Here is a 144,179-nt window from a genome sequence, read left to right as displayed (position 1 = left end):
TGCACTGATTAGGACTTCCACTCCCTGCGTGTGTTACAGCCTCGTCTCCCAGGGTTACTGTTGGCTGCCGACGCCGGGGTGATTAATCTCTGTCTTATCGGAGGATGTCAGTTTCGGTTTACTTACAGGCGGCAGGGTTCCTCCTACTGCGGGTAAAAACCGTCATTCCCAAGGAAAGAAGCTGTGAGCTGCCAATCTTTTGTTGGGTCTCCTGCTGTTCTCTCTACCTGCCACCAGGTCCCGTATACCTTTCTCCCTCCTCACCCTCCATCTCTCTCTCTCTCTCTTTTTAGAAGAAGACAATTACATTACTGTTACAAATTGGCTCAAGCTCGCAACAAGAATGTGGGAGACACAGGCACAATTTAAGAAACAACAAAGAATCTATTATAATTAAACTAAGGGAGCAGGCAATATATATGAATATCAGTGTGTCAGCAGTGTGTGGATGAGTGTATGTGCAGCATGAATGTGTAGGTGTAAAAGCACAGAAAGTAACCAAAACCAAAGGAACCAAAGACAACAACCAACAGAACCAAACCAAAGGACCAAATGTGTGGGGAGTTCGCCAGAGATCAGAGGCAGCCTCAATGTGGGGGAGGGTCGTCAATGTTGTCAAAAACATTACACAAGGCAATTGAAATCCTAGTTACACATACAGTACACACAGTCCTCATATCTCTCCTAGTTACACACAGTCCTCATATCTCTCCTAGTTACACACAGTCCTCATATCCCTCCTAGTTACACATACACACAGTCCTCATATCCCTCCTAGTTACACATACACACAGTCCTCATATCCCTCCTAGTTACACAGTCCTCATATCCCTCTTAGTTACACACACACAGTCCTCATATCCCTCCTAATTACACACAGTTCTCATATCCCTCCTAATTACACACAGTCCTCATATCACTCCAAGTTACACACAGAGTCCTCATACCCCTCTTAGTTACACACACACAGTCCTCATATCCCTCCTAATTACACACAGTCCTCATATCCCTCCTAGTTACACAGTCCTCATATCCCTCTTAGTTACATACGCACAGTCCTCATATCCCTCCTAGTTACACACAGTCCTCATATCCCTCCTAGTTACACACAGTCCTCATATCCCTCCTAGTTACACATACACACAGCACCATAGTTGGCAACGGGGATCGAACCAGCAACCTTTTGGTTACTGGCCGGCCTTTTTTAACTCTATAGGCCATCCTGCCTCCCCACTGTCAAACACACCTGCTTTCTTTTAAAATCCTCAATACATTATTCCTACATTTACATTTAGTCATTTAGCTGACGCTTTTATCCAAAGTCTTAGTGCATAGTAGTATAGACATATTAGCATGATGGGTAGTAGTATAAGTATAGTAGAATAGTAGTAAGGTACATAATAATAAAAAGACAGTAAGAAGGTTTGTTTTTCTTTTCAATTTCAGATATTGTTTGAAGAAGTGTGCTTTTAGTCGACGGGCAGAAAATTGGCCCAGGTTTCAGCTGTCCTGACTGTGGTGGGAAGTTTGTTCCACCATTATAGAGTGAAGACCGAGAAGAGAATAGGCGGCTTCTCTTTGATGACCGCGAATATGCAGAGCATAGGGGTCTTGAGGGTGTGTAGTTAGAAGATGTAGAGTGGAGGGGTCTTGAGGGTGTGTAGTTAGAAGATGCAGAGCGTAGGGGTCTTGAGGGTGTGTAGTTAAAAGATGTAGAGCGGAGGGGTCTTGAGGGTGTGTAGTTAGAAGATGCAGAGTGGAGGGGTCTTGAGGGTGTGTAGTTAGAAGATGCAGAGCGGAGGGGTCTTGAGGGTGTGTAGTTAGAAGATGTAGAGTGGAGGGGTCTTGAGGGTGTGTAGTTAGAAGATGCAGAGCGTAGGGGTCTTGAGAGGTGTAGTTAGAAGATGTAGAGCGGAGGGGTCTTGAGGGTGTGTAGTTAGAAGATGCAGAGCGTAGGGGTCTTGAGGGTGTGTAGTTACAGTAGAAAATGCAGAGCATAGGGGTCTTTAGGGTGTGTAGTTAGAAGATGTAGAGCGGAGGGGTCTTGAGGGTGTGTAGTTAGAAGATGTAGAGTGGAGGGGTCTTGAGGGTGTGTAGTTAGAAGATGCAGAGCGGAGGGGTCTTGAGGGTGTGTAGTTAGAAGATGTAGAGTGGAGGGGTCTTGAGGGTGTGTAGAAGATGCAGAGCGTAGGGGTCTTGAGAGGTGTAGTTAGAAGATGTAGAGCGGAGGGGTCTTGTGGGTGTGTAGTTAGAAGATGCAGAGCGTAGGGGTCTTGAGGGTGTGTAGTTACAGTAGAAAATGCAGAGCATAGGGGTCTTTAGGGTGTGTAGTTAGAAGATGTAGAGTGGAGGGGTCTTGAGGGTGTGTAGAAGATGCAGAGTGTAGGGGTCTTGAGAGGTGTAGTTAGAAGATGTAGAGCGGAGGGGACTTGAGGGTGTGTAGTTAGAAGATGCAGAGCGTAGGGGTCTTGAGGGTGTGTAGTTAGAAGATGCAGAGCATAGGGGTCTTGAGGGTGTGTAGTTACAGTAGAAAATGCAGAGCATAGGGGTCTTTAGGGTGTGTAGTTAGAAGATGTAGAGCGGAGGGGTCTTGAGGGTGTGTAGTTAGAAGATGTAGAGAGTAGAGGTCTTTAGGGTGTGTAGTTAGAAGATGTAGAGCGGAGGGGTCTTGAGGGTGTGTAGTTAGAAGATGCAGAGCGTAGGGGTCTTGAGGGTGTGTAGTTAGAAGATGCAGAGCGGAGGGGTCTTGAGGGTGTGTAGTTAGAAGATGCAGAGCGGAGGGGTCTTGAGGGTGTGTAGTTAGAAGATGCAGAGCGTAGGGGTCTTGAGAGGTGTAGTTAGAAGATGTAGAGCGGAGGGGTCTTGAGGGTGTGTAGTTAGAAGATGCAGAGCGGAGGGGTCTTGAAGGTGTGTAGTTACAGTAGAAAATGCAGAGCATAGGGGTCTTTAGGGTGTGTAGTTAGAAGATGTAGAGCGGAGGGGTCTTGAGGGTGTGTAGTTAGAAGATGTAGAGTGGAGGGGTCTTGAGGGTGTGTAGTTAGAAGATGCAGAGCGGAGGGGTCTTGAGGGTGTGTAGTTAGAAGATGTAGAGTGGAGGGGTCTTGAGGGTGTGTAGAAGATGCAGAGCGTAGGGGTCTTGAGAGGTGTAGTTAGAAGATGTAGAGCGGAGGGGTCTTGAGGGTGTGTAGTTAGAAGATGCAGAGCGTAGGGGTCTTGAGGGTGTGTAGTTACAGTAGAAAATGCAGAGCATAGGGGTCTTTAGGGTGTGTAGTTAGAAGATGTAGAGTGGAGGGGTCTTGAGGGTGTGTAGAAGATGCAGAGTGTAGGGGTCTTGAGAGGTGTAGTTAGAAGATGTAGAGCGGAGGGGACTTGAGGGTGTGTAGTTAGAAGATGCAGAGCGTAGGGGTCTTGAGGGTGTGTAGTTAGAAGATGCAGAGCATAGGGGTCTTGAGGGTGTGTAGTTACAGTAGAAAATGCAGAGCATAGGGGTCTTTAGGGTGTGTAGTTAGAAGATGTAGAGCGGAGGGGTCTTGAGGGTGTGTAGTTAGAAGATGTAGAGAGTAGAGGTCTTTAGGGTGTGTAGTTAGAAGATGTAGAGCGGAGGGGTCTTGAGGGTGTGTAGTTAGAAGATGCAGAGCGTAGGGGTCTTGAGGGTGTGTAGTTAGAAGATGCAGAGCGGAGGGGTCTTGAGGGTGTGTAGTTAGAAGATGCAGAGCGGAGGGGTCTTGAGGGTGTGTAGTTAGAAGATGCAGAGCGTAGGGGTCTTGAGAGGTGTAGTTAGAAGATGTAGAGCGGAGGGGTCTTGAGGGTGTGTAGTTAGAAGATGCAGAGCGGAGGGGTCTTGAGGGTGTGTAGTTAGAAGATGCAGAGCGTAGGGGTCTTGAGGGTGTGTAGTTACAGTAGAAAATGCAGAGCATAGGGGTCTTTAGGGTGTGTAGTTAGAAGATGTAGAGCGGAGGGGTCTTGAGGGTGTGTAGTTAGAAGATGCAGAGCGGAGGGGTCTTGAGGGTGTGTAGTTACAGTAGAAAATGCAGAGCATAGGGGTCTTTAGGGTGTGTAGTTAGAAGATGCAGAGCGGAGAGGTCTTGAGGGTGTGTAGTTAGAAGATGTAGAGTGGAGGGGTCTTGAGGGTGTGTAGTTAGAAGATGCAGAGCGTAGGGGTCTTGAGGGTGTGTAGTTAGAAGATGCAGAGCGGAGGAGTCTTGAGGGTGTGTAGTTAGAAGATGCAGAGCGGAGGGGTCTTGAGGGTGTGTAGTTAGAAGATGCAGAGCGTAGGGGTCTTGAGGGTGTGTAGTTAGAAGATGCAGAGCGTAGGGGTGTTGAGGGTCTGTAGTTAGAGACCATTGACCGGAGGTAGGCGGGAGCCGTTCCCCTCGCTGCACAGTACGCCACGGTGTCCCTCTCTCTGTCCCTCACCCCCCCCCCCCCCTCCCTCCTTCCCTCCATCTTTCCAAACATGCTCTCACTCTTTTCACTCACACTCTTCCCATCACTCTCGCTCCCTACCTACCTCCCATTCTTACTTGCGCTTGGTAAATAAATCTGATCAGGCATTTTCCGCGGTTTATTAGCCAGGAGAGGCAGCTCTGTGAGTGGGAGACCGCTGACCGCAGCACATCTCGCTGCAGGGCCGGGAGATTGAATGCAGAGGGGATAGATCTGTCTGAGGCGAGCGTGTACAAATAGACTGACCCCGAAACAATCTTATCAGTGGATAGAAATATCCTGCTTTCAATGGGATCCAAGAGGGAGAAGATCCCTATTACACACAGAATACCAACTGCTACCCTCACATAAACTCTTCAGATCACATGTATTACACACAGAATACCAACTGCTACCCTCACATAGACTCTTCAGATCACATGTATTACACACAGAACACCAGCTGCTACCGTCATATAGACTCTTCAGATCACATGTATTACACACAGAACACCAGCTGCTACCGTCATATAGACTCTTCAGATCACATGTATTACACACAGAATACCAGCTGCTACCGTCATATAGACTCTTCAGATCACATGTATTACACACAGAATACCAGCTGCTACTGTCATATAGACTCTAGATCTTTTCATGCAGCTGAAAGAGCCTTATGAGCTGATGCTAAATGCCAGCAGCCTTTTAGTCATTAATTTATTATCGCCACCAAGCGAGGCCTGGAGGGCCTGGGGGGGATTATGTGTTCGGTCGTGTCTGTCTTCAGATAATCTCGTGAACTACAGCGCCGATTTAAATGAGAAGTTTCTCATAAACTGACAGCAGGCCAGGGACCTGGATTCTGGAATATGTTTCCCACCGGTCAACGACAAGTATTTTTTATTGAATACATTTCCATAATTGTCTATTTTATTTTTTATCTACTTTTTCTCCCCCTTTTTCTGTGATTTTTCTCCCATCCCAATTTCCTCTCGTGCCAATTCTCCCTCCCCTGTCCTGATCGTTGCTCACATGTGCCCCCCACTGGCCGGTCGTAGGGAGGATAGAAGCCCATCACATGTCCCCTCCGATACATGTGGAGGCAGCCAGTCACATCTTTTCACCTACCAGCGTGGACTCTCATTGGCGAGGAGTAACGTGTAGGAGGCTCACACTGCCCCCGCCATTTTCCTGTCTCTGCTGTGCAGGCGCCCTGACCGACCTGTAGGAGTTGCTGTTTACAACGACCAGACCACCACCCTTCGACTTCCCTCCCGCTAACTCTGCCAATTGAGTCAGTATGACGGCCCGCCCAAGCCGGATTCGAGACTGGTGTGTCTTGCGTTGGTGACGAGTGCAATGTCCGCTGCGCCACCCAGCCGCACCCATAATTGTCTATTGAAATAGATATTCAGTATGAAGTTACACCTTTATGACCACAAGAGGGCGATACTACACTGGTTCACTGGTAAACATGCCATAGTCAACCTATTGTCATTGATATACCTATACATTAAAAACATATATTATTATTTTCCCATCATTGTCCTTTGAAATAAGCCCTGCCTCCTTTCATATCTCATTAACCGTTTGTCATAGAGACTTATGGGAGGTGTCAATGACTTTAAGGTTGTAAAGGGTTATTCCACCCAAATATTTTAAAGGTTCATTCCATCAAAATAGTTTTTCAGGTTTATTCCACCCAAATAGCTTTAAAGGTTTATTCCACCCAAATAGCTTTAAAGGTTTATTCCACCCAAATAGCTTTAAAGGTTTATTCCACCAAATAGTGTGTAATAGTGTAATACTGTGTAATAGTGAAATAGTGTAATAGGAATAATGCAGGGAGATCTGCTTTCATTGGTTTATGTTTGCCCCGCCCCCTACACTTGCATGTACTAACGTGTTGTCTGCTAGAAATTTATATATTTTTACTGTCTATATACTGATGGACTGCATGAAAGCTGATTGGAGGACTCAGAAGTGGGTGAATACAATCTACTGATAAAGAAACATGACAAAGCAAGTTGACCTACTTGTGCAATTTGGTTCGGGATAAAAAGCACACTTTGTGGCAAGTGGGACTTTGTAATGGTGTCTTTGTAGGAAGACGAGAGGCTTTGAAGCTCTTGGTGGTCATAACTGACAGAAAACAGCATGTCTTTTCTTGTAGCTGAAATGGAAGGATTAGTGCCATCAACCCTAGAAGGAATGAAAGCACTGTGCTGATTGCCAGATTTCCTTGTACTCTGAGTACTGAATGAGTGCATCTCATGAATAAATCACGACTCATTGGGCCTCATTCATGAAATGCTCTTGTGCACAAATTTGTTCTTACACACTGTAGGAGTTTCAATTCAGCCCCCAATTTAGTTTTACAGACAGGAAGTAAATCCTTGTGGCCATTTGTAATTTCTTGCCCCTGGTCTCTATTTTTAAAGGTTTATTCCACCCAAATAGTTTTAAAGGTTTATTCCACCCAAATAATTGTCAATGTTTATTCCACCAAAATAGTTTTTCAGGTAGGAGTTTCAATTCAGCCCCCAATTTAGTCTTACAGACAGGAAGTAAATCCTGATGGCTATTTGTAAATCCTCGCCCCTGATCTCTATGGTCTACCTCTTGCAAAGACATTCATGTTACAAGAGCTACATAATAGATGTCCGAGGCAAGGAGTTCCAGAGTACGACTGTACGACTGAATTTAGGGCTAAAAAACTCCTATAGTGTGTAGGAACAAATGTGTGTGTGAGAACATTTCATGAATGAGGCCCATTGTCCTCGCTGTGTCCCCTTCTGATTAATTTATTGACCGACCAATGGGGAAATGCAGCTCAGTGCATGTTCTGGCTCAACCAATCAGCATTTCTCAGAGGTTTTCCTCACCGTTATGGGCTCAGGTGACGACTAACCTCGTTCCCAGCTTTATCTCGAGAGATAAAGCCTGGTAAAGCACTACGGCCGAAAGTGGGAATCAGGTAGGAAGTCCCGCCCCTGAAATCACGACACGGTGCTCATGAAAATGTATTCCCCCCAGAAACAACCTCGTTATCGCCTCCCTCGACAGGCTGACAGACCTGCTTGTTGTTTGTTTCGCTGGGGACTATAAACAGATCAGGGGGTGCCCGGAAACCGGAAAACCTGTAGCCGGTATTTCTGTATTTCCAATTCACATTTTAGGAGGCATAGCTTTACCAGCCTAGGTGACGACCATCATCATCATCATCATCATCATCATCATCATCACATCATCCAGTTACACAACATAAGAACATCCTCCCCTGTTTCCAGGGATTGATTGATTGATTGAAAACTTTATTAACAGATTGCAGAATGGGTACAATACAGTACGGCTCAATACAAACAACTGCTACGAGGATGCAGTTTTCGTCTGGACCATCAGGGTCCTCCATTTTCAATTCATCAGGACATTTATGACATACAAGACATAAATATACAGTACTGTGTAAAAAAAAATATCATAAGAAAAAGATATAAATCCGAAGGGGAAGAAACTGTACATTGGAGGGGGTTGGGTGGGTGGGTAGGTTGGGGGGTTTGGACATTTACCGGGGCCAGTTTCTAATTGCAGCCGTAGGTGCTCTTTGAGAGCGGTTTTGAAGGAGGGTAGGGATTCACATTATTTTACGGCTGTGGGTAGGGCGTAATTGCGAAACGTGTTTTGTCCCTTGTTTGAGCCGAATCTGGGTTGAACATGATTTGTGGAACTCCCTCTGGTGTTGTGGTCTTGGAATTCACTGACCTTTGGGAAGTATTTCGACATGTACATGGGTATTTTAGTGGTGTAGTGTATCTTGTAGACCAGGCCCATTGCAAGTTGCTGTACTCTGTCGTCTACTCTAAGCCATCCTAGGTTGTCAAAATGGGCAGGGGTGAGGTGGGTTTTAGGAGTAAGCCAAGCAGTAGTCTGACCAGTTTGTTTTGTGATGTTTGTAGTCTTGTTTTTAGGGCCTTTGGGGTGCTTTGGTACCATGAGGTGCATGCATAGTCGTAGAACCCTTGAATGAGTGCTCCTGCCAGAGTCTTCAAGGTATTCTTGTTTACCAGAGAGGAGATCCGGTACAAGAATCTTGTTTGTTGGTTGACTTTTTTTATTACATTGGTTGCCATATCTCTATAACACCAGAGCTGCTCACCATATCTCTATAACACCAGAGCTGCTCACCATATCTATATAACAGCAGAGCTGCTCACCATATCTATATAACACCAGAGCTGCTCAACATATCTCTATAACACCAGAGCTGCTCACCATATCTCTATAACACCAGAGCTGTTCACCATATCTCTATAACACCAGAGCTGCTCACCATATCTCTATAACACCAGAGCTGCTCACCATATCTCTATAACAGCAGAGCTGTGCTCACCATATCTCTATAACACCAGAGCTGCTCACCATATCTCTATACCAGACCTGGGCATTGTACGGCCCCGCGAAAGATTACATGATAATAAAAAAAAAAAAAATTACTTTTTTCTTTTCATGTCAACATTCACACGCACAATATACGCTTAGGAGACATGCTCAAAAGATGTTGGTTCTCTTTGGATCCACCTACATATGTGAACAGACATTCTCAGTCATGACGTTTACCAAGTCATTGTACAGATCCTCTCTCACTGATGAACATCTGGCAGCTGTGCTTCACATCTCCACCTCAGACATGCAACCTGACTTTGATGGACTTGTTAAAGCTCAACAGAGACTGGATTTCTCACACTGAATGAAAAAAAAAGAACTGAAGAACACTAAAATGTGGAAATATAACAAGTGAAATGGGACACTTGATATATTTTTTTCTTTTTTTTGCACAGTTCTGAAAACATTAAATGTTTAATATAGGCATGTAAAGTAAAAAAGGCTACAAAACTGGGACACTTTTCTTTACACAGTTCAGTGACATGTCTTGTTTATTTTTGCTATAAGATGATGTGATGTCTTTAGAAAGCTAAGAAAAGCCTTGTTTCAATAGTATATGAAACTCAAAATGCCCTTTGTTATTAATGTTTCACATTTTTTTTTATCATTTTGGAAATAAATTCTATTTGAATAAATGATATTTTTGAAAGCTAACCTCACCTTTTAATTGCCAAATAATAACATACACTCTTACCAGGGGTCAAAACAATGCCATTTACTGCTTTTTATATAGAAATAAAATGTATATTATGCATAATTGAGTTTGGAATTTTGGCCCGGCCCCCCAACATATTTTCAGTTGCTCATTCGGCCCCCTGGGAAAAATAATTGCCCACCCCTGCTCTATACCATAGCTGTTCACAATATCTCTATAACACCAGAGCTGCTCACCATATCTCTATAACACCAGAGCTGCTCACCATATCTCTATAACACCAGAGCTGCTCACCATAGCTCTAACAGCAGAGCTGCTCACCATATCTCTATTACATACCATGTCATACAAAATAAAAATAAATAATAATTTATGTGTGTTTTAATTATTTCCCTTACCTCTGTGTCTCCTTTCTATTTTTATTATAATTAAAAAAAAATTACCCTTCGAGAGGCCCTTTTGTCCTCTCACCAGGCCGTCATTGTACAGTAAATAAGATTCTGTTCTTAATTGACCTGCCTGGTTAAATTAAATGTTAAATAAACATGAGGAGTGAACAGGGTAAACGGCTACACACGTAGCACAGCCTTGAAGCAGGCAATGCGTCGCTTCAGATCAGTCGGTACTTCGCTCTGCGGCCAGTGAGGCGTGTGCAGACTAGAGGCATGATTTGCCATGTTTTTTTTATCGCAGCGTTTACTGTGCAGCTGCCAGATCAGCCACTCTGGAGTGGCCACAGAGAGACATCGCCTCAGGCACCCTGAAGCACTGGCCTCGGATCAGCTTCCTTTCCCTTGTCTGGGTCTCTTAAACCACGAGAAGCGAGAAAGTGCAAAGTTGACCCACCGCTTTGGGGCAGCCTCCAGTGATATGCTGGGTGTGACAGAGAGGCTCAATTTAGTTGTGGCCACATAAGATGAGATAACATAAGATATTCCTTTATTGATCCCCTTGGGGAAATTCAGGCATCATAGCAGCATGGTGGGGGGGTACAAGTCAGCCCCACAGAGCCCGCATCTCTTCCTCTCAGCCCCAGGCCTTGGGCTGTCTCCTCTCCCTCTCCCACAGATGGCCTATAAAATGATAGTACAAAGTAATAAAAAGTTTAAAGGGGAACTATTTTACTATTTCTTTCACTATTTGGGCACTTTTACACAATTCCTGTGAGTCTATGGAACACCTCTGTAATATATATATTTTTTTTATTCATTGTTTTGTATTTCTAATCAAGTCCTCAAAAACAGCATTTTTCTACCTCAAGATTTCGAGCTGTTTTGCAGCCGCAGCTGCAGGTGCCTCCTAAACCACTGTGCACCGTCGGCCCCCCTGAACATTAACATGCAGCAGCGACTATATGACATCACATATAGGCACATTTTCAAACGACTCAGTTCAGTGAGGGTGAATATTGTGAGAGGAGAATTGGAAGAATGCGCCAATATGAGAATTTTGAGACATAGATCATATTAATATAAGTTCACATAGCTAGGAAACAATGCTAAACACTCAAAAAAGCCATTTATAAGATAGTTCCCCTTTAAAAAATAGGCAGTGTAAACAATATAATTAACTATGAATGTACACATATGAGCAAGTGATTGATTGATTGATTGATTGAACATTTTATTAACAGATTGCAGAATGGGTACAATACAGTACGGTTCAATACACACAATTGTTAAGGGGATGCAGACCAGAGGAAGACTTTCGTCTTGTTTACATCAGGGTCCCCCAGCTATATTTAACATGGAGAAGTTCCCCTTCTTTGCAGGGCTATAACTTTTTAAATTCTATTGCTAGATTGCCATTATTATGGCCCATTCAAGGTCCTATATGTATTGTTCATTGTGTAGCAACGTTAAACTTTTTCATTCACATATTCATACTAAAATATGGTCTAAAGTATAAGTATGTTTTCATCTCTTTCTGCAGCTTTCTCCAGAACGTGATATATAGCCCCAAATGCATTATATTGATGATGAAATACAGTTTGATAGCAATCGGCGCGATATAAAAAATTCCAACTGGACGTACTTCTGGAAGTTACTACACGTCATCTGATGTTGACCGGATGGGCGAGGGGGCGTTTATAATTCCGTGGGCAGCGTTATACCATTCATCTAATGTGGGTCATATGTTCATCATAGCAGTTAGTATCGAACACGGTAATATTACACGCTAAAACTCACCCCAGTCTCCTCGGGCCGTTGGGCGATCAGCGTGGAGTAGACAGTTTTCCATTATGGGATGTCGAAATACCCGGTCCATTTCCAGGTTGTATAATAGTATATATGTCCAAATCATGTTGTTTATCGAGTTATTGGCAACGGATCGCTATGTATTGTGTCGAGCTCGAGTCCCGGGACCTATAGCGAGTGCCCGGAAGAAATATGGGTGAGCACCACTTCATCCACATGACTTCCTGTTGGGCGATCTGCCGATCGGCCACCAGATGGCGCTCTTGAACCGCTAGAGAGTTGAGTGGGGCTTTTCAGTGGGTCTCAGGCCTGCGGATGGGAAATATGATTCCGATCACAGATTTTTGAAATATTGATATCAAAGACTAGTTACGGCGTCCTCGGCAACTTGAGCATGGCTAGGAAAGACGCCGAAACACGTTTCCGGCACTTAAAGTAATGAATTGTAAGTAAGGGTGCAATTAGCACCGTGCAAGCCATTCTTTGTGGATCCCGCCCAATGTGTTTTACTTACCAGTGTTGCAAATAAATGGCTAAGCGGGGTGTTGTTGCGATGTGCGTGCGCCTAACTAAATAGTCCAGTCCAGAGGATATCCGAGGGGCAAGCGAGAGGTGATAACCGGGGGGATCCGTCCGCGGGAGTGAGGAGAGCCAGAGTATCAGGGTGGTGAAACACAAGGGAGCGCCTGTGGAATCCTAGTTCTAATTACGTTCTGGCAACGTGTTGCAGGTCTGGCCGGTTCTTGTAGCGCAGGTCCCTCATCAACGACAGCCAGGTGAGGTGTGTCGGCGGCTGATTGTGCTGATTGAGTGCAGGTGCGCCGCTGCCCGTGCTGCGCGTCCACAGAGGTAGAGGGCAGGGGAGCGCACCACGCTGGTGACTCCAGCCGCATCCCACGCTGCGCGTCCACAGAGGTAGAGGGCAGGGGAGCGCACCACGCTGGTGACTCCAGCCGCAGCCCACTCTGTGCGTCTACAGAGGTAGAGGGCAGGGGAGCGCGCGCTGGTGACTCCAGCCGCAGCCCACATCAATTATACTGTAGAAGATGTGGCCTTGAGAGGACAGTGGACCTACCTGTACACTCTATGCAGATACTGCCTGTGTGTAAGTACAGTCAGTGTGATACTTCCTGTGTGTAAGTACAGCCAGTGTGATACTTCCTGTGTGTAAGTACAGCCAGTGTGATACTGTACTTCCTGTGTGTAAGTACAGCCAGTGTGATACTTCCTGTGTGTAAGTACAGCCAGTGTGATACTGTACTTCCTGTGTGTAAGTACAGCCAGTGTGATACTGTACTTCCTGTGTGTAAGTACAGCCAGTGTGATACTTCCTGTGTGTAAGTACAGCCAGTGTGATACTGTACTTCCTGTGTGTAAGTACAGCCAGTGTGATACTTCCTGTGTGTAAGTACAGCCAGTGTGATACTGTACTTCCTGTGTGTAAGTACAGCCAGTGTGATACTTCCTGTGTGTAAGTACAGCCAGTGTGATACTTCCTGTGTGTAAGTACAGCCAGTGTGATACTGTACTTCCTGTGTGTAAGTACAGCCAGTGTGATACTGTACTTCCTGTGTGTAAGTACAGCCAGTGTGATACTGTACTTCCTGTGTGTCAGTACAGCCAGTGTGATACTGTACTTCCTGTGTGTAAGTACAGCCAGTGTGATACTGTACTTCCTGTGTGTAAGTACAGCCAGGGTGATACTGTACTTCCTGTGTGTAAGTACAGCCAGTGTGATACTGTACTTCCTGTGTGTAAGTACAGCCAGTGTGATACTGTACTTCCTGTGTGTCAGTACAGCCAGTGTGATACTGTACTTCCTGTGTGTAAGTACAGCCAGTGTGATACTGTACTTCCTGTGTGTAAGTACAGCCAGGGTGATACTGTACTTCCTGTGTGTAAGTACAGCCAGTGTGATACTGTACTTCCTGTGTGTAAGTACAGCCAGTGTGATACTGTACTGCCTGTGTGTAAGTACAGCCAGTGTGATACTGTACTTCCTGTGTGTAAGTACAGCCAGTGTGATACTGCCTGTGTGTAAGTACAGCCAGTGTGATACTGTACTTCCTGTGTGTAAGTACAGCCAGTGTGATACTGTACTTCCTGTGTGTAAGTACAGCCAGTGTGATACTTCCTGTGTGTAAGTACAGCCAGTGTGATACTGTACTTCCTGTGTGTAAGTACAGCCAGGGTGATACTGTACTTCCTGTGTGTAAGTACAGCCAGTGTGATACTGTACTTCCTGTGTGTAAGTACATCCAGTGTGATACTGTACTTCCTGTGTGTAAGTACAGCCAGTGTGATACTGTACTTCCTGTGTGTAAGTACAGCCAGTGTGATACTTCCTGTGTGTAAGTACAGCCAGTGTGATACTGTACTTCCTGTGTGTAAGTACAGCCAGTGTGATACTTCCTGTGTGTAAGTACAGCCAGTGTGATACTGTACTTCCTGTGTGTAAGTACAGCCAGTGTGATACTGTACTTCCTGTGTGTAAGTACAGCCAGTGCCGTGCAGAGCTCACAGGACGTTGGGGGGGGCAGGACAGCCTAGAGGGGGCCAGTAACTGAAAGGTCGCTGGTTCCAAACCCCCGCCACTGACAGGAGGGTGTATACCAGCTGTGAGCTGGTCACTGAAGGGCGGCTGTGTGTGTGTGTGTGTGTGTGTGTGTGTGTGTGTGTGTGTGTGTGTGTGTGTGTGTGTGTGTGTGTGTGTGTGTGTGTGTGTGTGTGTGTGTGTGTGTGTGTGTGTGTGTGTGTGTGTGTGTGTGTGTGTGTGTATGTGTGTGTGTGTGTGTGTGTGTGTGTGTGTGTGTGTAACTAGGAGGGATATGAGGACTGTGTGTAACTAGGAGGGATATGAGGTGTGTGTGTGTGTGTGTGTGTGTGTGTGTGTGTGTGTGTGTGTGTGTGTGTGTGTGTGTGTGTGTGTGTGTGTGTGTGTGTGTGTGTGTGTGTGTGTGTGTGTGTGTGTGTGTGTGTGTGTAACTATAGGGATATGAGGAGTGTGTGTGTGTGTGTGTGTGTAACTAGGAGGGATATGAGGAGTGTGTGTAACTAGGAGGGATGTGTGTGTGTGTGTGTGTGTGTGTGTGTGTGAGTGTAAGTAGGGTGGATATATACGAGAACACAAATTGACAAAGTACATTGACAATAAAGTAATCTTCTTCCGATGACTGCACACGAACTGAAAAGTGCCGACTCCACGCAGCAGTGAATAATCTGCTCCTCCTGCTGCGTGCCATCTCCCTAAATCTCCACTCCGCCGCCATAAGCACCAGAGCCCAGATGACAGACTCGGTTAATATTCACACTGGAGCCCTCTCGCCAAAAGCAGAGCTACGGTAGTGGGAGGAGGAGGGCGTTCTTTTGAGCACTCGCTGCTCCCCACGGAGCCCTTCTCTTCCTCTCAGCCCCACGGAGCCCTTCTCTTCCTCTCAGCCCCACGGAGCCCTTCTCTTCCTCTCAGCCCCACGGAGCCCTTCTCTTCCTCTCAGCCCCACGGAGCCCTTCTCTTCCTCTCAGCCCCAGGTCTTGGGCCGTCTCCTCTCCCTCTCCCACAGATGGCCTGGCTGTCACATCGCTGACGAGTGGCTGCTATGAGGAGGTGCCGTGGGGTCTCTCTGCCGCCCCCAGCGGTGACGACGGTATCAAGGCGGCTCGCCGTAGCTCTCTGATAGCAGTCGACCCCATTCTGTTTTAGCATAGATTCCTAGCGCTGATATATTAAGCGTCTCTTTCAGGGAATGTAACTTTGTGGTTACCTCCGCCGAGGCGGTTTTGTTATCGCCCCTGTCTGTATGCGTCTGTGATGACCTTTTTTTTTTTTTAATTTTTTGTATCTTTATTTATACTCGATAATACACTGAGTAATTAAACTCATTTACAGTGCCGTCGCGATGTTACATACACAAGTGTCACAGTGCGTTCATAAATATAAAGACATCAGACAATCAGAATAATTAAGAGCACATTTTAAAATACATAAAAAGAAAAATCTTTTTAAAAGAATAAAATAGCTAAAAATGTAAACAGGTAATAATTTAAAAACAATTACATATTGTGGTGACCTGATTGGTAATTAAGGTTCTAAACCGACCCATAGACAGTGTTTTTCGGTTGTCAAATCTGTGGTAGAGCCAATATTTAGAACTCTACTTTGTGTCTAGTTTAGAACTCTACTGTGTGTCTAGTTTAGAACTCTACTGTGTGTCTAGTTTAGATCTCTACTATACTGTGTGTCTAGTTTAGATCTCTACTGTGTGTCTAGTTTAGAACTCTACTGTGTGTCTAGTTTAGAACTCTACTGTGTGTCTAGTTTAGATCTCTACTGTGTGTCTAGTTTAGAACTCTACTGTGTGTCTAGTTTAGAACTCTACTGTGTGTCTAGTTTAGATCTCTACTGTGTGTCTAGTTTAGAACTCTACTGTGTGTCTAGTTTAGAACTCTACTGTGTGTCTAGTTTAGATCTCTACTGTGTGTCTAGTTTAGATCTCTACTGTGTGTCTAGTTTAGATCTCTACTGTGTGTCTAGTTTAGAACTGAACTCTACTGTGTGTCTAGTTTAGAACTCTACTGTGTGTCTAGTTTAGAACTCTACTGTGTGTCTAGTTTAGAACTCTACTGTGTCTCTAGTTTAGATCTCTACTGTGTGTCTAGTTTAGAACTCTACTGTGTGTCTAGTTTAGAACTCTACTGTGTGTCTAGTTTAGAACTCTACTGTGTGTCTAGTTTAGAACTCTACTTTGTGTCTAGTTTAGAACTCTACTGTGTCTCTAGTTTAGAACTCTACTGTGTGTCTAGTTTAGAACTCTACTGTGTGTCTAGTTTAGAACTCTACTGTGTGTCTAGTTTAGAACTCTACTGTGTGTCTAGTTTAGATCTCTACTGTGTGTCTAGTTTAGAACTGAACTCTACTGTGTGTCTAGTTTAGATCTCTACTGTGTCTAGTTTAGAACTCTACTGTGTGTCTAGTTTAGAACTCTACTGTGTGTCTAGTTTAGAACTCTACTGTGTGTCTAGTTTAGAACTCTACTTTGTGTCTAGTTTAGAACTCTACTGTGTGTCTAGTTTAGAACTCTACTGTGTGTCTAGTTTAGAACTCTACTGTGTGTCTAGTTTAGAACTCTACTGTGTGTCTAGTTTAGAACTCTACTGTGTGTCTAGTTTAGATCTCTACTGTGTGTCTAGTTTAGATCTCTACTGTGTGTCTAGTTTAGATCTCTACTGTGTGTCCAGTTTAGAACTCTACTGTGTGTCTAGTTTAGAACTCTACTTTGTGTCTAGTTTAGAACTCTACTGTGTGTCTAGTTTAGAACTCTACTGTGTGTCTAGTTTAGATCTCTACTGTGTGTCTAGTTTAGAACTGAACTCTACTGTGTGTCTAGTTTAGAACTCTACTGTGTGTCTAGTTTAGATCTCTACTGTGTCTAGTTTAGAACTCTACTGTGTGTCTAGTTTAGAACTCTACTGTGTGTCTAGTTTAGAACTCTACTGTATGTCTAGTAAACTTCTAGTTTAGATCTCTACTGTGTCTAGTTTAGAACTCTACTGTGTGTCTAGTTTAGAACTCTACTGTGTGTCTAGTTTAGAACTCTACTGTGTGTCTAGTTTAGAACTCTACTGTGTGTCTAGTTTAGATCTCTACTGTGTCTAGTTTAGAACTCTACTGTGTGTCTAGTTTAGATCTCTACTGTGTCTAGTTTAGAACTGAACTCTACTGTGTGTCTAGTTTAGAACTCTACTGTGTGTCTAGTTTAGAACTCTACTGTGTGTCTACTTTAGAACTGAACTCTACTGTGTGTCTAGTTTAGAACTCTACTGTGTGTCTAGTTTAGAACTCTACTGTGTGTCTAGTTTAGAACTGAACTCTACTGTGTGTCTAGTTTAGAACTCTACTGTGTGTCTAGTTTAGAACTCTGCCTCAACATGGCTGCTGTATTTTGAAGATGAGAAACACGGGAGGGGGGGGGGGGGGGTCTATGGGGAAGAGCCCATTTCCACATTTAGTTATTTGCTGCATTGAAGTAATAATTAAATGGCAAAAAAAACATGTTATTTGTGAAGATGGAGGGAAGACGAGAAGGAAACCGCAGTGAGGCGTTTGTGCGAAAGTCGCTTTGATTCACTTCCTGCTTTACTGTGAAGACATCAGAAAGGCATATGTGCCACGCTGTGTAATTGCAGAAAAAAAACGAATAACGAGACGTCGCAAATCTTTACAGAAACTCCAGCTGCAGCATCACTTCATCAAACGTCAGATCCGCCGTAAATCCACGTGAAATAGACCCATAAGCGCCGGAGGGGGAGGAGGGGGGGAGGGGGGGCGGGATAAATGACTCAGGAACTCACTCAGATTACCATCTGTCATCTCGTGATCCACACGGCCGCCACCACGGCTGACGGGACACTGAAGACGACCCCCCCCCTACACACCAGCACACACACACCAGCACACACACACACACACACACCAGCACATTTGAATACAATACCACAATCTAGAGCGGCACGGTGGTGTAGTGGTTAACACTGTCGCCTCACAGCAAGAAGGTCCAGGGTTCGATTTCCGCTTGGGGACCAGGTTTCCATAATGCCAGGTACCCAGGTGGGGCATCTCCCAGGCCTTTCTGTGTGGAGTTTGCATGTTCTCCCCGTGCTCGCAAGGGTTTCCCCTCCGATAAGATAAACCCAATGGAAAAACATGCACAACAACAGATCGCTAACGCTGTGGCGTCCTTGACGAAGACGGACAGGAGCACTTGGATTGGTCCCCGGGGCGCGGCTCACGTTGATGCCCTATCTGCTCCTGGCTGCCCATGGGGGGAAGGACGATGGGATGGGTTAGGCGCAGAGACTCTATTGCATTGGCGACTGTGAAAAAGACAATGCATGTGTGTGTGTATCCTGTGTGTGTGTGTGCCGCTCCAATTGCATGTCCAGTTTGTTGCATGCCGATTAAAGACCCCCTAAAGAGGTCCTGCATTATTATTATTATTATTAAGCTGCCAATAATAGCTGAGACAGAGCAATATTTGGCAATTTGTTTGGCTTTTCTTTTAGACAATGCAGCAATTCTCAGACCGGTCATGGTGCATTTGTATACATGGCCAAGACTTCCGAATACAAGTACACTATACAGTATCTACACCTATACCCAAGGTCGGCCATCACACTGAGCAGTGGTTGGTATTTGATATACTTGTCCCGGAAGGCCTGGTCCATGTACAGATCAAAGGTACAGCCTACTTCTATGACCAGCACCTGGTGTCAACAAAAACAACATCCGGTGTATTTGGTATGTTAGCAAAGACATCGTTGGTAAGGCCAAACCACTCTGGTTGCACTCTGGCATGTTTGTACATTACTGCACTAGATGGTGAGATGTTCCGTACCGCATCAGACACAATGTCCACAATACGGTCATGACGAGCGATGTACAGGTGTTTGTATGCATTACATCCATTTGTTATGTGTGCAATGGATTCTAGGTGTTGTGAAACCTGATGGTTTAAACATAATGGACTGAGTTTGAGGATACCAAGTGGACAGATTGTACACACACCAGCACACGCACACACCAACACACACACGCACACACACCAACACACACACACACCAACCAACACACACAAACACACGCACCAACACACACCAACCAACACACACACGCACACACACCAACACATGCACACACACCAACCAACACACATGCACCAACACACCAGCACACACACACACGCACCAACACACACACACCAACACACACACACCAACACACACGCACACACACCAACCAACACACACACACGCACCAACACACCAGCACACACACACACACACGCACACACACTAACACACACACACCAACCAACACACACACACACGCACCAATACACACACACCAACACCAGCACACACACACCAACACGGTCTCATCAGAAAACGTAAATAAAATACTAATCGACCACAGAAAAAAAGCTACATAATGTACGTTATGTTATAGCCATAAGTAATATTCACTACCGGGAGTCCAACCAACAATGATTGTGGTCACAGGCGAACGCAACATCTTTTTTATATGTAATAATAAATGTACTTATTTGTAAAGACGTAAATACATCAATATATTACTTATGGCTATAACATAACATCCCATATGTACTTTCTTCCTGTGGTGGATAAGTGCTTCATTTACATATTTTAAGCGAGATCTGGCTGCACACACACACAGAATATGAATGTTACAACATGCATTATAGATCTGAGATCACATATCCAGCCCCCCCCCCTCCTCCTCCCTGCTGTGATTCAAAACAGTCTGCGTTGTTTTATTAGTCCTCCCCGCTTCCCTTATCGGCTCATTTGCATAATTAATAGCGGCTCGCGAGCAGCTCGCCTCGCCTCGCGAGCAGCCGCCTGCCACTCTGATTGGTCGCCCGGCTGGAGACTCCGCCCCACTTCATAGACACAATTGTTACTACCAATCTTTGTTTACATTGTGGCCACATCGGTAGGGAGGTCAAATGTGTTTCTGCCGTCAAATCTGTGGTAGAGCCAAGACTACCTGGTCAAATAAAGGTAAAATAAAATAAAAATGTATTTAAATTGCTTGTATAACTTGTCGCAGATATTGATTGGTGTTTACAATAGCCAATAGCGCTGAATGTATATTTGTATATTTGACTGTATAATGCATCACTGTGCCTCACTGAGCACAGAGTAATAGTATAAATTCTTGCATATCATTCCTGTACATTTTACTGTATATTACTGTATATTTTTGGCTGTATATTTTAGAATGTATATCTTTGACCATATTCTTATTCTTATTTGGGATTTTTGACTACCTACATGTTTATTGTGAGCGATCTGTGGTGCTGAATTTCCCTCGGGATCAATAAAGTACTTCCATACTATTCTATTCATGTGCGTTACGGTCGACCCATTAGCTAGCGAGCTAACGTTGAGCGTCGGTTTTCGTTAACGAGACAGACGTCTAGCTTAGTTACAATGTGTTGTAAATGTCATTCTAGAAATGAAAGCATTTCATTGGATGAAGAATGTGCACACGCCCCTGTGTGCAGGAGGACAATGATAAAATACCTTAAGAATACCTACAATGGGAGCTCCAGTAGCTCACCACGTACCGCGAGTGCTATTTCAGCGCCGTGGACAACCGCGCTCACGCGGATCTGGGGCTGAGCGCGTTCGAATCCCGGACGGCAGCCGTGCCTTTCCCAGAGTGTCTTTCCCCCCATCTGAACCCTTTCAGCCTGCTTCTGTCGGTCGAACTTGACCAAGTATGAATGCGACGAAAAAGCGATAAACGCTAAAAAGAACCAGCTGACTGGTCAAAGTTTAAAAAAAAAAAGAATACCTACAAAAGTGTTTTTTGTCATTGTTGGGACAGATACAGGTGACGATCAGTGAAGATCACGGGGCGACAGTGGCTCGGGAGGTAGAGCAGTCGTCTGGTAATCCAGAGGTTCCCGGTTCGATTCCCGCTCCACCCCGAGGCAGCGTGTCGAAGTGTCCTTGAGCAAGACACTTAACCCCTAACTGCTCCCGATGAGCAGGTCGGCACCTTGCAGGGTCGCCTCCGCCATCGGTGTGTGAGTGAATGTGTGAAATGTGAGGGTACAAATTGTAAAGCGCTTTGGATAAAAGCTGCTATATAAATGCACCATTTACCAAGACACATGTGATAAAAGAACATAAACATCTATTTTGATTTCACACGGGGGGCTTTAACTCATTCGCGAACTGCAGTGTATAACGTACAATCACAAAAATGTGAAATAACTTGGGAACACAATGCGTATATCGTGACACAAACTCCAGTCCGGTTGATCCAGCTGACGTCCTCCTCCGCGTCTTCGTCCTCTGCCAGCGCCTCAAACCCTCGCTTTACAATTACGGTCTGACGGAGAAGACGCCTGGCCCCTGAACACTTTTACCAACGGATTTCCAGTTCCGCGTTCGCGTTCTGCGCTCTGATTGGCCACTGACGTTTCTGGTCGCGCCAATCGTGTGACGCCTGTTTCTTTCGCCGGTTAAGCTTAGGCACTCTTTCGAAGTTGGTTAAGGTTAGAGTTTGTCTTCGAGCAGGGCGATAGAACGCCAGCCCTGATTCCAAACTCTAACCTTAACCAACTTCGAAAGAGTCGCCTAAGCTTAACCAGTGATAAACTAGGCGTTAGGTAGTTTGCTGCTGTTCGAGGCGGAAATGGGCGCGTCACGCGATTGGGCGCACATGTCACATGCCCAGAAACGTCAGTGGCCAATCAGATCGCACCAGAAACGTCAGTGGCCAATCAGATCGCAGAACGCGAACGAAATCCGTTGGCCACGCCGTACATATCCCTGATTACTTAGACCTTCCTCGTGAGTACAGGACGAAGGCTCTCTGCATGAGCAGGACCGGGCTCAGATGGTTAATAATAATAATAATAATAATAATAATAATAATAATAATAATAATAATAATAATAATAATAATAATAATAATAATAATAATAATAATAATAATAATAATAATAATAAATTAATACATTCAATTTATAGTGCACTCTACATTTGGAAACCAAATCTCAGAGTGCTACAGGGTAAAAAACATAGGCAATTAAAAAAACAAGGCATAAAAACATAGAAAAAAGGGATAAAACACACAAGGCATGTATAAAAAGGTTAAAACTAAGAGAAGGCTTTTGTGAAGAGGTATGTTTTTAGTCCTCTTTTAAAGGAAGCAGTGGTCTGTGGTGCTCTCAGGTAGTCAGGGAGGGCGTTCCACAGGCGAGGAGCAGCCGAGCAGAAGGCCCCACGGTGCGGAGCTTGGTCCTGGGGGGAAGGAGGCGGTTTGTGTTGGCAGAGCGAAGGTTACGAATGGAGGGTTCTCTGGGGTGAGGAGATCTTTGAGGTAGGGGGGGGGGGGGGGCATTTCCGTGGATGCACTGATGGGTCAGAAGGGATATTTTGTATTCAGTCCGGGTGGTGATGGGTTCTCCTGAGCGCGCTCTGCGCGAGCAGGACCGGGGCTCAGACGGTTCTCCTGAGTCGTCGGGCTGGTTCTCTGGCCTCGTCGTTCCTGTGATTGACAGGTGTCCCGGTCGTCAGCATCCTCAAGGTAACACCTGAGTCAGGTGTTATCCTCACTTCTGCTGCAGCGTGTGTTATATCCTAACGAGTCTCAATTTCCAAGGTCTGCGCTGTTCTGTAAATCCGACGCTCCTGCTGACAGTGATACTGTACGCAACAAAAAACAGAGAGAGGGAGAATGTGTGTGTGAGTGAGTGTATACATATGTGAGTGAGTGAGTGAGTGAGTGAGTGAGTGAGTGAGTGAGTGAGTGAGTGAGTGAGTGAGTGAGTGAGTGAGTGCGTGTCTGTCTGTCTGTCTGTCTGTCTGTCTGTCTGTCTGTCTGTCTGTCTGTCTGTCTGTCTGTCTGTCTGTCTGTCTGTCTGTCTGTCTGTCTGTCTGTCTGTCTGTCTGTCTGTCTGTCTGTCTGTCTGTCTGTCTGTCTGTCTGTCTGTCTGTCTGTCTGTCTGTCTGTCTGTCTGTCTGTCTGTCTGTCTGTCTGTCTGTCTGTCTGTCTGTCTGTCTGTCTGTCTGTCTGTCTGTCTGTCTGTCTGTCTGTCTGTCTGTCTGTCTGTCTGTCTGTCTGTCTGTCTGTCTGTCTGTCTGTCTGTCTGTCTGTCTGTCTGTCTGTCTGTCTGTCTGTCTGTCTGTCTGTCTGTCTGTCTGTCTGTCTGTCTGTCTGTCTGTCTGTCTGTCTGTCTGTCTGTCTGTCTGTCTGTCTGTCTGTCTGTCTGTCTGTCTGTCTGTCTGTCTGTCTGTCTGTCTGTCTGTCTGTCTGTCTGTCTGTCTGTCTGTCTGTCTGTCTGTCTGTCTGTCTGTCTGTCTGTCTGTCTGTCTGTCTGTCTGTCTGTCTGTCTGTCTGTCTGTCTGTCTGTCTGTCTGTCTGTCTGTCTGTCTGTCTGTCTGTCTGTCTGTCTGTCTGTCTGTCTGTCTGTCTGTCTGTCTGTCTGAATATGTGTGTCATGTACTATGAATGTCACTTGACACAGTGTGTCTTCATGGTGTGTTGTAGACAGAGTGTGTGTCTTCATGGTGTGTTGTAGACAGAGTGTGTGTCTTCATGGTGTGTTGTAGACAGAGTGTGTGTCTTCATGGTGTGTTGTAGACAGAGTGTGTGTCTTCATGGTGTGTTGTAGACAGAGTGTGTGTTTTCATGGTGTGTTGTAGACAGAGTGTGTGTCTTCATGGTGTGTTGTAGACAGAGTGTGTGTTTTCATGGTGTGTTGTAGACAGAGTGTGTGTCTTCATGGTGTGTTGTAGACAGAGTGTGTGTCTTCATGGTGTGTTGTAGACAGAGTGTGTGTCTTCATGGTGTGTTGTAGACAGAGTGTGTGTCTTCATGGTGTGTTGTAGACAGAGTGTGTGTCTTCATGGTGTTCAAGTTTCAAGTTTCTTTAATAGTTGTCATACAGAAGTACAGAATACTTTTGTACAAAATGCTTCTTACTGTTGCGCTCCAGAGACTGTGCAAGACAAGATAAGTATGAAATAAAATAACATAGTAAAATTAGAAGTAAAAAAATGAGGTCACAGTGTTCAGTTTAGACATATGTACAATGTTCGATGCAGAATAGACGTAGTTACCATACAATATACAATACTGTGCAGTGTACTAATATACAATACTATATAGTGCAAGGCAGAAATGGAGAAATGGGACGAGGTGCAATTTAGGTACAATTCACAGTAGGTGTACGAGTTGTAGTGCAAATCCTTTATCAATAAATATAAAGTGTAAGTGTGTTTGTGTGATCTAAAGTGTGGAGAGTGGGTGCTGCAGTGTGTTGTTTGTTTGAGTGAGTGTGTGCGTGTGGGTGTGTGTGCTGTGTGCATTTGATGGTTGTTGCATAGTGATTATTGTTCGTTTAGCGATTATTGTTCGTTTAGCAGCCTGATGGCCTGGGGATAGAAGCTTCTTCTGAGTCTTTCTGTGCTCGCCTTAAGACTCCGGTATCGCTTGCCTGACCGCAGCAGTTCAAAGAGGCAGTTGTTCGGGTGGCTCGAGTCCTTAATAATTCTCTTAGCCTTCCCCTTGCACCGCTTGTTGTAAATGTTCTGGAGGGTGGGAAGCCCCCCTCCAATTGTGCGTTCGGCTGAACGTGTCACTCTTTGTAGTCTGCTACGGTCTTGTGCAGTGCTATTCCCAAACCAGGAGGTGATGTTGCCGGTCAGGATGCTCTCTATTGTACATGAGTAGAAGTTCCTAAGGATCTTCTGACTGACTTGGAACTTCCTTAGGCGCCTGAGGAAGTAGAGGCGTTGTCGTGCCTTCTTCACAACACTGTCAATGTGTGTGGTCCATGTCAAGTCCTCGGATATGTGGGCTCCGAGGTACTTGAAACTGTTCACTCTCTGAACCGGTGCCCCGTCGATGCTGAGGGGGCTGTAGTCCTTGACCCCCGACCTCCTGAAGTCCACAATCATCTCTTTTGTTTTGCTGACGTTCAGGGAGAGGCAGTTCTCCTGACACCACTGTGACAGGTTCTCTACCTCTTCCAGATTGGTGTGTTGTAGACAGAGTGTGTCTTCATGGTGTGTTGTAGACAGAGTGTGTGTCTTCATGGTGTGTTGTAGACAGAGTGTGTGTGTAACTGAGGGGTACAATTCCCTGACTGTATTAATCAAGTATTGGTATCATTAAACCACTACCGTATTATGTACATTACTGGCCAATACCGTACACAGGTATATGATGAGAACTTCTCCACAATAACACGGTTTCCACACAAATACTAGTTTAGAATATTTATTACATCAAAAAGGGTACAGAATATACTTTATATTGAATGCGCTTATAAGGCAAAGAATGTGCGTAGGCAAATCAATAATGAATGTTAGGAATTATCTATGGTACTCAGGGGAGATACTGGAAAGGGGTACTACCGGTTGTAAGCCAGCAGGGGGAGGCAATGCTCTATACAAAGTCAATGGGTTCAACAGGGGCTTCAACAAGGCACCTGGATACGGTATATTACTCCCTGCTCCGCGGGGAAAAGCAGCCGCTGTAATTCCAGTGTGCAGCAGCGCAGGTGGAAGCCGTGGAGTCTCTGCTCCAACAGAGACGGGCTCGAATGATGTCCTCACGGGCATGTGTAAATCCCACAGTAGCAGCGGGGTAGGCGGTTCTCTGCTCCAGCAGCCACAGTCAAAAGCAATAATCCTGCCGGAAGGTGGCTCTGCAATCACCGGTGTAGGTATCCTCCGTGGTGCACGGTGGTCCACGGTTGAACTTGACGTTACTATCCTATTAGTACGCGGCAATAAGTGCTCTATGTAGACACACAATTACTCACTTCACGTGGTCTTTGACTCGTAATGAAGGCTTTTACTAGTAAATAGCGAACGATACGTTAAACAAACGTAGTAGGATAAACACGACTCTATTTGGGGCAATACAAGCCCTACTCTGCCCACGTTGCGTAGTGGGTGAGACGTCGCTTGGATAACTGGAACTGAACGAGACTGAACGGGACAAGGGACTAAGAGGAATTCTACATTTCTTGCGCCATATTTATATACACGGTGGACAAATAGTGCCGCTCTGCTTTCGGTAGCCATATTCCTGCGCGGAGCTGAGGCTAGTAAGGGCATGTCTCGTCGGTAGCTTTCAAGTTGGCTCTAGGGGGTAAGTCACTGGCGCCTGGTGGGCGCTGCCCCAATAGGAGAACGAAATATTATGGGCTATAGTAACTACTAGGTTAAAGGGACATTCCGTGTATATGTACAAAGAATATACAAGGGATATCAAACGACATACAAATACTATTCAATATATATCCATAAATAAATATATATATTCGGTTTAATCTGACCCTTTGTAACAGCCGCCCCCTAATTAGTCCCACCTAATTAGCTAAGCAGAGACAGATTAACCGCACTGTCCACTACTCAATGTCCGTTGTGAGGGGTCGGTCAGTTCACAAAGTCATGGGTCATGGTCGTCATTAAGCGAGTCGGGGAGCCTTGGCGACTCTATCAGCCTCGCCACGGGTCGGTTGTAGGTCCGCCCTTGGCCGAGCACTTCTGCCACTCTGACCTCTCCGTCGGCACCAGTGGTCACTTTGCTTACGCGGCCGGCCGGCCACGCAGCTCGGGGTAGTGACTGGTCTATGGTCATGACGACTGGACGGGATGAAGGGGGGCTTAGGAGGAAGCGGGCCTGAGACTGCTTTGATCTGTGCTTGGCTGTGCTTTCTCCTCCTCCGTCTGTTTCTCTTGTTTGCTCTGTACCCCATCTGAGGAGGGGCCGGTCCCGGCCGCCCCGTCAAGGAGTCGCTTGGGGTGCTGGGTCCGAGGTCAGCTACGTCTGGAGCACAGCTGAGGGGGGTGGAGTTCCGAACTCCCTCTGGTGCCCACGGTTCTCTCGCGGGCCTCTCGCTTAATGTCAATAGCCTCTGCTGTACGGGGGAGAGGCCGGTGTCGCTCGCCTCTGTGTGTAGGCAGCGTGTAGAAGTGGGTTGACTGTCAAGTCCGTAGAGGGGGCCCTGGAGCGTCCATCCCAGTCGGGTCTGAACCGCGACTGGGCATCCTTTGGGTCCGACGTGGGCCGCCTCAATTGGGAGAATGAGGTCCACGTGGTCGGAGCCGATGAGCAGGGTCGGTGTGGCGCCGTCGATAAGCAGTATAGGTAGTTGACGTAGGTGCACATACTTAGCCATCAGCTGTGGGATGGGGTAGGTGTACTGAGACAGGCCTATGTCGTGGCTAGTGAAGACGTTAGTTATACTATACTGCTTCTCGGGCTGGTCCACCGCTGCCATCTTGAAGGAGACCCTTTCACCCTTTATGGTCTTCTGGTCCCTTCTGATGGTGCGTATGGTCATTGTATCTTTGACACCTCGCAGGCCCAACTGGGCTGCTGCGGAAGCGAGGAGGAGAGTCTTTTCAGACCCATCGTCCAGGACGGCGTAAGTGTCCAGGACCTTGTCCTTGTAGCTCAGGAGCACTCTGACCACTTTGAGGAGCACACGGGGGTCCCGCTATGCTGGTCAATGTGGAGCACTCCTGTTGGTTGGTTGCCTTGGACCTTCTGGTGGGCTCCGCACCGTGCTGCGCGGTAAGCGGCGCCCGCCTGGGCCGCCCCTGCGTGGTAAGCGGCGCCCGCCTGGGCCGCCTCACGCCACTGGTTAACTTGGACGGGGTTCAGTGTCTTATATTCGGCGCACTGTGCCAGCCAGTGTCCGCCGTCGCAGTAGGTACAGTAGGGAGCGGTCTGGTGGCTCTTCGGTACTGGTGCCACCGCCTCGGCATGGTACATTACCGCGACGGGCCCACTCTGTTGTCCTGGCTGACGCCTGTTGATGTCATGCAGGACCTCCAAGTGGGTGCCACCGCACCTGCTGCACTTCTTTTTCAAGCGGCACTCAGCTGCTAGGTGGCTGCGCGCGCAGCGGAAGCAGCGGCGGTGGTCCTTGACCCACTGACTCACATCATCCGTGGTCAGCTTCTTGAAATCTTCGCACTGATACAGCCGATGTTCTCCCTCACAGTACTGGCACCCAATCTTCCACTGGTCCTCTTTCGTCGAGGGGGTGTTGTGGTTCTTGTGTGGTACTGATTCGGCTTGGTGCATAACGGTCACCAACCGGCGGTTATCCGTTTGTCCCCGAGGTCCGAGTCTTGGGCTTGGTCCACTCCATACGAACGTGTCGAGTCGTAGGCTACTGACCTCCCTGGCGAGGAACTCAGATAGGTCTAGGAGGGATGCCTCTGGACCGTTGGGGTCGCGGTAGTCTCTCTGCCGCCTGAAGCGCTCTTGTCGGGCGGGAGGGAGCTTCTCTAATATCCTCTCTACGTTGGAGTTAGCGTACAGTTCGTAGATACCCTTTTCCTTTTGGGACCCCAGCATCCCTACCAGGGACTGTACCTTGATAGACAGGTCATCTAATGCTCTGTTGTCTCTGGCTGGGGGGAGACGGTCAATGTCCCTTATCTCCTGTATCACGTAGTCCCATACGCGTCCATACCGTTGGTCGAGTGCTGCTAGAGCCGCTGTGTATGGGGTAGTAGAGTTGGCATAGGCCAGCGCTATATTGTGCGCTCGGGGCACCTTGAGGTGCTTCAATAGGGTAGCATACTTGTGGCGTTCATCAGCTACATCAACCATCATTGTCTCTAAGCACATCCGTAGCTCCGTGTACTGTGCTCGGTTCTCATGGGTGAAGTCTGGAAACGTCGGTGTGCCAAGGTACGATGCCATGGATGACTGGCACATCGGTGAGCGTTGGGGAAGAGGCCTCCTAGGCGAGTCTCCCCGTGCGTGTCATCTTGGGCTGGTACTTGGTGGGTACCGAAGGTCGGGTACCCAGGTGCTGTCCCTCGGGGCTGGCGGTGCGTCAAACTCACCCGTGAGTTGAGTCGGGGGTTTGTAGCGCAGGGCCTCGGGGCTGACTTCTGGGCTGTACTGGACCTCCTGGTCCAGAGTACGTTGCTGCTGGTCGGGGCTGTACTGGGCCTCCTGGGCCAGAGTACGTTGCTGCTGGTCGGGGCTGTACTGGGCCTCCTGGGCCAGAGTACGTTGCTGCTGGTCGGCTTGACATTCCTCCTCTTCCTCCTCCTCTCCCTCTGCTAGGACCTGGAGTCTTCTGTTCAGTCTCTCGGCGTGGTCCGATTCTTCCCGGTTGCTGGGTCTCGTATGGACCGGCCGGGAAGGGGGTTCGGAGACGTGGACAGGATCCTCCTGTTGGCGGAGTCCCGGGTCGCTTCGTCGGGTAGGGGAATGTGTCCTAGACCCATGTCTTGACGATCTCTGAGAGCTCCGTGCGGAGTGAGGGGGTGTCGCCATGGCAACCAGTTTGTCCATCAGCTCCGCCTGCAGCCGGTCGCGCTCTGCCTCGCGCTGGGCATGGGCTGCGTCGCGCGCTGCTTCGCGCTGGGCATTGGCGGCGTCGCGCTGCGCATTGGCGCTGGCCTGGGCGGCGTCGGGCTGTGCGGTTTGGTCGGCGTCGCGCTGGGCATTGGCGCTGGCATGGGCGGCGTGGAGCTGTGCATTTGCGACGTCGCGCTGTGCATTGGCGGCGGCGTGCTGTGCATCGGCGCGGCTTCTCTCAATGTTCTCTTCTGTCTGGAGGCGTCTGGTCTCCAGTCTTATGCGGTCGTCTTCACTCCTTTGTTGCGCCTGGAAGCGCTCTCGCTCGCCTGCAAACTGTTCGCGCTCGCGCGTCTGTTGCGCTTGAAGTCGATCGCGTTCGGTGGAGGCTGCCAGGGTGGCGATGAGTGCTTGCGCCAGCATCTTGTCCGCCGCGCTGGGGGAAGACGCCGTTCGGGGCGATCTGCTCCCGGCAGTACTTGTTGGAGATCCGTTCTCCTGTTGCGTACCGAGGAGATCCATCTCCTGGGTGCGCGTCTCTTCTTGTGGTGGGTCGGGTTCCATCCCGGGAGGGCTTTCTTTATCCTGGAGCGCTCCGGGGACTACCTCGTCGGCGTTGTCTGGGGATAAAGTCGTGTCAGTTCCCTCCTGGTCCCCACCGTGAGCTTGGTCAGTTACATTAGAACCCACTAGGGCCTCTGTGGTCGGGGTATCCTGGTTGATGGAGTCGGACATAATTTTACTATCCGCTTTAGTTATTTTATCCGTATTTAAGTTCCCTTTAAAGCTAGGTATTGGACTGACAGCGTATGCCTCTAGATAGGGAGGTGGCTGCCGTCTGCGCTGCGGGCGATCTAGCTTAGGAGAACCGTTTGTGGAGTGTTCGTCATCGGCCATGTCAATATTAATATTATATTAATATTACGCTAATTATTATCCGGGGCTCGAAGGACCAATTGTAACTGAGGGGTACAATTCCCTGACTGTATTAATCAAGTATTGGTATCATTAAACCATTACCGTATTATGTACATTACTGGCCAATACCGTACACAGGTATATGATGAGAACTTCTCCACAATAACACGGTTTCCACACAAATACTCGTTTAGAATATTTATTACATCAAAAAGGGTACAGAATATACTTTATATTGAATGCGCTTATAAGGCAAAGAATGTGCGTAGGCAAATCAATAATGAATGTTAGGAATTATCTATGGTACTCAGGGGAGATACTGGAAAGGGGTACTACCGGTTGTAAGCCAGCAGGGGGAGGCAATGCTCTATACAAAGTCAATGGGTTCAACAGGGGCTTCAACAAGGCACCTGGATACGGTATATTACTCCCTGCTCCGCGGGGAAAAGCAGCCGCTGTAATTCCAGTGTGCAGCAGCGCAGGTGGAAGCCGTGGAGTCTCTGCTCCAACAGAGACGGGCTCGAATGATGTTCTCACGGGCATGTGTAGATCCCACAGTAGCAGCGGGGTAGGCGGTTCTCTGCTCCAGCAGCCACAGTCAAAAGCAATAATCCTGCCCGAAGGTGGCTCTGCAATCACCGGTGTAGGTATCCTCCGTGGTGCACGGTGGTCCACGGTTGAACTTGACGTTACTATCCTATTAGTACGCGGCAATAAGTGCTCTATGTAGACACACAATTACTCACTTCACGTGGTCTTTGACTCGTAATGAAGGCTTTTACTAGTAAATAGCGAACGATACGCTAAACAAACGTAGTAGGATAAACACGACTCTATTTGGGGCAATACGAGCCCTACTCTGCCCACGTTGCGTAGTGGGTGAGACGTCGCTTGGATAACTGGAACTGAACAAGACTGAACGGGACAAGGGACTAAGAGGAATTCTACATTTCTTGCGCCATATTTATATACACGGTGGACAAATAGTGCCGCTCTGCTTTCGGTAGCCGTATTCCTGCGCGGAGCTGAGGCTAGTAAGGGCATGTCTCGTCGGTAGCTTTCAAGTCGGCTCTAGGGGGTAAGTCACTGGCGCCTGGTGGGCGCTGCCCCAATAGGAGAACGAAATATTATGGGCTATAGTAACTACTAGGTTAAAGGGACATTCCGTGTATATGTACAAAGAATATACAAGGGATATCAAACGACATACAAATACTATTCAATATATATCCATAAATAAATATATATATTCGGTTTAATCTGACCCTTTGTAACAGTGTGTCTTCATGGTGTGTTGTAGACAGAGTGTGTGTCTTCATGGTGTGTTGTAGACAGAGTGTGTGTCTTCATGGTGTGTTGTAGACAGAGTGTGTGTCTTCATGGTGTGTTGTAGACAGAGTGTGTGTCTTCATGGTGTGTTGTAGACAGAGTGTGTCTTCATGGTGTGTTGTAGACAGAGTGTGTGTCTTCATGGTGTGTTGCAGACAGAGTGTGTGTCTTCATGGTGTGTTGTAGACAGAGTGTGTCTTCATGGTGTGTTGTAGACAGAGTGTGTGTTTTCATGGTGTGTTGTAGACAGAGTGTGTGTGTCTTCATGGTGTGTTGTAGACAGAGTGTGTGTTTTCATGGTGTGTTGTAGACAGTGAGTGTGTCTTCATGGTGTGTTGTAGACAGTGAGTGTGTCTTCATGGTGTGTTGTAGACAGAGTGTGTGTCTTCATGGTGTGTTGTAGACAGAGTGTGTGTCTTCATGGTGTGTTGTAGACAGAGTGTGTGTCTTCATGGTGTGTTGTAGACAGAGTGTGTTTTCATGGTGTGTTGTAGACAGAGTGTGTCTTCATGGTGTGTTGTAGACAGTGTGTGTCTTCATGGTGTGTTGTAGACAGAGTGTGTGTCTTCATGGTGTGTTGTAGACAGAGTGTGTGTCTTCATGGTGTGTTGTAGACAGTGTGTGTCTTCATGGTGTGTTGTAGACAGAGTGTGTGTCTTCATGGTGTGTTGTAGACAGAGTGTGTGTCTTCATGGTGTGTTGTAGACAGTGTGTGTCTTCATGGTGTGTTGTAGACAGAGTGTGTGTCTTCATGGTGTGTTGTAGACAGAGTGTGTGTCTTCATGGTGTGTTGTAGACAGAGTGTGTGTCTTCATGGTGTGTTGTAGACAGAGTGTGTGTCTTCATGGTGTGTTGTAGACAGTGTGTGTCTTCATGGTGTGTTGTAGACAGAGAGTGTGTCTTCATGGTGTGTTGTAGACAGAGTGTGTCTTCATGGTGTGTTGTAGACAGAGTGTGTGTCTTCATGGTGTGTTGTAGACAGAGTGTGTGTTTTCATGGTGTGTTGTAGACAGAGTGTGTGTCTTCATGGTGTGTTGTAGACAGTGTGTGTCTTCATGGTGTGTTGTAGACAGAGAGTGTGTCTTCATGGTGTGTTGTAGACAGAGTGTGTGTTTTCATGGTGTGTTGTAGACAGAGTGTGTGTCTTCATGGTGTGTTGTAGACAGAGTGTGTGTTTTCATGGTGTGTTGTAGACAGAGTGTGTGTCTTCATGGTGTGTTGTAGACAGAGTGTGTCTTCATGGTGTGTTGTAGACAGAGTGTGTGTCTTCATGGTGTGTTGTAGACAGAGTGTGTGTTTTCATGGTGTGTTGTAGACAGAGTGTGTGTTTTCATGGTGTGTTGTAGACAGAGTGTGTGTCTTCATGGTGTGTTGCAGACAGAGTGTGTGTCTTCATGGTGTGTTGTAGACAGAGTGTGTGTCTTCATGGTGTGTTGTAGACAGAGTGTGTGTCTTCATGGTGTGTTGTAGAGAGAGTGTGTGTCTTCATGGTGTGTTGTAGACAGAGTGTGTGTTTTCATGGTGTGTTGTAGACAGAGTGTGTGTCTTCATGGTGTGTTGTAGACAGAGTGTGTGTCTTCATGGTGTGTTGTAGACAGAGTGTGTGTCTTCATGGTGTGTTGTAGACAGAGTGTGTGTCTTCATGGTGTGTTGTAGACAGAGTGTGTGTCTTCATGGTGTGTTGTAGACAGAGTGTGTGTCTTCATGGTGTGTTGTAGACAGAGTGTGTGTCTTCATGGTGTGTTGTAGACAGAGTGTGTGTCTTCATGGTGTGTTGTAGACAGAGTGTGTGTCTTCATGGTGTGTTGTAGACAGTGTGTGTCTTCATGGTGTGTTGTAGAGAGAGTGTGTGTTTTCATGGTGTGTTGTAGACAGAGTGTGTGTCTTCATGGTGTGTTGTAGACAGTGTGTGTGTCTTCATGGTGTGTTGTAGACAGAGAGTGTGTCTTCATGGTGTGTTGTAGACAGAGTGTGTCTTCATGGTGTGTTGTAGACAGAGTGTGTGTTTTCATGGTGTGTTGTAGACAGAGTGTGTGTCTTCATGGTGTGTTGTAGACAGAGTGTGTGTTTTCATGGTGTGTTGTAGACAGAGTGTGTGTCTTCATGGTGTGTTGTAGACAGAGTGTGTCTTCATGGTGTGTTGTAGACAGAGTGTGTGTCTTCATGGTGTGTTGTAGACAGAGTGTGTGTTTTCATGGTGTGTTGTAGACAGAGTGTGTGTTTTCATGGTGTGTTGTAGACAGAGTGTGTGTCTTCATGGTGTGTTGCAGACAGAGTGTGTGTCTTCATGGTGTGTTGTAGACAGAGTGTGTGTCTTCATGGTGTGTTGTAGACAGAGTGTGTGTCTTCATGGTGTGTTGTAGACAGAGTGTGTGTTTTCATGGTGTGTTGTAGACAGAGTGTGTGTCTTCATGGTGTGTTGTAGACAGAGTGTGTGTCTTCATGGTGTGTTGTAGAGAGAGTGTGTGTCTTCATGGTGTGTTGTAGACAGAGTGTGTGTTTTCATGGTGTGTTGTAGACAGAGTGTGTGTCTTCATGGTGTGTTGTAGACAGAGTGTGTGTCTTCATGGTGTGTTGTAGACAGAGTGTGTCTTCATGGTGTGTTGTAGACAGAGTGTGTGTCTTCATGGTGTGTTGTAGACAGAGTGTGTGTCTTCATGGTGTGTTGTAGACAGAGTGTGTGTCTTCATGGTGTGTTGTAGACAGAGTGTGTGTCTTCATGGTGTGTTGTAGACAGAGTGTGTGTCTTCATGGTGTGTTGTAGACAGAGTGTGTGTCTTCATGGTGTGTTGTAGACAGAGTGTGTGTCTTCATGGTGTGTTGTAGAGAGAGTGTGTGTCTTCATGGTGTGTTGTAGACAGAGTGTGTGTCTTCATGGTGTGTTGTAGACAGAGTGTGTGTCTTCATGGTGTGTTGTAGACAGAGTGTGTGTCTTCATGGTGTGTTGTAGAGAGAGTGTGTGTCTTCATGGTGTGTTGTAGACAGAGTGTGTGTCTTCATGGTGTGTTGTAGACAGAGTGTGTGTCTTCATGGTGTGTTGTAGACAGAGTGTGTGTCTTCATGGTGTGTTGTAGACAGAGTGTGTGTCTTCATGGTGTGTTGTAGAGAGAGTGCCCAGAGGAAGGTTCCTTGACAAGTGGTATGATAAGTAATCTGACCCCGCACTGCTGTACCATTCAATCCCTCTCTCACCCTTCTCCCTGCATTGCGCTCTCCCCCTCTCTCTCGTGCCCCCCTTCTCTCTCTCTTTCTCTCTCCCGTACCCCATCCTCTCTCTTTCTCTCTATCTCTCTCTCTCGTGCCCCCCTTCTCTCCCTCTATCTCTCTCCCGTACCCCATCCTCTCTCTTTCTCTCTATCTCTCTCTCTTGTACCCCCCTTCTCTCTCTCTTTCTCTCTCACTATGTTGTGGGGCGGCGTGGCTCAGGGGTAGAGCGGGTCATCCAATGATCGAAGGGTTGGTGGTTCGAATCCCGCTCAAGCCCATGTCCATCCCACTGCCGTTGTGTCCTTGGGCAAGACACTTAACCTACTTGCCTCGTATGAATGTGAATGAATGTTGGTGGTGGTCGGAGGGGCCGTAGGCGATGATTATTCGCCACGCTTCCGTGAGTCTGCCTCAGGGCAGCTCTGGCTGCAATTGTAGCTTACCACCACCGGTATCACTGTGTATGAACGAATAATGGACTTTGTAAGCGCTCTGGGGTCACTGGGGTGTCACGAAGAGCGATATATAAATCCAATCCATTATTATTATTATTATTATTATTACTATCTTTCTCTCTATCTATCTCTCTCTCTCTATCTCGTACCCTTTTCTCTGTCTCTCTCTCTGCTGTACTGTATATATTATGACATGCTGAGCCAGGATGGGATCTATAACCTCTCTCTCTCTCTCTCTCTCTCTCTCTCTCTCTCTCTCTCTCTCTCTCTCTCTCTCTCTCTCTCTCTCTCTCTCTCTCTCTCTCTCTCTCTCTCTCTCTCTCTCTCTCTCTCTCTCTCTCTCTCTCTAGGTTCCCTGACGGTGTCCATCACAGACATGCGTGCCCCGGTAGTGGGGGGTTCCGGGGGGGTCTACGCTCTCTGCTCGGCGCATCTGGCCAACGTTGTCATGGTAACTACCATCATCATCACCTCTTATTGTTACGCCTGATAGCAGTTTCAATAGAGACATGAAGTGTCAGAGACATCTGCTCAGAGTATATATATATATATAGAGAGAGAGAGAGAGAGAGAGAGAGAGAGAGAGAGAGAGAGAGAGAGAAGATATATATATAGAGAGAGAGAGGATATATATAGGGGAGGGGGAGAGAGAGTAATAGATAGAGATATAGATAGATAGACAGACAGACAGACAGACAGACAGACAGACAGACAGACAGACAGACAGACAGACAGACAGACAGACAGACAGACAGACAGACAGACAGACAGACAGACAGATAGATAGATAGATAGATAGATAGATAGATAGATAGATAGATAGATAGATAGATAGATAGATAGATAGATAGATAGATAGATAGATAGATAGATAAACGACTCCTCTACACAGCAACATCCTGTCAGACAGAGTTGTTTCTCCCCCCAGAGGCCTTGCTGCAGGGGGTAAGACCTTTTAATGGAGGCTCCTGACTGACGTCCACTAAGTGTTTCCTATAGCATAGTCGAGTGTGTCCACACACACACACACACACACACACACACACACACACACACACACACACACGCACACACATGCAGAGCGGGGTCATGTTAATACGATGAGATAAGGACTTTTTATAGCTCGATAACGAGCAGGGCTTTTTTTGGAGGACCGCCATGGAATATTCCGGAGGCCCTTGTGTCAGGTGTCAACTAGATACAGCAGCTCTCACTGAAGGGGTGATTAGTAACATACTCACTGAAGGGGTGATTAGTAACATACTCACTGAAGGTGGTGATTAGTAACATACTCACTGAAGGGGTGATTAGTAACATACTCACTGAAGGGGTGATTAGTAACATACTCACTGAAGGGGTGATTAGTAACATACTCACTGAAGGTGTGATTAGTAACATACCTACTCACTGAAGGTGGTGATTAGTAACCTAGTTACTGAAGGGGTGATTAGTAACATACTCACTGAAGGGGTGATTAGTAACATACTCACTGAAGGGGTGATTAGTAACCTAGTTACTGAAGGGGTGATTAGTAACATACTCACTGAAGGGGTGATTAGTAACATACTCACTGAAGGTGGTGATTAGTAACATACTCAGTGAAGGGGTGATTAGTAACATACTCACTGAAGGTGGTGACTAGTAACATACTCACTGAAGGTGGTGATTAGTAACATACTCAGTGAAGGGGTGATTAGTAACATACTCACTGAAGGGGTGATTAGTAACATACTCACTGAAGGTGGTGATTAGTAACATACTCACTGAAGGGGTGATTAGTAACATACTCTCTGAAGGTGGTGATTAGTAACATACTCACTGAAGGTGGTGATTAGTAACATACTCAGTGAAGGGGTGATTAGTAACATACTCACTGAAGGTGGTGATTAGTAACATACTCACTGAAGGTGGTGATTAGTAACATACTCAGTGAAGGGGTGATTAGTAACATACTCACTGAAGGTGTGATTAGTAACATACCTACTCACTGAAGGTGGTGATTAGTAACCTAGTTACTGAAGGGGTGATTAGTAACATACTCACTGAAGGGGTGATTAGTAACATACTCACTGAAGGGGTGATTAGTAACCTAGTTACTGAAGGGGTGATTAGTAACATACTCACTGAAGGGGTGATTAGTAACATACTCACTGAAGGTGGTGATTAGTAACATACTCAGTGAAGGGGTGATTAGTAACATACTCACTGAAGGGGTGATTAGTAACATACTCACTGAAGGTGGTGATTAGTAACATACTCACTGAAGGGGTGATTAGTAACATACTCTCTGAAGGTGGTGATTAGTAACATACTCACTGAAGGTGGTGATTAGTAACATACTCAGTGAAGGGGTGATTAGTAACATACTCACTGAAGGTGGTGATTAGTAACATACTCACTGAAGGTGGTGATTAGTAACATACTCAGTGAAGGGGTGATTAGTAACATACTCACTGAAGGTGGTGATTAGTAACATACTCACTGAAGGTGGTGATTAGTAACATACTCAGTGAAGGGGTGATTAGTAACATACTCACTGAAGGTGGTGATTAGTAACATACTCACTGAAGGGGTGATTAGTAACATACTCACTGAAGGTGGTGATTAGTAACATACTCACTGAAGGTGGTGATTAGTAACATACTCACTGAAGGTGGTGATTAGTAACATACTCACTGAAGGGGTGATTAGTAACATACTCAGTGAAGGGGTGATTAGTAACATACTCAGTGAAGGGGTGATTAGTAACATACTCAGTGAAGGGGTGATTAGTAACATACTCAGTGAAGGTGGTGATTAGTAACATACTCAGTGAAGGTGGTGATTAGTAACATACTCACTGAAGGTGGTGATTAGTAACATACTCAGTGAAGGGGTGATTAGTAACATACTCAGTGAAGGGGTGATTAGTAACCTAGTTACTGAAGGGGTGATTAGTAACATACTCAGTGAAGGGGTGATTAGTAACATACTCAGTGAAGGGGTGATTAGTAACATACTCACTGAAGGGGTGATTAGTAACATACTCAGTGAAGGGGTGATTAGTAACATACTCACTGAAGGTGGTGATTAGTAACCTAGTTACTGAAGGGGTGATTAGTAACATACTCACTGAAGGGGTGATTAGTAACCTAGTTACTGAAGGGATGATTAGTAACATACTCACTGAAGGGGTGATTAGTAACCTTGTTACTGAAGGGGTGATTAGTAACATACTCAGTGAAGGGGTGATTAGTAACCTTGTTACTGAAGGGGTGATTAGTAACATACTCACTGAAGGGGTGATTAGTAACCTAGTTACTGAAGAGATGATTAGTAACATACTCACTAAAGGGGTGATTAGTAACCTAGTTACTGAAGGGGTGATTAGTAACATACTCACTAAAGGGGTGATTAGTAACATACTCAGTGAAGGGGTGATTAGTAACATACTCAGTTAAGGGGTGATTAGTAACATACTCACTGAAGGGGTGATTAGTAACATACTCAGTGAAGGGGTGATTAGTAACATACTCACTGAAGGGGTGATTAGTAACATACTCAGTGAAGGGGTGATTAGTAACATACTCAGTGAAGGGGTGATTAGTAATGTACTCTGAAGACCAGGTCCAATATTTGATACCGCAAAGCCATTACATTTTCACGTTGAACATGGAATTATTGACAAACCTCCGGTTCCTTTGCTCTTAGTTATGTTTCTTAACTGTTTCATAACGTGTTTTAAAGGGGCACTTCACCAAAAAGCTGATTTATTTTGCACATAATCTCAAACGCATCCAAAAACGCAAAAACTGTTTTGCACGCATTCATTGTTTTTGACAATTGCACACATTGACAGTTATTGAGAGTAAATGAGTTTACTGCGCCCCAGTGATGTCATCAGTAGGGAATTTTAATGATCGAATAGTTCATGCAAATATCGTTTTGTCTCCGAAAATATATTTCCCTTGTTTTTACCAGCACCTACCTCTCAATGTATTGAGAGGGGACCCTATTAACTGTTACACTGCTGAACGGCATGCTGGGTGCAGCTCGCTAGCTAGCCAGGTAGCATAACAGTCTGTTAACAGCTGGGAGAACAGAAAAGAAAGATGAAGAGAGACCGGAGATTTTACATGGTACCAGCATTTTGTACGTTTTTGCCATGTTGTTTCACTAAGCTCACACATTTCAAGCATCAGTGATATAACTTTCAGAATGAATGCTTTTGTTCCCGGAAATGCGCTAGCCTGGTCCGCCAGCGTTAGCTGTTAGCAATGACAGCAGCCAGCTATAGCTTGCTTGTTGGATTATTTCACGTTCGCTATTAAGTAAAAACAAAACCATACGATAAAGTGGAAGCGCAGACATTTCAAGCATCAACAATGTAACTTTCTGAATTAATGCTCATTGTTAATTTCACAGGATTCAATGCCCCCGATGACATCACTGGTGGCCATATTCAAACTAATTTACTCCCAGTAACTGTCAAACTAAAGGAATGTGTGCAAAACTGTTTTGGGATGTGTGTGAGATTATGTGCAAAGTAAATCAGTCTAGTTTTATTTGGTGAAGTGCCCCTTTAACTAGTGTAGTGTAGTCGGATCACTTCTTCGATACGTCCTCAGTGCTCTTTGACAGACCTGTTTTTTTTTTGTTTTTTTATCCTCTTTTCTCTGCCTGATTTTCTATGCTTTTCTCCCCATCCCAATTTAGTCGTTATGCCAATTCCCCCCCTCCCCTACCTGGTCGTTGTGCGCATGTTCCCCCTACTGGTCGGTACAAGGGAACCCTGAAGTCTACCACATGCTTCCTCCGACACATGCGGAGACAGCCAGCGGCTCTCTTTTCACCTGGCAGCGAGGACTCTCAATGGTGAAGTGTAACGCGTGGGAGGTCACGCTGCCTTCACCACTTCCTGCCTTTCGCTGAGCAGGCGCCCAGACCTGACCTGTAGCTGTCCACAACGCCAGATTACCACCCACGACTTCCATCCCACTAACTCAGCCAAACGAGTTAGTATGACGGTCGGCCCAAGCCGCAGGCAATGCTGACTCCGGGAGTCGAGACCGCAGCCTCTTGCATTGGTATCGAGCGCAATCTCTGCTACGCCACCCGACCGCCTACACCTGTTTTTTTTGCAGGAAGTTGGAAGTTTGGAAGCATGGAGAGTACACTTTAACGTTACCGCAAAAGGTTTGTTAGCTTAGCGTTATCTAAAAGATTAAAACAGCGGTTCTTGTTTGCGCATTTCCAAATTGTGCCAACAACATGTCGCCCACTTTTTGCGTAGCGTTCATAGACTAGTATCGATACGGACATGCCGTTCCATGAGCGGAGAGACCTGTTGCAGACAGAGTGGATGTACTGTAATTATTACAAATGGTAACAGACTGTTCTGACTACGCATACACAATACACATTAATATTATATTGCTGTGCATTGTTACAGTATGTCCACGGAGTGAGACATAATCAAATCGGTAGCACGCATGAGCGAGTGTGTGTGCAATCTTGATATTGCTGCTGCCATGCGCTTTAAACTGCGTTCTAAAAATAGATTTCCATAAACAATTGCTCAAGCACTACTCTAGTAATTCATGCGGGTACTCGATCTGGAAAGACATTACTGGTGCCCATCCCTAGTGTGTGTATCTGTCTGTCTGTCTGGGTCTCTGTGTGTATCTGTCTGGGTCTCTGTGTGTATCTGTCTGGGTCTCTGTGTGTATGTGTGTCACCTTGCCTGGATGGGAATAGTCTCAGCTCATGCATAGCACACGACTCAAGGCTGTGTGTGATCTGATGAATCACTTTCACTAGCGTGCGTCCCACCCTTCACTCTCTCGGCAAGGGAGACGCCACCGAAAATAGAATTTAAAGTGCGTGGATGGGGCCCAGAAGAGCAAGACTCTAACTCTAACTTTCTCTGCTAGTATCAACTAACAGATTATTACAGAGCCGTTTATTTGGTCTACCACACCTGATCTTCTGATACCTTCAGAACAGTATATAACCTTCTTATATACATTACCTCCAACTAACAGATTATTACAGAGCCGTTTATTTGGTCTACTACTACGCCTGTTCTTCTGTTCTACCCTAAGAGCGGGAATCGAACTGGGAACCTTCCGATTACCAGATGACTGCTCTACCCCCTGAGCCACTGTCGCCCCCACATATAGAATACATATAGAACCGTATTATATACATTACCTCATACATACATTACCTCATACATATAGAACCTCATACATTACCTCATACATACATTACCTCATACATACATTACCTCATACATACATGACCTCATACATACATTACCTCATATAGAACATCATACATATAGAACCTCATACCTACATTACCTCATACATACATTACCTCATACATACATTACCTCATACATACATTACCTCATACATATAGAACCTCATACATATAGAACCTCATACATACATGACCTCATACATACATTACCTCATATAGAACATCATACATATAGAACCTCATACATATAGAACCTCATACATACATTACCTCATACATATAGAACCTCATACATATAGAACATCATACATACATTACCTCATACATATAGAACCTCATACATATAGAACCTCATACATACATTACCTCATACATATAGAACCTCATACATATAGAACCTCATACATACATTACCTCATACATATAGAACCTCATACATACATTAGTATCAACTAACAGATTATTGGTCTACTGTGCCTGTTCTTCTGATACCTTCAGAACGGTATATAACCTTCTTATATACATTACCTCCAACTAACAGATTATTACAGAGCCGTTTATTTGGTCTACCACACCTGATCTTCTGATACCTTCAGAACGGTATATAACCTTCTTATATACATTACCTCCAACTAACAGATTATTACAGAGCCGTTTATTTGGTCTACTACTACGCCTGTTCTTCTGTTCTACCCTAAGAGCGGGAATCGAACTGGGAACCTTCCGATTACCAGATGACTGCTCTACCCCCTGAGCCACTGTCGCCCCCACATATAGAATACATATAGAACCGTATTATATACATTACCTCATACATACATTACCTCATACATATAGAACCTCATACATTACCTCATACATACATTACCTCATACATACATGACCTCATATAGAACATCATACATATAGAACCTCATACCTACATTAGTACACTACATTGCTCAGTAGTACTCATTTATATATTTTATAATCACCTGTACATTGTATATTACTATTGCACTTTACTGTTACATTTGCACTCTGGTTGGATGCCAAAAGTGTGTGTGTGAGTGAGTGTGTGTGTGTGCGTACATTACCTCATACATAGAACCTCATATGTACAGAACCTCATATGTACAGAACCTCATATGTATAGAACCTCATATGTACAGAACCTCATTATGTATAGAACATCATATCCAGCTCACAGCTCCGGCGTTGTCACCAGCTTGGCTGGCCGTTCACACTAATACAATTGGCAGTATTAGAGGGTCGGAAAGCTGGCGGGGTGGGTCCGGGTCGTTGTAAACAGCGACTCCTACAGTTCGGTCGGGGCGCCTGCTCAGCGCGGATAGGATCTAAGGGGGGTAGTGTGATCCTTCCACACGTTACACCCTCTCAGTGAGACTCCGCGCTGCCAGGTGAAAAGAAGCGGTTGATTGGCTAGACGTGTGTCGGAGGAAGCACGTGATAGCCTCCACTCTCCCAGACCGACTGTGGGGGGTAAGTGCGCAGCGACCAGGAAGGGGATTGGGAATTGGCATAACGACTAACATTGGGATGGGAGAAAATCGAAGGAAAAAGGAGGGGGAAAAAGATAAAAAAAAAAAATAACATCATATGTATAGAACCTCATACGTACAGAACTTCATACGTACAGAACCTCACACCTACAGAAGAACCTCACGCGTACAGCACGTTCTTTCAAAGAACAATCCCCCATCTCAGTGGCGTCTTTCACATCGGCGAGATCCACGGTGTACAAAATGAATCCCCGCCTGTGCGAGCGAGAGAGGGCCGCACGCGTGTCAAAGCAAATCGCTGTGTGAAGATTTCTGTGCTGTTGTGTTGACCTGCCCCCCTCCATGACACTCATCATTTATTTGTGATTTTATTGCAATTTTACGAGCCCTGCCACTCCGCAGTCATATTAATACGGTCATCATGGCAGTGTTATAGGGCCCTACTTTATTGACCTTTCCTGGGTGTCTGTAATCTTGCACGGCGCTCGCCCCGACTTCCTGTGCAGGGAGAGGAGGAGGGAGGGGCGAGCACTGTGATTGGTGCAGTCCTTCAATAGAATAGAATAGAAATACTTTAATCATCCCGAGGGAAATTTGACGCTACAAATCGCTCACAGTAAACATTTAGACATTTAGACAGAACAAAGTCACAAATAAGAATAACAAAATTGCCTAAGAATAAGAATAGGCCTAAGAATAAGATGATAATAATAATAATAATAATAATAATAATAATAATAATAATAATAATAATAATAATAATAATAATAATAATAATAATAATAATAATAATAATAATAATAATAATAATAATAATAATAATAATAATAATAATAATAATAATAATAATAATAATAATAATAATAATAATAATAATAATAATAATAATAATAATAATAGAGTACGGGACCGGGATTCACATTTCGTATGTTATGTATATACATTCTAGTATAAAATATACAGTAAGAAATATACTGTAAAAATATACACAAGTCTTCAGTAAGTGTAATATTGAACAGTAAAAGCCTGGGGAACAGACGTGTTCTTCTGAGGCAGGGTGCCTTTTGTTTTGATTCCAGGAGGATCACGGGGGGTCTCTTTCATTGGCCCCTTCGCACCCTCCGTGAGGCTATCTTAGCCCTGAATAATAGAACGCCACTGGGGTGGAACCAGGCAGTGCGGAGGTGTATAATCATGTCCGCATCTGGTCTGGCTGCCCCCTGGCCTGCCCTCATGGATATGGATAACCCTGCTCTGTACTCCTAATGTACTCCTAATGCACTCCTAATATGCCCTTAGGAACAGGAGACGCTGATGCTAAGCTGTTAACATTTACATTTACATTTACATTTAGTCATTTAGCTGACGCTTTTATCCAAAGCGACTTACAAGTTCTGTACGACAAGCCATCAGGAAGGGCACAACTCTATCAGCTGAGCAACAATGTTCATCAAAGTGTTGAGTGCTACAGTGTAGGTTAGTTTATTAGGACAAGTGCATGACAGTACGGTTAGTTAGGGTTAGATTTTTTTTTTTTTTTTTTTTTTTTTTTTTTTAATTCAGATAATGGTTGAAGAAGTGCGTCTTTAGTCGACGGCGAAAGATTGGACGTGATTCGGCTGTCCTAACTGGGGTGGGTAGTTCATTCCACCATTGTGGGGCAAGGACTGAGAATAGGCGACTTCTCTTTGATGACCCTCCCGGAGCTTGGATAGGAGTAGGTCTGAGGCGGCCAGAAGATGCAGAGCGTAGGGGTCTTGAGGGTGTGTAGTTAGAGACCATTGACCGGAGGTAGGCGGGAGCGGTTCCCTTTGCCGCACGGTATGCTAGGTCGAGGGCCTTGAAGCGGATTCGTGCAGCAATGGGGAGCCAGTGCAGGTCCCTAAGAAGTGGGGTGACATGGGCCGACTTCGGTAGGTTTGAGATCAGGCGGGCCGCTGCGTTCTGAATGAGTTGAAGAGGCTTAGTGGCAGTGGCCGGGAGGCCAGCGAGCAGTGCATTGCAGTAGTCGAGGCGGGAGATGACTGTTGATTGGACGAGGAGTTGGGTGGCTTCTTTTGTCAGGAAGGGGCGTATCCTTCTGACGTTGCTCAGGAGGAATCGGCAGGTTCTGGTCGTCGCTGCGATGTGAGCAGAGAAGTTCAACTGGTCGTCGAGGACAACACCAAGGTTCTTGGCGGTCGGGGACGCAGTCACAGCTGCATTCTCGACTGTGATTGAAAGGTCGGTTAGGGGGGAGGATTTGGCCGGCAGGTGGAGCAATTCTGTTTTGCTTAGGTTCAGTTTGAGGTGGTTGGACGTCATCCAGGCTGAGATGTCGGACAGACAGGCCGAGATCCGCACAGAGACGTGGATATCTGAGGGAGGGAAGGAGAGGAAGAGTTGAGTATCGTCGGCATAACAATGGTAGGAGAAGCCATGAGACGTGATAATGTTACCCAGTGATTTAGTGTAGAGGGAGAAGAGAAGGGGTCCTAAAACCGAGCCCTGGGGGACACCCGTCCGCAGGGGGCGGGTGGCCGACAGGGTCCCTCTCCATGACACTTGGTAGGAGCGGTCATTGAGGTATGATGACAGCCATGTCAGCGCAGAGCCAGCCACTCCCATTCCTGCGAGGACCGCAAGGAGGATCTGGTGGTTGACTGTGTCGAAGGCTGCAGATAGATCTAGGAGAATCAGGACAGAGGAGAGGCCTTTCGCTTTTGCTAAGTGAAGTGCCTCTGTGACCGCAATGAGGGCTGTCTCTGTGGAGTGACCAGTCCTGAAGCCTGACTGATTAGGGTATTAAAGTATTCAGTCAGAAAAAGTGTGTTGTGGAATGTTAGTGGCAGGACGGAGTGTAGTTTCTTTACAGCTTGGGGTGTATTATTTTTTTTTTTATCCACTTTTTCTCCTTATTTCTCCTTATTTTTCTCCCATCCCGATTTCGTATCGCCAATTCTCCCCTTCAATTCTCCCCTCCCCCGTCTTGAACGTTGCTAGACTATGTCTCCCACTGGTCGGCTGTAGTGAGGACAGAAGCCTTGCATCACGTGTCCCCTCCGGTACACGAGGAGGCAGCCTGTCGCATCTTTTCACCAGACAGTTGCGAGGAGTAACGCGTGGGAGGCTCACGCTGCCCCCGATACTTCCTGTCTCTGCTGTACAGGCGTCACCCAACCGACCTGTAGGAGTCGCTGTCCACAACGTCCAATCCCCACCCATCGACTTTCCACCCGCTACCTCTGCCAATTGAGATAGTATGACGACTGGCCCAAGCCGCAGGCAATGCTGACTCGGGGGAGTCGAGACCGGAGTCTCTTGCATTGGTGACGAGCGCAATCTCCGCTACGCCACCCAGCCGCCCCAGCTTGGGGTGTATTATGTGTTTTTGGGTGTATCAACTGTTTCAGTGCACCCTCTCTGAGCACCACCACCAGTATGTTGAGGGGGCGTGGCCTTCTGTTCACTGACTAGGAGATGTCAAGTTAGTATCATAAAGTGCTGTCAATAAGTGTGTCTGACTCTTAACCACCAAAACCTGCACGGACTACAATGTATGACGTATATCATGCCAGTTAGGGTACCTTGTGTATACTGTTTTCATCTGAACCATTGTTTACACTGTTTATTTTTCTCATATTTCTATATGCAGAGTTAATTATATTGTTTACACTGCTTATTTTTTCTCATATTTTTTGTATATTCAGATCAAATTGTATTGCCTATATTTATGTCTATCTACTATTACCCTGCCCATACCTGTACCCTGTGGTACAATGTGGGAGAGGCAGCCTTGGGAAAAATCCGGGAGAAGCCAAAGTATGATTTAAAATGTTTGTTGTATTATTTCAAATGTATGTCCTGTGTAATGTTTGTTGAACTGCAAAAGGGGTTTATGTATGTATTGAAAAAAGAAAAAGTTGTAAAAAGAAAATGACAAAGATCTGAAAAATGAAAATAAAAACATCGTGGGGAAAAAAATGCAATGAGATTGGAAAACAACAATTTTCACTGCACTGAGAGTCTTTAACACCTGACTGATTGTTCTCCGTTCTCCTCCTGTGTTGCAGAACTGGGCCGGGATGAGGTGTCCCTACAAACTCCTACGCATGATCCTGGCTCTGGTCTGCAGTAAGTTCTCTCCATGCTTCATCAAGGGCCTTTTTAGTAGGCGTTTCCGTCGGAATCGGCGCCAAACCCCCGCTGTTTACGAGGTCCGTTCCGAAGGAAGAGTTCCATGCCTTAACTAAACAATTACCGACCGCGCGCTCCCCTCCGCTTCCAGCGTTTTTAACGTCCGAACACCTGTTCACAGTCTCGTTTTAATTGCAGGCTAATTATCATTTGAGTGGGATTTATTAGCCTCCTAAAAGTGAGTGGAGGGCCTGCCGCTCGTTTGATGGCCTTTAATGGCTCGGAGTGAGTGCTCTGGCTGTCACACGTGTTGCATTGTTTTCAAAAGGATTTCAGTCACTCTATGCTGCCCCCCCCCCCCCCCCACACACACACACACACACACATGGGAGCAATATGCTCCTTCCATCTGTTCGTTTGCTGTCTGCTCTGTACCGAAAATGTCCCCTAGTCTGTCCTAAAAAATAGTTTCACCAAGGTGACGTGAAAACTTAGGGCTAGATCCACAAAGAATGGATTGCACGGTGCTAATTGCACCCTTACTTACAATTCATTATGAATTGAAAATGGGGGACCCTGATGTAAACAAGTCTTTCTCTGGTCTGCATCCCCTTAACAATTGTGTGTATTGAGCCGTACTGTATTGTACCCATTCTGCAATCTGTTAATGAAATGTTCATTCAATAAATCACCGCGCAGGTGATTGATTGAATGAAAACACAACACAATCCATTCTTTATGGATCTAGCCCTTAGTATTAAAGTCAGAATGGTGGAATGAATTTCCCGTCACAGTCAGGACAGACAGCTGAAACCATCACAGTCAGGACAGACAGCTGAAACCATCACAGTCAGGACAGCTGAAACCATCACAGTCAGGACAGACAGCTGAAACCATCACAGTCAGGACAGACAGCTGAAACCATCACAGTCAGGACAGATAGCTGAAACCATCACAGTCAGGACAGACAGCTGAAACCATCACAGTCAGGACAGACAGCTGAAACCATCACAGTCAGGACAGACAGCTGAAACCATCACAGTCAGGACAGACAGCTGAAACCATCACAGTCAGGACAGACAGCTGAAACCATCACAGTCAGAACAGACAGCTGAAACCATCACAGTCAGGACAGACAGCTGAAACCATCACAGTCAGGACAGACCGCTGAAACCACCACAGTCAGGACAGCTGAAACCATCACAGTCAGGACAGCTGGAACCATCACAGTCAGGACAGCTGGAACCATCACAGTCAGGACAGACAGCTGAAACCATTACAGTCAGGACAGACAGCTGAAACCATCACAATCAGGACAGACAGCTGAAACCATCACAATCAGGACAGCTGAAACCATCACAGTCAGGACAGCTGAAACCCGGCCAATTTTCCACTGTCAATAATAATAATAATAACTTAATTTATGACACGTCACGCGCCCCAGGACCCGCAGCCATGCCAAAGGAGCCACGCAGCAAGGCAACAACTCCAAACACTCAAGCAGACAGACACAATAGCGATCAAATGAGAAGACATGCAGCACCACGGACGGTCCGAGACGACACCGGGACACCCCGAAACACAGCAGAAGCCGTAGCGAGCCCCCCACACAAGGAATCCCCAAAACGCCAGCAAACCGAGGGAGCCCGACGATGAAAACCAACCAAAATCCATCAAAGCACATGCAAGAGACCAGCACCCAACTCCAGGAAAGGAAGCTCCTATGCTTTTACCAACGCGTTCGTGTTTCCGGGTTCCCGTTTTGCGCTCTGATTGGCCACTGACCTACGCTAGTACGCCCCCCTCGTAAGTAGAGAGTTGGCTACCGATTCATTCAACAGGAAGCGATTTGCGAGTACAATACACCATCACGCCAGAGTGGATAAAGAAATGCTCCAGAAATGAATATGCGTAGGGAAAGGCTTAACGACACACAAAAGCACACACGCATGATATCTGATTTATTAATGCCAAATAATGGACGGCGACCGCAATTGGCACTTGAAAAGTGTAAATGATGGATTAGTCAGTAACAATTCATGACAGCTTGTATAGCTCAACTGGTTAGTGCCCTGCCTGTGGACCATATGTTTTTTTTTCGTAACGTTAAATAATCTATCCACTCTGGTGTCCCAAAAAGGACAATAACAGCACCTTATGCATACTGCACCTTATGTGAATACTGTGATACTGTGAATACTGTATATTTCAGTTGGTTAGATAGTAAATTCTATTGACTTATTTGTTTACACTGCTTGTGTTGTTTTCACTACCTGTGTACCCCCCCCCCATGCTGCTATGATGCCTGAATTACCCCAAGGGGATCAATAAAGGAATATCTTATCTTATCAACCAGAGTGGATAAATTAATCAACGTTACAGAAAAAAAATAAGTATCCAAGAGATTTGAACCGGGGACCATATGGTCCATAGGCAGGGGACTAACCAGTTGAGCTATACAAGCTGTCATGAATTGTTATTATAAAATACAATATTATAAAATCCTGTCAGGAAGCGTGCCTCAAAGCATTTACCGGCATTTCTAAGCACTTTAAACTTACCAGAACTTTAGCGCACATAAAGTCACGCGGAAACAGCTGTTCCTGGAGGCAGTACTGTGATACGCATTTGCATTTCAGCGTCCTGCTACGCTCATAGCGAGGGGGGGCGTACTAGCGTATGTCAGTGGCCAATCAGAGCGCAAAACGGGAACCCGGAAACACAAACGCGTCCGCGTCTATTCGAATCCTAACGCATTTATGCTTCCGCGTTCACGTTTTGCGAATCTGATTGGCCACTGCCGTTTCTGGTGCGATCTGATTGGCCACTGACGTTTCTGGTCATGTGACATGTGTGCCCAATCGCGTGATGCGCCCATTTCCACCCTCGACCAGCAGCAAACTACCTAATGCCTAGTTTATCACTGGTGAAGCTTAGGGGACTCTTTCGAAGTTGGTTAAGGTTAGAGTTTGGAATCAGGGCTGGCATTCTATCGCCCTGCTCTAAGACAAACTCTAACCTTAACCAACTTCGAAAGAGTGCCTAAGCTTAACCGGCGAAAGAACTTGCCGTCACACGATTGGCGCGACCAAAAACGTCAGTGGCCAATCAGAGCGCAAAACGCGAACGCGGAAGCATAAATGCGTTAGGATTCTAATAGACGCGACCAGTCCCCACCACTGAACTCCCCCAACCCACAGACACCCCAGGGACCCCCTGCATGAAGAACCCACCACAACCCCCACAACACCCCAAAGTGTCCCAGTGCCATCCAAGACCACCCACAACAATGCCACACGCCCCCCCATCCAACCACCACCATGTCCTTCTACCCGAACATCCAGAATTGTCCAGGACCAGAGGCAACAAAGCAGCCCACAGAAACGACACCCCCGTCACCCGTCAACTAAAGACGCAGCTCTTCAATCAAAATCTGAAATAAAAAAGAAACAAACTTTCTTACTATTATGTACCTTATTACTGTGTTAATATACTTATACTACTACCTATCATGCTAATATGTCTATACTACTATGCACTCAGACTGTAGCACTCCAGTTCAACACTATTTGACAAACAATGCCACTGACCCTGCCAGATGTACCCTTAGCTTCCAGCTGACTTGTTGTTCACAATTTGTAAATCGCTTTGGATAAAAGCGTCAGCTAAATGACTAAATGTAAACGTTTTTTTCCCCTAAACAGTATTGTTGTTACAACCCCCAAAAGTGTTTTGTTCAGTCTAACCTACTTTGCTGGGACTCTGGGAGGCGTTGACATCATAATATGTCTAACTTTTTCCATTGCGGTTTCTCTGGAATAATTCAGGGATCCGTTTTAATCTTCCTGTCAGCCATTTTTGGGAGCCTGTCCAAACTCTGAAACCCACGGCGCTGCAGGATGTGGCTTGGCTTTAGCCATCGTTGTATAGTCCTCTTAATCCCACACTGGGCCGTTAGTATAAGCCCCACGCTAATCCTAGACTCAGTCTTTACCATGACTGCTAGCCCGCTTGACTCCATTCAAAGCCCTACCTCTGCGAGATCCCCTTCACACGTAAATAAAATAAATGGTAAATGGTGCTTTTACCCAAAGTGCTTTTATCCAAAGTGCTTTACAATTTGTTCCTCACATTTTACCCGTTCACTCACACATTCACACACCGACGGCAGAGGCAACCATGCAAGGTGCCGACCTGCTCATCGGGAGCAGTTAGGGGTTAAGTGTCTTGCTCAAGGACACTTCGACACACTGACCGGGAATCGAACCGGGAACCTCCGGATTACCAGACGACTGCTCTACCTCCCGAGCCACTGTCGAACTTTTTAAAGAGTTCCTGACTCTGTGTCTCCACACTGACCTCCTCTCTCTCTCCCTGCCTCCTCTCCCTGCCTCCACACTGACCTCCTCTCTCTCTCCCTGCCTCCACACTGATTCCTCTGCACCTCCTCTCTCTCTCCCCCCGCCTCCACAGTGAGCTCGGAGGTGGGCCGTGCCGTGTGGCTGCGTTTCTCCCCGCCGCTGCCCTCCTCGGGACCGCAGCCCAGCTTCATGGCGCACCTGTCCGGGGCGGTGGTGGGCATCAGCATGGGCCTCCTGATCCTCCGCAGCTACGAGGAGAGCCTCCAGAAGCAGTGTTCCTGGTGGGTCATCGTCTTCTCCTTCATCACCTTCCTCCTCTTCGCCATTTTCTGGAACATCTTCGCCTACGAGCTGCTGGGGGTGCAGATCCCGCCGCCTCCCTGATGAAGGCCCCCCCCCCCCTCCCCCACATACACATTATATAGGTAAGTGGTATTTTTTTTTTTGTTCAAATAAGTGGTCTACATGTTAAAATACTAGCTCTACATTCCAACAGCCATCACTGATATAAAGTGTCTAGTCAGTAACATGGGTCTCCCAGTCCCTCCGCTCTGCAGTAAACACAAAATACATGTCCTGTTCCCACTTCAAAGGAGAGAGAACTCCACACAGCAAAAATGGACTGACAAAAATAAGAAATAAAAACTAGTTCTGTCAAGTAAAATAATCTAGTAGTGCAGTAACCAAATCTGGCTTGGCAAGATTTCTTGAAATAAGTCAAAACATCTAGGGTTCTAAGTGGGAGATATACCCGAAAATGAATTTTGTGTTTACTTTACTGCAGAGTAGGAGGGACTGGGAGACCCATGTTACTGACCAGACACTCTATATCAGTGATGACTGTTTACTGCAGAGTGGAGGGACTGGGAGACCCATGTTACTGACCAGACACTCTATATCAGTGATGGCTGTCGGAATGTAGAACTATTTAACACTTATTCTAACAAAGAAATACCACTTACAGCGCCTTTAACCCCATCCCCCTTACATCTGACTTTTCCCGCATCCTCGCTCTGTTACCTTTTCCCTTCGACTGATATCAACTCATTCACAATCAAATCGAACATGAATTTTCTTATTTTACAGATACTTTGCAATTCAAAGGATTATTAAAGAGAATCTACAGCAGCATCAAGTGCAGGTGAAAGTTCCTCACGTCCATTTTGAGGAGCACAACAAAACGGTCATATCTTCACATCCATGTCGTCACCTCTTCCACTTCACTTCCTTTCAGACAGCCTTATAATGCCTGGTCTCCATTAGCTATGTTCAGCCTGGCTGGGGGCCATGGTCTAGCATGGTATGGTATGGTTGGGTTTATGTCTCCATTATGTTCAGCCTGGCTGGGGCTAGCCATGGTCTAGCATGGTATGGTATGGTATGGTTTGTGTCTCCATTTGCTATGTTCAGCCTGGCTGGGGCTATCCATGGTCTAGCATGGTATGGTTGGGTTTATGTCTCCATTGCATTTCTTGTAAAACTCTTGTAAAAAAGGATGCTAGGCAACCTTTAAAGATTCACACCAACAACTATGGTACACAAGCTAAACCATGATGATATAACAGTCTCAGCCGTGGTCCAGCCAGGTTTGACCAGGTTCTAGACGCTCACTGTGTGCCAGACAGCCAGGCCACAGCACGGCTAAACTCTGGCTAGTGGAGACAAGGCCACAGTGCAGCTAAACCCTGGCTACTGGAGACTAGGCCACAGCTCAGCTAAACCCTGGCTACTGGAGACGAGGCCACAGCACAGCTAAACCCTGGCTAGTGGAGACGAGGCATAACATATTGAAACCCCAGAGGTTGTGACAGGATTCTCAGATCGTTTTTCTTTCATATATAATCCATCCATCCCATTATACCTACACTGTGGATACCAGTCGTCACCAGAATTATGGTACTTATTACATATGAGAGGCATGTAGTCGGGAAATGTAAACATTTTAAATAAAAAAAGACTCTTAGGTGGCCATCGTCGCTCCAACAAGTGAGCTATTTTTTTTTACCATCGCATTATGCTAACCACCAACTTGCTAAGCAACACGCTAGAGTAGCCTAACCTCATCTCATACCCTTGTGGTTCTTACTGAGAGAAGTGGTCTCCAGACCCTGTATTTACTATATATATATATTCACAGAGGTCTCTTGTGTGTCTATATCTGCAAGAACAACCACTGCCTGATTTGGTACATTAGTGGAAAACACAGATAAAAGGGAGATGCGCACACACACACACACACTCGACACAAATATACACACACACATACACATATAAACATACTGGCGCGGGACATGTCATCGCCTGACCTCTGACCTCTGTTTCCCAGAGGGCATTGGGGTCTCTTCTGTCAGGCCCATTCTATACCTCAGTATCTCATTCCTAGGGACTGTATATTTTTTGTAAAGGAATGTATCCATAAACGAAAGGAGCGTTATTCAGTTAATCTCTTGTTTTGTTTCTTTCCTTCGATAGTGGATGTGTATATTGTATGTTCATAATCAAGAGTATATTTATTTGTAATTCCCCCTCCTTTGTTTAAGGGGGAAAGGGGAAAAAAAGGAGTTTCAAATGGTGCAAAAACTCAAAACGCTATGATTGTTGTTCCTCTGATTGCTATTACTGTACGGCGCGGCTATGATCCTCTGAGAGTAATCTCCGAGGGCCAAGTCCTTAGACCGGATTCCTCTTTGACGAGCACCGGCTCGGAGTTGGCTCGACTTTCTAATTCTCTAGCGCTTTACAAAAATAAGCCATAGAAGAACGGATCCATGTGGGGAGAGAGGGAGAGGGAGAGAGGCAGAGGGAGAGAGGCAGAGGGAGAGAGGCAGAGGGAGAGAAAGAGAGGGGGGGGAGAGAGGGAGAGAGAGAGAGAAAGACAGAGAAAGACAGAGAGAGAGAGAGAGAGAGAGAGAGAGAGATAAAGACAGAGAGAGAGAGAAAGACAGAGAGAGAAAGACAGAGACAGAGAGAGACAGAAGAAGACAGAGAAAGACAGAGAGAGAGAGAGAGAGATAGAGAGAGACAGAAAGACAGAGAGAGAGAGAAAGACAGAGAGAGAGACAGCGACAGAGAGAGACAGAAGAAGACAGAGAAAGACAGAGAGAGAAAGATAGAGAGAGACAGAAAGACAGAGAGAGAGAGAAAGACATAGAGAGAGACAGAGAAAGACAGAAAGACAGAGAGAGAGAGAGAGAGAGAGAGAGAGTTTTATTCGGAAAAAACACGCGGACTGATTGGCGGCGAGTCTTTCTCGTTTAAGCGGCAGTGAGGGTCAAAAGCCCGGCGGTGTGGATATTTAACCAGACGGGACGGAAAAAGCCAAGCTCTCGTCGGGGACTGTTTCTCCGCGACGATATTTACATATTTGTAGTTTAGAGAGACGTTTCTACAGCTTACTTGCCACAATTGTACAATATGTAAACACAGCTTTACTACGCAGGCGCCGGATTCCAAATCTACCCCCTCCCTTCCCCCTGCCCCATTTGTGCTGACGCCCCACTGCAGTTATTTTTGACAAATGACAAATCACGGACATCAGGGAGAGAGAGAGAGAGAGAGAGAGAGAGAGAGAGAGAGAGAGAGAGAGAGAGAGAGAGAGAGAGGAGGTCCTGCCACCAATTAGCTCTACACTGATCCAGGCCTTTTGAAAAGGCCAGGACGGCAATTCCATCCGTTCATTTAATGTTCTTCTTTATTTATTTATTTATTTATATATATATTATTTATTCACTTTTCCCCCCCCCAATCAATAATTAATTTGAATGTCCACCGGCCACCGGGGGGGTTGGGGAGGTTCTTTATGCATTTGCCAATGTTGACAGGGGGTCATAAACACCGTCTTCAGGGTCGGACTATATCGCAATAATATGCCAGCGCTGACTGAGACGACAGAGCGAGGGGATTCGTATAAAAATTTCAGAATAATAGGGGCGCTCCAGTAGCACACCATGTACCTCGCTGCGTCGCGGATCGGCCGACCCGAGTTCGATTCCCGGACCCGCCGTTATTTGCCGAATGTCTTCCCCTGCTCTCTCTCCCGTTTCACCCTCACTGCATCTGTCGGTCATGTCTGACCAGGAAAAGCGATAAACGCTAAAAAAGAAATCTTAAAAAAAAAAAAATCAGAATAAGCCTTTTTAAGACATTGAACTTGAATCGAACTAATTGAACCCCTCTGAGGGTCGTGAAAAGAATAGAAATGCAACCCTTAGTGGTCATCATGACTCAAGCATCACACACATGAACATAAGAACACACAGGTTCAAATGTGTATGGTATTATTATTAATGGTGGTATTATTAATACACTTAACCACAGAAGTGTGTGGTATTAATACACTTAACCATACAGAAGTGTGTGGTATTAAAACACTTAACCACAGAAGTGTGTGGTATTAAAACACTTAACCATACAGAAGTGTGTGGTATTAATACACTTAACCATACAGAAGTGTGTGGTATTAATACACTTAACCATACAGAAGTGTGTGGTATTAATACACTTAACCATAGAAGTGTGTGGTATTAAAACACCTAACCACAGAAGTGTGTGGTATTAATACACTTAACCATAGAAGTGTGTGGTATTAATACACTTAACCATAGAAGTGTGTGGTATTAATACACTTAACCACAGAAGTGTGTGGTATTAATACACTTAACCATAGAAGTGTGTGGTATTAATACACTTAACCATAGAAGTGTGTGGTATTAATACACTTAACCACAGAAGTGTGTGGTATTAATACACTTAACCACAGAAGTGTGTGGTATTAAAACACTTAACCAAACAGAAGTGTGTGGTATTAAAACACTTAACCACAGAAGTGTGTGGTATTAATACACTTAACCACAGAAGTGTGTGGTATTAAAACACTTAACCACAGAAGTGTGTGGTATTAATACACTTAACCACAGAAGTGTGTGGTATTAATACACTTAACCATACAAAAGTGTGTGGTATTAATACACTTAACCACACAGAAGTATGTGGTATTAATACACTTAACCACAGAAGTGTGTGGTATTAACACTTTCAGGGGAAAAAACGAGAAAAAACGAATATTCTCGTTATGGGCATTCAACCCGCGAGGGGTAAACCCGAGAAAACTCGGGTTGGGCATTCAAAGTGTTAATACACTTAACCATACAGAAGTGTGTGGTATTAATACACTTAACCATACAGAAGTGTGTGGTATTAATACACTTAACCATAGAAGTGTGTGGTATTAATACACTTAACCACAGAAGTGTGTGGTATTAAAACACTTAACCACAGAAGTGTGTGGTATTAATACACTTAACCATACAGAAGTGTGTGGTATTAAAACACTTAACCACAGAAGTGTGTGGTATTAAAACACTTAACCACAGAAGTGTGTGGTATTAATACACTTAACCAAACAGAAGTGTGTGGTATTAAAACACCTTGTGTGTGCGTGTTCTGGGCCGATGTTGCTAGAGTAGGTGCATCGTGTATATACACTATGCTGATGAATAATTAATGTCCCCGTTAGCCTCTGTTGATTAAGTGGAGACTGCAGGGAAGGTTAATGTGCCTCTTTAACTTGGAGGAACCCAGAAGGGCTGTAAAACAGCTAGTAAACAGCAATGTTTTTGTAATTTCTGGGGAGGGGGGGGGGGGGGGGAGAACACGCCAAAACGGTGTACCCCCTCCCGGATATTTCACAAAAACACTGGCACGATTAAAACTGAAGGGGTAGCCTCTAAATTCCCACAGCCCCTAACCTTTTATTAATAATGAAAATGCATCCGAGCATTTCTCCAGACGCGAAGCTAAACGCTCACAACCTTTGTTTACCCTCAAATTAATGTGGGATCAATCTTGATTTATTTTTTTTTATTCGTAGACACGTTCCCTCCCTCAGTAACCACGCTGCGTGGTGAGACAGACGCCGGAGGGGGAAATAAGACACACGTATGTATATCTTAATTAACCAGGCCAGGGGAAGGCTTTGCGGGGAAGTAGTTTATTGGGGGTCATCCCTATGTTCCCCGGGTCCTATGTTCCCCGGGTCCTATGTTCCCCGATTGATTGATTGAAAATTGTATTAATTCTTATTATTTTATTAATTATTAATGTCCGCCTTGTTTCGAACTGGTTAAGCTTAGGCCCTCTTTCGAAGTTGGTTAAGGTTAGAGTTTGGAATCAAGGCTGGTGCTCTGACTATCTATCGCTACCGGGGAACATATAGGACCCGGGGAACATAGACATGCTCCCGTTTATTGCTTTAATGTGAGCCGAATTACCTGCCCCCCCCCCCCCCCCCCCCCCGGGCGGCCCCGAGTCCAAACACAAGAGTGACGGCACACCAAGCGTCGTCTTTTCCCCATGCCTGTGAGAGAGAGAGGCTCTCCTTCATTCAGACGGTGCTCATTTTAGGGGAGAGAGGCCTCGGAGTTAGAGGGGCAGAGCGATTGTCATCCTTTGGCTGTTGTTAAGCAGCTGCGCGCGTGCCTTCACATCTCTCGCTCTGCATCGTCACAGGGCGCTCAATGTCACCTGTGATAGCCCGCTGCACTTCCGCGTCACGTGGAGCTCGCGAGGGGGACGGGGGGAAAAAATGAATGAATGTTGATTACAACCTTGACGTAAGTGGTTGCACTTATACGTCAAGGTTCTTCTTCTAATCAACATTCATTCACGCACCCCCCGCTCGCTCGCTCCCATGAGCTCAAAATACCGGAAGTGTTGCGGCGGTGGTCTATGATGAATAGCTGTTTTGGAGGGTGCAGGGATTTACTTGGGGTTTATTTTTTATATTACTAAGTGGATCCGACAGGCGATAATGATGTTGATTTAATTGCCGTCATTGAGAGACATGACATAATAGTTTTCAGCAATATTATGGAAAGTGCAGTGAAGAATAGGGCGCATCCTAGTGGAACATAATAATCCGTCATTTAAACGCTCAGACAGCCTTTTTGTCTAACCTCTTTGCTCGGAGTTGGCATGTCGGCAAAGTGGGGGAACGCACGGTATAGTCGTTACTACTACAGTACACAGCGAGTGAAATACATAAAAACATGAAGGTTGGTGACAACTTTTGTAGTAGAGTAGGCCGCGGAACCCGGCACTCATTTCTCTCATTATTAACCCCCGAATCCCCGTCGTCTCGGTTCTGTCACAGAGCTGCTCCCGCGAGACTTCTACCGTCACTCCTGCGTTTAAAAACCTGGTTCAGAGACGCATCCTGACCTTCCTCTCGACCCGTTTCTTATTCCAAATCCCCATATATTTCATCACCGGTGGGCTTCTTTTTGCACTTATTGTAATGTGGTTAACTGACATGTAGGTGTGTGCCATACGTCATAGTGCCATAAACATCCCTAGATGTTTTTTTTTTTTTTATTAAAGGTAGCGTTACCCCTAATCCATTGTGCTGTTACGCCCAATGCCTTGTTATATACCGTACATCCAGAACTAAGCATCGGGCAAGAGAGCTGATTTAGCCGTTAGTTGTACCATAGATACTGCATTATCATACTAGGAAACTGGTTTAGAGAAGGAAACTGCATCACTGATACAGAACAGTTCATTTATAGGTCAACTATGACATTAGTATGCAACGGCTGCTCTGAACTGGTGCTTGACAACAAGTAGGCCTAGTTACCTTCTCCCAGTGTGACACTGTACTTCAAGATGTGGTTATCTTAAGGCAGGACGTATCAAGCAGCCTATTGTAGCTCTATAGACCAAGAACTAGAACAAAGAGTCACTGGACGATCACCAGCCAGCATCTTTAGCTAGACTCCAGGAGGTGTTTTGCAACGTTTTTTTCTTTGGGACTTTCGCCGATACAAAACATAAATATAGTACGTATACAATACGTAAATATATATTACGTATGGCTATAACCTAACGTACATTATGTACCTTTTATCCTCGAGATTAGTACTTTATTTACGTTTTCTGATGAGACCGCGACGCAGCCCACCCACCAGCATGATCAACTCTTTTTGTTTTTCTTTTATAAAAAAGGTGTTGAAAAAGTGATTCAGGGGTTCTTGAACTTTCATTCCAAAGAACCCACCCACCCCAAAAAAAAGTAGTTATCCCCAAATATGGTAGTCATTTGAAAAGAAACCTTGAATATAATAAACAATTTTCAATGTGCTAAATGGCCAATGAAAACATAGCAAAACTAAACAACTTTGAGAACAAAACACGGACCCGACATGCAACTATCAATGCTTGGAGGTCTCTCCAGTCCCATAATCCATCCTGATGCCGTTATGTTGAAATGTTAAAGGTTAAGAATATTAAACCTGAAAGAGGGGGATGCCACTGATTTTATTTTAAAGACATTGTCATTCCTGTGGTGCGGCTTGGTCTGTATCAGTGAACATAAAGAATTAACTGGGAAGAGATGGAAAAGGGAGACTGTTTTTGTTTTTTTTGTTATACATTTTTAAGGTTTTTATTTATTTATTTATTTTATATGAGTCTACTTTTTACAGTTTTATAGACGGTTTGAGTGAAATTGTGTTGCTAGGGAACAGCTTGAACCTAAGTTTATTTCCTGGTAGTTTTCAAAGAAATTATAAAAGAAGGAAGGGTCATCATCACATCAGAATACTACTAATGCTATTCTATGCTCTGCTTGGTGTCAGTTCTATTGAAGCCTGTATTAAAATTCTAAATATACAAGCTATCTGAGGAAATATATACCAATATATCAAACGTTAGCTAGTTAACAAGGCAACACATTGCAGATGATTCTGACATCCGAGGTAATAACCTGTTCAAACGAGGCATCATCCCATTCAGCTCAATGTCAGCCGAACTGAACGTTCACACGCTTCACAGTGACGTGATGACCCTTCCTTCTCTCATAGTTTCCTTGACACTACAACAGAAAATAAACTTGGGTCTGTTCAGAATATTTACGTCGTGAAGTTGAAACCGTCTATAACATCGGTAGGAGGAGTCGTTCACGTCACAAATACCGATCGAACTGTCCAAGGCCACATGAATGACATGAACTTTTTGTTTAGTTTCTTTTAAATAGTGGTATTCCCTCGCTACAAGTTAACGTGAGGTCGTATCTGTGCTGCTGTGATAGGTTTCATGAGCTGCTTACTTGCATTGAATAAAAAAAAACAGGTGCCAAACGTATAGGAGGTCCAGCCCCTATTACCAGACCAGAGGTTGTACGATAACAGCGTTTACACAAAGAAAAACGAAGGAAAATAAGAAGCTATTTTTCTCTGGGTCACAAAGAAGCTAAAGTAAAACTAAATTATGTAAATATGGATAATTTATATCAAAAGTCCTCATTAATTATTTCATGATGTTATTGTACTTTTTAAATGTTCTAAACGGAACCATTTTATATTGTATATATATTTTGTTTTATTTTGTACTGTTCATTGTACTTGCTTTAATTTAGAAACAATATGAATAAAGAAAAATACTGTGGCAACGTCTCCGTCCTCCTTTTGGTCTTGTTTACTGCATACTATATTAGTAATATGAGTATACTGAGTAATAGTGCTAATCAGCTCTATGTACAGAGTTGTAGTATTAATATGTACAGTGATACAGGTATAAAGACACTATACTGGCCAGCAGCGTAACTAGTAAGAGTAGGTAAGGGATATGTACAGATATAGATATATTATCTACAGATATGTAAAAAGATTTATATGCTGGTATGTACAGATGTGGATAGATATATATATACAGTAGAAATAAATATATATACGGTATATACAGCATTATTGTACATGCTATCATGCAGAGTTGTATGAGTTATATGCAGGTATATTCAGACAGATATGGATATATATATCCGTTAAATGTAAATATATAAATGTATATATAATGGCATATACAGCACTATTGTACATGTTATCATACAGAGTTATTTGGGTAGACTATAGTATGAGGTCAAATAAAATGCCATTGTTATGAGACATGGTGGTTTAGCTGGTATTCATATCTTTTATTAAATAAGGGAAATAGACTTTTTACACAACAAATCCAACAAAAACATTCAGTTAGTGACTTAGGTAGAAAAATAAAATACAATCACTTAGCTGGTACACAAGCCCAACAGACCCTTTTTCCTGTGAAACAATGATTTGCTCCTGAAGAATAAGACACAGGACACTAAAGTACACAGAAGTACACATGAACATTAACACTTTCACACGACAAAGGGTTAACCATTTCACAACCATAACAATAAAAGGAACTTGAACTTGAACCACACTAGTGGTAGTGAAGGGGTTAATAAAGGTTCACTTGGTCCTCCTCTTCTTACGGGGTTTTTGGTCTGAGTCCTCGTCGTCCTTGTCGTCATGGACACCGCTGACCGTCACGTCGACCGAGAGGTGGAGCGGGATCTGCAGCTGATTGGCTCCCGTCCATGTCCACAGACACAACTCTACCCTGTGGGGCGTCCAGTCCCGCTGGCTGTCCACTGAGGATGAGGAGGACAAGCAGACATCACGTCAGTACAGACATCAGCGACATGTTGAAAAGAGCCTTCATAAAACAACAAAAGCAAATAAGCCCAACTCTCACTAGATTACGGTCAACGGTTTCTTTTTACTTTCTCATCACAGCAAAGAGAGACAGTTTATTGCATGCACTCATCTGTGTTTCACCACACACATGAGTGCATGCTTACCAACTGTCCGTCTGCAACACTACTATCACCAACATCTAAGAAGGGAGATCCCCCCTTGAATGGCCCTTCTAAGGTTTCTCTCCTCCACACTGCCTGTGGAGCTTTTTTCCCTATTGTTAGGTTTTAGTGAGTTTTTCCTTACCTTCGCGTGGGGTATGTCTGGGAGTGCTTGCATTCTTTCATTTATTTGCATTCATCTAAAAATGTTTGGACCTTATGGTGTTCTTGTTCTGTTCTTGACTTATTGTTATGTTGTCTTCTTGACTTGTTTAAAGAAGACCTGTACGGCCCATGGGGACATTAACGTGTGTTGTCGGGCCCTATAAATACATTTGATTTGATTTGATTTGATTTATACTAGGACTGGGTGATTAATCCAGTGTCAATTTAAATTTTTGGTTTCCCACAAACCACAATCATGAAAACAAGATAATCGAGGTAAAAATTTTATTGTGCAGCATGCCGTGTTGCTCTCATTCTGTCTCATGTTGTAAATGCAGCACACCCTTCCTTGGCGCACACACACACACCAAGCCCAAACAGTAGTTTAAGCTGGTGTTGAGAGGGAGGAGGGGCCACAGTGCGTTTCTCCAGTTATTTCTAAGCGTCCTTGGACTCCTTGGTAACTTGTAGAAGATGACAGAAAGGCATGACTTTGGTCGAGAAGAAAGGTAAAACTAATAGAGTCGTCGTCATATGATGTTTTCAAATTAGTGAGTAACCGTGTTTAATAATCGTGATTTTTGCCATAATCAAGCAGCCCTAGTATACATACACATAACAGTATACACATGCAGGCACTGCAGTAAACCAGTACAGGTTACATACTTGGAAAGTACAGCAGTATTACTGCAATAAGTCCAACCTAACCTCTCAGCCACTACCTCACCTTTGTTGAGTGTTTTTGTGCGCTCCACCATCTTGTCCAGGTAGAGGGCATAGTGCTTGGCTGTGTACTGGAGGCCTGTAGCTGTTCCGCAACCGTTCCTATTTCCGGGGTAGGCCTGATTGGCCCCGACAGGCACGTGACCCGCCGCGGCCACGCCCCGCGGCAGCCCCAGGACGCGGCAACGAGGCTGGCCTTCAACGCCGCCCGCAGCATTAGGAAGGAGTTCGCGGCGCCTTTCACATCGCAGTGCAATAATATATATACTAATATATACTAATATACAATACGGCTCACTTTTCCCACTTCAATGACAGAGCCGCTGTTTAATAATATTGTCGTGGCGGAGCTCCGTCGCGGCAGCATTATGTAGCAGTAATCCCCCCTTTTTTACCATCGACTAACTAGCTCAATTGGTAACGCTGCTTGGCTGTGGATCCTATGCTCCGTTTGTGACAATCTTAAATCTTTTTTTTTTTTTTTTTTAACGTGCATTGCACTATAGCGTATTGTATATTGTATGGTACAGAGGTACAATTTACAGTAAGGTGTATATTAGTATATATATTATTGCACTGCGATGTGAAAGGCGCCGCGAACTCCTGCGGGCGGCGTTGAAGGCGGAAAGCGCCTGTGAACCACAGCAGCCTCGTTGCCGCGTCCTGGGGCTGCCGCGGGGCGTGGCCGCGGCGGGTCACGTGCCTGTCGGGGCCAATCAGGCCTACCCCGGAAATAGGAACGGTTGTGGAACAGCTACAGGCGTACTGGAGCCTCAGCCCAGGTACACTTTCCACTGCCTCATCAGCCATGAACGCTACCTGGTCCGGCGCCCCGGCTGCCAGCACAGCTGCAGATCAAAACAAACCATCAGGCCACGCTAAGGGAAGCTTCCCCTATATCTTTCCAATCTAATTAGCTTAGCCTCTAGCAGCTACCATACCAGGTCCACAAGATGGCTACTTAAAAAATTAAAATAAAAAGAGAATACACACTGAACTAGGAAGAACAGCTTTTTCAAGCTTTGCACCTTGGGCATGGAATTCAGTGGTTCTCAACTGGTCTAGCCTCGGGACCCAACATTTTCCTTAGTCATTAAGTCGCGACCCAGATTTTTGAACGACTAAGTTAGAAACATGAAATAAACACAAAAAAGTGCAACAAACGTGCAACTAGGGCTAAAAACCCAATGAAATAAAATAATAATAAATAATATGCTTCTTAGCAGATTTCTTAGCTTAACATAACAGACCTAAGTTTGGGGGAACTAATGGGATAACTGGGGTTGCAACAAAAGTGCAACTAGGGCTAAAAACCCAATGAAATAAAATAATAATAATAATAATAATAATAATAATAATAATAATAATAATAATAATAATAATAATAATAATAATAATAATAATAATAATAATAATAATAATAATAATAATAATAATTATAATTATAATAATAATAATAATAATAATAATAATAATAATAATAATAATAATAATAATAATAATAATAATAATAATAATAATAATAATAATAATAATAATAATAATAATAATGATAATAATAATAATAAATAATTATGCTTCTTAGCAGACTTCTTAGCTTAACATAACAGACCTACAGTAAGTTTGGGGGAACTAATGGGATAACTGGGGTTGCAACACAAGTACAACTATGGCTAAAAACACAATGAAATAAAATAATAATAATAATAATAAATAATATATCCTTCTTAGCAGACTTCTTAGCTTAAACATCCCAAGGAACTAATAACTGGGGATGTTGTTTGCTCCTGACAAGAGTCTCAAAGTCTGGGGTGATGGTAGACAAAGCAACTCTGAGGTCATGCTCAATATCCAATCTGTTCCTCTGCTTTGTCTTCAGCTGGACCAGAGCTGAGAAGCCACTTTCACAAAGATAACTAGTGGGGGGGGGGGGGAATTATATAAAAAAGAAAAGAAAAAAAATTTACACACACATCCACGACCCACTCAAAATGGCCCCGCGACCCACCAGTTGAGAAACACAGGACCATATCCACTTACCGGTAGATACCCTGGTCTCTCCCTGCGAATTTAAATCTGTATTACATAACTTCCTACAAGAAGAATGTCGCTGCTTTCTGTAGTCGGGTCCCAACTGCAAAATTACTGTATTACCCTGTATTTTACTGTCATACACTTTTACTATTATGTAGACTATTGTTGTGTTTTTGTGTTTACATGTGATGTAATGTATATTGTATACATGCACTTTTATTATGTTCTTGTGTGATGTGCCGCACATTTTATTGCTGTCTGACATATTGCAAATGTTATTGCTGTCATCTTGGCCAGGTCTCCCTTGCAAAAGAGATCTTGTATCTCAATGGGACTTCCTGGTTAAATAAAGGTTAAAAAAAAAGAAACACTGCAGGCGAAAGTAGCCCCAAATCTGATTTCTTTGCTCATATGTGACTCAGATCAGTTTTTTTTTAACGGCACAAATCACGTGGAGTTTGAGTTTTCAACCAAGGACACTTCGACACGCTGCCCGGGAAGGAGGGGGAATCAAACCGGGAACTTTCCGACTACCAGACGACCGCTCTACCTCCTGAGCAACTTGTTCCCCCAAATGTGAGGAACAAATTGTAAAGCACTTTTGATAAAAGCTGTATATAAATGCACCATTTACCATTCATAATGTGAACAGCCAAACAAACGAAAAAAATCCGATCTAAGCAATAAATCAGAATTGAGCAGTAAAAGACTTGCAGTGTGAACGCAACCACTGTGGCCCCCAGACCACGCGCGGTCAATATGTTTCCTGCATATTAACTACACCCCAAACAGAGCCTGGAGACTCGCAGAGGCTCGGTCCTGCCGGCTAAGCTCTTTATTCCCGCGTACTTAATGAGAAGGCAATCAGTCGGTCCATTACGAGGGTCACCGAGACAATTATCCAGGGTGAATTGTTTTCCCGACTAATCTACTGAGAGGACACACACACACACACAAGTTCCACAGTATCAACAGACCAGAGAGTGTGTGGCGTGTGGCACTCACCTGAGGCCGTGGCGGGGCCAAGGCCCTTGAGGATGCAGAGCTCCGCGATGGCAGCCTGGGTGTCGGGGAGGAGGCTGAACGCCATCCTGGAACACGCATCCACCGCATACTTGGTGTTGGTGGCCACCAGCTCCTGCAGCCGAGGGCGGTACTTCCCCCTCTGCACCAATCAGGGGAGGAGAGAGAGAGAGAGAACACATGGGGTCAATCAGGGAGGGGAGGAGAGAGAGAGAGAGAGAACACATGGGGCCAATCAGGGGAGAGAGAGAGGGAACACATGGGGCTAATCAGGGAGGAGAGAGAGAGCCGACAGGGCGGTTTGTATCGAGTGCTGCTCACCGGCGGTAGACGATATCTGGAAAGAGTTGATGGCCTTATTTCCACACTAAACATATTTCAGAAATGATATAATATCTGGCTGTATTGAGCTCATGTGGGATTATTATGACTTTATAATGTGTATAACTTGTGCCTCATCTTCATTACATAACGTTTAACAGATAGGGCATACAGACCCTCATCTGCACCTTTGTTTACACTGTTTATTTTTCTCATATTTGTATATTCAGATACAATTTTATTGCCTATATTTATGTCTTTCTACTATTACCCCCCATTATTCTTTTCAATAAAAGAATATCTTGTCTCATCTCATCATTAGCTATGTTCAGCCTGGCTGGGCCTAGCCATGGTCTAGCAGCATGGTATGGTACGGTTGGGTTTGTGTCTCCATTGTGTTTCTTGTAACCTCTCTGGTTGCTAGGCAACCTTTTCAAAATGTACATGATTACCACGATGATACAATACTCCTAGCCGGCTTTTGGCTCACCTTGTGAAAGGTGGCTGTCTCAGCCGAGGATCCAGCCAGGTTTGGCCAGGTTCTAACAACAACAACACGGTGTGCCAGACGAGGCCACAGCATGGCTAAACCCTGGCTAGTGGAGACTAGGCCACAGCACGGCTAAACCCTGGCTAGTGGAGACAAGGCCACAGCACGGCTAAACCCTGGCTAGTGGAGACAAGGCCACAGCGCGGCTAAACCCTGGCTAGTGGAGACAAGGCCACAGCTCGGCTAAACCCTGGCTAGTGGAGACAAGGCCACAGCACGGCTAAACCCTGGCTAGTGGAGACTAGGCCACAGCTCAGCTAAACCCTGGCTAGTGGAGACGAGGCCACAGTGCGGCTAAACCCTGGCTAGTGGAGACTAGGCCACAGCACGGCTAAACCCTGGCTAGTGGAGACAAGGCCACAGCTCAGCTAAACCCTGGCTAGTGGAGACTAGGCCACAGCACGGCTAAACCCTGGCTAGTGGAGACGAGGCCACAGCTCTGCTAAACCCTGGCTAGTGGAGACAAGGCCACAGCGCGGCTAAACCCTGGCTAGTGGAGATGAGGCCACAGCTCAGCTAAACCCTGGCTAGTGGAGACTAGGCCACAGCACGGCTAAACCCTGGCTAGTGGAGACTAGGCCACAGCACGGCTAAACCCTGGCTAGTGGAGACGAGGCCACAGTGCGGCTAAACCCTGGCTAGTGGAGACTAGGCCACAGCACGGCTAAACCCTGGCTAGTGGAGACTAGGCCACAGCACGGCTAAACCCTGGCTAGTGGAGACTAGGCCACAGCTCAGCTAAACCCTGGCTAGTGGAGACTAGGCCACAGCACGGCTAAACCCTGGCTAGTGGAGACTAGGCCACAGCACGGCTAAACCCTGGCTAGTGGAGACTAGGCCACAGCACGGCTAAACCCTGGCTAAACCCTGGCTAGTGGAGACGAGGCCACAGTGCGGCAAAACCCTGGCTAGTGGAGACGAGGCCACAGCTCGGCTAAACCCTGGCTAGTGGAGATGAGGCCACAGCACGGCTAAACCCTGGCTAGTGGAGATGAGGCCACAGCACGGCTAAACCCTGGCTAGTGGAGATGAGGCCACAGCACGGCTAAACCCTGGCTAGTGGAGACTAGGCCACAGTGCGGCTAAACCCTGGCTAGTGGAGACGAGGCCACAGTGCGGCTAAACCCTGACTAGTGGAGATGAGGCATTCTGTTGTGGAAGGACAGCTCATTCACTGAGAGACTTACACTGCATCAGGGTAAGACATTCTAAGTCATTTAGTAATATCTTTAAACTGAGACTTGATTGCTGACTTGACCAGCTGACTTGATTAAGGGGCGTGTTTAAAGCGGCCATTTTGTTTCCTTAAGTGACCCATTAAAAGCTGCTTCCTGCTTAAAGACAGCACTTGTGTACTGAGTGTGATCTCAGAGCCCTGTCACTGCTTAAAAGCAGAACCTCAGCCTCTCCTGGAATCACTCTGTACTACATTCTGTTGTGGAAGGACAGCTCATTCACTGAGAGACTTACACTGCATCAGGGTAAGACATTTTAAGTAATTTAGTAATATCTTTAAACTGAGACTTGATTGCTGACTTGACCAGCTAACTTGATTAAGACATTTTAAGTAATTTAGTAATATCTTTAAACTGAGACTTGATTGCTGACTTGACCAGCTGACTTGATTAAGGGGCGTGTTTAAAGCGGCCATTTTGTTTCCTTAAGTGACCCATTAAAAGCTGCTTCCTGCTTAAAGACAGCACTTGTGTACTGAGTGTGATCTCAGAGCCCTGTCACTGCTTAAAAGCAGAACCTCAGCCTCTCCTGGAATCACTCTGTACTACATTCTGTTGTGGAAGGACAGCTCATTCACTGAGAGACTTACACTGCATCAGGGTAAGACATTTTAAGTCATTTAGTAATATCTTTAAACTGAGACTTGATTGCTGACTTGACCAGCTGACTTGATTAAGGGGCGTGTTTAAAGCGGCCATTTTGTTTCCTTAAGTGACCCATTAAAAGCTGCTTCCTGCTTAAAGACAGCACTTGTGTACTGAGTGTGATCTCAGAGCCCTGTCACTGCTTAAAAGCAGAACCTCAGCCTCTCCTGGAATCACTCTGTACTACATTCTGTTGTGGAAGGACAGCTCATTCACTGAGAGACTTACACTGCATCAGGGTAAGACATTTTAAGTCATTTAGTAATATCTTTAAACTGAGACTTGATTGCTGACTTGACCAGCTGACTTGATTAAGACATTTTAAGTAATTTAGTAATATCTTTAAACTGAGACTTGATTGCTGACTTGACCAGCTGACTTGATTAAGGGGCGTGTTTAAAGCGGCCATTTTGTTTCCTTAAGTGACCCATTAAAAGCTGCTTCCTGCTTAAAGACAGCACTTGTGTACTGAGTGTGATCTCAGAGCCCTGTCACTGCTTAAAAGCAGAACCTCAGCCTCTCCTGGAATCACTCTGTACTACATTCTGTTGTGGAAGGACAGCTCATTCACTGAGAGACTTACACTGCATCAGGGTAAGACATTTTAAGTCATTTAGTAATATCTTTAAACTGAGACTTGATTGCTGACTTGACCAGCTGACTTGATTAAGGGGCGTGTTTAAAGCGGCCATTTTGTTTCCTTAAGTGACCCATTAAGGGCCAGGTGTTAGAAAGCACTAATTAGTGATAGGGATTTAAAGGCCTGCTGGCTTAGCGTCAGCGAAGTGTCGAGAAACGAAGAGGGACAAAGAGGAGTTTTCCTGGAGTTCTCTGCAGAGGGATCCAGGGATCCACCCAGTGCTAAGTACATCATAATCCTATCTTACACTCCACTCTGAAAAATCTCCCTTTCCCTCCCACTCTGCTATTTCTCTACTTCCTCCCTGCCACTCTTGACACCACAATGTGTCTCATATCCACAATCTGCTCCCCCAGAACAGACTCAACCCACCCACGGCAGTTTGCTAGCAACCCGGCTAATCTATCCTACCCTCCTACAGCCACTAATACACCTGTCACAGTACAGGGAGGCCTATGGAATTGTCAATCAGCAGTCAAGAAAGCTGACTTCATTACTGCCTACGCCCATAGTCAAAATCTGCAGCTCCTGGCTCTAACTGAGACCTGGATAACCCCCAATAACTCATCAACACCTGCAGCATTATCTACAAACTATAACTTCACTCACACACCTCGACCTTCCAGGCGGGGTGGAGGCACTGGCCTCATGACATCTCCTTCATGGACTACAAACGTAACACCCCTCCCAGCACTGTCACTCTCCTCTTTTGAATATCATGCAGTATCTGTCTCTAATCCTTTCAATCTCACCATTGTTACACTCTACCGCCCTCCAGGTCCGCTCGATCACTTCACAGATGAGCTGGACATGCTTCTAAGCTCCTTACCGGAAGATGGTACCCCTCTCCTTCTATTGGGCGACTTCAACCTGCCTGACTCATCTCAGTCAGTCATAGTAGTCTCCCTCCTACAATCATTTGACCTGACTCCCACTGCCATGCCTCCCACCCACAAAGCAGGCAACTCCTTGGATCTCATATTTTCCCGTAACTCCAGCATCATTAACACCACGGTAACTCCCCTACATGTATCTGACCATTCCTTCATATCCTTCTCACTAACTCTCATGCTTAACCGAAAGGTCTTCACCCCAACTCAAACCGTCTCACTCAGACGCAACCTGCCCTCCCTATCCCCCTCCACCCTCTCCTCTGACATACTATCCACTCTACCTTTGAGTGACACCTTCTCTGCTCTCTCCACAGAGATGGCAACCTCCACCCTCCTCTCAGCCCTTGCAACCTCCTTCGACAAGCTCTGTCCCCTCGTTGAGAAACCTGCCCGCCGTTCCCCACCCAGTCCATGGCTGACAGATCCAGTGAGAGAACAAAGACAGGTCCTGAGAGCAGCTGAAAGGAAGTATAGAAAGTCACGCCTCACTGCTGACATCGACACATATCACAACCTCTTGTTAACATTCTCCAAAACCATTACTAATGCCAAAGCTTCTTTCTTTCACCATAGGATCGAGGCCTCTGCCAAGAATCTTCGCAAACTGCATGCTACCATGTCCTCCCTCCTCACTCCCCCCCCACCCCCCCCTCCCTCATCTTTCTCTGCCGAAGACTTTGCGATCTTCTTTGAGGAAAAAGTGGAGAACATCCGCAGCTCCTTCTCCCAACCCCCACCCATTCCAAATGCTGAATCGAGAACCTCATCCTTCACTCTGTCATCTTTCTCTCCCATTACAGAAGCCGAGACCCTGACACTGGTAACGTCGAACCGTCCGACTACATGCCAGCTGGACCGGCTACCTTCCCCACTCCTCCAGTCCATAGCACCAGACATCCTCCCATTCCTAACTGCAACCATCAACTCCTCACTCAACTCGGGGGTGGTCCCCACCTCCCTAAAACAAGCCAGAGTCACGCCCCTCATAAAAAAACCATCCCTGAACCCTACCGTCATAGGCAACTACCGTCCTGTCTCTCTTCTCTCCTTCCTTTCTAAAACACTTGAACGTGCTGTATCCAACCAACTTACTGCTTATCTCTTACAGAATGACCTCCTAGACCCTAATCAGTCAGGCTTCAGGACTGGTCACTCCACAGAGACAGCCCTCATTGCGGTCACAGAGGCACTTCACTTAGCAAAAGTGAAAGGCCTCTCCTCTGTCCTGATTCTCCTAGATCTATCTGCAGCCTTCGACACAGTCAACCACCAGATCCTCCTCGCGGCCCTCGCAGGAATGGGAGTGGCTGGCTCTGCGCTGACATGGTTGTCATCATACCTCAATGACCGCTCCTACCAAGTGTCATGGAGAGGGACCCTGTCGGCCACCCGCCCCCTGCGGACGGGTGTCCCCCAGGGCTCGGTTTTAGGACCCCTTCTCTTCTCCCTCTACACTAAATCACTGGGTAACATTATCACGTCTCATGGCTTCTCCTACCACTGTTATGCCGACGATACTCAACTCTTCCTCTCCTTCCCTCCCTCAGATATCCACGTCTCTGAGCGGATCTCGGCCTGTCTGTCCGACATCTCCGCCTGGATGACGACCAACCACCTCAAACTGAACCTAAGCAAAACAGAATTGCTCCACCTGCCGGCCAAATCCTCCCCCCTGACCGACCTTTCCATCACAGTCGAGAATGCAGCTGTGACCGCGTCCCCGACCGCCAAGAACCTTGGTGTTGTCCTCGACGACCAGTTGAACTTCTCTGCTCACATCGCAGCGACAACCAGAACCTGCCGATTCCTCCTGAGCAACGTCAGAAGGATACGCCCCTTCCTGACAAAAGAAGCCACCCAACTCCTCGTCCAATCAACAGTCATCTCCCGCCTCGACTACTGCAACGCACTGCTCGCTGGCCTCCCGGCCACTGCCACTAAGCCTCTTCAACTCATTCAGAACGCAGCGGCCCGCCTGATCTCAAACCTACCGAAGTCGGCCCATGTCACCCCACTTCTTAGGGACCTGCACTGGCTCCCCATTGCTGCACGAATCCGCTTCAAGGCCCTTGACCTAGCATACCGTGCGGCAAAGGGAACTGCTCCCGCCTACCTCCGGTCAATGGTCTCTAACTACACACCCTCAAGACCCCTACGCTCTGCATCTTCTGGCCGCCTCAGACCTACTCCTATCCAAGCTCCGGGAGGGTCATCAAAGAGAAGTCGCCTATTCTCAGTCCTTGCCCCACAATGGTGGAATGAACTACCCACCCCAGTTAGGACAGCCGAAACACGTCCAATCTTTCGCCGTCGACTAAAGACTCACTTCTTCAACCATTATCTGAATTAAAAAAAAAAAAAAAAAAAAAAAATCTAACCCTAACTAACCATACTGTCATGCACTTGTCCTAATAAACTAACCTACACTGTAGCACTCAACACTTTGATGAACATTGTTACTCAGCTGATAGAGTTGTGCTCTTCCTGATGGCTTGTCGTACAGAACTTGTAAGTCGCTTTGGATAAAAGCGTCAGCTAAATGACTAAATGTACTTACAGTGAGCTTCCACTCCATTATTTTAATCAGCTCTGACCGAGCGACATATCTGTCGGGTCGACTGACGATGGCAGCAGGCAGCGCCTCCTGATACCTGGGCAGTGACACAGAGGTCAGAGGTCACATGCCTTTCTTCTTCTGACTAGATCAGGTTAAATTGAATAATAATAATAATAATAATAATAATAATAATAATAATAATAATAATAATAATAATAATAATAATAATAATAATAATAATAATAATAATAATAATAATAATAATAATAATAATAATAATAAACGTTATTTGTATAGCACATTTCATACAAGAATTGCAGCTCAAAGTGCTTCACAGCAGCAAAAAATACAAAGTCAAGGTAAGGCACACAGAACACCAAAACATCAAGAGCAATGCATAAAGTGCAGACATAAAATAAGTATAAAACTAGCATGAAATAGATAGCAGCAAAATAGACCAACATGACCAACATGAACATTGCCCCCTCCCTCTGTTTCTGGCTGCTGGACACACTGAAGGGCCGCAAACAGGTAGTCCGCTACAACAACCTCACCTCTCTCCCTCTGACCACCAACATTGGGGTACCACAGGGGTGTGTTCTCTCCCCGTGGCTTTTTTCCCTCTACACAAACAACCTCCGATCAGCATCCCCCTCAGTCAAAACGCTGAAATACGCGGACGACACCACCATCCTAGGGCTGATCTCCAACAACAAGGAGGATGACTACCGGCTGGAGGTGGAGCGGACACCAACATGGTGCAGAGAACACAACCTTATACTCAACGAAAGCAAGACCGTGGAACTCATCATTGACTTTCGGAAAATCACACCCACTAAAACACCCATGCTCATCAATAACCAACCCATTTCAGCCACAGACACATTTAAATACTTAGGAACACACATCAGCAATAAACTCAACTGGGATCATCACACCACTCATCTACTTAAAACAGCCAATCAAAGATTATTCCACTTGAGACAACTCAAGAAGTACAAGGTTTAGGAAGACTTTAATGATTCAATTCTACACAGCCATAATACAAAACATCATTTCACTCTCCATCACTGTATGGTACGGCAACACACCCAAACACACACTACACAGACTAGACAGGATCATCATAAGGGCATCCAAAATCATTAACTGCACACTCCCCACCCTGGACTCCATACACAAACATCACACCATCACACGCGCACACAAAATCATCAGTGACCCAGGGCGGCTAGGTGGTGTAGTGGGCAAGGCACTCGCCACCAATGTGGAGACGCTGGGTTCGCGTGTTCGAATCCAGCTCTCCACATTGTTTTCAGTTTAGCTGGTCGTCCGCAGTAATACACATTGGCCGTATTACGGGGAGGGAAACTGAAGGGTGGGGATCGGGCGTTGTGGACAGCGACTCCTACAGGTCGGTTGGTGCGCCTGCGCAGTAGAATCAGGAAGTGTCGGGGGCAGCATGAGCCTCCCACGCGTTACTCCTCGCCACTGAGAGATCGAGCTGCGCAGGTGAAAAGATGCGACTATGCTGTTACCTCAAGTACCGGAGGGGACTTGTGCTATGTATGACTTAGTCCACATTGCAGCCGGCTTGTGGCAGGCAAGAAACAGCGTTCGTGACAGGGGAGGGTTGAATTGGATGATACGAAATTGGGATGGGAGAAAATATAGAAAAATGGGAGAAAAAGTGGATCAAAAAAAAAATCATCAGTGACCCCCTGCACCCAGCTCATCACCTCTTCCAACTCCTCCCCTCTGGTAGGAGGTTCAGGTCACTGGGCAGCCGAACAGTTAGGTTCAACAACAGTTTCTTCCCCAAGGCCATACAATTACTTAACTCCAACTCCTCCTAATTTTACCCCCTGCTGTTATGTTATGTTTATGTTCCATGTGTCTTCTTATGTCTTTGTGGACTGTGGTGTATTGTCGCAGCTACCACCTGCACCGTGCTCGAATTCCACCGGCCTGGCCATGTGGCAATAAAAGGAACTTGAACCCCAAATCACCTAGTTTTTTCATATTAGGATCTAACATCGCAATAGGCCTCTTTGTTTATGGTTTGATTATCACTGATACACATAATATCTAGTGTAACTGAGGGGTACAATTCCCTGACTGTATTGATAAGTATGGTATCATTAAACCACTACCGCTTTATGTACTTTAATTACTGGCCATACAGTACACGATATCTAAGTATGATGAACACTTTCCCACATATGAAATCAGGTCCACACAAAGGTAATAGTCAAATATTTAATATATAGCAAAAGGTACATATAATAATTACTTATTACATTTATGATTTGAATTGAATGCTCTTGTAAGGCAAATGAGTACTCGTATGCAAATCAACACTGAATGTCCAATCTCTGGTTACACAGGAAGCAAGTATACAACCTGGCTCTTAGGGGATTATAGCGATGGTCACTTAATGATTATAGCTGGATAATATACTGAAGGGGTCCCGCCGGTTGTAAGCCAGTAAGGGGGGTAGGAGAGCCGTCGGCTGTATCCCGTCTGGTCAACGATTTCCAGGGAGAATTCAGGTACAGAAAACAGTGCCCGTGGAACCTTGATCCACAGATGAATACACTTGGGCTCTCTTGTAGACGATAGCTGTAGCTGTCGCTGTCGGTCCACAACGAAGAAGAAGCGAGGCGACCTCAGTCTGGTCTGAGCGCTGTCTCACCTTGGCTCCTCTCGGGGTAAATCCAACACTCACCGGTGTTGGCGATTATCCGCTCCACAAATCAAAGCACCAAAGCAAATAGATATTCCATGCCGTATAGGGCTCAGCAGTCGTCGGGGTAGGTAATCCAATGTGCAGGTCCACTCGTCCTCGCCCAGAACTCCTCGGATGAAAGCACCACGCGTGGTCTGCCCAGCCTGGTTAAGACTCTAGATAACGCGAGGAAACGATGGGGGTGCTGCTCACTTTAGAACTCTAACCGAACGATGCACCATACATAATAGACTATTATTACTTAATAGAAATACGGTGCCAAACTCTGGCAATTCAGCTATTAATTCGCACGAGGTCTCACTGCTATTCTAAGGCCAAACAGGCCGTACTACACCGCACGCGGTATCGTGGGGTGAGGCTTCACGTCTTGTTACTTAGTTGGGTAGAAGGGTAAAGGACTAAGAGGAATTCTACATTTCTTGCGCCATATTTATATGCACAGTGGACAAGTAGTGCCGCTCTGCTTTCGGTAGCCGTATTCCTGCGCGGAGCTGAGGCTAGTAAAGGCATGTCTCGTCGGTACCTTTGAACTTGAACACCAGGGGCTTGTCCCTGGCGCCTGGTCCTTTTGTCCAATAAGAGAATGAACTATTATGGGCTGTAGTAGAATAAAGGGATATTCAGTGTATATGTACAAGGAATATACAAGGGATATCAAACGATATACAAATACTATTAAATATATATCCATAAATAAATATATATATTCGGTTTAATCTGATCCTTCACAACAGCCGCCCCCTAATTAGTCCCACCTAATTAGCTGAGCAGAGACAGATTAACCGCACTGTCCACTACTCAATGTCCGCTGTAAGGGTCAGTCAACTCACAAAGTCATAGGGTCATGGTCGTCATCAATAGTATCAGGGAGCCTTGGCAGTTCTATTAGCCTCGCTACGGGTCGGGTGTAAGTCCGTCCTTGGACGAGCACTTCAGCTGCTCGGACCTTTCCATCGGCACCGGTGATCACTTTGCTTACGCGGCCAGCCGGCCACATAGCTCTGGGTAGTGACTGGTCGATGATCATGACGACTGTTCCTTCTGTCAAATTGTCTCTCTCTTTTACCCACTTCTGGCGGGTCTGTAGAGACGGTAGGTAGTGGAGTAGGAAGCTGTTCCAAAACTTATCAGCCAGTACTTGACTGTACCTCCACATTCTTCGGCCGTTCGCTTCTTCAGGCCTGTACATTGTCTGTGGTAGCGCGGGGTCCAGCCGCCCCATCAAGAGGGTGTTGGGGGTGACTGGGTCGACATCTGCTACATCACTTGAGACGTAACCGAGGGGCTTTGAGTTCAATACTCCCTCGATCTCCGTGAGGACTGTCATTAGGACTTCTTCCGCCACAGTCTGGGCCCCAAGCACGGCGTACAGGGCTGTCTTTATGGAACGTACTTCTCTTTCCCAGGTTCCACCGAAGTGAGGTGCGTTCGGGGGATTAAACTGGAAGTCAATCTGGGATGGAGCGAGGTGGGTCTTAAGTTCTGGGCCCATAGCTTGGAAGCTCTCTCTCAGCTCTCTTTCTCCGCCTTTGAAGTTTGTCCCGTGATCGGACAACAATGTAGACGGTTTTCCTTTCCGTGATGTGAATCTTCGGAAGGCCATAAGGAATGAGTCTGTGCTCATGGTTGGAAGGAGTTCGATATGTATCGCTCTGGTGGTCATGCATTTGAATACAATACCCCACCGCTTCTCGGTTCCTCTTCCTCTCTTTATATACAGCGGGCCAAAACAGTCCATACCGGTGGAGTGGAAGGGCTTGTCGCCGAGTCGGAGGCGACAGGGAGGTAGGTCAGCCATCCGGGGTATACTGGGCTGCGCGCGCCACTTACGGCAGTCTAGACAGGTTCGCTGGAAGCGCCGCACTGCTTCTCTCCCTTGCAGTATCCAATAACGACGTCTGATCTCCGCGAAGACTCTCTCTGCCCCTGCGTGGTGCACATCCTCGTCGTATTTCTTTATGATCAGCTCTGTGACCTTGTGTCGGCTGTTCAAGACTATCGGGTACTTAACGTCATCCGGTAGGTCTGGGGCTCTCCGCAGACGACCACCCACTCTGATGAGATTATGGGCGTCGCTCTCGGGGGCCAGATGAAGCAGTCTGCTGTCTGATGGGACGGGTTTTGCTCCCTGTAGACAAGCTAGCTCATCGGGGAACGAGTCTCTCTGGGCTTGTTGTAGTAGAAGGAGTTCTGCTTCTTCGTAGTCAGCTGCTGAAATGTCAGTTGTGGGCTGAACCTCTGGGTGGTGCCACAGAAATGTCTTTAGCTGCGCACCCTCTAGGGTGAGGCAATCGTCTAGAACCGGGTCTGTGGGGACGAGTGTGTGTGTCAACCCACAGAACATAGGTTTCTTGTTCTCTGCCTCCTCTTTGCTCGCCTCCCGTGGGGTGGGTGTAGGCCACTCTTCTTCGGGGAGCTTGAGGAACTCTGGCCCGTCACTGTAGAGGTTGGGACGGGTGAGGTCATCCAGGGACATTCCCCGGGTGATGACGTCAGCTGGGTTGTGTTTGGTGTCCACATACCGCCAGCTGGTTACTTCTGTTAACTCTTGAATCTCGGTGACTCTGACTCCCACGAAGACCTTGTATCTGCACGAATCAGACCGGATCCATGTGAGTACGGTCATGGAGTCTGACCACAAGATTGTTCTTTGCACCGGAATGGTGAGTTCACGTTGGATTAACGTGGCGAGCTGCGCTCCTGCTAGGGCTGCGCAGAGCTCTAGGCGCGGGATAGATTGTTGCTTGCGTGGGGCTATTCTTGAGCGAGCCAGGATGAAAGCAGTATGTATTTCTCCTCCCTCCTCTTGGGCACGCAAGTAAGCCACCGAACCGTAGGCTACTTCGGAGGCGTCGCTGAATACGTGCAGGTCGATCTTGCATGTCTCTGGCCTCACTGTGGGTGGGAAGTAGCTGCGGCGTATATTAACACCGGGGAGTGAGCGGAGTTCCGTCTCCCACTCTCTCCATGTGGATGCAAGGTGTTCGGGTATGGGATCGTCCCAGCCCTGGTCTTTGTCCCATAGCGCTCTTACAATCATCTTTGCCCGGGTGGTGTAAGGTAGAATACATCCCAACGGGTCATATTGTCTGGCGAGTGTTCTGTATACACTCCGTCTGGTGGTCGGTATTGCCGTCGACCTTCCCTGCTCCTTGATCAGGGGTTTGTGTCTATAATGGAGCGAGTCTGTTTTGAAGCGCCAGACTAGTCCTAGTGTCATTTCTTGGGCTTCTCCTGGGATGGTCGCCATCCAAGTATCGCTGCTCGCTGCCTTGTCCTCGGGGGAGAGGCTGCGCAATACTGGGGGGTCGCTGCTGGCCCGCTGCCGGAGATCAAAGCCGCCTTTGATCAGGGAGGCGCGGAGCTTGAGTAGGAGAGCCTCGGCTTCTTCTGGCGTCGAGACGCTTTGTAAACAGTTGTCCACGTAGAAACTATTTGTCACACTTTGTCGGACCTCTTCATCTGCTGCTGGGTCCTCTGGGGTGAGGCTGCGCAATACTGGGGGGTCGCTGCTGGAGGCGCGGAGCAGCGCACGACGTCGCCAGTCAATTTTCTTTATGTGTCCTGCTGTGATTCGCTTGTTAATCTCAGCGCGGTACACAGCCTCTTGAGCGGGGTCTTTGGCTAGGCGCCGCTCTGTGCTCAATAGATACCGCTCCGTCGCCTCTTTTGTAGCACGAAAGGTGGGCATTCCCTCTCGCCTCAGGAGTGGAGTTGCGTATCTCATCACTCCGCTGACGTTGACTCTCTTTGTCCCGTGCTCGAGGAGGGCTATAGCGTAGATATCTTCCTTAGAACAAATGTCTTTCTTTTCGTTCTTAAAGGGCATTGTCTCTAGTGTCCATAGCCTCTCTACATGCTGCAGGAGTGTGGTGTCTCCTTCTGTCGCTCTGGAGTGGAGGCAGCCGGTGGCTGCTGTTCGGTTAAGAGACTTGGCGAGGGGGCCTTGTAACGTCCATCCTAGGCGGGTCTCGACTGCTGCAGGACAACCTCTGGGTCCTGTATGGACCCGGTCTATCGGGACTATGAGGTCTGCATGGTCGGAACCTATCAGCAGGGTCGGGGTGGCGCCGTCTATGAGCGGGATAGGAAGTTGACGCAGGTGCACATATTTCTCCATCAGCTTGGCGATGGGGTAGGTGTACTGCGATAGTCCTATTTCTTGGCTGGTGAAAGCATTAGTAATCCTGTACCGTCTCTCTGGCTGCCCGCTTGCTGCGATAGTGAAGGAGACATTCTCGCCCTTTATCGTCTTTAGATCTCGTCTTATTGTCCGAATAGTCATCTGGTTCTCGCTCCCCCGTAGCCCCAGCTGGGCCGCAGCGGACGCGAGGAGAAGGGTCTTCTCTGACCCGTCATCAAGGACGGCGTAAGTGTCCATGATCTTGTCTTGGTAACTCAGGGTTACACGGACCACCTTTAAGAGCACCTGGGCGCCGCTGCTGCTAGCGGGGTCAATGTACATAACACTTGCCTTTGTGCTGTTGGATGGTGCAGGCTTTCTTTTGTTACTGTCGTGTAGGACATCCAGATGGGCTCCGTCACACCGACTACACTTCTTCTTTAGGCGGCACTCGGCTGCCATGTGACTGCGCGCACATCGGTAACAGCGCCTGTTGGACTTTATCCAGTGACTTACTTCTTCAGCGGTCATCTTCTTGAACTGGTCACATTGTGACAACCAGTGTTCCTTCTCGCAGTACGGGCACACCATCTTCCACTTCTCTTTCGTCGAGGGGGTACTGTGGTTCTTGCTGCTCGGTACTGATTCTGATTGGTGCATGACAGTCACCGATCTTCGGCCATCGTTTACTCTCCTAGGTCCCTCTCTGGAGCTTGGCGTGCTCCGCACGAACGTATCCAGCCGTAGGCTGCTGACTTCTCTCGCCAGGAAGTCAACTAAATCTAGGAGGGATGGCTCGGGACCGTTAGGATCACGGTGGTCTCTTTGCCGCCTGAAGCGCTCCTGTCGGGCGGGCGGCAGCTTCTCTAAAATCCTCTCGACGTTCGAGTTTGCGTATAGTTCGTGCATACCCTTTTCTCGTTGCGCCCCCAGCATCCCTACCAGGGATTGTACTTTTATAGACAGGTCGTCTAGTGAGCGATTGTCTGTTGCTGGGGGTAGGCGATCAATATGCCTTATCTCCTGTATTACGTAATCCCATATACGTCCATATCTCTGGTCCAGCGCTGCTAGAGCCGCGGTGTATGGGGTCGTAGAGGTGGCATAGGCCAGCGCTATGTTGTGCGCTCGGGGCACTTTCAGGTGCTTCAATAATATTGCATACTTGTGGCGTTCATCAGCGACATCCACCATCATTGTCTCTAAGCACATCCGGAGCTCCGTGTACTGTGCTCGATTCTCATGGGTGAAGTCTGGAAACGTCGGTGTGCCAATGTATGACGCCATGGATGGCTGGCACATCGGTGAGCGTTGGAAGAGAGGCCTCCTGGGCGAGTCTCTTCTTACGCCTCTCGGTGGGCTGGTACTGGCAGGGTACCATGGCCCGCTGGTCCAGGTGCTATTCCTCGGGACTGGTCGTGCGTCGTGCTCACCCGTGAGTCGAGTCGGGGGTCTGTAGCGCAGAGCCGCGGGGGTATAGCCTGGGCTGTACTGGACCTCCTGGTCCTGTGGAGTAATGTGCTGCTGTCGGGCTTGACTCTCCTCTTCTCCCTCTTCTTCTTCTGCCAGGTCATCTAGATCCTGTAGTCGTTTATTTAGCCTCTCAGCCGTGTCCGCCGTTCCTTCCTTGTAGCTGGGTCTCACTTGGACCGGTCGGGGAAGGAGTTCGGAGGGGGGTGTAGACTCTCTCTGGTGGTCGAGTTCAAGGTCGCCTAATCGGTTAGGGGAGGGTGCCCTTGACGTGTGTCTTGACGAGGCTCTGGAACCCCTTGTGGAGGGAGGGGGTGTTGCCCTGGTGATCAGCTGCTCCATTAGCTGCGCTTGTAGTCTGTCGCGCTCGCCCTGTAGTCTGTCGCGCTCGGCTTCGCGCTGGATGAGAGCGATGTCGCGCTCTGCTTCTCTTTGGGCACCGTCAGCGGCACGCTGGGTGTCGGACCGGTCTCTTGCCATATTCTCTTCCGTCTGAAGGCGTCTCATCTCCAGGCGTATGTGCTCTTCTTCACTCCGTTGCTATGTTTGGAGTCGATCGCGTTCACCCTGAAGTCGATCGCGTTCACCCTGGAGTCGATCGCGTTCGGTAGAGGCTGTCAGGCTGACGAGGAACGCCTGTGACAGCATCCTCTCCGCCTCGCTGGGGGAAGACGCTTGTAGAGGTGAGCCGCTCCTGACTGTACTCGTTGGGGAGTCCTGGAGCTCTATCTCCTCGGCGCTCTCCTCATCTTGTTCCGTGCAGAGTTCCACCTCTGGAGGGTTGTCTTCCTCCCGGAGCTCTGGGGGGACTACTTCTTCGGTATTGGCGGGGGGTAAAGTCGTGTCAGTTCCCTCCTGGTCCCCACCGTGAGCTTGGTCAGTTACATTAGAACCCACTAGGGCCTCTGTGGTCGGGGTATCCTGGTTGATAGGGTTGTTGGACATAATTTTACTTTCTACTTTTACTGCGTTTACTGTTTGTAGAAGGCTAGGTAGTTTACTGACAGCGTAATCCTCTAAGTACTGAGGTGGCTGTCGTCTACGTTGCGGGCGTTCTACTTTAGGAGGACCGTTTCGTGGAGTGTTCATCATAGGCCATTTCAATATTAATACCACTATATTAATATTACACTGATTACCCTCCGGCTCGAAGGACCAATTGTAACTGAGGGGTACAATTCCCTGACTGTATTGATAAGTATGGTATCATTAAACCACTACCGCTTTATGTACTTTAATTACTGGCCATACAGTACACGATATCTAAGTATGATGAACACTTTCCCACATATGAAATCAGGTCCACACAAAGGTAATAGTCAAATATTTAATATATAGCAAAAGGTACATATAATAATTACTTATTACATTTATGATTTGAATTGAATGCTCTTGTAAGGCAAATGAGTACTAGGGCTGGGCGATATGGCCTAAATATGATATCACGATATTTTCTGACCTTTCGGCGATACACGATACGCATCACGATGTTTTTCTTTTTTTCCCCAAACAATTCATTATGAGGCTTACCAAGACAGTATTTGAGTTTGCAAGCTAACATTAAAGACAAAATAAAATACCCATGCATTTAGCATTTTTATATTATATATTAGATTTAGATTATTGGATTATTAGATTATATATTGCATATATTTAGCAATGAGATATTATATAATTTAGATATGAAATATGATGAATCTAAAATGGGGGACCCTGATGTAAACAAGACGAAAGTCTTTCGCTGGTCTGCATCCCCTTAACAATTGTATGTATTGAGCTGTACTGTACCCATTCTGCAATATGTTAATAAAGTTTTAAATCAATCAATCAATCAATCAATAGGATTTTTGCATTTTTATGAAACTACTGTATATTTGTATGTCTCTAAATGTTTTGATGAATTGAAAATGGAGGACCCTTATGTAAAAAAGCCGAAAGTCTTTTTCTGGTCTTCATCCTCCAGTCAGTCCACTGTTGTTGTATTGAGCTGTACTGTATTGTACCCATTCTGCAATCGTTAATAACGTTCATTCGTTCAATCATTCAGCCGGCAACATAATAATTTTGATTGACAGTCGAGTCTGCCAATTACGTCACACCGCTTGTACCCGCCCTGCTGTTCTTAGCACCAATCGGCAAGCAGCGCTATTCTTTTTTTACTTCCTGAATGCCCTCCTTGATTTTAACGAGAGCTCAGCTCAACGACAACAACAACAGCTCACCGCAGCCGACGAGTGATTACTAGCGCACCGCAGCATGACAACGAGGCATAATGATTTTACTGCAACAAATGTTATAATAAAAGCCTTTCCATACATCTGTCTGATTGAAAACTTTATTAACAGACCGCAGAATGGGCACGCACAACTCGGCACGGACTGAGATATGAACAGTAACGCTTGCTATCTATGTCGTCATTGGACGTTGCTATGTTTGGGTAAATACGCTGATGTGTAACTATATAACGTGTAACTATATAATGTTGATGCCACAAAACGAATGCCTTTGTTAATCATACGTACTAACTTTGATGCAGTAGTGTGTGTGTGGGAGCGGCGTTGTTCAAAAGTTTGAACGGGGTGGACCAGATTGACGCGACACAATCCTCTTGGGCAAAACATCACGATATCCACGATACGTTAAAAAAGTGTATCGTTAATGAACTGTACCCGATATTTATATAATATCGTCATATCGCCCAGCCCTAATGAATACTCGTATGCAAATCAACACTGAATGTCCAATCTCTGGTTACACAGGAAGCAAGTATACAACCTGGCTCTTAGGGGATTATAGCGATGGTCACTTAATGATTATAGCTGGATAATATACTGAAGGGGTCCCGCCGGTTGTAAGCCAGTAAGGGGGGTAGGAGAGCCGTCGGCTGTATCCCGTCTGGTCAACGATTTCCAGGGAGAATTCAGGTACAGAAAACAGTGCCCGTGGAACCTTGATCCACAGATGAATACACTTGGGCTCTCTTGTAGACGATAGCTGTAGCTGTCGCTGTCGGTCCACAACGAAGAAGAAGCGAGGCGACCTCAGTCTGGTCTGAGCGCCGTCTCACCTTGGCTCCTCTCGGGGTAAATCCAACACTCACCGGTGTTGGCGATTATCCGCTCCACAAATCAAAGCACCAAAGCAAATAGATATTCCATGCCGTATAGGGCTCAGCAGTCGTCGGGGTAGGTAATCCAATGTGCAGGTCCACTTGTCCTCGCCCAGAACTCCTCGGATGAAAGCACCACGCGTGGTCTGCCCAGCCTGGTTAAGACTCTAGATAACGCGAGGAAACGATGGGGGTGCTGCTCACTTTAGAACTCTAACCGAACGATGCACCATACATAATAGACTATTATTACTTAATAGAAATACGGTGCCAAACTCTGGCAATTCAGCTATTAATTCGCACGAGGTCTCACTGCTATTCTAAGGCCAAACAGGCCGTACTACACCGCACGCGGTATCGTGGGGTGAAGCTTCACGTCTTGTTACTTAGTTGGGTAGAAGGGTAAAGGACTAAGAGGAATTCTACATTTCTTGCGCCATATTTATATGCACAGTGGACAAGTAGTGCCGCTCTGCTTTCGGTAGCCGTATTCCTGCGCGGAGCTGAGGCTAGTAAAGGCATGTCTCGTCGGTACCTTTGAACTTGAACGCCAGGGGCTTGTCCCTGGCGCCTGGTCCTTTTGTCCAATAAGAGAATGAACTATTATGGGCTGTAGTAGAATAAAGGGATATTCAGTGTATATGTACAAGGAATATACAAGGGATATCAAACGATATACAAATACTATTAAATATATATCCATAAATAAATATATATATTCGGTTTAATCTGATCCTTCACAACATCTAGACTATTTTAAAATAGACGGTAATAAAAGAGTAACATGAATGAATACAGCATTGGAGTCGTGGTTGTGAACAGATCTCTCAGAACTGTAATCACCATTTATCCAGTTCAGGTAGTTTGCCAGAATTCTTGCCCTTCTTCCAGAGGGATTTGGCCTCCAGCACTTCCCAGTATTTGCCGTACAGCTCCCTCCAGACGGCTGGGTCCTCACACGCAAACATGGCAGCAGGTTGTTAGAGGCCTGACGCCTGAGACTATAATGACCTGCAGATACGTAAGAAAGGAAAGAACGGTCTCACCAATGGCCTCAGTGCACGTGCTCGTGTACGGGAGGTATCGTGAGTAATATAATATCCACAGTCACCATCACAAACAGTACTGTATTTGAAAATCTGGTATGTCATAATAAATGTATAGATATAGCAGTACTGTCTATCTGTATGTCATATATGTTACGATGAATTGAAAATGGGGGACCCTGATGTAAACAAGACGAAAGTCTTTCTCTGGTCTGCACCCCCTTAACAATTGTATGTATTGAGCTGTACTGTACCCATTCTGCAATCTGTTAATAAAGTTTTCAATCAATCAATCAAAACCATGGACTTCAAGTGTTGTGAAGTGACTGTGGCACGTAGCGATACTGCGAGTCAAGAAACCTGTGTGAAAGTGTATTAGGAATCACCAAAAACCACAGCACAGATAACTAGAGCAGTTGAATAAAAATGTCCTAAATCCCTGCTCAACTCAAATCAAATGGAAACACAATGCATGTGTTCGTTCTGATAAATAGATCAACATTGCCACCTTGTGGCGTATGTGCGGCACTGCGCTCTGCTACCTGAGTGAAAACTCTTAACTCGTTTTCAATCTGATCAATGATCCAATGCTGCCACCTTGTGGCGAATGTGCAACACTGCGCTATTGTTTGATCAGAGCGCGAGTCAGCGGACTCCCTCAGCTGCTTTGATTGATTGATTGAAAAGTTTATTAACAGATTGCAGAATGGGTACAGTACAGTACATCTCAATACATACAATTGTTAAGGGGATGCAGACCAGAGAAAGACTTTCGTCTTGTTTACACCAGGGTCCCCCATTTTCAATTCATCATAACATATATGACATACAGATAGACAGTACTGCTACATCTATACATTTATGACATATCAGATTTGCAAAAACAGTACTGTTTGTGATACAAAAGTGTCCAGAAAAGGAGTGTATATACATTTGGCGTAGAAGCTGTACATTGGAGGAGGTTGGTGGGGTGGGGTTGGGTGAGGGCTGTACATTGATTGATTGAAAACTTTATTAACAGATTGCAGAATGGGTACAATACAGTACAGCTCAATACACACAATTGTTAAGGGGATGCAGACCAGAGAAAGACTTTAGTCTTGTTTACATCAGGGTCTCCCATTTTCAATTAATCAGGACATATATGACATACATGACATACAGATAGTCAGTACTGCTACATCTATACATTTATGACATACCAGATTTGCAAATACAGTACTGTTTGTGATACAGAAGGAGTCAGGAAAAGGGAGTATATACATTTGACGTAGAAACTACATTGGAGGTTGGGTGGGGGGGGTTGGGTACACTGGGATATTGACAACCATACTGGGTAATCTACATTGGAGGTGGTTGGGGGGGGGGGCACACTGTATATACAAGCAAAACTGTACATTGAGGGGGGGGGGGGGGACACTGTACAAACAAACAAACACTGTTCGTATATAGCGCAAGTCAAGCGGACTCACTCAGCTGCAACACCAGTAGCAATCTTCTGGAACATGGCGAATCCCTCACTCGTGTAACGGTCAATAAAATAACATGAAATAAACAACGTACAATCAAATGACAATATTTAATACCCAACAACACACAAAAGATCCTGGTCAGACAGGTTATGTCACGTGGTCGGCTCACCAAACACCGCTCACTACAGAGGAATTAGGAATAATTAGTTTATAGGTCAACTTATGATGACATTACAGTATGCAGCGGCTGCTCTGAACTGGTGCTCGACAACAAGTAGGCCAAGTTGCCTTCTCCCAGTGCGACACTGTACTTGAAGATGTGGTTATCTTAAGGCAGGAGTCCTTAAGATTAGGAGTCCTGCCGCAGGACGTATCAAGCAGCCTATTGTAGCTCTATAGACCAAGAACTAGAACAAAGAGTCACTGGACGATCACCAGCCAGCATCTTTAGTTAGACTCCAGGAGGTGTTTTGCAACGTTTTTCCTTTGGGACTTTCGCCGATACAAAACATAAATATAGTATTACGTAAATATATATACGTATGGCTATAACCTAACGTACATTATGTACCTTTTATCCTCGAGATTAGTACTTTATTTTTACGTTTTCTGATGAGACCGCGACGCAGCCCACCCACCAGCATGATCAACTGTTTGTTTTTATTTTATAGAAAGGTGTTGAAAAAGTGATTCAGGGGTTCTTGCACTTTCACCCACCCACCCCAAAAAAAAGTATTTATCCCCAAATATGGTAGTCATTTGAAAAGAAACCTTGAATATAATAAACAATTTTCAATGTGCTAAATGGCCAATGAAAACAAAACTAAAACTAAACAACTTTGAGAACAAAACAGACCCGACATGCAACTATCAATGCTTGGAGGGGTCTCCAGTCCCATAATCCATCCTGGTGCTGTTATGTTGAAATGTTAAAGGTTAAGGTCAATATTCCAATGTACAGTTTTGCTTGTTTGTAGTCCCCCCCCCCCCCAATGTAAATTACCTAGTATGGTTGTCAATATCCCAATGTAGTTTTGCTTGTACAGTTGTACAGTCCCCCCCCCCCCCCCCACACACAACCCCACCCAACCTCCTCCAATGTACAGTTTCTACGTCAAATGTATATACTCCCTTTTCTGGACTCTTTTTGTATCACAAACAGTACTGTATTTGCAAATCTGGTATGTCATAAATGTATAGATGTAGCAGTACTGTCTATCTGTATGTCATATATGTCCTGATGAATTGAAAATGGGGGATCCTGATGTAAACAAGACGAAAGTCTTTCTCTGGTCTGCATCCTTGTGTGTATTGAGCTGTACTGTATTGTACCCATTCTGCAATCTGTTAATAAAGTTTTCAATCAATAAGAATATTAAACCTGAAAGAGGGGGATGCCACTGATTTTATTTAAAAAAAATGTAAAGACATTGTCATTCCTGTGGCGGCTTGGTCTGTATCAGTGAACATAAAGAATTAACTGGGAAGAGATGGAAAAGGGAGACTGTTTTTGTGTTATACATTTTTAAAGTTTTAATTGTTATTTATTTTATATGAGTCTACTTTTTCAGTTTTATAGACTGTTTGAGTGAAATTGTGTTGCTAGGGAACAGCTTGAACCTAAGTTTATTTCCTGGTAGTTTTCAAGGAAATTATAAAAGAAGGAAGGGTCATCATCACATCAGAATACTACTAATGCTATTCTGTTCTATGCTCTGCTTGGTGTCAGTTCTATTGAAGCCTGTATTAAAATTCTAAATATACAAGCTATCTGAGGAAATATATACCAATATATCAAACGTTAGCTAGTTAACAAGGCAACACATTGCAGATGATTCTGACATCCGAGGTAATAACCTGTTCAAACGAGGCATCATCCCATTCAACTCAATGTCAGCCGAACTGAACCTTCACACGCTTCACACGACAAAGGGTTAACCCTTTCACAACCATAACAATAAAAGGAACTTGAACTTGAACCACACTAGTGGTAGTGGTAGTGAAAGGGTTAATAAAGGTTCACTTGGTCGTCCTCTTCTTACGGGGTTTTTGGTCTGAGTCCTCGTCGTCCTTGTCGTCATGGACACCGCTGCCCGTCACGTCGACCGAGAGGTGGAGCGGGATCTGCAGCTGATTGGCTACCGTCCATGTCCACAGACACAACTCTACCCTGTGGGGCGTCCAGTCCGGCTGGATGTCCTCTGAGGAGGAGGAGGAGGAGAAGCAGACATCACGTCAGGACAGACATCAGCGACATGTTGAAAAGAGCCTTCATAAAACAACAAACGCAAATAAGCTCAACTCTCACTAGATTATGATCAACGGTGTCTTTTTACTTTCTCATCACAGCAAAGAGAGACAGTGTAAACTAGGACTGGGTGATTAATCCAGTTTCAATTTTCAATTTTGGTTTCCCACAATCATGAAAACAAGATAATCGAGGTAAAATTATTATTGTGCAGCATGCCGTGTTGCTCTCATTCTGTCTCATGTTGTAAATGCAGCACACCCTTCCTTCGCGCACACACACACACCAAGCCCAAACAGTAGTTTAAGCTGGTGTTGAGAGGGAGGAGGGGCCACAGTGCGTTTCTCCAGTTATTTCTAAGCGTCCTTGGACTCCTTGGTAAGTTGTAGAAGATGACAGAAAGACATGACTTTGGTCGAGAAGAAAGGTAAAACTAATCGAGTCGTCGTCATATGATGTTTTCAAATGAGTGAGTAATCGTGTTTAATAATCGTGATTTTTGCCATAATCAAGCAGCCCTAGTATACATACACATAACAGTATACACATGCAGGCACTGCAGTAAACCAGTACAGGTTACATACTTGGAAAGTACAGCAGTATTACTGCAATAAGTCCAACCTAACCTCTCAGCCACTACCTCACCTTCGTTGAGTGTTTGTATGCACTCCACCATCTTGTCCAGGTAGAGGGCGTAGTGCTTGGCTGTGTTCTGGAGCCTCAGCCCAGGTACACTTTCCACTGCCTCATCAGCCATGAACGCTACCTGGTCCGGCGCCCCGGCTGCCAGCACAGCTGCAGATCAAAACAAACCATCAGGCCACGCTACACTGGATACATCCTAGGGAAGCTTCCCCTATATCTTTCCAATCTAATTAGCTTAGCCTCTAGCAGCTACCATACCAGGTCCACAAGATGGCTACTTAAAAAATAAAAATAAAAAGAGAATACACACTGAACTAGGAAGAACAGCTTTTTCAAGCTTCGCACCTTGGGCATGGAATGGGCTACAGGACCATATCCACTTAGATACCCTGGTCTCGCTCTGCAAATTTAAATCTGTATTACATAACTTCCTACAAGAAGAATGTCGCTGCTTTCTGTAGTCGGGTCCCAACTGCAAAATTACTGTATTACCCTGTATTTTACTGTCATACACTTTTACTATTATGTAGACTATTCTGTTTTGTGTTTTTGTGTTTACATGTGATGTAATGTATATTGTATACATGCACTTTTATTATGTTCTTGTGTGATGTATCACACATTTTATTGCTGTCTGATATATTGCAAATGTTATTGCTGTCATATTGGCCAGGTCTCCCTTGCAAAAGAGATCTTGTATCTCAATGGGAGTTCCTGGTTAAATAAAGTAAAAAAAAAAAAGAAAAAACACTGCAGGCGAAAGTAGCCCCAAATCTGATTTCTTTGCTCATCATATGTGACTCAGATAAATTTTTTTAATGGCACAAATCACATGGAGTCTGATGTTTTCAACCATGCAAGGTGCCAACCTGCTCATCGGGAGCAGTTAGGGGTTAAGTGTCTTGCTCAAGGACACTTCGACACGCTGCCGGGAGGAGAGGGGAATCAAACCGGGAACTTTCCGACTACCAGACGACCGCTCTACCTCCTGAGCAACTTGTTCCCCCAAATGTGAGGAACAAATTGTAAAGCACTTTGGATAAAAGCTGTATATAAATGCACCATTTACCATTCATAATGTGAACAGCCAAACAAACGAGAAAAAAAATCCGATCTAAGCAATAAATCAGAATTGAGCAGTAAGACTTGCAGTGTGAACGCAACCACTGTGGCCCCCAGACCACGCGCGGTCAATATGTTTCCTGCATATTAACTACACCCCAAACAGAGCCTGGAGCCTCACAGACGCTCGGTCCTGCCGGCTAAGCTCTTTATTCCCGCGTACTTAATGAGAAGGCAATAAGTCAGTCCATTACGAGGGTCACTGAGACAATTATCCAGGGTGAATTGTTTTCCCGACTAATCTACTGAGAGGACACACACACACAAGTTCCACAGTATCAACAGACCAGAGAGTGTGTGGCGTGTGGCACCCACCTGAGGCCATGGCGGGGCCCAGGCCCTTGAGGAGGCAAAGCTCCGCGATGGCAGCCTGGGTGTCGGGGAGGAGGCTGAACGCCATCCTGGAACACGCATCCACCGCATACTTGGTGTTGGTGGCCACCAGCTCCTGCTGCCAAGGGCGGAACTTCCCCCTCTGCACCAATCAGGGGAGGAGAGAGAGAGAACACATGGGGCCAATCAGGGAGGAGAGAGAGAGATAGAAAGAACACATGGGGCCAATCAGGGAGGGGAGGAGAGAGAGAACACATGGGGCCAATCAGGGGAGAGAGAGAGGGAACACATGGGGCCAATCAGGGGAGAGAGAGAGAGCCGACAGGGCGGTTTGTATCGAGTGCTGCTCACCGGCGGTAGACGATATCTGGAAAGAGTTGATGGCCTTATTTCCACACTAAACATATTTCAGAAATGGTATAATATCTGGCTGTATTGAGCTCATGTGGGATTATTATGACTTTATAATGTGTATAACTTGTGCCTCATCTTCATTACATAACGTTTAACCGATAAGGCATATAGACCCTCATCTGCACCTTTGTTTACACTGTTTATTTTTCATCATATTTGTATATTCAGATCAAATTTTATTGCCTATATTTATGTCTTTCTACTATTACCCTGCGTGTACCTGTACCTCCCCTCCCCCATGCCGATTATTCTTTTCAATAAAGGAATATCTTGTCTCATCTCATCATTAGCTATGTTCAGCCTGGCTGGGCCTAGCCATGGTCTAGCAGCATGGTATGGTACGGTTGGGTTTGTGTCTCCATTGTGTTTCTTGTAACCTCTCCGGTTGCTAGGCAACCTTTTCAAAATGTACATGATTACCACGATGATACAATGCTCCTAGCCGGCTTTTGGCTCACCTTGTGAAAGGTGGCTGTCTCAGCCGAGGATCCAGCCAGGTTTGGCCAGGTTCTAACAACAACACGGTGTGCCAGACGAGGCCACAGCACGGCTAAACCCTGGCTAGTGGAGACAAGGCCACAGTGCAGCTAAACCCTGGCTAGTGGAGACGAGGCCACAGCACGGCTAAACCCTGGCTAGTGGAGACAAGGCCACAGCACGGCTAAACCCTGGCTAGTGGAGACGAGGCCACAGCACGGCTAAACCCTGGCTAGTGGAGACGAGGCCAGTGCGGCTAAACCCTGGCTAGTGGAGACGAGGCCACAGCACGGCTAAACCCTGGCTAGTGGAGACAAGGTCACAGCACGGCTAAACCCTGGCTAGAGGAGACGAGGCCACAGTGCGGCTAAACCCTGGCTAGAGACGACGAGGCCACAGCTCGGCTAAACCCTGGCTAGAGACAACGAGGCCACAGCGCGGCTAGACCCTGGCTAGTGGAGACAAGGCCACAGCTCGGCTAAACCCTGGCTAGTGGAGATGAGGCCACAGCACGGCTAAACCCTGGCTAGTGGAGACTAGGCCACAGCTCGGCTAAACCCTGGCTAGTGGAGACAAGGCCACAGCACGGCTAAACCCTGGCTAGTGGAGACAAGGCCACAGCACGGCTAAACCCTGGCTAGTGGAGACTAGGCCACAGCTCTGCTAAACCCTGGCTAGTGGAGATAAGGCCACAGCACGGCTAAACCCTGGCTAGTGGAGATGAGGCCACAGCACGGCTAAACCCTGGCTAGTGGAGATGAGGCATTATACTTACAGTGAGCTTCCACTCCATTATTTTAATCAGCTCTGACCGAGCGATATATCTGGTGGGTCGACTGGCGATGACAGCAGGCAGCACCTCCTGATACCTGGGCAGTGACACAGGTCAGAGGTCACATGCCTTTCTTCTTCTGACTAGATCAGGTTAAATTGAATAATAATAATAATAATAAACGTTATTTGTATAGCACCTTTCATACAAGAATTGCAGCTCAAAGTGCTTCACAGCAGCAAAAAATACAAAGTCAAGGTAAGGCACAGAACACCAAATCACATCAAGAGCAATGCATAAATTGCAGACATAAAATAAGTATAAAACAAGCATGAAATAGATAGCAGCAAAATAGACAAAGTCAAGGTAAGACACAGAACCCCAAATCACCTAGTTTTTTCATATTAGGCTCTAACATCGCAATAGGCCCCTTTGTTTATGGTTTGATTATCACTGACACATAATATAGACTATTTTAAAATAGACGGTAATAAAAGAGTAATATAGAATGGACAGAGTAAAATGAATGAATACAGCACTGGAGTCATGGTTGTGAACAGATCTCTCAGACTGTAATCACCATTTATCCAGTTCCAGTAGTTTGCCAGAATTCTTGCCCTTCTTCCGGAGGGATTTGGCCTCCAGCACTTCCCAGTATTTACCGTACAGCTCCCTCCAGGCGGCTGGGTCCTCACACGCAAACATGGCAGCAGGTTGTTAAGAGGCCTGACTATAGACCTGCAGAGATACGTAAGAAAGGAAAGAACATTCATGTAGCGGAGTAATATCCACAGTCACCATGGACTTCAAGTGTGTTGTGAAGTGACTGTGGCACGTAGCGATACTGCGAGTCAAGAAACCTGTGTGAAAGTGTATTAGGAATCACCAAAAACCACAGTACAGATAACTAGAGTAGTTGAATAAAAATGTCCTAAATCCCTGCTCAACTCAAATAAAAAATGGGAACACAATCAGTGTTCGTTCTGATAAATAGATCAACATTGCCACCTTGTGGCGTATGTGCGGTACTGCGCTCTGCTACTTGAGTGAAAACTCTTAACTCGTTTTCAATCTGATAAATGATCCAATGCCGCCACCTTGTGGCGAATGTGCAACACTGCGCTATTGTTTGATCAGAGCGCGAGTCGGCGGACTCCCTCAGCTGCAACACTGCGCTCGGGACTGTTCATATAGCGCGAGTCAAGCGGACTCCCTCAGCTGCAACACCAGTAGCAATCTTCTGGAACGTGGCGAATCCCTCACTCGTGTAAATTACTGGTCAATATATCCTGGTCAGACCGGCTCATCATACAGACATACACCGCTCACGACAGAAGAATTAGGAATAATTAGCCTACTAGCATGTTAGCTAGTTATATACATTTGTCACGAACTCACTTAATTATTATTTTAACACATTTACCATACGGTCGCTACATTCTACCATTTATTTTCCACATGTCTACATTAATAATTCCAACTAGTAGTGAGTTAAACATTCAGGAATATTATGTTCATTCTGGGTGTACTGTATGTGAACCTACCACGGGCTGGTTCCTCGTGTAATGGACCTGGTACCACGCTAATGTGTTGCGTTGTAGCTCACAAGGAAACGCCCACCAACCAATAAGAATCCCTAGAACAATTAAACGTCATTCTATTGGGTCTTATATTTACCTTGACAAGTGGAATCACCTATTAAACTCTGTTACCATCCCCCCCTGCTGAATTCCACTTGCCCACACACTCCCAACAGAGAAAAGGAAAGCAAACAAAGAAAATATCAAACCAGGAAGCTGAACACAAACCCTACCAGGCACAAAACACTACAGCATAATACAAATGACATTAAAAAAAACATCACATCTTATAAAAAAAAGAATTCTAAGTCTAATTTGAGGATGCAGACCCTGCAATAAAACAGTCACACGTAGGTATCACAAACAGTACTGTATTTGCAAATCTGGTATGTCATAAATGTATAGATGTAGCAGTAGGCCTACTGTCTATCTGTATGTCATGTATGTCATATATGTTACGATGAATTGAAAATGGGGGACCCTGATGTAAACAAGACGAAAGTCTTTCTCTGGTCTGCATCCCCTTAACAATTGTGTGTATTGAGCTGTACTGTACTGTACCCATTCTGCAATCTGTTAATAAAGTTTTCAATCAATCAATCAAAGTCCAGTCAAAAGACTATTCTTCACAAGAATTAGAAAAGCAATTGGTCGGCCAAACCCCTTACTCCTCATAGGCGAAACATGCCTGTTACATGTTAAATATACATTATGACTGTTATTAACAGCTCAAACTAAACCCAAAACATCCAGAGACCGGATCCCTCCCCAGAAACCAGCCTCCCATCAACACCATGTGAGACTCACTCACAAAAGGCACGGTAAAAAAAATTCTCATCTCTTTCCTTTGACTAGAATAAAGATCTTCTTCTTCTTCTTCTGGCGTGTGTCTTTAGACCTGCAGCTCCGTTGAGGCAAGCCAGGCCAACGTTTCATCGTCCAGTTCCATCAGTTCCCCTACCCAACCCCCCCCACATCCAATGTACAGCCCCACCCCACCTACCCAACCTCCTCCAATGCACAGTTTCTATGTCAAATGTATATACACTCTTTTTCTGGATTTTTTTAGTATCACAAACAGTACTGTATTTGAAAATCTGGTATGTCATAAATGTATAGATGTAGCAGTACTCAAGTTCAAGTTCAAGTTCTTTAATAGTTGTCATACAGAAGTACAGAATACTTTCATACAAAATGCTTCTTACTGTTACGCTCCAGAGACTGTGCTAGACAGGATAGTATCAAATAACATAATAACATAATATAGCATGAATTTAGAAGAAGAAAATGAGGTCACAGTGTTCGGTATAGACATATGTACAATGTTCTGAGTTACCATATAATATACAATACACAATACTATGCAGTGTACTAATGTACAGTACTATCTAGTGCAAAGCAGAAATGGGATGAGGTACAATTTTAGGTACAATTTACAGTAAGGTGTACGAGTTGTAGTGCAATCCTTCATCCATAAATATAAAGTGTGGGGAGTGGGTGCTACAGTGTGTTTGTTTAAAGTGGGTGTGTGCTATAAGTGTGTGGAGTGGGTGCTACAGTGTGTTTGTTTAAAGTGAGTGTGTGCGTGTGGATGTGTGTGCTATGTGCGTTTGGTGGTTGTTGTTGTGTAGTGTTCATTCATTGTTCGTTTAGCAGCCTGATGGCCTGGGGATAGAAGCTTTTTCTGAGTCTTTCTGTGCTCGCCTTGAGACTCCTGTATCGCTTGCCTGACCGCAGCAGTTCAAAGAGGCAGTTGTTCGGGTGACTGGAGTCTTTAATGATTCTCTTAGCCTTGCCCTTGCAACGCTTGTAGTAAATGTTCTGGAGGGTGGGGAGCCCCCCTCCAATTGTGCGTTCGGCTGAACGTGTCACTCTTTGTAGTCTGCTTTGGTCTTGTGCAGTGCTATTCCCAAACCAGGAGGTGATGTTGCCGGTCAAGATGCTCTCTATTGTACATGAGTAGAAGTTCTTAAGGATCTTCTGGCTGACTTGGAACTTCCTTAGGCGCCTGAGGAAGTAGAGGCGTTGTCGTGCCTTCTTCACAACACTGTTAATGTGTGTGGTCCATGTCAAGTCCTCGGATATGTAGGCTCCGAGGTACTTAAAGCTGTTGACTCTCTCAACCGGTGCCCCGTCGATGCTGAGGGGGCTGTAGTCCTTGACCCCCGACCTCCTGAAGTCCACAATCATCTCCTTTGTTTTGCTGACGTTCAGGGAGAGGCTGTTTTCCTGGCACCATCCCGCCAGGACCTTGACCTCTTCCAGGTAGGCCCTCTCGTCGTTGGCAGAGATCAGGCCCACCACCACTGTGTCGTCAGCAAATTTGACGATTGTATTGCTACTCCGCTGAGCCACACAGTCGTGTGTGTACAGGGAGTAGAGGAGGGGACTCAGAACACAGCCCTGGGGGGCCCCTATGTTGAGGGTGATGGATGAGGAGGTGCAGTAGCCTGCTCTCACCACCTGGGGTCTGCCAGTCGGGAAGTCCAAGACCCACTGGCAGAGGTCATAGCCCAAGCCCAGGTCCCTGAGCTTGGCTATGAGTATGGAGGGGACTATGGTATTGAATGCCGAGCTGTAGTCGATGAATAGCATTCTCACATAGTTCCCCTGCCTCTTGTCCAGGTGTGATGCTGCTGTGTGCAGCACATGGGATATGGCGTCCTCCGTGGACCTGTTGGGGCGGTATGCAAATTGCAGGGGGTCCATGTTGATGGGGAGGGAGGAGCAGATGTAGCCCTTTACTAGCTTCTCGAAGCACTTCATGGCTATGGAGGTGAGAGCTACAGGGCGGTAGTCGTTGAGGCAAGCAGGCTTGGATTTTTTGGGTACAGGGATAATAGTGGACTTCTTCAGGCAGGTGGGGATGACAGCCTGTTCTAAGGACAGGTTAAATATGTCAGTGAATACTGGGGCCAGTTGGTCGGCACAGACTTTTAGGACGCGGCCGGGGATGCCGTCTGGACCTGCTGCCTTCCTGATATTCACTTTTTTAAAGGTCCGCCTCACCTCATGCTCTGTTACCCTGAACTAAACACTGCGCCTCCATCAGCAGCCGACCCCCCCCCCCCCATTGCCGAGGCTTGTGAGCTGGTGTTGTTATTACCAGCATCAAACCTCGCATAGAAGGTATTGAGGTCATTTGCTAAGGAGATGTCACTGTTCAGTTTGAGGGAGGCGCCTTTGTAGTCTGTCATCGTTTTGAGCCCCTGCCACATAGCTCTAGAGTCAGCTTGTTCAAACTGGAGTTCAATTTTATCCCTGTAGCGTCGTTTGGCCTCTGACACAGTCCTCCTTACGTTGTATCGCGCCACCTTGTGGTCATTCATGTTGCCTGCCTCTAGGCCGTCGTTGTATGCTTTGGTGCGCTCTCTCAGAGCTTCACGGACGGATTTGTCTACCCAGGGTTTTTGATTTGGGTAAACTTTCATTTTGGTAGTGGGGATTGTTTCTTTCACCCTAGTACAAACATAGTCCAGCACTGTCTCCGTGTAGGCATTAATGTTATCTGTGTCGCGGAACACATTCCAGTCTGTGTTGTGAAACACTGACCGGATCGTATCCTCTGACGTCACATCCCATTTCTGCACCTCTCGCGAGATTACGGGAGTACTTTTAATTCTCTGTCTGTACTTCGGTGTAAGAAAAATTGATGCGTGATCTGACTTACCGAAGCCACTATCAGAATGAGCCTTGTAGCCACCTTTAAATTGCGTGTAACAGTGATCTAGGATGTTACCGCCTCTGGTGTTGCAAGTCACATGCTGATAGAAGTCGGGCAATACCTTTCTCAGATTGGCGCTATTGAAATCTCCCAGAACTAAAATGGCGGCGTTAACATTCGCCTCTTGGATTCTATTTACCTCGTCGTGTAGTCTGGAGAGCGCAACCTTGTTGCTGGCTTCAGCTTGCGGTGGAATATACACTCCGACCAGGACGATCGCCGTTAACTCCCTCGGGAGGAAGAAAGGACGACACTTGATGGTTATATATTCCAGTTCTGGGGAGCAGTGGTTGGATAATTCCTTCACGTTAGTTGGGTCACTCCAATTTTTGTTCAACATGAAGGCAATACCTCCTCCACGTTGTTTACCGGATTCTGCTGTTCTATCCTTGCGGTGAATGAAGAAATGATCGGCCGGTTGGATGGCGTGGTCTGGGACTTCTGGCGCCAGCCACGTCTCGATGAAGCAGAGAACGTTACAGTCCCTAACGTCTCTCTGGAATTGAATCCTTGCTCGGATGTCGTCTAGTTTATTGTCTATTGATTGTACATTGGCTAGCAATATACTGGGTAGTGGTGTCCTGTGCCGCCTGGTTCTCAGCCTGTTACGGACTCCAGCTCTCTTTCCTCGCCGTCTGGGTCCTTTGTCCCTGGGGGCGAGATCCGGTCCTGATGTCCTCAAGATCTCAACGGGCCATTGTTGCGGTTCAGAGAGCTGATCCAGAGAGTAATCCAGTCGGTAAGTTTCCCGTAATCCAATGTCTATAAGTGACTGACGGTCATACACATTAAATGCACCTACTGTTGGTACAGACAAAACTCTTAAAACTATAAATATTAACAAAAGTATGCACAGTCTCGACGGAGCGCACAGACAGGCAGCCGGACGTAGCGGCGCCATCTTTGTCTATCTGTATGTCGTGTGTGTCATATGATGAATTGAAAATGGGGGACCCTGATGGAAACAAGATGAAAGTCTTTCTCAGGTCTGCATCCTCTTAACAATTGTTTGTATTGAGCTGTACTGTACTGTACCCATTCTGCAATCTGTTAATAAACTTTTCAATCAATCAATCAATCAGACCGCGTTCTCCATACGGTGGCCGGTGTTTGGGGAAACTGGTGATGATATGGTCCACAGTCTGTGCAGGGGCTCCACACTCGCATGAGGCACTGTCCTTGAGGCCCCACCTCTTCATTGAGGCGCCGTAGCGTCCGACGCCGGTCCTTAGGCGGTTGAGGGTTGTCCACTGCTTCCGGGGCAAGTCCTGACCAGGGACGTCCAGAGGGTCATTGATGAAGAGGTGCAGCCTGGATGGTTCTGCTGACCTCCACTGGTCCCTCCATCTCGTCCTGACCCAGGAGGCCTTGGAAGTGTCGGATGGTGTTGTGTGGAGTAGCCTGTAGGCTTGCATGGAAAAGGGGCACCGTGACTTTAGGCGCACACGTCGTGGTGTCTCTGTGGTGGTATTGTGAAGGAGGTGGAATGCACTGATCTGTGCCTTGCGGGAAAGGGCCAGTGTGGCTGCTTCTCGTCTGATGGTAGCCGGGGCAATACCAGCGAGTACGGGCAGTTGGTTTACCGGTGTGGCTTGTAGGCAACCAGAGACTGTCCGCAGGACGCTGTTGAGAACAACATCCAGCTTCTTCACGTGGGTGCTACGGCACCAGACCGGGGCGCAGTACTCGGCGGCAGAGAACACCAGGGCCAGTGAGGAGATGCGCAGTGTCTTTGTTGAGGCTCCCCATGTGGTGCCGGCTAGTCGTCGTATCAGCGCGGCACGGGCAGTTGTTTTTCCCCTGGCACCTTCCAGGTGTTGTTTGAATGACAGTGAACCTCAGGTGCCAAACGTATAGGAGGTCCAGCCCCTATTACCAGACCAGAGGTTGTACGATAACAGCGTTTACACAAAGAAAAAAGAAGGAAAATAAGAAGCTATTTTTCTCTGGGTCACGAAGAAGCTAGAGTAAAACTAAATTATGTAAATATGGATCATTTATATCAAAAGTCCTCATTAATTATTTCATGATGTTATTGTACTTTTTAAATGTTCTAAACGGAACCATTTTATATTGTATATATATTTTGTTTTATTTTGTACTGTTCATTGTACTTGCTTTAATTTAGAAACAATATGAATAAAGAAAAATACTGTGGCAACGTCTCCGTCCTCCTTTTGGTCTTGTTTACTGCATACTATATTAGTAATATGAGTATACTGAGTAATAGTGCTAATCAGCTCTATGTACAGAGTTGTAGTATTAATATGTACAGTGATACAGGTATAAATAACTATACTGGCCAGCAGCGTAACTAGTAAGAGTAGGTAAGGGATATGTACAGATATAGATAAAGTATCTACAGATATGTAAAAAGGTTTATATGCCGGTATAAGATGTGGATAGATATATATATACGGTAGAAATAAATATATATACGGTATATACAGCATTATTGTACATGCTATCATACAGAGTTGTATGGGTTATATGCAGGTATATTCAGACAGATATGGATATACAAGTATATATCTGTTAAATGTAAATATATAAATGTATATATAATGGCATATACATTACTATTGTACATGCTATCATACAGAGTTATTTGGGTAGACTATAGTATGAGGTAAAATAAAATGCCATTGTTATGAGACATGGTGGTTTAGCTGGTATTCATATCGTTTATTAAATGAGGGCAATAGACTTTTTACACAACAAATCCAACATTCAGTTAGTGACTTAGGTAGAAAAATAAAATACAATCACTTGTACACAAGCCCAACAGACCCTTTTTCCTGTGAAACAATGATAATCTCCTGAAGAATAAGACACAGGACACTAAAGTACACAGAAGTACACATGAACATTAACACGACAAAGGGTTAACCCTTTCACAACCATAACAATAAAAGGAACTTGAACCACACTAGTGGTAGTGAAAAGGTTAATAAAGGTTCACTTGGTCCTCCTCTTCTTACGGGGTTTTTGGTCCGAGTCCTCGTCATCCTTGTCGTCATGGACACCGCTGCCCGTCACGTCGACCGAAAGGTGGAGCGGGATCTGCAGCTGATTGGCTACCGTCCATGTCCACAGACACAACTCTACCCTGTGGGGCGTCCAGTCCCGCTGGCTGTCCACTGAGGAGGAGGAGGAGGACAAGCAGACATCACCGTCAGTACAGACATCTGCGACATGTTGAAAAGAGCCTTCATAAAACAACTAAAGCAAATAAGCTCAACTCTCACTAGATTACGGTCAACGGTGTCTTTTTACTTTCTCATCACAGCAAAGAGAGTTTCAATTTTAAATTTTGGTTTCCCACAAACCACAATCATGAAAACAAGATAATCGAGGTAAAATTATTATTGTGCAGCATGCCGTGTTGCTCTCATTCTGTCTCATGTTGTAAATGCAGCACACCCTTCCTTGGCGCACACACACACACCAAGCGCAAACAGTAGTTTAAGCTGGTGTTGAGAGGGAGGAGGGGCCACAGTGCGTTTCTCCAGTTATTTCTAAGCGTCCTTGGACTCCTTGGTAACTTGTAGAAGATGACAGAAAGGCACGACTTTGGTCGAGAAGAAAGGTGAAACGAATCGAGTCATCGTCATATGATGTTTTCAAATTAGTGAGTAACCGTGTTTAATAATCGTGATTTTTGCCATAATCAAGCAGCCCTAGTATACATACACATAACAGTATACACATGCAGGCACTGCAGTAAACCAGTACAGGTTACATACTTGGAAAGTACAGCAGTATTACTGCAATGAATGAATGAATGAATGAATGAATGAATGAATGAATGAATGAAAACTTTATTAACAGATTGCAGAATGGGTACAGTGCAGTACAGCTCAATACATACAATTGTTAAGGGGATGCAGACCAGAGAAAGACTTTCGTCTTGTTTCCACCAGGGTCCCCCATTTCCAATTCATCGTAACATATATGACATACATGACATACAGATAGACAGTACTGCTACATCTATACATTTATGACATACCAGATTTGCAATTACAGTACTGTATTTGTGATACAAAAAGAGTCCAGAAAGAAAAGAGTATATACATTAGGCGTAGAAACTGTACATTGGATTGGGTAGGTGGGGGTGGGACTGTACATTGGAGGTGGTTGGGGGGGGGGGGAAGTCCAACCTAACCTCTCAGCCACTACCTCACCTTCGTTAAGTGTTTTTGTGCGCTCCACCATCTTGTCCAGGTAAAGGGCGTAGTGCTTGGTTGTGTGTGTGTACTGGAGCCTCAGCCCAGGTACACTTTCCATTGCCTCATCAGCCATGAACGCTACCTGGTCCGGCGCCCCGGCTGCCAGCACAGCTGCAGATCAAAACAAACCATCAGGCCACGCTACACTGGATACATCCTAGGGAAGCTTCCCCTATATCTTTCCAATCTAATTAGCTTAGCCTCTAGCAGCTACCATACCAGGTCCACAAGATGGCTACTTAAAAAATAAAAATAAAGAGAATACACACTGAACTAAGGAAGAACAGCTTTTTCAAGCTTCGCACCTTGGGCATGGAATTCAGTGGTTCTCAACTGGTCTAGCCTCGGGACCCAACATTTTCCATAGTCATTAAGGCCCCGTTTAGACGGAAACGCTAGCAGGTGAATCCGCAAAAATATTTTTTCAGATGTGCCTTTCGTTTATACGGAAACAGCGTTTTTACGGGGTGAAACCGTAAAAAAGTGAGACCACCTTCCAGGGTGGAATTCCTAGAAACGGTAAACCTTTGCGCTCTCATCTAAACTGTCAAACCGCATAAAACGATGACGAAAGGGTTCTCAAGGCTCTCGTCGCGCCTACTGCTTACATCACAGGCATGCGCCAGTAGCCTAGAAGCGTAAACAAAGCATGTCTGATTCTATCCATAGTGATCACCTGAAGGCTACATTGGCAGTACTTTTAAATACACAAGAATCTGTCCCGCGGCTATCACAACTGGACCCACTGTCTGTGAGTGACTCTGCTTTGGTCCAATCACACTCCCCCACCCACAGTCTGCGAATCAGAGGCAGAGTAGGGCGGGTCTTCACAGCATGTCTGGTTGTCTCAACCATAGATATATATAGAACACTAGATAGCTTAAGGCGGAGTCACCAGCGTCACTGAACCGCCGCCATCTTGGGAGAGTCAGCCTTGAGTGAGAGTGAGTGAGCTGCACAGACAAAAATACTCATAACTCGCTGAAATATTGACGGATTTACAAACGGGTTGGTTTGCTATAAACATCAAAGATGTAGTTATGATACTGCATACTTATAAAAAAAATTAAAGATGTTTTTTTTTTTACAAACCGCTTGAATCATAGCCACGTTAATAATGCTTGTAATAAACCAAACCGTTTGTAAATCCGTCAATATTTCAGCGAGTTATGAGTATTTTTGTCTGTGCAGCTCACTCAAGGCTGACTCTCCCAAGATGGCGGCGGTTCAGTGATGTCGCTCTCCATTGGCCGGCAGCGCGGACAAGCTATCTAGTGTTCTATATACATCTATGGTCGCAACGACCTGAAGCGATCTGATTGGCCACTGACGTTTCTGGTCATGTGACATCTGCGCCAATCGCGTGACAGCGGGGCTCTGTCGTCTCGAGTCTTTCAGCCTCGTCTGCACGCAGAATTCCATCCCAAAACACTAGTCTAAACGTAAAATTAAAAGTGAGACCGCAAGACTACTTTTGCGGTTTCTGTTCAGACTCTCTCCGTCTAAACGTAGCCTAAGTCGCGACCCAAATTTTTTTTAACAACTATGATTTCTTAATTTTTTTTTGCAGTAATACACAATCTTTCATGCACTGTTAAAAACATGAAATAAACGCAACAAAAGTGCAACAAAAGTGCAACTAGGGCTAAAAACCCAATGAAATAAAATAATTAAGCATTACATCACGCGCAGGAGTGGTTTGTGAACAATAAACCATGCCTAGGGGTGGTCGTTAGACCCCCCTAGGCATGGTTTATTGTTCACAAATCACGACTGCAAGTGGTGTAATGCTTTTATACAACTGCCACATTCATCCAACCTTATTGCTATACAATAAACACACATTAATCGAAGATTTATTGAAAAAACCATCCGCCAGAAAAAGTAGTTCCCACAACTACAAAAAAGACAAGTTGCCTCCATGTGGAAGCAGCTCGGAAGTACATCCAACCAACTATCACATCCAACTGTGTGTTATTGGAATGATTGAGAGAAGTTGCCTCCATGTGGAAGCAGCTTGGAAGTGCATCCAACCAACTAACACATCCAACTGTGTGTTATTGGAATGATTGAGAGAAGTTGCCTCCATGTGGAAGCAGCTCGGAAGTGCATCCAACGGATCCAACAAACTAACACATCCAACTGCCTTTCAACTAAGGCATCCAACCAACTAACACATCCAACTGCCTTTCAACTAAGACATCCAACCAACTAACTCATCCAACTTTTCTTTAGTTTTTAATTATGAAGTTAGTGGTTATTGGAATGATTGATTGAAAATTGTATTACCAGATGCAGAATGGGTACAATACAGTACGGCTCAATACACACAATTGTTAAGGGGATGCAGACCTACTTTCTATAGAACTTCATTCTTAGATGCTTCTATTGAAAGTAGGTAAAAAATTAAAAATAAAAAAATTGCAATTAATCAAAGACATTGTGTGTGTGTGTGTGTGTGTATGCGACCGAGTGAGTGTGTCTGGAAGCCAGACAGTGTGAGAGATGAGCTCTGGCATGGAAGGGGAAGAAAAAAAATTGCAAATTAAATCAATCAATCAATTCGAGCAATTTTTATTTTGTTCTACAATGACTCATGACCCATCAATTACATCATCCAACATTGTTTAAGCAACTAAGACATAGGTGTCAAACTCATGGCCCGCGGGCCAAACGTGGCCCGCCACGTCATTTGATGTGGCCCCCCAAGAGCCCTGGTAAAAAAAATAAAATAAAAGATTTAAACATTAATCTTGTGTTAAAAAATAGCGGCGTTAAAATAATTGTGGGTTAATGCGTTAATAAAGCTTTAACTTTGACAGCCTTAGTTATTACACATTCTTATACATACATGTATGTTGAACATCTGAGGTATTGATGAAGTAACAAAGGAAAAAAGCCAAAAGCACTTACTCCTCAGACATTCTTTGACAATTTTACAGCCCAAAATACAAAAAAGATCCAGGCAGAATATAGGTAACAAAGGGTTGAAGAAATATTGTCTGAACTGTCGGATGCAAACTGGCTGTGTGACATAACCGAGCATCTCGCTCAATTGAATAAGAAGCTGTAGGGACGCAGGGGCGGCTACGTGGCGTAGTGGGCAAGGCGCTCGCCACGAAGGTGGAGACGCTGGGATCGCCTGTTCGATCCCAGCGCTCCACATTGCTTTCAGTTTAGCTGGTCGTCCGTACTAATACACATTGGCCGTATTAGGGGGTGGGAAACTGATGGGTGGGGATCGGGCGTTGTGGACAGCGACTCCTACAGATCGGTTGGTGCGCCTGCGCAGTAGAATCAGGAAGTGTCGGGGGCAGCGTGAGCCTCCCACGTGTTACTCCTCGCCACTGAGAGATCGAGCTGCGCAGGTGAAAAGATGCGACTGCTGTTACCTCAAGTACCGGAGGGGACTTGTGCTATGTATGACTTAGTCCACATTGCAGCCGGCTTGTGGGAGGCAAGAAACAGCGTTTGTGACAGGGGAGGGTTGAATTGGATGATACGAAATTGGGATTGGAGAAAATATAGAAAAATGGGAGAAAAAGTGGATAAAAAAAACAAAAAAAATAAGCTGTAGGGACGCAAACAAGTCCCACCCAAAACTTGACCAATATAGTTGTGAACTGAGACAACCCTTATTTTGTTATTTTTGAGTACAGTTACAGTTGTGTGTTCATGCACACATAATAGCAATTTCATTACGAATTGAAAATGGGGGACCCTGATGTAAACAAGTCGAAAGTCTTTCTCTGGTCTGCATCCCCTTAACAATTGTGTGTATTGAGCTGTACTGTACCCATTCTGCAATCTGTTAATTAAAGTTAATTAAACTATCTTCCATTAGTTGGATGTATGGCCTCTGCAAGGTTGTGTGCAGCCATTTGTTTTTGTAACATCTACTACATCTGTCCCACGTGTTCTTTGCAGCTCACAGTTGTTAGTTCTGCCCCTCTTGACTGTGACAAAAAGGTTTTGAACAAACTTAATGTCATAGCTTGTATTTGATGATATTCTTCTTTGTTATTTACTTGAATGGTTTGATCATTGATTGATGGAGTAATATGGGGTTCTGATAAACAAAATATATTTGTTAAAATAACATAAGCTAACATATATTTTTACATCTATGCAAATGCATATGCAATATGTATAACTTGAATAAGTAATAAATACAGAAACAACATGTTTAACAATATGTAAATGAGTAGCTACATTTATTTTACATTACATTAACATTTATACGGTCTTTGGCCCTTTGAGGGCAACCATAATGCTGATGTGGCCCTCTGTGAAAATGAGTTTGACACCCGTGAACTAAGACATTGTCAGGGCTGTACGCTAAGCTTTTTCACTAGGGGCACACTTGCCCCTAAATGAGAAATTTAGGGGCAAAGAATATTTTTTAGGGGCAAATTTTTAAATAACTATTTTACCATTATAGTAGGGCTGGGCGATATGGCCTCTAAATGATATCGCAATATTTTGACATTTCCTCTAAAGCACTTAAAAATGCTTGATTGAACCCTTTGATGCATACAGTCACGCCAATATGATGATTATAATAAGTCCCTGCAACATATGTTTGCATTATTAAACCATGAAGATGCTTTAAAAAATTATTTAATGAAAATGTACTAAGAGTAGTCTACTAATGGAAAGATATAGAAACCAAAAGAGAGGGATTCAAAGTGCAGACACTGATAGGAGATAGGGAGCTGTTCAGAAGACAGGAACAACTACTAGATCCAATTACCAGATTCACTATAAGCATATGGAACACAATAGTAAAGAAATACAAGCTAGAAAAAGAATCTAAGATACTGAGATGGATAGCACACGACAACAAATTCAGACCAGGGATAGAAGATCATGGGTTCAAGAGGTGGGAACGGGGGGGTATAACAGCAATGTGCACGATGACGGAAGGAGGGGAGATGCAGACTCTACAAAAATTGAAAGAAAGATACGGACTAGAGAATAGGGACCACTTTAGATATTTACAGATTAGGGACTACTATAACAAAGAAATAAAGCAAGATAGAGACAAAGAACAGAATGGGGTAATTAAGATAATGGTAAAGTCATACGAAGGACGGAAGGGGAGGGTGATATCAGCACTATATCAGGCAATAATGGACAGTAAGGGAAATACAACATTGTATGTGAAAGAAAAGTGGGAAAGAGAGTTGGAAATAGAGATAACAGAGGAGGAATGGTATGACACATGTAAGACACAACAAACAACCACAGGATCAAGGATATGGAGGGAGTTTGGGTGGAAAAATATAATTAGATACTTTATAACACCAGAAATACAGGGCAATTACACACCAGCAAAGAAAACATGTTGGAGGGAGTGTGGACAGGAAGGGGCGAACCATACACACATATTCTGGGGATGTCAGAAGATAAAGCACTACTGGGAAGAGATAGGAGGGATAATAAATGAAATAATAGGATACGAAATACCCCAGGGAGGCCAAGTGTTGTATTTGGGGAATCTGTCACAGGAAGGAATCAAAGGGGAAGACAAATATTTGATTAAGATATTGATAGTGGCAGCCAAGAAAGCTTTAACTAAACTGTGGTACAAGGTAGAAGTGCCGACAAAGGATCAATGGATAGAGTTGGTAGAGGGGATACAGGAAATGGAGAGAATCACACATCTGCTGAGGCTGCAAGAAGAAAAGTTTGAATGGAAATGGGGAAAATGGGAAGAATACAGGAGGGGAAGTAACGACATCACAGAGGTTTGAAAAGGATACAAGGAAATGAATAAAAATGTAAATAAATAATGCAAATGTAGAAGGGACCGAAGGACCCATGTCACACTTTTTCTTTACCAATTTTTTGTCTATTTGTTTTAATTTATGTACTGTGTATTGTCTATGAATGTTGTCTATGTATGTTGTTGAAAAAATGAAAATAAAAATTTAAGTTTAAAAAAAAAAGAGTAGTCTACTGACACACTAATAAAAAAAATTATTTACATCTAAGACAATTTATATAAAAACTCTTGGGTGCCTTTTACACAGTACTGTGTTTTCTATCCACTTTAGCCAAACACACACACACATATATACACACACACACACACACACATATATATATATATATATATATATATATATACACACACTACTGTGAGAAAATAATAATCACACAGACTTAATGATTTTAGAATATTTCAGATAATGAAATTAAATGTTTATATCATCAACTATCCAGTTAGTATTTATACTGTGTGTAACATTTGGCTACTTTAAATCATTGAATGTAGAGAGAGAGAGAGAGAGAGAGAGAGAGAGAGAGAGAGACCCTTCGGGTTTTGATCGTCTAAACTGCAGTAGGTGATGACGTCACACTCGAATGTAAACAGGAAGAGATGGAGACACACGGAGATGGGAATTGAATGATATACAGAAACGAATAACCAATAAATATGAAGTTATGTTTAAACTTCTGTTGTCAAGCGTTGTCAATATAACCCACCCCCTTTCCTCACGAATGGAACTAGCCTTGTGGAGTCCGCTTTGACCGTTTTCCAGGGTTAGCAGAGATCGCTAGTTAGCTTAGCATAATCCTAATGGAGACCTTGGTTAGAAGCTACCGTTAGCTCATTGCTCGTGTCAATTAAATTGCATGTTATTAAAGGTCCGCGCTGGTCTGTCTAATGAAATTACAACCGCAACATTATATTGCACTGTACAGCCCTGGTTGTAGGCTAATGTTTTACTACAATTTGTATGGATTAATTTAGGAGTGAAATGCGAATGAAGGGTTGAAATCACCACTCGCAAGCTTGCCCCCAGATATTATTTTAAACTCGCACGGACCAAATTAGGGGGCAATTTGCGATCATATCATCGCAGTGTACAGGCCTGATTGTGTGTGTGTGTGTGTGTGTATGGGTGTGTATGCGACCGAGTGAGTGTGTCTGGAAGCCAGACAGTGTGAGAGATGAGCTCTGGCAAGGAAGAGGAAGGGGGAAAAAATTGCAAATTAATCAATCAATCAATCAATTCGCGCGATTTTTCTTTTGTTCTACAATGACTCATGACCCATCAATCACATCATCCAACATTGTTTAAAGGACTAAGACATTCGCCGTGACAGAATCGCTTTATATTTAGTCGTTATGACACTATCAACATACATTTGTTAAAGATTATTGTCCACCATCTTGTTTTCTCCGACGGAGTGATCCGGCGGAGTGATGTGATTCAGTTGTGGGCGAGTCCTGGGACCAGGAGCGTGGATTGTGAAGGATACATTCGTGTAAATGGACTGTTTTAGTCAATCAGAATCAAGAAATTTGCATGCCATTGTATAATAATAAATAATATATGCTTCTTAGCAGATTTCTTAGCTTAACATAACAGACCTACAGTAAGTTTGGGGGAACTAATGGGATAACTGGGGTTGCAACACAAGTACAACTAGGGCTAAAAACACAATGAAATAAAATAATAATAATAAATAATATATCCTTCTTAGCTTAAACATCCCAGGGAACTAATAACTGGAGATGTTGTTTGCTCCTGACAAGAGTCTCAAAATCTGGGGTGATGGTAGACAAAGCAACTCTGAGGTCATGCTCAATATCCAATTTGTTCCTCTGCTTTGTCTTCAGCTGGACCAGAGCTGAGAAGCCACTTTCACAAAGATAACTAGTGGGGGACATTTTTTAATTTTACACACACATCCGCGACCCACTCAAAATGGCCCTGCGACCCACTTTTGGGTCGTGACCCACCAGTTGAGAAACACTGGGCTACAGGACCATATCCACTTAGATACCCTGGTCTCTCTCTGCAAATTTAAATCTGTATTACATAACTTCCTACAAGAAGAATGTCGCTGCTTTCTGTAGTCGGGTCCCAACTGCAAAATTACTGTATTACCCTGTATTTTACTGTCATACACTTTTACTATTATGTAGACTATTGTTTTGTGTTTTCATGTGATGTAATGTATACATGCACTTTTATTATGTTCTTGTGTGATGTACCGCACATTTTATTGCTGTCTGACATATTGCAAATGTTATTGCTGTCATCTTTACCAGGTATCCCTTGCAAAAGAGATCTTGTATCTCAATGGGACTTCCTGGTTAAATAAAGGTTTATATTAAAAAAAAAAAAAAAAAAAAAAAAAACACTGCAGGCGAAAGTAGCCCAAAATCTGATTTCTTTGCTCATATGTGACTCGGATCAGTTTTTTTTGAACGGCACAAATCACATGGAGTCTGATGTTTTCAACCATGCAGGTGCCAACCGTTAAGTGTCTTGCTCAAGGACACTTCGACACGCTGCCCGGGAGGAGAGGGGAATCAAACCGGGAACTTTCCGACTACCAGACGACCGCTCTACCTCCTGAGCAACTTGTTCCCCCAAATGTGAGGAACAAATTGTAAAGCACTTTGGATAAAAGCTGTATAAATGCACCATTTACCATTCATAATGTGAACAGCCAAACAAACGAAAAGAAATCCGATCTAAGCAATAAATCAGAATTGAGCAGTAAGACTTGCAGTGTGAACGCAACCACTGTGGCCCCCAGACCACGCGCGGTCAATATGTTTCCTGCATATTAACTACACCCCAAACAGAGCCTGGAGACTCGCAGACGCTCGGTCCTGCCGGCTAAGCTTTTTATTCCTGCGTACTTAATGAGAAGGCAGTCAGTCATTACGAGGGTCACCGAGACAATTATCCAGGGTGAATTGTTTTCCCCACAAATCTACTGAGAGGACACACACACACACAAGTTCCACAGTATCAACAGACCAGAGAGTGTGTGGCACCCACCTGAGGCCATGGCGGGGCCCAGGGCCTTGAGGTTGCAGAGCGCCACGATGGCAGCCTGGGTGTCGGGGAGGAGGCTGAACGCCATCCTGGAACACCCCTCCACCGCATGCTTGCTGTTGGTGGCCACCAGCTCCTGCAGCCGAGGGCGGAACTTCCCCCTCTGCACCAATCAGGGGAGGGGAGAGGAGAGGAGAGGAGAGGAGAGAGAGAGCGAGAGAGAGAGAAAGAGAGAGAAAGAAAGAACACATGGGGCCAATCAGGGAGGGGAGGAGAGAGAGAGAGAGAACACATGGGGCCAATCAGGGGAGAGAGAGAGGGAACACATGGGGCCAATCAGGGAGGAGAGAGAGAGCCGACAGGGCGGTTTGTATCGAGTGCTGCTCACCGGCGGTAGACGATATCTGGAAAGAGTTGATGGCCTTATTTCCACACTAAACATATTTCAGAAATGGTATAATATCTGGCTGTATTGAGCTCATGTGGGATTATTATGACTTTATAATGTGTATAACTTGTGCTTCATCTTCATTACATAACGTTTAACAGATAGGGCATACAGACCCCCTATATTCAGATCAAATTTTATTGCCTATATTTATGTCTTCCTACTATTACCCTGCCTGTACCTGTACCTCCCCTCCCCCATGCTGATTATTCTTTTCAATAAAGGAATATCTTGTCTCATCTCATCATTAGCTATGTTCAGCCTGGCTGGGCCTAGCCATGGTCTAGCATGGTATGGTACGGTTGGGTTTGTGTCTCCATTGTGTTTCTTGTAACCTCTCCGGTTGCTAGGCAACCTTTTCAAAATGTACATGATTACCACGATGATAGGGCGGCTACGTGGCGTAGTGGGCAAGGCGCTCGCCACGAATGATGGAGACTCTGGGCTTGCCTGTTCGAGCCCAGCGCTCCACATTGCTTTCAGTTTAGCTGGTCGTTCATACTAATACACATTGGCCGTATTAGGGGGTGGGAAACTGATGGGTGGGGATCGGGCGTTGTGGACAGCGACTCCTACAGGTCGGTTGGTGCGCCTGCGCAGTAGAATCAGGAAGTGTCGGGGGCAGCGTGAGCCTCCCACGCGTTACTCCTCGCCACTGAGAGATCGAGCTGCGCAGGTGAAAAGATGCGACTGCTGTTACCTCAAGTACCGGAGGGGACTTGTGCTATGTATGACTTAGTCCACATTGCAGCCGGCTTGTGGGAGGCAAGAAACAGCGTTCGTGACAGGGGAGGGTTGAATTGGATGATACGAAATTGGGATGGGAGAAAATATAGAAAAATGGGAGAAAAAGTGGATAAAAAAAAAATGATTACCACGATGATACAATACTCCTAGCCGGCTTTTGGCTCACCTTGTGAAAGGTGGCTGTCTCAGCCGAGGATCCAGCCAAGTTTGGCCAGGTTCTAACAATGACAACACGGTGTGCCAGACAGGCCACAGCATGGCTAAACCCTGGCTAGTGGAGACGAGGCCACAGCACGGCTAAACCCTGGCTAGTGGAGACGAGGCCACAGCACGGCTAAACCCTGGCTAGTGGAGACAAGGCCACAGCTCTGCTAAACCCTGGCTAGTGGAGACTAGGCCACAGCACGGCTAAACCCTGGCTAGTGGAGACAAGGCCACAGCTCTGCTAAACCCTGGCTAGTGGAGACTAGGCCACAGCTCTGCTAAACCCTGGCTAGTGGAGACAAGGCCACAGCACGGCTAAACCCTGGCTAGTGGAGACGAGGCCACAGCTCTGCTAAACCCTGGCTAGTGGAGACTAGGCCACAGCTCTGCTAAACCCTGGCTAGTGGGGACTAGGCCACAGCTCTGCTAAACCCTGGCTAGTGGAGACAAGGCCACAGCACGGCTAAACCCTGGCTAGTGGAGACGAGGCCACAGCACGGCTAAACCCTGGCTAGTGGGGACTAGGCCACAGCTCTGCTAAACCCTGGCTAGTGGAGACAAGGCCACAGCACGGCTAAACCCTGGCTAGTGGAGACTAGGCCACAGCACGGCTAAACCCTGGCTAGAGGAGACGAGGCCACAGCACGGCTAAACCCTGGCTAGTGGAGACGAGGCCACAGCACGGCTAAACCCTGGCTAGAGGAGATGAGGCATTATACTTACAGTGAGCTTCCACTCCATTATTTTAATCAGCTCTGACCGAGCGACATATCTGTCGGGTCGACTGGCGATGGCAGCAGGCAGCGCCTCCTGATACCTGGGCAGTGACACAGAGGTCAGAGGTCACATGCCTTTCTTCTTCTGACTAGATCAGGTTAAATTGAATAATAATAATAATAATAATAATAATAATAATAATAATAATAATAATAATAATAATAATAATAATAGTTATTTGTATAGCACCTTTCATACAAGAAGTGCAGCTCAAAGTGCTTCACAGCAGCAAAAAATACAAAGTCAAGGTAAGGCACAGAACACCAAATCACATCAAGAGCAATGCATAAAGTGCAGACATAAAATAAGTATAAAACGAGCATGAAATAGATAGCAGCAAAATAGACAAAGTCGGTAAGACACAGAACCCTAAATCACCGCATTTTTTCATATTAGGATCCAACATCGCAATAGGCCTCTTTGTTTTATAGTTTGATTATCACTGATACACATAATATAGACTATTTTAAAATAGACGGTAATAAAAGAGTAAAATAGAATAGACGGAGTAAAATGAATGAATGAATACAGCACTGGAGTCGTGGTTGTGAACAGATCTCTTGGACTGTAATCACCATTTATCCAGTTCAAGTAGTTTGCCAGAATTCTTGCCCTTCTTCCGGAGGGATTTGGCCTCCAGCACTTCCCAGTATTTGCCGTACAGCTCCCTCCAGACGGCTGGGTCCTCACACGCAAACATGGCACTCATGGCAGCAGGTTGTTAAGAGGCCTGACTCTGAGAGACTATAGACATGCAGATACATAAGAAAGGAAAGAACGGTCTCACCAATGGCCTCAGTGCACGTGCTCATGTAGCGGAGGTATCGTGAGTAATATATCCACAGTCACCATGGACTTCAAGTGTTGAGAAGTGACTGTGGCACGTAGCGATACTAATGCGAGTCAAGAAACCTGTGTGAAAGTGTAGGAATCACCAAAAACCACAGTACAGATAAGAGTAGTTGAATAAAAATGTCCTAAATCCCTGCTCAACTCAAATGGAACACAATGATGTTGTGTTCGTTCTGATAAATAGATCAACATTGCCACCATGTGGCGTATGTGCGGTACTCTGCTCTGCTACCTGATTGAAAACTCTTTAACTCGGTTTCAATCTGATCAATGATCCAATGCTGCCACCTTGTGGCGAATGTGCAACACTGCGCTATTGTTTGATCAGAGCGCGAGTCAGCGGACTCCCTCAGCTGCAATAATATAGCGCGAGTCAAGACTATTGAGTCAAGCGGCCAAGCGGACTCTCAGCTGCCGCCCACACCAGTGTAGGAATCTTCTGGAACGTGGCGAATCACTCATTCCTCGTGTAATGGTCAATATAATAACATGAAATAAACAATGTACAATCTGTATGGCGACTGTCCAAACACCGAGAGACTTAATCGGGGAAACAATTACCTGCCAGACGCGCCGCTTGTCATAAAATCACTGCTCCAGGATACTGCGTTTGGTTAGTTTAAAGTTAAATCAGTTCATATACTACAAAACTAAAGTGAATCACAGCTTGGTTGTCATAGTGTAGCGTGCGGTCAACAAAGTATGACTTCCCCGTTTCACCCCCTAACCCGTCGGTGAACAGCTGACTTTTACTCATACTACAACACCACGTGACTGATTGATTGATTGATTGAAAGTTTATTAACAGATTGCAGAATGGGTACAGTACAGCTCAATACATACAATTGTTAAGGGGATGCAGACCAGAGAAAGACTTTCGTCTTGTTTACATCAGGGTCCCCCATTTTCAATTCATCATAACATATATGACATACAGATAGACAGTACTGCTACATCTATACATTTATGACATATCAGATTTGCAAATACAGTACTGTTTGTGATACAAAAGTGTCCAGAAAAGGAGTGTATATACATTTGGCGTAGAAACTGTACATTGGAGGAGGTTGGATGGGTGGGGTGGGGTTGGGTGGGTTGGGTGAGGGCTGTACATTGGAGGTGGGGGGGGGGGGGGGGGGGGGGGGGGGTGACGTGAATGTGAATGACGTGAAAATAACAACCAGTCTTGTCTATACCTGGCTGTCACCAACACAATCAAATGACAATATTTAATACCCGGCGACAACACACAAAAGATCCTGGTCAGACAGGTTATGTGGTCGGCTCATCAAACACCGCTCACTACAGAAGAATTAGGAATAATTAGCCTACTAGCATGTTAGCTAGCTATACACATTTGACACAATCTCACTTAATTATTATTTTAACACATTTACCATACGGTCGCTACATTCTACCATTTATTTTCCACATGCCTACATTAATAATTCCAACTAGTAGTGAGTTAAACATGTAGGAATATTATGTTCATTCTGGGTGTACTGTATGTGAACCTACCACGGGCTAACGTGAACACTTGCGTCGTAGCTCACAAGGAAACGCCCACCAACCAATAAGAATGGCCTAGTACAATTAAACGCCATTCTATTGGGTCTTAATTTACCTTGACAAGTGGAATCATAGATATATCTATAGTTCTGTATCGTATCGCTCTCGCTCGGCATCGCTCTCTGCACTATCTCGCATACGTGCACGCGCACTGAATAAAGACCACAATGTACCTTTAATCCCAATATTCGTCTGACCACACCCCTATCAGCTTACCCATATAAGCAGGGGTGGGGCCACCCACTCTCCTCCTTCTCGCTTTCACCACAAGGAAGAAGTGCCTCGGTAGATCCCCACACTTGACACCATGATGGAAGAAAGGTTTAGGAGCAGCTTTGGGAAACAAGGATACGTTGACATCATATCTTTATTTTCTCTCTCACTATTTTCGAGAAAATACGGCGATATTGTCTTCGTACTGGAGTGTCTGGAAGATGATGATCATTCTAAAAACCCTCCACCGGTTTTCGTATTGGGAGCACGCCGCTGCATGCTTCTCAACTGCAGTTCCTTGCTGTGTTTGTTGGGGTGAAACCTGTCAGGCCACAGCTGAACTGTCGGACATGCCGCTGTTGTGAGAAGCGGTGCGTTCCAGGTTGGGTGAGTAGTGTTTGCTGGCGGGCTCCACTTGTCTGTTAGTGCTATGGGGGCTACTTGACAAAGTTTATGGAAACCGGCCCCAGGCTAGGGTCCTTTGTTCAGCCACCTAGGCGACAGAAGGCCTTGGTCTGAAGACCATTATAGTTTTAACTAGTGGGCCGCGACCATTGACACTGGTGATCCCTGTGTGTTCTGGACGAGTGGATTCTCTCTGTCACCGTGTTAAGGCCCCATCTTTCATATCCAAATGAGAGTATTCCTTCACGAGGGGATATGTGCATGTAATGTGCGATAGCGGCAGATTCATGTTCAAAGTCAGCTACACAGGCCAGTTGGTACTGTGCTGATTCCGTCGGATGTGGTAAAGTCACCGTTGTGAAGCGGTGTTGACATCTTGTTTTCTCTTTTCTCTTAAAAAGTGAGGAGAGGTTCAGAACGGCGGCCTGTCTGGGTGAGTGTTATGTCATTGTTTACATGTTCATAGCTTACGGTTAGCCAGTCAGCTGTTAACTGCTGCGTTAGCCTGCTGGATCGCTGCATGGCCTGCTTAGGGCCTACTATTAGCCAGTCAGCTGTTAGCTGCGGGGCTAGCATGTCGTGGTCGCTAGGTAACGTTAGCTTGCTGCTATGGCCATGGCCTGGCGCGGGGTAGCTTAGCTTCTCGCGCGCCGCCGTGAGCTCGCTTCTGATCGCGTGCGTCGTTAGATCGGCGTCTCGCGAGCAGAAGCAGTAGCACCCGAACGGTTGGAGCGGCCGTTAGCTTGATGCTATTCTGTTGAACGTGCTTTGATTTTAACATGTTTTACACTCTTGACCACGACGTCATCCTTGACAGGGGATGTTTTCGTCGACCCTGCCCTGAGCCAGGACGGCAAGGTTGCATCAACAGGGGACTGTAGTGCGGGTTGGGGCGGTGACGCTGCCCAGTTCGGACAACACAGGAGCGGCTGTGTTCCTACGGTGTCTGTGACTGCACTTCGCTGATCTGCGTTCCGGGTAGGAACGGGGTTGACCAGACCTCATAACACGTCTTCTGGTTTTACTTTGCTAAATGTATTGTGAATAACGGTGTTTTTCCCAAAACGTGTGTTGCTACAATGCATTTAGGATACGTTGCGGGTTATGTGTGAGCTGTTTTTGTCACTGGCAGTTAGCTTCTCCGTGCAAACGGGATGTAATGATCTGGTTGTTGTGTGAGAAACACGGCCGTGTACTCACAACTAAGGTAACTAACCTATGAAGCTATGCTTGGTGACAAGTGAGTAAAAGAATTTTCTTTCTCAGACTGTAATGACAATGAACAGTGTGTTCACACATTAACAGGTTTTCCTGTTTTAACTGGCCGTATTGAGGGTAAAATAGGAGGATTGTGTTTCCCCCCCGGTTCCCTGGGGACTTTTTCATCCTCCTATCAGACATGTTGTGCATTAATTGTGTCTTTTGTGTGGTAGGGATACGATGTAACTCTTAGCTTGATTGCTGAGGTTGTGCTAAATCTGCTGGAGAAACTTATTTCCTAAAGGGAAATTGGTTTGGTTGCTGTCATGTGTGCTTAGCAAGGCCTGTGGTCGATACTAATCAAGAATGATGTATTCTCTCATTGTGAAAAAAACGGCGTTCCTCTGTTGAGTGTTTTTGCCATTTTTTGTAGGTGATGATGGGTTGTGTGTGTCATGTGACCTACAACTGGGTTGTACTGGCCACAGAAGCACATGTGTATGTTGGACCGGGGTTCTTAGAGCCCTCTCTATTCTGTGTTTTTCCTTAGTAAAAATCAGATAGCAGGTTAGCTCATGCGCTGTGTGGAGCTGTGAAACGCTTCATAGAGCTGACTATGACTGTGTCATATTCTCTTTTTGTCGTTACATCGTATCATGGGTGTGGGGTCGTAAAGGGGTGAACTGGTAACCTTTCCTCTCCCCATTGTTCTGTCGGTCAGGGGTACACCCCCTGTCCTTCAAGGTTCCCGTCACGTGGCGGTTCGGCACGTTACGGGGGGGGGGGGGGGGGGGGGGAGGGAGTTCCTGGTCCCACGGCCTGGTATATTGGGCGTGTGCACCGCAGGAATTCCCCCGCCATAGAGTACGTCACCGTGCGCGTCTCTGTTGGTAGGACTTCCGTGTGCTGTTCAGGTCCATGTGATGGATCTGTTTTCAGGGGGGGTGGTCAGGGCTCCTCCTCACCAAGCGCCTATTCAGGCCTTCTGTGAGTTCGGACTCCTTCTTCCATGTGAGGAAGCCTCCATCAGAGTACAGAGCCTTCCTCCTCAGATTGTCAAAGTGAGTGGACCCTCTAGAAGGGTCCTTTTCTATTGTATGTATATTCGATTCAATTCGTTTATTGAGTGTGTATGGGTTCAGTGCCTCTTCCCCGGAGGCCCTAAAACCAGTTTTTTACATGGCTCAAGGTGCAATATATTCTTTTCAATCTGTACAGCTCGCGTGGGAAGTCTCTCTGGGGATCCCCGTCTCTTTCCTATGGGAGGGTGGTGGGATGTAAAAATGTGAACATTTTTTACCCCGGCTGTGTAGACTGGGATACATACTGTTGATGCTTCCTTCTTTCTATTCCAGAAGTGTTGGAGTTAGGGAGTGTCACACCCCTCTTGTCGTTCCCCTGGGCGCCTTGGGGATTCAATGACAGGTCTAAATAGCCTGTTCATTGATGGGGGTGTGTCCCGACGCACGTATAGTGCTAGCTCGCTGTAAACAGGCGATTGACTGGCACGCCTTGGTTGCTTGTGGTTGAAACAGCGTTTTTATAAAGCAACTGAGATGGGGGTTTTTCCTCTTCCGACGACCACATCCCATGACCTGGGTGGGTTGTCGACGGATTCTCGTTCATGTCTGGGGGATGATGACGGGATGGATCTGAACATATGTGGTGGGGTCTCACGCCCTTGGGGTGGGCCACCAGGCGCGGTTCGTCCGAACGTCTGGGTGGCGCCTTCTTTTCATGTTAAGATCAACACGCATATCTGCCCTTCTCCTGGAGTAGGCATGTCGGCGTGGTTAGGGCACGGGACTGGTTCTGGTCACGCTGGTCCAGATCAGTTGAACCCGTTGTCCGCCGGGGATGCAGATCTGCTGTTCTGGTACCCTGAGGGACTTGGGCTTTTTTCAGGGGGAAAAATGCCAGGTCGGTCTGGGTGTCACAGGGTTAAGCGCTATGGAGACCCTGGTTGGGTATGTTTTTACTCAGCACTGTCGTCATGGCTTACAGCCATGCCATTCTGTACGCGCTCGATCTCGTCGGATCTCGGCCGCTACACAGGTTGGTCCTGGTTAGTACTTGGTTGGGAGACCGCCGGGGAATACCAGGTACGGTGTGCTTAGGGGCTGGTTCTCCATTATTTTTTGCTCCTCTCTCACGCATGGCGAAGAGGGGCCTGTGGGGGTGGTTTTTTGACCTCCTCTGGTGACCCTGTGCTTCCCGTACCGCCAGGCCCGGTCCGAAGTGATGTTTGCGACCCGTAGGCCTGGGTTAACCCTTTTTGGAAACTGAAACACTTGTACTGCGGTATAGCCGGTGTATACCCGCAGGTGTGTTTTGGAGTTTTTTCTTGAGGGGTTATAGGAACAACCACCGCATTGGGTAACACCGAGGTGGTTGATTCCCTGGTGTGTTGGAGCAGTGTCAACTCCCGGGTTCACCGTTTGAGGGTGCCCCTGCACGTTCATGACGTCTGCCAATCGTGTCAGCCTTCTCTGCCTCGACCCCTCTGGGTGGGGGTTTTTAAATGGAGGCTTGGTCATGCAACACCGCCAGCTTACGCTCCTTCCGCCGGGGCGGCTGTGTTCAGCTGTCCCCTCTGGCGCCTGTCTCGTCCGCAGTCTCCAGGCTAGGGTTAACAGCCTGTTGCCTGGTTTTTCCCCGGTGCGCTGCCTGCTTCCGTTGGTTAACCTTTTTTGTGTGCTTACGGCCATGCTGACTGCCTGTTCTGCAGGGTCAGTGTGCCAGGCGGTGTACTATTGGGGGGACAGGGCCCGCTCGGCTTACGGCCATACCAACCTGAACACGCCCGATCTCGTCCGATCTCGGAAGCTAAGCAGGTTCTGGCCTGGTTAGTACTTGGATGGGATTCCGCCTGGGAATACCAGGTGCAGTAACTGAGGGGCCTTTGTCCGAATACGCTGGCGATGTGGGGGGCGGGGCACTACGTGCCCACCTGGTGGGGTCTTGATGCTGGCATCATGGACTTCTCCGGGCCCCCATTCTAGGGAGTCCAGTCCTTTTGGTGGGTCTGGGTCTTCCTTCGTGCTCCGCTGCTACGGCCTTGCCACGGGGTTGGGTTTGCCCTTGACCCCGTGATTCTGGGGGCAGTAACGAGGTTGTTCCTCCGTTCGTTCCCGGGTGGCATGCGGGTTGTGCGTGTGTGTAGTCGTGGGGTCAAGCCACGGTCTGCTCACCCTGTGCGTTGAGTTGCTTGAGTGCCTCTTCGCACGGTCGGGTCCGTCGCCCTCCCGTGAAGCCCCTAATAGGGGGGGTGCCCGCCATTAGGGTGGGTCGGGGGGGCTCGGCCCTCCCTGTTCTGATGGTTTGTGGGGGGCTGTCAGCGGGGTGTATTTGTCGGCCGTTGGCTCTCGCTCGGCCTCCCTTGTGCAGAGAGCGATGCCGAGCGAGAGCGATACGATACAGAACGTTAGGTTATGACTATAACCAAGTTCTGTTAGTATAGCGACGCTCGGCATCCGACGCCGCTGCAGCCTTTGACCTCGCCTTGTGGCGAAAGCTTGGGAAGGAGGAGAGTGGGTGGCCCCACCCCTGCTTATATGGGTAAGCTGATAGGGGTGTGGTCAGACGAATATTGGGATTAAAGGTACATTGTGGTCTTTATTCAGTGCGCGTGCACGTATGCGAGATAGTGCAGAGAGCGATGCCGAGCGTCGCTATACTAACAGAACTTGGTTATAGTCATAACCTAACGATATCTATGAGTGGAATCACCATAAACTCCTAACAGAAAAGGAAAGAAAACAAAAAGAATATCAAACCAGGAAGCTGAACACAAACCCTACCAGGCACAAAACACTACAGCATAATACAAATGACATTAAAAAAAACATCACATCTTATAAAAAAAAATTTAAAATCTAAGTCTAATTTGAGGATGCAGACCCTGCAATAATAATAGTCACACGTAGTCCAGTCAAAAGACTATTCTTCACAAGAATTAGAAAAGCAATTGGTCGGCCAAACCCCTTACTCCTCATAGGCGAAACATGCCTGTTACATGTTAAATATACATTATGACTGTTATTAACAGCTCAAACTAAACCCAAAACATCCAGAGACCGGATCCCTCCCCAGAAACCAGCCTCCCATCAACACCATGTGAGACTCAATCACAAAAGGCACGGTAAAAAAAAACTCATCTCTTTCCTTTGACTAGAATAAAGATCTTCTTCTTCTTCTGGCGTGTGTCTTTAGACCTGCAGCTCCGTTGAGGCAAGCCAGGCCAACGTTTCATCGTCCAGTTCCATCAGACCGCGTTCTCCATACGGTGGCCGGTGTTTGGGGAAACTGGTGATGATATGGTCCACAGTCTGTGCACGGGCTCCACACTCGCATGAGGCACTGTCCTTGAGGCCCCACCTCTTCATTGAGGCGCCGTAGCGTCCGATGCCGGTCCTTAGGCGGTTGAGGGTTGTCCACTGCTTCTGGGGCAAGTCCTGACCAGGGACGTCCAGAGGGTCATTGATGAAGAGGTGCAGCCTGGATGGTTCTGCTGACCTCCACTGGTCCCTCCATCTTGTCCTGACCCAGGAGGCCTTGGAAGTGTCAGATGGTGTTGTGTGGAGTAGCCTGTAGGCTTGCATGGAAAAGGGGCGCCGTGACTTTAGGCGCACACGTCGTGGTGTCTCTGTGGTGGTATTGTGAAGGAGGTGGGATGCACTGATCTGTGCCTTGCGGGAAAGGGCCAGTGTGGCTGCTTCTCGTCTGATGGTAGCCGGAGCAATACCAGCGAGTACGGGCAGTTGGTTTGCCGGTGTGGCTTGTAGGCAACCAGAGACTGTCCGCAGGACGCTGTTGAGAACAACATCCAGCTTCTTCACGTGGGTGCTACGGCACCAGACCGGGGCGCAGTACTCGGCGGCAGAGAACACCAGGGCCAGTGAGGAGATGCGCAGTGTCTTTGTTGAGGCTCCCCATGTGGTGCCGGCTAGTCGTCGTATCAGCGCGGCACGGGCAGTTGTTTTTCCCCTGGCACCTTCCAGGTGTTGTTTGAATGACAGTGTTCTGTCAAGCTTCACACCGAGGTATGTCGGGGTATGTTGGTACTGTAGCCGGACGTTATCCACCATGACGCTCATCTCACGGGTCGCTTCCCTGTTGTTGAGGTGGAACATTGTAGACATTGTCTTTCCCATGCTGAGCTTGAGACGCCAGTTCCTCAGGTATGAAGACAGGATGTTCATATCTTCAGTGAGGCCCTCTTCGGCTGCTTCCCAAGTTGGCTTGCTGAGTAGGATGGCCAGGTCGTCTGCATAGCCATACTGCTTTGATTGAATTGCAGGCAGGTCGTATATGTAGATGTTAAACAGCATCGGTGCCAGCACTGAGCCCTGTGGGACGCCATTCCTAAGTTTCCTCACTCTGCTGCATTGGCCGTTGCTGGTGTGTAGCCGGAAACTGCGGTTTGCTCAGCATCTCCATGATGAAGCTCACCATGTGCTTGTCTGGGATGGTTTCCAGAAGCTTCATGTGGAGACCACGCAGCCATAAAGTGTCATGCAGCTGTGAGATCCAGGAATACAGCACCGGCCTTCTCACCTGCCTGGAAGCTGTCCTCTATGTCTTGGCACAAGAGGGTCACCTGGTCTGCCGTAGACCTACCACTTCGAAAGCCAGCTTGTTCTTTGGGCAGCTGGGGGTCGATCACTGGGTTGAGACGTGAGTGGAGGAGGCGTTCCAGGAGCTTGAAAGGCACACATAGTAGTGAGATGTGCCGGTATCCCTTGGGGTCGTCGCTAGGCTTATTCGGCTTTGGCAGGGCAATCACGCAGCGGAAACACATGGAGAGGAAGGAGCACAGCCAGTCGGTTGCCTTCTTGCCTTGGTGTTTAATGTATTCCGGGTGGATGTTGTCAATGCCTGGTGCCTTACCGGTTTTCAGCCGTCTGATGGCCTGCTTTTTTTTTTTAGAATAAAGATGATAACAAATTCCTTCTCTCAGTTTCCTTGACACTGCAACAGAAAATAAACTTGGGTCTGTTCAGAATGTTTACGTTGTGAAGTTGAAACCGTCTATAACGTCGGTAGGAGTCGTTCACGTCACAAATACCGATCGAACTGTCCAAGGCCACATGAATGACATGAACTTTTTGTTTATAATTTCTTTTAAATAGTGGTATTCCCTCGCTACAAGTTAACGTGAGGTCGTATCTGTGCTGCTGTGATAGGTTTCATGAGCTGCTTACTTGCATTGAATAAAAAAACAGGTGCCAAACGTATAGGAGGTCCAGCCCCTATTACCAGACCAGAGGTTGTACGATAACAGCGTTTACACAAAGAAAAAAGAAGGAAAATAAGAAGCTATTTTTCTGAGTCACGAAGAAGCTAAAGTAAAATTAAATTATGTACCGGTAAATATGGATAATTTATATCAAAAGTCCTCATTAATTATTTCATGATGTTATTGTACTTTTTAAATGTTCTAAACGGAACAATTTTATATTGTATATATATTTTGTTTTATTTTGTACTGTTCATTGTACTTCCTTTAATTTAGAAACAATATGAATAAAGAAAAATACTGTGGTAACGTCTCCGTCCTCCTTTTGGTCTTGTTTACTGCGTACTATATTAGTAATGAGTATACTGAGTAATAGTGCTAATCAGCTCTATGTACAGAGTTGTAGTATTAATATGTACAGTGATACAGGTATAAAGACACATGAACTGGCCAGCAGCTTAACTAGTAAGAGTAGGTAAGGGATATGTACAGATATAGATATAGTATCTACAGATATGTAAAAAGGTTTATATGCTGGTATGTACAGATGTGGATAGATATATATATACGGTAGAAATAAATATATATACGGTATATACAGCATTATTGTACATGCTATCATGCAGAGTTTATGGGTTATATGCAGGTATATTCAGACAGATATGGATATACAAGTATATATCCGTTAAATGTAAATATATAAATGTATATATAAATGCATATACAGCACTATTGTACATGTTATCATACAGTTATTTGGGTATAGTATGAGGTAAAATAAAATGCCATTGTTATGAGACATGGTGGTTTAGCTGGTATTCATATCTTTTATTAAATGAGGGCAATAGACTTTTTACACAACAAATCCAACATTCAGTTAGTGACTTAGGTAGAAAAATAAAATACAATCACTTAGCTGGTACACAAGCCCAACAGACCCTTTTTCCTGTGAAACAATGATTTGCTCCTGAAGAATAAGACACAGGACACTAAAGTACACAGAAATACACATGAACATTAACACTTTCACACACGACAAAGGGTTAACCCTTTCACAACCATAACAATAAAAGGAACTTGAACTTGAACCACACTAGTGGTAGTGGTAGTGGTAGTGAAAGGGTTAATAAAGGTTCACTTGGTCGTCCTCTTTTTACGGGGTTTTTGGTCTGAGTCCTCGTCGTCCTTGTCGTCATGGACACCGCTGCCCGTCACGTCGACCGAGAGGTGGAGCGGGATCTGCAGCTGATTGGCTACCGTCCATGTCCACAAACACAACTCTACCCTGTGGGGCGTCCAGTCCGGCTGGCTGTCCACTGAGGAGGAGGAGGAGGAGAAGCAGACATCACGTCAGTACAGACATCAGCGACATGTTGAAAAGAGCCTTCATAAAACAACAAAAGCAAATAAGCTCAACTCTCACTAGATTACGGTCAACAGTCTTTTTACTTTCTCATCACAGCAAAGAGACAGTTTAAACTAGGACTTAGGTGATTAATCCAGTTTAAATGTTCAATTTTGGTTTCCCACAATCATGAAAACAAGATAATCGAGGTAAAATTATTATTGTGCAGCATGCCGTGTTGCTCTCATTCTGTCTCATGTTGTAAATGCAGCACACCCTTCCTTGGCGCACACACACACACCAAGCCCAAACAGTAGTTTAAGCTGGTGTTGAGAGGAAGGAGGGGCCACAGTGCGTTTCTCCAGTTATTTCTAAGCGTCCTTGGACTCCTTGGTAACTTGTAGAAGATGACAGAAAGACATGACTTTGGTCGAGAAGAAAGGTAAAACTAATCGAGTCGTCGTCATATGATGTTTTCAAATGAGTGAGTAATCGTGTTTAATAATCGTGATTTTTGCCATAATCAAGCAGCCCTAGTATACATACACTAACAGTATACACATGCAGGCACTGCAGTAAACCAGTACAAGTTACATACTTGGAAAGTACAGCAGTATTACTGCAATAAGTCCAACCTAACCTCTCAGCCACTACCTCACCTTCGTTAAGTGTTTGTATGCACTCCACCATCTTGTCCAGGTAGAGGGCGTAGTGCTTGGCTGTGTTCTGGAGCCTCAGCCCAGGTACACTTTCCACTGCCTCATCAGCCATGAACGCTACCTGGTTCGGCGCCCCGGCTGCCAGCACAGCTGCAGATCAAAACAAACCATCATGTTTACATGTGATGTAATGTATATTGTATACATGCACTTTTATTATGTTCTTGTGTGATGTATCACACATTTTATTGCTGTCTGATATATTGCAAATGTTATTGCTGTCATCTTGGCCAGGTCTCCCTTGCAAAAGAGATCTTGTATCTCAATGGGAGTTCCTGGTTAAATTAAAAAAAAAATAAAAAAATTTGCTCATATGTGACTCAGATAATTTTTTTAATGGCACAAATCACATGGAGTCTGATGTTTTCAACCATGCAAGGTGCCAACCTGCTCATCGGGAGCAGTTAGGGGTTAAGTGTCTTGCTCAAGGACACTTCGACACGCTGCCCGGGAGGAGGGGGATTCAAACCGGGAACTTTCCGACTACCAGACGACCGTTCTACCTCCTGAGCAACTTGTTCCCCCAAATGTGAGGAACAAATTGTAAAGCACTTTGGATAAAAGCTGTATAAATGCACCATTTACCATTCATAATGTGAACAGCCAAACAAACGAAAATAAATCCGATCTAAGCAATAAATCAGAATTGAGCAGTAAGACTTGCAGTGTGAACGCAACCACTGTGGCCCCCAGACCACGCGCGGTCAATATGTTTCCTGCATATTAACTACATCCCAAACAGAGCCTGGAGACTCGCAGACGCTCGGTCCTGCCGGCTAAGCTTTTTATTCCCACGTACTTAATGAGAAGGCAATTAGTCGGTCCATTACGAGGGTCACCGAGACAATTATCCAGGGTGAATTGTTTTCCCGACTAATCTACTGAGAGGACACACACACACACACAAGTTCCACAGTATCAACAGACCAGAGAGTGTGTGGCGTGTGGCACCCACCTGAGGCCGTGGCGGGGCCAAAGCCCTTGAGGAGGCAAAGCTCCACGATGGCAGCCTGGGTGTCGGGGAGGAGGCTGAACGCCATCCTGGAACACGCATCCACCGCATACTTGGTGTTGGTGGCCACCAGCTCCTGCAGCCGAGGGCGGTACTTCCCCCTCTACACCAATCAGGGGAGGAGAGAGAGAGAGAACACATGGGGCCAATCAGGGAGGGGAGGAGAGAGAGAGAGAGAACACATGGGGCCAATCAGGGGAGAGAGAGAGAGCCGACAGGGCGGTTTGTATCGAGTGCTGCTCACCGGCGGTAGACGATATCTGGAAAGAGTTGATGGCCTTATTTCCACACTAAACATATTTCAGAAATGATATAATATCTGGCTGTATTGAGCTCATGTGGGATTATTATGACTTTATAATGTGTATAACTTGTGCCTCATCTTCATTACATAACGTTTAACAGATAGGGCATACAGACCCTCATCTGCACCTTTGTTTACACTGTTTATTTTTCTCATATTTGTATATTCAGATACAATTTTATTGCCTATATTTATGTCTTTCTACTATTACCCCCCATTATTCTTTTCAATAAAAGAATATCTTGTCTCATCTCATCATTAGCTATGTTCAGCCTGGCTGGGGCTAGCCATGGTCTAGCAGCATGGTATGGTACGGTTGGGTTTGTGTCTCCATTGTGTTTCTTGTAACCTCTCTGGTTGCTAGGCAACCTTTTCAAAATGTACATGATTACCACGATGATACAATACTCCTAGCCGGCTTTTGGCTCACCTTGTGAAAGGTGGCTGTCTCAGCCGAGGATCCAGCCAGGTTTGGCCAGGTTCTAACGACGAAAACACAGTGTGCCAGACGGGGCCACAGCATGGCTAAACCCTGGCTAGTGGAGACAAGGCCACAGCTCGGCTAAACCCTGGCTAGTGGAGACGAGGCCACAGCACGGCTAAACCCTGGCTAGTGGAGACAAGGCCACAGCGCGGCTAAACCCTGGCTAGTGGAGACAAGGCCACAGCACAGCTAAACCCTGGCTAGTGGAGACTAGGCCACAGCTCGGCTAAACCCTGGCTAGTGGAGACAAGGCCACAGCGCGGCTAAACCCTGGCTAGTGGAGACGAGGCCACAGCTCAGCTAAACCCTGGCTAGTGGAGACTAGGCCACAGCACGGCTAAACCCTGGCTAGTGGAGACTAGGCCACAGCATGGCTAAACCCTGGCTAGTGGAGACTAGGCCACAGCACGGCTAAACCCTGGCTAGTGGAGACTAGGCCACAGCACGGCTAAACCCTGGCTAGTGGAGATGAGGCCACAGTGCGGCTAAACCCTGGCTAGTGGAGACAAGGCCACAGCTCGGCTAAACCCTGGCTAGTGGAGACGAGGCCACAGCACGGCTAAACCCTGGCTAGTGGAGACGAGGCCACAGCACGGCTAAACCCTGGCTAGTGGAGACGAGGCCACAGTGCTGCAAAACCCTGGCTAGTGGAGACGAGGCCACAGCTCGGCTAAACCCTGGCTAGTGGAGATGAGGCCACAGCACGGCTAAACCCTGGCTAGTGGAGATGAGGCCACAGCACGGCTAAACCCTGGCTAGTGGAGATGAGGCCACAGCACGGCTAAACCCTGGCTAGTGGAGACTAGGCCACAGTGCGGCTAAACCCTGGCTAGTGGAGACGAGGCCACAGTGCGGCTAAACCCTGACTAGTGGAGATGAGGCATTATACTTACAGTGAGCTTCCACTCCATTATTTTAATCAGCTCTGACCGAGCGACATATCTGTCGGGTCGACTGACGATGGCAGCAGGCAGCGCCTCCTGATACCTGGGCAGTGACACAGAGGTCAGAGGTCACATGCCTTTCTTCTTCTGACTAGATCAGGTTAAATTGAATAATAATAATAATAATAATAATAATAATAATAATAATAATAATAATAATAATAATAATAATAATAATAATAATAATAATAATAATAATAATAATAAATAATAATAATAATAATAATAATAATAATAATAATAATAATAATAATAATAATAATAATAATAATAATAATAATAATAATAATAATAATAATAATAAACGTTATTTGTATAGCACATTTCATACAAGAATTGCAGCTCAAAGTGCTTCACAGCAGCAAAAAATACAAAGTCAAGGTAAGGCACACAGAACACCAAAACATCAAGAGCAATGCATAAAGTGCAGACATAAAATAAGTATAAAACTAGCATGAAATAGATAGCAGCAAAATAGACCAACATGACCAACATGAACATTGCCCCCTCCCTCTGTTTCTGGCTGCTGGACACACTGAAGGGCCGCAAACAGGTAGTCCGCTACAACAACCTCACCTCTCTCCCTCTGACCACCAACATTGGGGTACCACAGGGGTGTGTTCTCTCCCCGTGGCTTTTTTCCCTCTACACAAACAACCTCCGATCAGCATCCCCCTCAGTCAAGACGCTGAAATACGCGGACGACACCACCATCCTAGGGCTGATCTCCAACAACAAGGAGGATGACTACCGGCTGGAGGTGGAGCGGACACCAACATGGTGCAGAGAACACAACCTCATACTCAACGAAAGCAAGACCGTTGAACTCATCATTGACTTTCGGAAAATCACACCCACTAAAACACCCATGCTCATCAATAACCAACCCATTTCAGCCACAGACACATTTAAATACTTAGGAACACACATTAGCAATAAACTCAACTGGGATCATCACACCACTCATCTACTTAAAACAGCCAATCAAAGATTATTCCACTTGAGACAACTCAAGAAGTACAAGGTTTAGGAAGACTTTAATGATTCAATTCTACACAGCCATAATACAAAACATCATTTCACTCTCCATCACTGTATGGTACGGCAACACACCCAAACACACACTACACAGACTAGACAGGATCATCATAAGGGCATCCAAAATCATTAACTGCACACTCCCCACCCTGGACTCCATACACAAACATCACACCATCACACGCGCACACAAAATCATCAGTGACCCAGGGCGGCTAGGTGGTGTAGTGGGCAAGGCACTCGCCACCAATGTGGAGACGCTGGGTTCGCGTGTTCGAATCCAGCCCTCCACATTGTTTTCAGTTTAGCTGGTCGTCCGCAGTAATACACATTGGCCGTATTACGGGGAGGGAAACTGAAGGGTGGGGATCGGGCGTTGTGGACAGCGACTCCTACAGGTCGGTTGGTGCGCCTGCGCAGTAGAATCAGGAAGTGTCGGGGGCAGCGTGAGCCTCCCACGCGTTACTCCTCGCCACTGAGAGATCGAGCTGCGCAGGTGAAAAGATGCGACTGCTGTTACCTCAAGTACCGGAGTGGACTTGTGCTATGTATGACTTAGTCCACATTGCAGCCGGCTTGTGGGAGGCAAGAAACAGCGTTCGTGACAGGGGAGGGTTGAATTGGATGATACGAAATTGGGATGGGAGAAAATATAGAAAAATGGGAGAAAAAGTGGATACAAAAAAAATCATCAGTGACCCCCTGCACCCAGCTCATCACCTCTTCCAACTCCTCCCCTCTGGTAGGACGTTCAGGTCACTGGGCAGCTGCACAGTTAGGTTCAACAACAGTTTCTTCCCCAAGGCCATACAATTACTTAACTCCAACTCCTCCTAATTTACCCCCTGCTGTTATGTTATGTTTATGTTCCATGTGTCTTCTTATGTCTTTGTGGACTGTGGTGTATTGTCGCAGCTACCACCTGCACCGTGCTCGAATTCCACCGGCCTGGCCGTGTGGCAATAAAAGGAACTTGAACCCCAAATCACCTAGTTTTTTCATATTAGGATCTAACATCGCAATAGGCCTCTTTGTTTATGGTTTGATTATCACTGATACACATAATATCTAGACTATTTTAAAATAGACGGTAATAAAAGAGTAAAATTGAATAGACGGAGTAAAATGAATGAATACAGCACTGGAGTCGTGGTTGTGAACAGATCTCTCAGAACTGTAATCACCATTTATCCAGTTCAAGTAGTTTGCCAGAATTCTTGCCCTTCTTCCCGAGGGATTTGGCCTCCAGCACTTCCCAGTATTTGCCGTACAGCTCCCTCCAGGCGGCTGGGTCCTCACACGCAAACATGGCAGCAGGTTGTTAGAGGCCTGACGCCTGAGACTATAATGACCTGCAGATACGTAAGAAAGGAAAGAACGGTCTCACCAATGGCCTCAGTGCACGTGCTCGTGTACGGGAGGTATCGTGAGTAATATAATATCCACAGTCACCATCACAAACAGTACTCTATTTGAAAATCTGGTATGTCATAATAAATGTATAGATGTAGCAGTACTGTCTATCTGTATGTCATGTATGTCATATATGTTACGATGAATTGAAAATGGGGGACCCTGATGTAAACAAGACGAAAGTCTTTCTCTGGTCTGCACTGCACCCCCTTAACAATTGTATGTATTGAGCTGTACTGTACCCATTCTGCAATCTGTTAATAAAGTTTTCAATCAATCAATCAAAACCATGGACTTCAAGTGTTGTGAAGTGACTGTGGCACGTAGCGATACTGCGAGTCAAGAAACCTGTGTGAAAGTGTATTAGGAATCACCAAAAACCACAGCACAGATAACTAGAGCAGTTGAATAAAAATGTCCTAAATCCCTGCTCAACTCAAATCAAATGGAAACACAATGCATGTGTTCGTTCTGATAAATAGATCAACATTGCCACCTTGTGGCGTATGTGCGGCACTGCGCTCTGCTACCTGAGTGAAAACTCTTAACTCGTTTTTAATCTGATCAATGATCCAATGCTGCCACCTTGTGGCGAATGTGCAACACTGCGCTATTGTTTGATCAGAGCGCGAGTCAGCGGACTCCCTCAGCTGCAACACTGCGCTCGTGACTGTTCATATATAGCGCGAGTCAAGCGGACTCACCAGTGGCGGCTGGCAAGAAGCGATAGCGCTCTGACTGCGCGTCACAGTTTGATCGCTGTCTCCGTCACAGCCAATCAGTGCATACGGCGTTGTGCGTTGAAATATGACTATTATGTTGGAATCCGAGCGCGATTTGAAGCAGCGTGAACTTCCGTGAGAATTTCCATAGCCGCCGACGCCAGTATTTTTTTCTATGGCAGAATTTCACAGAGACGATCTCTGATTGGCCGAATCCAATTTCTAATGTTCCAATTCTAGCTTCTAGCTTGGTTCCTGGTACTAGGACTGTTGTTTGTCTTAGAGCGTGCCGTGCTGTGACTGCAAGTTCTTTAGACTGTTAAGCTTAGGCACTCTTTCAAAGTTGGTTAAGGTTAGAGTTTGTCTTAGAGCATGGCGATAGAACGCCAGGTAGTTTGCAGTCTGTTCGAGCGGAAATGGACAAAGGAATGTACTTGTTGAGTGTTGTGCTAACGTCGACGAGCTCAGCTGAGCTAACACTTGGCTAACAAGCTATATGGCGGATTATACACGTTTCCTGCCCTGGACGTTTCAACTAAACAGTGAGTCTCTCTCTCTCTCTCTCTAACGTTAGTACTACTAGGCTGGTGCGGGCTAACTGGCTATCGTTCTGGGAGCTAACGTTAGTAGTACTACTAGGCTGGTGCGGGCTAACTGGCTATCGTTCTGGGAGCTAACGTTAGTAGTACTACTAGGCTGGTGCGGGCTAACTGGCTATCGTTCTGTGATTTGTTTACTTGGTAACACGGGTTGCTAAGGAATTTAGGTTCGAGGTTGAAGAAATCTCTCTCTCTCTCTCTCTTCTTAACGTTAACGGTTGTAAATAGTTTTTTTAGGAGCAGTACTACTGCTGGCCATTCATGAAGCGAGACATTGCTGATTGTTTATTTATCGATGGCTCATTGATTTAACTACTGCAGCTCTCGGATTGAAAATACGTGGATTATGGCTTGTTCAATATCGTCTATGTTTGAATGAATGAATGAATGAGAACTTTATTAACAGATTGCAGAATGGGTACAATACAGTACGGCTCAATACACACAATTGTTAAGGGGATGCAGACCAGAGAAAGACGTTTGTCTTGTTTACATCAGGGTCCCAGATTTTCGATTCATATCGATAGTTTAATAGCTAGCCTTGGCTCGTTTAACAATATGCAAAATATGTGTACAGCCCTGTACTCATACTGAAGTTATTCTTGGTATATAATAGGTCTGATTGTGTAACGAATCGATTCCACGTCGCGCTGTGTGTGAGAGAGAGAAGGAGAGAGGGAGAGATCTGCCTGTGTTTGGAGACGGGCGAGTTTTGTTTCTAACTTTTCTATTTATATTGTGTTTCAAGTTGTGAATTAGAGTCTAGACTATACTTTATTTGACTGGTTGTGTGTTGTTGTAGTAACAGCTGAGCGACTCGTTCATAAGAGCCGATTCATTGCCGTGAGCGTGAGTCGAATCGCTCACGTCTTGCCATGAGTCTTGCGTGGTACAGTACTGTACTGTACATGTTCGCAAAATATTTGGTATAGCGCCCCTAGTGGCGAAGTACCCAGCGGCCGCCACTGGGACTCACTCAGCTGCAACACCAGTAGGAATCTTCTGGGACGTGGCGAATGGTCAATAAAATAACATGAAATAAACGTACAATCAAATGACAATATTTAATACCCAACAACACACAAAAGATCCTGGTCAGACAGGTTATGTCAGTGGTCGGCTCACCAAACACCGCTCACTACAGAAGAATTAGGAATAATTAGTTTATAGGTCAACTTATGATGACATTACAGTATGCAGCGGCTGCTCTGAACTGGTGCTCGACAACAAGTAGGCCAAGTTGCCTTCTCCCAGTGCGACACTGTACTTGAAGATGTGGTTATCTTAAGGCAGGAGTCCTTAAGATTAGGAGTCCTGCCGCAGGACGTATCAAGCAGCCTATTGTAGCTCTATAGACCAAGAACTAGAACAAAGAGTCACTGGACGATCACCAGCCAGCATCTTTAGTTAGACTCCAGGAGGTGTTTTGCAACGTTTTTCCTTTGGGACTTTTGCCGATACAAAACATAAAATATAGTATTACGTAAATATATATACGTATGGCTATAACCTAACGTACATTATGTATCTTTTATCCTTGAGATTAGTACTTTATTTTTACGTTTTCTGATGAGACCACGACGCAGCCCACCCACCAGCATGATCAACTTTTTGTTTTTCTTTTATAGAAAGGTGTTGAAAAAGTGATTCAGGGGTTCTTGCACTTTCATTCCAAAGAACCCACCCACCCAAAAAAAAAGTATTTATCCCCAAATATGGTAGTCATTTGAAAAGAAACCTTGAATATAATAAACAATTTTCAATGTGCTAAATGGCCAATGAAAACAAAACTAAAACTAAACAACTTTGAGAACAAAACAGACCCGACATGCAAATATCAATGCTTGGAGGGGTCTCCAGTCCCATAATCCATCCTGATGCTGTTATGTTGAAATGTTAAAGGTTAAGGTCAATATTCCAATGTACAGTTTTGCTTGTTTGTAGTCCCCCCCCCCCCCCCAATGTAAATTACCTAGTATGGTTGTCAATATCCCAATGTAGTTTTGCTTGTACAGTTGTAGTGTTCCCCCCCCCCCAACCCCTCCCCCCCACACACACAACCCCACCCAACCTCCTCCAATGTACAGTTTCTACGTCAAATGTATATACTCCCTTTTCTGGACTCTTTTTGTATCACAAACAGTACTGTATTTGCAAATCTGGTATGTCATAAATGTATAGATGTAGCAGTACTGTCTATCTGTATGTCATATATGTCCTGATGAATTGAAAATGGGGGACCCTGATGTAAACAAGACGAAAGTCTTTCTCTGGTCTGCATCCTTGTGTGTATTGAGCTGTACTGTATTGTACCCATTCTGCAATCTGTTAATAAAGTTTTCAATCAATAAGAATATTAAACCTGAAATGCCACTGATTTTATTTTTAAAATTTTTAAAGACTGTCATTCCTGTGGCGGCTTGGTCTGTGTATCAGTGAACATAAAGAATTAACTGGGAAGAGATGGAAAAGGGAGACTGTTTTTGTGTTATACATTTTAAAAGTTTTTATTTTTATTTATTTTATATGAGTCTACTTTTTCAGTTTTATAGACGGTTTGAGTAAAATTGTGTTGCTAGGGAACAGCTTGAACCTAAGTTTATTTCCTGGTAGTTTTCAAGGAAATTATAAAAGAAGGAAGGGTCATCATCACATCAGAATACTAATGCTATTCTGTTCTATGCTCTGCTTGGTGTCAGTTCTATTGAAGCCTGTATTAAAATTCTAAATATACAAGCTATCTGAGGAAATATATACCAATATATCAAACGTTAGCTAGTTAACAAGGCAACACATTGCAGATGATTCTGACATCCGAGGTAATAACCTGTTCAAACGAGGCATCATCCCATTCAACTCAATGTCAGCCGAACTGAACCTTCACACGACAAAGGGTTAACCCTTTCACAACCATAACAATAAAAGGAACTTGAACCACACTAGTGGTAGTGAAAGGGTTAATAAAGGTTCACTTGGTCCTCCTCTTCTTACGGGGTTTTTGGTCTGAGACCTTGTCGTCCTTGTCGTCATGGACACCGCTGCCCGTCACGTCGACCGAGAGGTGGAGCGGGATCTGCAGCTGATTGGCTACCGTGAAGCCTGTATTAAAATTCTAAATATACAAGCTATCTGAGGAAATATATACCAATATATCAAACGTTAGCTAGTTAACAAGGCAACACATTGCAGATGATTCTGACATCCGAGGTAATATAACCTGTTCAAACGAGGCATCATCCCATTCAACTCAATGTCAGCCGAACTGAACCTTCACACGACAAAGGGTTAACCCTTTCACAACCATAACAATAAAAGGAACTTGAACCACACTAGTGGTAGTGGTAGTGAAAGGGTTAATAAAGGTTCACTTGGTCCTCCTCTTCTTACGGGGTTTTTGGTCTGAGACCTCGTCGTCCTTGTCGTCATGGACACCGCTGCCCGTCACGTCGACCGAGAGGTGGAGCGGGATCTGCAGCTGATTGGCTACCGTCCATGTCCACAGACACAACTCTACCCTGTGGGGCGTCCAGTCCGGCTGGCTGTCCACTGAGGAGTAGGAGGAGAAGCAGACATCACGTCAGTACAGACATCAGCGACATGTTGAAAAGAGCCTTCATAAAACAACAAAAGCAAATAAGCTCAACTCTCACTAGATTATGATCAAAGGTGTCTTTTTACTTTCTGGGTGATTAATCCAGTTTCAATTTTCAATTTTGGTTTCCCACAATCATGAAAACAAGATAATCGAGGTAAAATTATTATTGTGCAGCATGCCGTGTTGCTCTCATTCTGTCTCATGTTGTAAATGCAGCACACCCTTCCATGGCGCACACACACACACCAAGCCCAAACAGTAGTTTAAGCTGGTGTTGAGAGGGAGGAGGGGCCACAGTGCGTTTCTCCAGTTATCTCTAAGCGTCCTTGGACTCCTTGGTAACTTGTAGAAGATGACAGAAAGACATGACTTTGGTCGAGAAGAAAGGTAAAACTAATCGAGTCGTCGTCATATGATGTTTTCAAATGAGTGAGTAATCGTGTTTAATAATCGTGATTTTTGCCATAATCAAGCAGCCCTATACATACACATAACAGATAACAGTATACACATGCAGGCACTGCAGTAAACCAGTACAAGTTACATACTTGGAAAGTACAGCAGTATTACTGCAATAAGTCCAACCTAACCTCTCAGCCACTACCTCACCTTTGTTGAGTGTTTTTGTGCGCTCCACCATCTTGTCCAGGTAGAGGGCGTAGTGCTTGGCTGTGTTCTGGAGCCTCAGCCCAGGTACACTTTTCACTGCCTCATCAGCCATGAACGCTACCTGGTTCGGCGCCCCGGCTGCCAGCACAGCTGCAGATCAAAACAAACCATCAGGCCACGCTACACTGGATACATCCTAGGGAAGCTTCCCCTATATCTTTCCAATCTAATTAGCTTAGCCTCTAGCAGCTACCATACCAGGTCCACAAGATGGCTACTTAAAAAATAAAAATAAAAAGAGAATACACACTGAACTAGGAAGAACAGCTTTTTCAAGCTTCGCACCTTGGGCATGGAATGGGCTACAGGACCATATCCACTTAGATACCCTGGTCTCTCTCTGCGAATTTAAATCTGTATTACATAACTTCCTACAAGAAGAATGTCGCTGCGTTCTGTAGTCGGGTCCCAACTGCAAAATTACTGTATTACCCTGTATTTTACTGTCATACACTTTTACTATTATGTAGACTATTCTGTTTTGTGTTTTTGTGTTTACATGTGATGTAATGTATATTGTATACATGCACTTTTATTATGTTCTTGTGTGATGTATCACACATTTTATTGCTGTCTGATATATTGCAAATGTTATTGCTGTCATATTGGCCAGGTCTCCCTTGCAAAAGAGATCTTGTATCTCAATGGGACTTCCTGGTTAAATAAAGTAAAAAAAAAAAAAAACACTGCAGGCGAAAGTAGCCCCACATCTGATTTCTTTGCTCATCATATGTGACTCAGATAATTTTTTTTAATGGCACAAATCACATGGAGTCTGATGTTTTCAACCATGCAAGGTGCCAACCTGCTCATCGGGAGCAGTTAGGGGTTAAGTGTCTTGCTCAAGGACACTTCGACACGCTGCCCGGGAGGAGGGGGATTCAAACCGGGAACTTTCCGACTACCAGACGACCGCTCTACCTCCTGAGCAACTTGTTCCCCCAAATGTGAGGAACAAATTGTAAAGCACTTTGGCTAAAAGCTGTATATAAATGCACCATTTACCATTCATAATGTGAACAGCCAAACAAACGAGAAAAGAAATCCGATCTAAGCAATACATCAGAATTGAGCAGTAAGACTTGCAGTGTGAACGCAACCACTGTGGCCCCCAGACCACGCGCGGTCAATATGTTTCCTGCATATTAACTACATCCCAAACAGAGCCTGGAGACTCGCAGACGCTCGGTCCTGCCGGCTAAGCTCTTTATTCCCGCGTACTTAATGAGAAGGCAATCAGTCGGTCCATTACGAGGGTCACCGAGACAATTATCCAGGGTGAATTGTTTTCCCGACTAATCTACTGAGAGGACACACACACACACAAGTTCCACAGTATCAACAGACCAGAGAGTGTGTGGCGTGTGGCACTCACCTGAGGCCGTGGCAGGGACAAGGCCCTTGAGGAGGCAAAGCTCCGCGATGGCAGCCTGGGTATCGGGGAGGAGGCTGAACGCCATCCTGGAACACGCATCCACCGCATACTTGGTGTTGGTGGCCACCAGCTCCTGCTGCCGAGGGCGGAACTTCCCCCTCTGCACCAATCAGGGGAGGAGAGAGAGAGAACACATGGGGCCAATCAGGGAGGAGAGAGAGAGAGAGATAGAAAGAACACATGGGGCCAATCAGGGAGGGGAGGAGAGAGAGAGAGAACACATGGGGCCAATCAGGGGAGAGAGAGAGGGAACACATGGGGCCAATCAGGGAGGAGAGAGAGAGCCGACAGGGCGGTTTGTATCGAGTGCTGCTCACCGGTGGTAGACGATATCTGGAAAGAGTTGATGGCCTTATTTCCACACTAAACATATTTCAGAAATGGTATAATATCTGGCTGCATTGAGCTCATGTGGGATTATTATGACTTTATAATGTGTATAACTTGTGCCTCATCTTCATTACATAACGTTTAACCGATAGGGCATATAGACCCTCATCTGCACCTTTGTTTACACTGTTTATTTTTCGTCATATTTGTATATTCAGATCAAATTTTATTGCCTATATTTATGTCTTTCTACTATTACCCTGCGTGTACCTGTACCTCCCCTCCCCCATGCCGATTATTCTTTTCAATAAAGGAATATCTTGTCTCATCTCATCATTAGCTATGTTCAGCCTGGCTGGGCCTAGCCATGGTCTAGCAGCATGGTATGGTACGGTTGGGTTTGTGTCTCCATTGTGTTTCTTGTAACCTCTCCGGTTGCTAGGCAACCTTTTCAAAATGTACATGATTACCACGATGATACAATGCTCCTAGCCGGCTTTTGGCTCACCTTGTGAAAGGTGGCTGTCTCAGCCGAGGATCCAGCCAGGTTTGGCCGGGTTCTAACGACGACAACACGGTGTGCCAGACGAGGCCACAGCACGGCTAAACCCTGGCTAGTGGAGACAAGGCCACAGTGCAGCTAAACCCTGGCTAGTGGAGACGAGGCCACAGCACGGCTAAACCCTGGCTAGTGGAGACAAGGCCACAGCACGGCTAAACCCTGGCTAGTGGAGACGAGGCCACAGCACGGCTAAACCCTGGCTAGTGGAGACGAGGCCACAGAGCGGCTAAACCCTGGCTAGTGGAGACGAGGCCACAGCACGGCTAAACCCTGGCTAGTGGAGACAAGGTCACAGCACGGCTAAACCCTGGCTAGAGGAGACGAGGCCACAGTGCGGCTAAACCCTGGCTAGTGGAGACGAGGCCACAGCACGGCTAAACCCTGGCTAGAGACGACGAGGCCACAGCACGGCTAAACCCTGGCTAGAGACAACGAGGCCACAGCGCGGCTAGACCCTGGCTAGTGGAGACAAGGCCACAGCTCGGCTAAACCCTGGCTAGTGGAGATGAGGCCACAGCACGGCTAAACCCTGGCTAGTGGAGACAAGGCCACAGCTCGGCTAAACCCTGGCTAGTGGAGACAAGGCCACAGCACGGCTAAACCCTGGCTAGTGGAGACAAGGCCACAGCACGGCTAAACCCTGGCTAGTGGAGACAAGGCCACAGCACGGCTAAACCCTGGCTAGTGGAGATGAGGCCACAGCACGGCTAAACCCTGGCTAGTGGAGATGAGGCATTATACTTACAGTGAGCTTCCACTCCATTATTTTAATCAGCTCTGACCGAGCGATATATCTGGTGGGTCGACTGGCGATGACAGCAGGCAGCACCTCCTGATACCTGGGCAGTGACACAGGTCAGAGGTCACATGCCTTTCTTCTTCTGACTAGACCAGGTTAAATTGAATAATAATAATAATAAACGTTATTTGTATAGCACCTTTCATACAAGAATTGCAGCTCAAAGTGCTTCACAGCAGCAAAAAATACAAAGTCAAGGTAAGGCACAGAACACCAAATCACATTGATTGATTGATTGAAAACTTTATTAACAGATTGCAGAATGGGTACAATACAGTACAGCTCAATACACACAATTGTTAAGGGGATGCAGACCAGAGAAAGACTTTCGTCTTGTTTCCACCAGGGTCCCCCATTTTCAATTCATCAGGACATATATGACATACATGACATACAGATAGTCAGTACTGCTACATCTATACATTTATGACATACCAGATTTGCAAATACAGTACTGTTTGTGATACAGAAGGAGTCAAGAAAAGGGAGTATATACATTTGACGTAGAAACTGTACATTGGAGGAGGTTGGGTGGGGGGGGTTGGGTACACTGGGATATTGACAACCATACTGGGTAATTTACATTGGAGGTGGTTGGGGGGGGGGGGGGGGGGCACACTGTATAAACAAGCAAAACTGTACATTGAGGGGGGGGAGACTCTGTACAAACAAACAAAATTGTACATTGGACTATTGACAAAACCATACTAGGTAAATGACTGTACATTGGAGGGGGTTGGGTTAGGATATTTACAGGGGCCAGTGTTGAATTGCAGTCTCCCGTAGGTGTCTCTTGAGAGAGGTTTTGAAAGTGGGTAGTGATCCACATTCCTTTACAGCTTTGGGTAGGGCGTTCCACATTGATGTGGCATAATTGCGAAACGTGTTTAGTCCCTTATTTGAGCCGAATCTGGGTTTAACATGATTTGTGGAGCTCCCTCTGGTGTTGTGATCGTGGTATTCACTGACCTTTGGGAAGTATTTTGCCATGTACATGGGTACCTTGGTCGTGTAGTGTATCTTGTAGACCAGGCCCATTGCAAGTTGCTGTACTCTGTCATCTACTCTAAGCCATCCTAGGTTGTCAAAGTGGGCAGGGGTGAGGTGGGTTCTAGGAGTAAGGTCAAGCAGTAGTCTGACCAGTTTGTTTTGAGATGTTTGTAATTTTGTTTTTAGCGCCTTTGAGGTGCTTTGGTACCATGAGGTGCAAGCATAGTCGTAGTACCCCTGAATGAGTGCTCCTGCCAGAGTCTTCAGGGTATTCTTGTTTACCAGAGAGGAGATCCGGTACAAGAATCGAGTTCGTTGGTTGACTTTTTTTATTACATTGGATGCCATTTTGTCACAGGAGAGATTAGCCTCTAGGATGGAACCCAGGTAGGTAATTTCATCTTTCCTTGTGACAATATTGTCACCCACTGTAACTGAGAAGCCGTCGGTCTTGCTGAGTTTGTTATTTGAACCGAAGAGAATGGACTCTGTTTTGCCCATGTGTAATGATAGTTTGTTATCAGCGAGCCATATGCAGATTCTGCCTAGTTCCGAGCTGAGGGTTTTTTCAACCTGTAACTTGTTCTTGTCAGAGACCAGCAGGGCTGAGTCGTCCGCAAACAGGAACAAGTTGCAGTCACAAGCTGACGACATGTCATTTGCATAAATTAGGAACAGTAGCGGTCCTAGTATGCTTCCTTGTGGAACACCACAGCTCACTGTGAGAGGGGGGGATAGGGTACCGTTTACCTCCACCATCTGTTCCCTCCCCTCAAGGTAGGATTGCATCCAGCTCACTGATAGACTATCAAAACCAATTGCTTTTAGCTTGTCAATCAGAATGGAGTGATTGACCGTGTCAAAGGCCTTTTGTAGGTCCAGCATGACCATGCCGCAGTATTTGCCTGCGTCCACCTCTTGTTTGATGTGGTCATTCAAATAGAGAAGGCATGTGTCAGTGGAGTGGGATGTTCTGAAGCCAGATTGGAATTCGTAGATTAGATTTTTTTCCGCTAGGTACTTTTCGACCTGTTCGTAGACTATTTTTTCCATGACTTTCGAGATGGAGGTGAGAATAGAAACAGGGCGGTAGTTGCCTGGGTCTAATTTGCTGCCCTTTTTGTGCAGAGGGGTCACCCTAGCAATTTTGAAGTCCTTGGGGACGTGTCCCTGTTTTATGGAGAGGTTTATTATGTGTGTGATGATTGGGGTGATGGCGGCTGCTGAGTCTCTGAGGAATTTGGAGGGGATGTTGTCATGGCCAGTGGCCTTGTTAGGTTGGAGGGCGCTCAGTTTATTGAGTACCTCATCTGTTGTTACCATTTCCAGCTTGAAGTCGTCCTTGCGGACCCCTAGGTTTTTGTAGTAAGCTACTATGTGTTCTACCCCATAAAGCCCTGAGTGGGAGGGTAGTTTGTTTACCAGTGTTGTGGCTATGTTTGTGAAGAAAATGTTTAAGTAATTGGCTACATCCAGCTTGTCTGTGATGAGCGTGTTGTCCGTTTTTATGTTTATGTTTGAGAATCTGGTTTTAAGTTTTTTACTGCATCCTAGTTGATTATTGAGTAATTTCCAAAGTTCACGTGGTTTGTTTTTGTTTTCCTCAGTTTTGTCATTGATGAAATTCTTTTTTGCAGTTTTGATCATGGAGTTTACGTCGTTTCTTAGTCTGTTTCTTTCTAGTTTGAGTTCAGTCACGTGGGCTTGGAGTTCACTGCTCGTGCTTTTAGTAAGCTTTGACTGACTTTTACGAAACTCAGAGCATTTTTTGTCTCTGGTTTTCATAGCGGCCAGTATTTCGGAGTGCATCCACGGCTCAGCGCGATTTTTTACCCTGGTGGTTCTTAGGGGGGCCATGTCGTTTAGTATTGTTGAGAATTTGGTTTTGAAACCAAGCCATGTTTCTTCAACCAGTGTACCATTGAGTTCATCTGACCAGTCCAGGCTCTCCAGTTCAAGGTTAAAGGCCTCGCTAGAGTAGGTTTTAAGGTCTCTAGATGTGACTGTTTTGTGGCAGCCAGCCTTTTGTTTTAGTTTTTTGCGGGTACAGAATATCATATAATGATCACTTAACCCGCATGCTATAACCCCTTTCTTGGAGATCTTGGACTTGTCGGAGGTCAGAATGAGGTCAATGGTAGTCTGAGTTGATTCACATACACGTGTGGGTTGGGTGATTAGCTGGCTGAGGCCGTGCAGATCACAAAACCTACTGAATGACTTGAAGACGGGTGCATCTTTTCGTTGCATATCCGTGTTCCAGTCTCCAATAAGAATTTTGTCTACATCCTCAACTCCAGCTAAACACCCATCCAGTGTATCATAAAAATCACTATGATCTGGCGGCCTGTAGACTGTGCCAACCAGTAGGGATTTCGCCCTTTCGAATAGGATTTCCACCCATACAGTTTCAATTGATTTATGATTCAGGTCATTTCTGTTGATGAATTTGGTGTCCTTGTGTATGTACATACAGACACCACCTCCATGTTTGTTCCTATCATTCCTAATTATTGAGTAGTTCTCAATCTCTATCTCTGGATCTTTTACAGAATCGTCAAGCTTAGTTTCTGAGAAGCACAGTATGTTTGCCTTACCATTTATGAATAATTGTTTGATTTCATCCAATTTGTTTTTTAAGCTGTTAATGTTAATGTGAAAAATGTTCAGAGCATCAAGAGCAATGCATAAATTGCAGACATAAGCTGTTAATGTTAATGTGAAAAATGTTCAGAGCATCAAGAGCAATGCATAAATTGCAGACATAAAATAAGTATAAAACAAGCATGAAATAGATAGCAGCAAAATAGACAAAGTCAAGGTAAGACACAGAACCCCAAATCACCTAGTTTTTTCATATTAGGCTCTAACATTGCAATAGGCCCCTTTGTTTATGGTTTGATTATCACTGACACATAATATAGACTATTTTAAAATAGACGGTAATAAAAGAGTAATATAGAATGGACAGAGTAAAATGAATGAATACAGCACTGGAGTCGTGGTTGTGAACAGATCTCTCAGACTGTAATCACCATTTATCCAGTTCCAGTAGTTTGCCAGAATT

At 45.6% G+C, this 144,179-nt stretch overlaps 2 protein-coding genes across 2 annotated transcripts; one reads left to right on the top strand and one right to left on the bottom strand.

The window, feature by feature from the left end:
• Positions 1-35,866: 35,866 nt before the first annotated feature.
• rhbdl1 (rhomboid, veinlet-like 1) lies at positions 35,867-52,120 on the top strand (the record flags this gene model as incomplete). Its single annotated transcript, XM_084322910.1, has 3 exons — positions 35,867-35,962; positions 47,312-47,372; positions 51,849-52,120. The coding sequence occupies exons 1-3, from the start codon at positions 35,888-35,890 to the stop codon at positions 52,118-52,120; spliced, it is 408 nt and encodes a 135-aa protein (XP_084179036.1). The 5' UTR covers positions 35,867-35,887.
• A 37,044-nt stretch (positions 52,121-89,164) lies between these two features.
• LOC311235448 (uncharacterized protein) lies at positions 89,165-93,861 on the bottom strand (the record flags this gene model as incomplete). The annotated part of the gene is made up of 5 exons (XM_084322909.1): positions 89,165-89,346; positions 90,039-90,188; positions 91,476-91,635; positions 93,160-93,253; positions 93,737-93,861. 5 exons carry the CDS (start codon positions 93,859-93,861, stop codon positions 89,165-89,167), a joined length of 711 nt encoding a protein of 236 aa, XP_084179035.1.
• Positions 93,862-144,179: the final 50,318 nt, after the last annotated feature.

This window comes from Notolepis coatsorum, assembly GCF_963971535.1.
Source record: "Notolepis coatsorum genome assembly, chromosome: 10".
NCBI lineage: Eukaryota > Metazoa > Chordata > Actinopteri > Aulopiformes > Paralepididae > Notolepis > Notolepis coatsorum.
The sequence above is the reverse complement of the archived record's forward strand: the minus strand, read 5'-3'. Positions and strand labels throughout refer to the sequence as shown.